This window comes from Cavia porcellus, unplaced genomic scaffold (genome assembly GCF_034190915.1).
Source record: "Cavia porcellus strain 051 isolate PalLab524CR breed Dunkin Hartley unplaced genomic scaffold, mCavPor4.1 scaffold_17, whole genome shotgun sequence".
NCBI classification, from domain to species: Eukaryota; Metazoa; Chordata; class Mammalia; order Rodentia; family Caviidae; genus Cavia; species Cavia porcellus.
The window spans coordinates 61,584,264-61,728,442 of NW_026947500.1; the positions used below are offsets into that span (position 1 = coordinate 61,584,264).

A 144,179-nucleotide genomic window follows, 5' to 3' on the forward strand; every position below is an offset into this window, starting at 1 on the left:
AAGAAATTGTGCAAAAAAAAAAAAAAAAAAAAAAGGGAACTGGAGAGGAGGAGGAAGGAAGGGAAAAGAAAAAACAGACTCCATACTCATGTGAAATAAATCAGACACACATATTTAAATATCACATTGTTTTTCTGGTGGGAGAAACTGAAAGGATAAATAAGGACCAAAATGTATAACACTAGGGGCTTGGCTTCACTCAATGTGTGAGGCAGGAAACTGATCAGCAAGCTGCAGTGGGTTTTTCCAGGTCCAGGGAGCCCAGCTATCCCAGGACACAGTAGGAGGCAGTGAGGGAGCCCTTGTTGCACACAATGATGATGTGGCCATGTTCAGAGTGCGCATCTGTGTCAATGTAGGGTGGATTTGTCCCCATCCAGATGCCACAGAGAGTGAGTTGGATCAGGGAGCAGATGGGGAGTCCAAGGCTCCTGTTACCAGCAACCACCTCACTGCTCTTCCTGGTTTCACGGACTTGAAGGCCAGAATCACAGTGATGGTTTTGGCTAAGACCGTGGAAATAGCCACAGTGAACCCAAGTCTAATGTGGTCCACTGGAGGATGCAGCTGGCTGTGCTGGGACGGCCAATGAAGAACAAGGAGCAGAGGAAGCAGAAGGTGAAGGAGATGAGCAGGGTGTAGCTGAGAGTCTGGTTGTTGGCCTTGACAACAGGAGAGTCTCAGTGCTTCACAAAGAGCCCAAGGACAGCAGCAGTGATGACAGAGAAACACAGAGCTGTGCAGGCCAGGGATGTCCCCAGAAGCTCCCCGAAGCCCAGACTGTTATGATCTTGGGGAGGTAGTGATTTCTCTCACTATTTGAGAGGGCCCAGGATACAGTGCTGTGTGTCTGGGGAAACAAAGTCAGCATTCTAGTTTTGTGGATTCTTCCTTGGTATTACATGGATGTCCTTGGTCGCCTCTGCACGGTCACTGAGAGAGCCCACTGCTGGTGGAGACAAAGGACAGTAAGAACCTACATCCCCACCCGGAGGATGCTCGGGAGCAGATGAAAGCAAACCCATTCGGGTGGGATCAGCAGGCCCCGGGCACACTGGGAAGCTGTCCCCTTGCGTGGTTCAGTGTGTCACAAAGGACATGAAGTCTTACACACCCTAGCCTTTCCCCTACGGTCTTCTACACAATAAACCTTCTATGGACACCTGCACTGTTTACCTAAAACATGCTACCTAAACATCTTAGGACATCTCAGTTTTTATTACTACTCTAATTGTTACAATTTTCCATTTTGTGAATTTTGTAACATCCTTAGAATGAATCTTCCTTTATTATATATCATTATGTCTTCATGAGTAGTCTTGTCAGTATTTTTGTATTAATTTTTTAAAATTTTATTTAACAGGAAAAGAGAAAAAAACCAAAACAAAGCGGTGTAAGGGTACAAGTAATACAGAACTACAAAAAAAAAAAAAAAAAAAAAACAGTAAGAAATCACCAGTTAATAGATTACATATTACCATCTTAGAGATAGTTGCTCAAGTCACAGTATCAAAGCATACAAAGTGAACGTTCAAACAGAGAGACTGCAAACAGTTGTGTTCAATGATCCAACCAAAAACATTAATATGGTCAGCTATTTAACACCCCTAAACACACTTGCTGTTGTATCCTTTAGAGCACTTTTTTTCCCCTCTCCTTTTTACAACAAAATTTACACATTTTGGGTTTTATTACTCCTTAGTTCTTATTACTTTTTTTGGGAGAGAATAAAGTCAAATATGGCAAAACAAAGCTGTCAGTCAAAACCAAGGATAGACATAGCACACGATGTAAAACAGAGTACAAGGTTATCATTTTGTATTAATTTTGAAGGTGCTGTTTTTGAAAGGAAACATTTAGATTTTGAGTGGCATTGAATTACTAGTGTATGATTAACCTTTTGATTATAGATATTTTAATCAATATTTTTATGAATAGAATTTATTTATATTAGACTATACATTTAGAATTTGCTGTTGATTTGCATTCAAAAGTACCTGTGCTCTCTTCTGTAGGTTGCAGGTAGAAATATCCTGCCCATTTCTCCCGCTGTGGTCCCTGCGCAGCTCACAACTGCTCCTGTGTGCTGAGTGCAGTCAGGCAGCCTGGGATTATCTATTAGAAATCTGTGCTGCAGTGAAACCTTACTTGTGGAAAGAGTCAAAGCTGGCCTGCTCCTGCATGCGAGGAACTGTTTCCCTCTACTCCAGCACTCAAGTCTCAGCACAGCAGTTGGAGGCCGAATGATCCTCTCCCGCTTCTTTCCTGGGAGGCTGACTCCTCTTTCTGGCTCCTTCTACCCAGAGGCACGCTCATCAAACAGCGGCGTCTCTATGTAGGATTATGGGCTTCAAACCCTGTGTTAGTCCATATCCTTTTACTCTTTTATACACTTGTTTGGTCTTTGAATCTTTCACAAGGGACACAATCTACAAAAGAAAAATCTGAACTTACATATCTTGTTACCCTCATTCGCCTTGCTATGAGTTTCCCACGGCGCCATACTCCCTCCATAAAAAGGAGGAAGCAATACATTGGATCATCAAACATTCAAGTGAAGTTAAATTCAAAAGTCTAATTCCTATAAAAGGGTATTGAGCCTGGAGTAAGAACTACCATCTGATCTTTTACAGAGGCCACCCAAGACTGAAATCTTACCGTAAAGCAAGAATGAATGTTGGAGATCACTATGAAGCAGCTCTGAGCAGGATTTAAAATTAACTAATTGGCTTTCTGTGTTTATCTGTGAGTCTGTCCTTGGCCTAGGCCCCTGGCCTGGCGACAGGAGCTGATTCATAGTAAGTGAACCTCTGTGAATCACTGGCCCTGGCTGAGGCCTGTAGTGGCCTGTGAGGCCAGAGATACCTCAAAGGACAAGATAAGGCCACAGCTGAGGACATCTGACTCCAAGCCCAATTAAGTAGACAGAGACTGCATCTGCAGGCATCTCACTCCTGCTGTCTCACCCCCACCATAAATGTCATCATGGAGATAAGACAGTTCTCCTGGCATAATGTACTACTTGGAGAAGTCTTTAAAGTGATTCCCGAGGTCCTGCTCAGTTCCCATCCTTTCCTCAGCATCCCCTCTGTTTGAAAACCTAATAAATATGGGCCGCCCAGAGAAGCTCTTTGTCTCAGACCCCAGAGTCTCGCACTCTGCTAGGAGGTTTGGATCCTCTTGGAGCCCTAAAATCATACCACTTGCTTCATTTATTTAAGCCTTTGCTGTACACTCATTTAGGAGATCGGGGAATCTTGGCCAGGTCCCCAATAGATGAGAAATGTTATGCAGCACGGAGACAGCCAGGGGAAGGTGAACAAAATGGGAAGTAAGGTTTATCAATGTTTGGTCCTCCATAAAGGTAATAAATTTGAGGTCTAGGCAAAACTCTCATTTCTGGAAGGGTCCTACCTAGTGAGTGAAAACTCTTGGGGGCTGATCGATACAGGTAACCAGCCTCAGAAAAGGACAGTGAAGCATGTGGGCCCAATATTCCATTGCCTGGGGAGAGGGAATCATACTGCAGCAGCCATGATGGCAAACTCGTCAACAATGTGGGTGTCTAGGGGTGGGGCCAAACTCTGCGGGGAAAGCCAAGCAGTGTGCTCCATCCCTTGTGTCCTCCAGGGCTTGCTAACTGACTGTCTGGGAGGGTTTGTCCCTCTGGTGCCTGATACTAAGCACCTGGCCTTTCTGTCAGTGTCGGATGAGGGGCATTGTCAGTCCTTGGCTCATGGCTGGGTGTCACCTCTGCCTGATTTTCAGATGAGGAGCTTTCAGGTGTCCCAGCCACATGCTTGGTGCTGAGTTACTCAGAAAGGCCATCACTGGGGGAACAACATCGCAGCGCTTGTGAGGAATCAGTGCTGGTGTGGGTCTCCTGCAATGGATTCCATGGTCATGTGCATCAGGAAGGTAACCATTGTGTCTCTCCATTTTCTATAGGAACTAAAGCAAACCTTCATCCCCATGTTACCAACACGGTGGGGTCATTCCACTGGCCAGTTTGAGGATCTTGAGACTTGAGGCTTTCTACTCTCAGCTGAAGAGGAAGAGAAAAGTTGCCAGTAAAGCATGGTGGTGGATGGTGCGGATTCAGGATCTGGATTCAAGAAATTTAAAACATAAATTGCTAAATCTAGTTGTATCTGTGGTCACACCTGAATCCCCCTTTTTTGTTTTATTGAGTATTGTTTTAAGGTTAAATGAGATATTTTAATAATTGCTTGTCCTTATGAATTATAGGGACTTCTGGTTATATGCTTAATTCCACAAAACTGAAAAAATTGTAAAGTGGATCTGCTAACATAAGCACGTCCATTATCTATTTTTATGACTGTAGACAGAGGCTAATAAACAATGTTATTGTATGTGGTGGCCCTTTTTGTTCTTTGTAACCTGAGAAACAGTGGTGTAACAGGAGCAATGAGTTTAGATATTAAAATTAAAAAAAATTTTTTTATTAAAAAAATTTAAAAAAGAAGATTAAGATAAAAGAGGACATAACAATGTAACAACACAGGTTAGAACAGAATACTTTAAGCAACATAGTGTTTCACCACAAGATAACCCAACATAACAGTGGTTACCATAGTGTCTCTTTCCTTGAAATATTTGAGTATCTCAATGTATTATTCTTTATAGCTAAGTAGTACTCCATTGTATAAAAATACCACAACTTTTTTTTATCCACTCCTCAGTTGATGGACACTTGGGTTGTTTCCAAGATCTAGCTATTACAAATTGTGCTGCTATAAACATAGGTGCACATATATCACTGTGGTATGATGCTTTCACTTCTTCTGGGAATATGCCTAGAAGTGGAATAGCTGGAATAAATGGGAGTTACAATCCCAGCTTTCTGAGAAATCGCCAGACTGACCTCCACAATATTTGCACAAGTCTATACTCCCACCAACAGTGCAGGAGAGTTCCTTTTTCCCCAAAGACTCTCCAGCATTTGTTGTTGTTGGTTTTCTTGATCTTGGCCATTCTTTCCGGAGTGAGATGGAATCTCAGTGTGGTTTTAATTGGCATTTCTCTAATGAGTAATGATAATGAACATTTTTTCATGTATTTATTTGCCATTTGTATTTCTTCATCTGAGAATTGTGTATTCATCTCAGATGCCCATTTTTGGATTGGATCTTTGAATTTTGGGGGTCTGATTTTTAAAAATTATATGTTTTAGACAGAAGTCCTTTGTCTGAGGGAGAGTTCACTAAGATTTTTTCGCAGTTTATGGGTTTTCTTTTCACTATGCTTGAGATTTCTTTTGACGTGCAGAAACTTTTTGGTAAGAGGTGACCCAGTTATTGATTCTGGGAAATATTTCCCAAGTGGCTTGATTCCTGTTCATGAATTCTCTACCTACTCCTATGTCTTCAAGGTTTTTACCCAATTTGTCATCCAATAGATTTGGCATTTCTGTTTTAATATTTAGATCTTTGAACCATTTAGATTTTACTTTAGTACATGGTGATAGGCATGGGTCTAGTTTTAGTTTTCAGCATATGGAGAGCCAGTTTTTCCAACACCATTTATTAAAGAGACTGTTCTTTTCCAGTGAACATGCTTGGCTCCTTTATCAAAGATAAGGTGGTTGAGTGTGTTTGTAGTTGTGGTTGTATCTTCTAATCTATTCCATTGATCTTTGGCTCTGTTTTGATTCCAGTACCATGTTGATTTTACTACAGTTGCTTTGTAGTATAACCTGAAGTTAGGGACTGTGATGCCTCCTGCCTTGCCTTTGCTGCTTACAACTGTCTTGGCTTTTCTAGGTCTCTTCTGGTTCCAGATGAATTTGAGGAGTGATTTATCTAGATCTATGAGGTATGTTGATGGTATTTTTATCAGGATTGCATTGAATCTGTGTAAGAGTTTTGGGAGAATGGTCATTGTCACAATATTTATTCTTTCTTTTTTTTTTATTTAAGAGGAAAAAGAGAAAAACACAAAACAAAACAAAGCAGTGTAAGGTTACATATAATACAGAACTACAAAAAAAAGCATAACAGTAAGAAATCACCTGTTAATAGATTACATATTATCATCTTGGAAATAGTTGCTCAAATCACAGTATCAAAGAATACAAAGTAGACATTCAAACAGAGAGACTACAAACAGCTGTGTTCAATGATCCAAAAACATTAATATAGTCAGCTATTCAACATCCCTATACACACTTGCTGTTATATCCGTTAGAGCTCTTTTTTCCCCTTCCTCTCTTTTTACAACAAAATTTACACATTTTAGATTTTATTACTCCTTAGTTCTTATTACTTTTTTGGGGGGGGGAGAATAAAGTCAAATATGGCAGAACAAAGCTGTCAGTGAAAACCAAGGATAGACTTAGCACATGATGTAGAACAGAGTATACGGTTATTAACAATAGTTATCAACGTTGTCTCTTGTTTCCTTAAAAAGATTTGTCTATCTCATTAGATATTATAAAGTTGGACAAAACAGTAGAGAACAAGACCAATAAAACTTAGACATTGTAAACATTACAGGACTTCCAAAGGAGACAATAGTCAAACCAGAATGGGCATCTTAGTGAATCTTACTGCCTTCAAAGTAGTTGCCTATACCCTCGGACCTGATACTATCCCACAGAATGGAACAGAGTCTAATCAGTCAAAACAAGATCGTGGGAGCATTACAGGACTTCAAAACAAGTTAATAGGAAATCGAAAAGAGTTACTATTATATATCCTAATTTTTAAAATTTTTCCCTTAATTAAAATAAACATAAGAAATAACTAAATAATTTTTTTAAAGAATAATAGTTACCATAGTGTCTGTCTTTTTGCTTGAGATATTTGGATAAAACTTCATATACTATAGCTTCAAATATTTCCATATCAAGAAGCCCGGAATAAAGCCTTTCTAATTAATAAGTGAAAATTTTATAAGGGTTCAAGGCCACATAATGGGGAATCATGATTGCCACATATTTTCATATATTTGAATCATTACTTACATTAGGGAAACTATTCGGTATTCATACATGCGAGATTGATTTATTTCACTTATGAGTATGGTCTCAAGCTGCGCCCATTTATTGATAAATATCTCAATGTGATCCTTCTTTATAGCTGAATAATATTCCATTGTATAGAAATACCACAACTTTTTTATCCATTCCTCAGTTGATGGACACTTGGGTTGTTTCCAAGATCTGGCGATTACAAATTGTGCTGCTATAAACATAGGTGCACATAAATCACTGTGGTATGATGCTTTCAGTTCTTCTGGGAATATGCCTAGAAGTGGAATAGCTGGAATAAATGGGATTTCCAATCCCAACTTTTTGAGAAACCTCCAGACAGACCTCCACAAAGGCTGTACCAGTCTACACTCCCACCAACAGTGCAGGAGAGTTCCTTTTTCCCCACATCCTCTCCAGCATTTGTTGTTGTTGGTTTTCTTGATCCTGGCCATTCTTTCAGGAGTGAGATGGAATCTCAGTGTGGTTTTAATTTGCATTTCTCTGATGACCAATGATGATGAGCATGTTTTCATATATTTATTTGCCATTTGCATTTCTTCATCTGAGAATTGCGTATTCATCTCAGATGCCCATTTTTGGATTGGATCTTTGAATTTTGGAGGTCTGAGTTTTTTTTAATTCTTTATATATTTTAGACAAGAGTCCCTTGTCTGAGAGAGAGTTCACTAAAATCTTTTCCCAGTTTGTGGGTTTTCTTTTCACTATGCTGGAGATTTCTTTTGACATGCAGAAACTTTTTAATAAGATGTGGTCCCAGTTATTGATTCTGGGAAGTGTTTCCCGTGCGGTTTGAGTCCTGTTCATGAATTCTCTACCTACTCCTATGTCTCCAAGGTTTCTACCCACTTTGTCTTCCAATAGATTTAGTGTTTCTGTTTTAATATTCAGATCTTTGACCCATTTAGATTTTAATTTAGTACACGGTGATAGACATGGGTCTAGCTTTAGTTTTCGGCAAATGGAGAGCCAGTTTTTCCAGCACCATTTATTAAAGAGACTATCGTTCTTCCAGTGAACCTGCTTGGCTCCTTTATCAAAGATAAGGTGGTTAGTGTGTTTGTAGTTGTGGTTGTATCTTCTAATCTATTCCATTGATCTTCGCCTCTATTTTGATTCCAATACCATGTTGATTTTACTACTGTTGCTTTGTAGTATAATTTCAAGTCAGGGATTGTGATGCCTCCTGCTTTGCCTTTGCTGCTTAGAATTGCCTTTGCGATTCTAGGTCTCTTCTGGTTCCAGATGAAATTTAGGAGTGTTTTCTCTAGATCTATAAGGTATGTTGATGGTATTTCTATTGGGATTGCATTGAATCTGTATAAGAGTTTTGGGAGAATGGCCATCTTCACAATGTTTGTTCTTCCTATCCATGAGCAAGGGATGTCTTTCCATTTTCTGAGATCATCTTCAATTTCCTTTTTCAGTGTATTATAGTTTTCACTGTATAAGTCTTTCACTTCTTTCGTAAGAGTAATTCCTAAATATTTCATTTTTTTGCTTGCTAATGTGAATAGTCCAGTTTCTCTTATTTCCCTCTCTGTAATTTTGTTGTTCGTGTATAGGAATGCTATTGATTTCTGAGTATTGATTTTGTATCCAGCCACATTACTGAATTTATTTATTATATCTAAGAGTATTTCAATGGAGTTTAGGGGGTCTTCTATGTAGAGTATCATGTCATCTGCAAACAATGATAACTTAACTTCTTCTTTTCCTATCTTTACCCCTTTTATTTCTCTTTCTTGCCTAATTGCTCTGGCTAGTACTTCCAGTACTATATTAAATAGGAGTGGTGATAAAGGACATCCTTGTCTTGTGCCTGATTTTAAAGTAAAGGCTTTCAATTTTTGGCCATTTAGAATGATGCTGGCTGTTGGTTTGTCATAAATGGCCTTTATTATATTGAGGTAAAGACCATCTATTCCAATTTTCTGTAGAGTTTTTATCATGAATAAATGTTGGACCTTATCGAAGGCTTTTTCTGCATCTATAGAAATGATCATGTGATTCTTATTTTTGGCTTTATTGATATGGTGGATTACATTTATTGATTTGCGTATGTTGAACCATCCTTGCATTCCTGGGATGAATCCCACTTGGTCATGGTGTATAATCTTCTTGATGATTTGCTGGATCCTATTTGCCAATATTTTATTGAGGATTTTTGCATCTGTGTTCATTAGGGAGATCGGTCTATAGTTCTCTTTTTTAGTTGGGTCTTTCTCAGGTTTTGGTACTAGAGTAATATTTGCTTCCAGGAACGACTTAGGAAGGATTGCTTCCCTTTCAATTTCATTGAACAGTTTGAAGAGTGTTGGCAGTAGGTCTTCTTTGTATTTCTTGTAGAATTCTGCAGTGAATCCATCTGGGCCTGGGCTCTTCTTGGTGGGTAAGGACTTAATTACATTTTCAATTTCAGTAACAGAGATTGGGTTATTCAACAGTTTTACATCCTCTTGATCTAGCTTTGGCACTTCATATGCTTCTAAGAATCTGTCTATTTCTTCTGTGTTATCAAACTTTTGAGAGTAGAGGTTTTCGAAGTAGGTGTTGATGATCTTCTGTATTTCTATTGGGTCTGTAGTGATTTCTCCTTTTTCATTTCTTATTGCATGAATTTGAGCTTTTTCTTCCCTTTTTTTAATAAGGTTGGCTAGGGGCTTATCGATTTTATTTATTCTTTCAAAGAACCAACTCTTTGATTTGTTGATTCTTTGGATTGTTTTCTTAGTCTCTATTGCATTGATTTCTGCTCTGATTTTTATAATTTCCTCTCTTCTTTTGGCTTTGGGCTTGACTTGCTCTTCTTTTTCTAGCTGTTTGAGGTGTAGCATCAAGTTATTTATTTGTATTCGTTCTGTTTTCCTGATGTGGGAACTCAGTGCAATAAATTTTCCTCTCAGGACGGCTTTCATTGCATCCCACAGGTTCCGGTAAGTTGTATCTGTATTTTCATTTTCTTTTAGGTATTGTTTGATTTCTTCTTTAATTTCCTCTGTGACCCACTGATTACTCAAGAGTGTGTTATTCAGTTTCCATGTGTTTGTGGGATTTTTGCAGTATCTTTTATCATTAATTTCTAATTTCAGAGCGCTATGATCCGATAACATGCAAGGGATGATTTCAGCTCTTTTGCACTTGTTTAAATATGTTCTGTGAGCTAATATATGGTCTATTTTAGAAAATGATCCATGTACTGCTGAGAAGAATGTGTATTCTGATGTTGTTGGGTGGAACATCCTGTATATGTCTATCAAACCCATTTGTTCACAGGTATGATTCAGTTCTGTTATTTCTTTGCTCATTTTCTGTCTGGTTGATCTGTCCCTTGGTGTCAATGGCGTATTAAGGTCTCCTGTTACAATTGTGTTACTGATAATTTGAGTTTTCATTTCTGTTAATAATTGTTTTATATAACTTGGTGCTCTGGAGTTTGGTGCGTATATATTTAAGATAGTTATCTCTTCCTCTTGGAGTTTTCCCCTTACAAGTATGTAGTGACCTTCTTTGTCCTTTATGGTCATTGTTGGTTTAAAGTTCACGTTGTCTGCAAACAGAATGGCTACTCCTGCCTTTTTCTGGATTCCTGCTGCATGAAGAATTGTTTTCCATCCTTTGACTTTCAGTCTGTGAGTATCCTTCTGGGTTAGATGGGTTTCCTGTAAACAGCATATGGTTGGATTTTGTTTCTTGATCCATTCTGCTAGTCTGTTTCTTTTGATTGGTGCATTGAGACCATTTACATTAATGGTTATTACTGTTAAATGCTGGTTAATTGTAGGAATGTTATCTCTCTGCTGTTGCATCTTTATCTTTCTGTTCTGTTTAATTATTTGCTTTGCTTAGTGGTTTTTTCCTTTGTGTATCTAAACTGTCTTTCAATATTTTTTGCAGGGTCGGTTTGGTGTTCATGAAGTTCTTCAGCTGTTCTTTGTCATGGAAGTATCGTATTGCACCATCTATTTTGAATGATAGTTTTGCAGGATATATCAGTCTTGGTTGGAAATCATTTTGCTTTAGGATCTGGAATATTTCACTCCATGCTCTTCTTGACTTTATCGTTTGTGCTGAGAAGTCTGCTGTGATTCTGATAGGTTTTCCTTTATAAGTGATCTGTCTTTTCTCTCTGACAGCTTTTAGTAATCTATTCTTGTGTTGGATTTCTGGGATGGTGATTATTATATGTCTGGGTGTAGTTTTATTTTGGTTATGAGTGTTTGGAGTTCTATATGCTTCACTGATCTTGATGTCAGTTTCTGATCTCATGCTTGGGAAATTTTTAGCTATTACTTCTCTAAATATCCGCTTGACATCCTTTATGTTGTCTCCCTCTCTTTCATTAATCCCTATCATTCTTATGTTATTCTTCTTTGCATCGTCTTGCAGTTGTTGAATTGTTGTTTCCTGATTCCTTGTTATTTTCAAAAGATCTTTCCTTTCCTGTTCACTAGCTGCAATCATGTCTTCAAGGTCTGAAATTCTATCTTCACTTTCTTTTTTTTTTTTTTTTTTTAATTTAAAGAAAAGGAAACGAAAAAAAATATAAAAAAAATACATGGAGATTAAAGAATAAAAGGGTAGAAAAATAATACTAAATTACAGACAAACAAAAGGTAATAAATTGCCAGTTGATAAGTTACAAATTGTCTTCTTCGAAATGGCTGTTTAGGTTATAGAATTAAAGTATTTAGAATGACATTCAAAAAAGTGACCCTACAAACCATTCTGCTCTATGGCCGAACAAAAGCTCCATAATATGATTATCAGTCCCACCTATTTGTTTTACATCTCTAAGAGGATAAGGTTAACCATATCAAAACAGAACAGAACATTTAAAAAAAATAAAAAACTATTTAAAGAAATACAGATTTCAAAGCAAGTCCACTGGAGATCTACCTTATCTAACTGTCTCTAGCTTCTTACAGATAGTTGTCCCTAACTTTACCCACTTTCTATACTTATTGCATATTATAGAACTAATCAAATCATTACAGGATGATGGAGTCTTTTTAGGTCCTCAAGTTCCAAATTAGGGAAGACATTTCCAACTACCATCGCATCTCTCATTCTCTTTGTGATAGCCGTCCCCATCTCTGCATATGCTGAAGTTGAGCTGAAGAAACCAGTCCAGAGTCATTTTAATCAGCAAGCAATAGGTTGCTAGAATTTATATTATAATGCTACAAAATAAGCCTCGGGTTTTTCAGGTCTCTTCCTCAGAGTATTTGTTCCTATCCTCTCTGTATTATAGGGAAAACCAATTCATAACAAGACAGCGAAACAATTTCCTAGATAAACATGCAATGGATAAGACTTACAAAACTATAATATAAATGATCTTCCGTAGCTACTATGTTTTCTCTTGTTATTTTCAATAGATTTGTCGACAACACTGGCTTATTATAGTTAAATATACTATCACCTATTTTTATAAAAACTTATCTTTGACTGCATTGTAGTATTTGAGAACTGTTACTGATTCATACCAGTATGGATATCCTTTACATCCTGTCATGCTCAGAGTAGTTTCCTCTACTTTTAGGGTTGATTCTAACACGCATACGGATTTCAAATAGGATCAGTCAAGGCCAACCAATAGTCTTATGATTCAGATACAATTAAGATCAGTCATAGTAAGACAATGTAAGTAATACAGGGTTTCAGCTTAAGTCAATAGGAAAGTAAGGATGGTTACCATGGTATAACCTGCTATTTTTGGTTCTAGAGGTCTGTGTCTTCAAATCTGATATGAGTAGGCAGACCAGAACAAATTTAATTCAATCTAAATATGGCACTAGGACTACTGTGTCTTTTAAATCGTTATACACCATTAGCAATGACCTCTGCTTTTTTTTTTTAAATATAGTTTCAGAGCTGTCTCTACCAAAGACTAGCTTACCGTCTCTGCCTCATGTCTGCTACTCCACTTTTCTGCTATAATTTGTCCACCTTATTCCCTCATTCCATGGTCTGCCCCGTACACTGAGGCCTCTCTGCCACTGTAGCTGTAATCCTGATATTTCTTCCTCTCTTTCTCTGTAATGTCCTTCAGCGCTCTCTGTAGGGTTGGATTGGTGGCCACGAACTCCCACAGTTCCTCCTTGTCTTGAAAGTATCTTATTTCTTCATTAATTTTTAGAGAGAGTTTTGATGGATATATGAGCTTAGGTTGCATATTTTTTTCCTTCAGGACTTGGAATATTTCTCCCCACTCCCTTCTTGACTTAAGAGTTTGTGTTGATAAGTCTGCCGTTATTTTGATAGATTTCCCGTTATAGGTAACCTGCATCTTTTCTCTGGCTACTTTTAATATTCTGTTTTTTTGGTGGATTTCTGGGATCTCGATTATTATATGCCTAGGCGTAGATCTGTTTTGGTTGTAGGTAGCTGGCGTTCTGTATGCTTCTTTTATCTGGATATCATTTCTTTTTGCTATACATGGGAAATTTTGCTTTAATATCTCTGTGAATATTTTTTGTATTTCATTTTTGGATGTTCCTGCTTCCTCACTCACATTCTTTATTCTTAGGTTATGCATCTTTTTATCATCTTCCAGTTTTAGAATTGCTTCTTTCTGGTTCCTTGTTATTTTTAAGAGGCTTTTTCTTTCACGTTCATAAGCCCTAAATCTCTCTTCAAGTTTCAGAAGGTTGTCTTTAGTTTCTGTCAAGGCATTTTGCCAATATTCAATGGAGTTTTTAATTTCCTGATTTTCTCTTTGGATCTGTTTCATGTATTCTAAGTTATGCTTAAATTCTTCAGATGCTTCTCTTTCTTTTCTGATTTCCTCAGTTCTTCCATCTGTGTTCTCTTGGGCAGGGCTTGTCATTTCTTTAATTAATCTCTTTATATCTTGCCTCACTTGGATCAGGAGTACATCTTTAAATTCCTCTATGAGATCATGTAAATACTTTTTAATTTCGGCTGATGCTGAGTCGAACAATGGATGGTTACTGTGCTTGTTCTCTTCAGTGTTTAGTTCTCTTGGGTTTAATTTGTCCTGTTGAACAGCTGGAGATTTTTTTTTATTTTTATCTCTTGTCATGTTTCTGGTTTCTTTCAGACTGTCCTGGAGTTCTCTGGCCCTCTCCGAATTGCTTAGGGCCTTTCAGAAGTGTGCCGGCTTGAGTTTTTGCTGTCCTCCCCAATTTGCTGTTATCTGGGGTAGGCTGGGATGCAGGGGCGGTACAGTCTAGTCTCTAGCCTCTGTGTCAGTTAGTTCATAAATTAGGCTGTACTTTCTGGTTGTCACTGAGTTGTGACCATTCTGCATCCGCCCATTGGGCCCCAAGCAGAGGCCTGATCTAGCCCCAACAGCTCCTGCCAGTTCTCCCTGAATCAGAAGCAGCTGGGTAATGGCACAGGATTCTGCCCAGGTCCCAGTCGTTCTCTTCCAAACCTCTCTGTGATAGGAGCTCTAGAAAAGCAGATCTGCCCAAAACCAAGATGGCTCCCACTAAGTTCTCCGTGCAGAGCTGAAGCCAGCAAGCAATCAGACTCTGCCAGGACTCAAGATGTCTCCCACCAGCCCTCCCTACAGGGGGTCCTGGTGATGTCACCAAGCTGCGATTTCTGCCGCCAGGCTAATATGTCTGCACCAGATTCTGTGTTATTGATTTCCCCGTGGTGGCGGGCCAGCTGTTCTCTGGCCAAACCCAGCCGCCGCGGGGTTTTCTATACTCACCAGAGTCCGGTGCAAGTCCCCGCTCCGGGACCGCCACACACCAAGCTGTCCACTTTTCCCCACCTCGCGGCTCAGCGCTGACTGGTCAGATTTCTGTGCACCGTTTAGATTCGAAACGCCAGAGCTCTGTACATCTGCTCTGGTGCAGCGGTGCAGAACTGGCTGCTGCCTGGAGTCTCGATCTGGGTCTCAGTTTCCGCAGTCCCCAAAAGCAACTCAGCTTTTCGTGTTGGGTCCACGAGTCTGTTTGTTGATTTAAGGGCGCGGGATTTGCAGCCTCCGGTCTCAGCACGACTTTAAATCCTCCAGCTGTACTGTCTTGGTTGATAAGAATTGCTATGGATTTGTCTGGTCCTCTCCATGCTGTCTTTTTTTTTTAGCTTTGAGTTTGAATTCTCTGGAGAGATTCTTCGCTCGATCCCCTAGCACGCCGCCATTTTCTCTCTCTATCTTCACTTTCATTAAGGCGGTTTTTACAACTTTCAGTGGAGTTTTTTATTTCCTGTATATCTCTGTGCATCTGCATTATGTATTCTGTTTGTTTCTTATATTGCTCGTCTAGGGATTCTATCTTTTTGTTTAGTTCCTCCAATTTTTTATCTGTGTTTTCTTTAGATATATTTAGAATCTCTTTCATTTCTTTTATCATTTCTTCTTTTATCTGGGAGATTATTTCGAGTTTGAATTTCTTTAAAGCTTCCTGGAGTTGTTTGTCAACTTCAGTAGCTATTATGTCCGATATATGAGGTGGATGGGATATATTTTCTTCTATATACACTGCTCCTAGGGTTTCCTGAGATGGGCTGGAGGTTTGAGGTTGTAATTTGGTCTTTCGTTTTGTCATTTTGTATATTTCTGTGTTTCAAGTGTTATTTGAAAGCTTCCTCAGGATCTGTTGAAAATCCCCTTCTATGCTTGGAGCTACTGAGCCTCTGACACCGCACTACCCCAAGCCATTGGGCCTGCAGAACCAGTGTCCCTCCTCTGCCTGCTCAGAACTCCGCAGTTCCAGACAAGCTGGGCCTCAGGGACACTGTGCGCCCACCTGCCCCTTGGAAGATCCACAGCTCTTCAATTGCAGCCGGGTTAGGGTGCTCTCCACAGGCCACAGTGCCTCAGGAGCCTGTGATCCCTCCCTGCTTGCAGAGATATCCACAGTCCTCTAGGCAAAGGAAGGGACTTCTGCAGGCACTCCAGATCCGCCCAGCTCCTCCTCTGCAGGCAGATGGCTAGGCGCGGCTGGGCTCGGGGGTTAGTGTAGGCCCGCCCATCCGTCAGGAGCTCAGCAGACTTCCAAGTGTAGCCGGGGGGGGGGGCAGCTGTAGTGGCCTCTAACCCACTGCTCCACTTCACTGCACCCAGAAGCCTGGGGGGTCCGGAACCGTCTGAGATTTGGGCAGACTGTGCTGGGCACTCACCACAGGCTGAGGTGCCTCAGGAAGCTGCGATGCCTCTCTGCTTGCAGAAGTATTCAGTCCTTCAGACAAAGGAACGGGCTTCTGCAGGGACTCCGGATCTGCCCAGCTCCTCCTCTGCAGGAGATGGCTAGGTGCGGCTGGGCTCGGGGGTTAGTGTAGGCCCGCCCATCCGTCAGGAGCTCAGCAGACTTCCAAGTGTAGCCGGGGGGGATGGGGAGGCAGCTGTAGTGGCCTCTAACCCACTGTTCCACTTCTCTGCACCCAGAAGCCTGGGGGGTCTGGAACAGTCTGAGATTTGGGCAGACTGTGCTGGGCACTCACCACAGGCTGAGGTGCCTCAGGAAGCTGCGATGCCTCTCTGCTTGCAGAAGTATTCAGTCCTTCAGACAAAAGAACGGGCTTCTGCAGGGACTCTGGATCCGCCCAGCTCCTCCTCTCAATATTTATTCTTTCTATCCATGAGCAAGGGATGTCTTCCTATTTTCTGAGATCCTCTTCAATCTCTTTTTTTCAGGGTATTATAATTTTCCCTATATAGATCTTTCACTGCTTTCGTGAGAATAATTCCTAAATATTTCATTTTTTTGTTGTTAGTGTGAAGGGTGTGGCTTTTCTGTTTTTTTAAAATTTTATTTAAAGAGAAAATAGAAAAAAACAGAAAAAGAGTACAAGTTATACAGAATTTCAGAAAAAATAAACAGTAGGAAATCACTAGTTAATTACATATTGTCATCTTAGAAATAGTTGTTGAAGTTACAAAATTAAAGCATATAGAGGGGACTATCAAACAGTGAGACTGCAAACAGTTTTGTTCAGTGATCCAACAAAACTCAGTAATATGTTTATCTATCTTATACACTTAAATATATATGCAGTTATATCTTTTAGAGAATTTTCTTTTCCTTTCTTTTGTACAATGACAGTTACACATTTTGGGTTTTATTACTCCCACAGTTCTTATTACTTTTTTTTTGAAGAAAGTAAAACCAAATGTGACATAACAGGACAGAGTCAGTCAAATCAAAAGGATGGACATAATACATAATGTAGAAACAAAATACAAGGTGATCAACAATGGTTACTATAATACCTCTTGTTATCTTAAAAAGAATTACCTATATCATCAGTTATAATAAAATTGAACAACACAGTAAAGAACAAGACCAATAAAACCAAAACATAGGAGACATTAGAGGACTTCAAAAGAAGATAATAGTCAACCAGAATGGGCGTCATAATGAATCTTATTGTCTTCATAGTTGTTGCCTATACTTTCGAACTTGGTACTATCAAGCATAATGGAATAGAGGAAAATCAGTCAAAACAAGATGGTGAGAGCAATACAGAGTTTCAAATCAAGTTAATAGGAAATCAAAGTGGGTTACTATAATATATCCTGCTATTTTTTATTTATTTTTCCCTTAATTAAAAGGATAAAAATGAAAAAGTAGATAATAAAAAGGAGATTGAGATAAAAAAGAGGGCATAACAGCAAAACAGCACAGGTCAAAACATAGCCATTTAAGCAAAATAGTGTTTCACCACAAGATAATCTCGACATAATGGTAGTTACCATAGTGTCTCTTCCCTTAAAATCTTTGGGTATAACTTCGTATACTATAGCATCAAACATATCAAGACAATGTAAAATCATTTAAGGGAATGACAGTATTACAGCGTATTTAGAATCAACTAACAGAAAATGAACAATGGTTTCTGTATAATCTCCTTGTCTATAAAAGTTTTTGTTTATATTATCACATATAATAAAATCCAATAAGATACAACATGTTAAAACCAATGGAGAGAGAAGAACAAAAGCTTGATGGGACTTCAAAACAAGAGGATATTAAATCAGCACTAGCAATTATGATGTGTTGTTTTCTCCAAAATGGCTGTTCCTACCATCCAACCTCTGCCTCATTTCTGTTGAGCTCTTTTTCTGTCATTAGTTGTCAGTTTGTCTTCTTCATTTCACTTTCTGCTCCATTCATTGTGGCCGCTCTGTCACTGTTTCTGAAATCTTGGTATTTTTCATTTTTAGAATATCCTGCAGTAATCTCTGTAGAGTTGAATTGGTGGTTGCAAATTCCCCTAGTTCCTCTTTATCCTGGAAGCACCTTATTTTTCCATCAATTTCCAGGGACAGTTGTGCAGGATATATCAATCTTGGCTGGAGGTTATTATCTTTCAAAGCTTGAATTATTTCCCTCCACGCTCTTCGTGATTTGATGGTTTGTGCTGAGAAGTCTGCTGTAATTCTGATGGGTGTTCCCTTGTAAGTGATCTGTTTCTTGTCTCTGATGGCTTTTAATATTCTGTTCTTATATTGGATTTCTGGAATTTTGATTATTAATGCCTGGGTGTAGCTCTGTTTGGGTTGTAGGTGGCTGGGGTCCTGTGTGCCTCATACATCTGAGTATCTTTACCTTTTGCTAATTTAGGGAAATTCTCCTGGATTATTTCTGTGAATAGCTTTTGTAGTTCATTTGTTTGAGTCCCTACTTCTTCTTTTATGTTCTTAATTCTTAAGTTATAGATTCTCTTATCATCTTCTAGTCTTTGTATTATTGCTGTTTGTTTTCTTGTTATTTTTAAGAAGTTTTTCATTTCATGCTCCCACCTTACAAATCTGTCCTCCAGTTCTGATAATCTCTCCTTAGTTTCTTTCAAGCTGTTATGCCAGCTTTCAATAGAGTTTTTAGTTTCCTGGTAATGTCTTTGAACCTGCTTCACGTATTCTATGTTTTCTCTTCATTCTCCCCTTTTTTTCTGTTCTTCCATTCCATCATCTGTTTTTTCTTGGGTGGTGCTTAGCATTTCTCTAACTATTCTACTTATTTCTTGCTTTATTTCATTAAATACTTCATTTTTGAACTCTTCTATGAGGCTCCGGAGATATCGCTTTATGTCTATAGGTGCCATGTCTGATATTGCATGTTTTCTGTCTTCATTCTCTTTTGCATTTACCTTTCCTGGATCAGTGTTCTCAGGATTAGGGACTGAGGACCCTTTCTTTTTGCTCCCTCTTCCCATACTTTTTGTTCCTTCCATACAAGCATATGTAGGAGGCCCCGTTTTTTTTTTTTTTTTTTTTTTTTTTTTTTTTTTTTTTCTCTTTGTCTGTTACGGTTTGTTTTAATCCGCCGGCTAGGTGTTCCCGCCCACTGCAGTGTACTAGGGAGACACAGGCCTGGGCAGCCTCTGCTGGGCCCGCCCCTCCAGGTCAACCTACTGAATGCTTCACTGCTAGGGTGCACCGCCAGGCGCAGGGACCTGATTTGGGCCAGCCCACTGGATCCCACTCCGTGGCGTCACCAGGCCAAGCACTCCCCACCATTCCCGCTTGAGAGGGGAATATGTGACTAAAATCACTGCAGGGCCCTGTTCCGGCTAGTCTGCTCGTTCCCAGAATGTCCTCTGTTGGAGCCTTTAGTCTATGAAACAGTCCCCCTTTCTCTCACTCACCGCAGGTCAACGCAGGGCTCCTTGCCAGTCCCACTCTCAATGCCGTTTGGTTTGCCGATTCCAGCTCTCAGAACTCTCGCACATCTCTCTCCCTGCCGTGCAGATTGGGCTGCAGTATCCGCAGCAGGAAATTCAAACTGCGGCTTCCAATGGTGTGGGATCCATCCTCTGCACTGAGACTCTATCTGTTCCTGTTATAGCATCAGGATTGAATTTCCAGTTGGCTTCTCTCAGTTTAGTTCATGCCTGGGTTGGCAGGGTAGATCTCCCCTCACGTAGGACTCCTCACACGGCACCGCTCCTGGATTCTAAACTGGTAATCTCAGAGAGCCTCTGTGGCTGCTGCTACCCATCCGCCATGTTCTCCTAGAAGTTGGTGTGGCTTTTCTTATTTCTCTCTAGGGGCTGGGAATTTAGCTCAGTGGCATAAGCACTTGCCTTGTAAGCAGATGGTTGTGAGTTCAATCCCTGGTACCAATAAAAAAAAATTAAAAACACTGTCATCATCATTTCTTATTTCTCTCTCTGTGATTTTGTTGTTAGTGTATAGGAATGCTATTGATTTTTTTTTTGGCTCTTTCATTTTTATCAGTACCAGGGATCGAACTCACAACTGCCTGCTTGCAAGGCAGGTGCTTATGCCGCTGAGCTAAATCCCCAGCCCAAATGCTATTGATTTTTGAGTATTGATTTTGTATCCAGCTACATTGCTGAATTTATTTATTATATCTAGGAGTTTTTCAATGGAGTTTTGGGGGTCTTCTATGTAGAGTATCATGTCATCCACAAATAATGATAATTTAACTTCTTCTCTTCCTAACTTTACCCCTTTTATTTCTCTCTTTTGTCTACTTGCTCTGACTAGTATTTCCAGTACTATATTAAATACGAGTGGTGATAAGGGACATCCTTGTCTTGTGCCTGATTTTAAATTAAAGGCCTTCAATTTTTGGCCATTTATTATGGTACCGGCTGTTTGTTTGTCGTAGATGGCCTTTATTATATTGAGGTAAAGACTGTCTATTCTAATTTTCTGTAAGGTTATTATCATGAATGAATGTTGGACCTTATCAAAAGCTTTTTTTGCATCTATAGAAATGATCATGTGATTCTGACTTTAGGTTTTATTGATATGGTGGATTACATTTTTTGATTTACATATGTTGAACTATCCCTGCATGCCTGGGATGAATCCTTCTTGGTCATGGTATATAATTTTCTTGATGATTTGCTGCATCCTATTCTGACCGGAGCCGCGGGAGACAGGAGGCCAAACTCGAGCAGGATCAGCTCTCAAACTTTATTGCGTACAGCGAACCGGACCTAACAAGGTCCGCCACCCTCAACGTTGGTTCCTCTTCCGCCGTTGGGGGCAGGAACAACCTCTTATAAGGGGAAGCAGTATCCAATCACAGAGAAGCGCGCCTAACAAGCTGATAGGCTAGCGTCACGGGTAACTGGGCAGATATGACAATTTGGCGGGCTTGTTCAGGCCGGGAAGAACCCGGAAGCAGGATATGGGCGCCATTCATAGGCGGCTTCCCACATCTCCCCCTTTTTTATTTATTAAAATAGGATGGTCTGTGGGTCCCTCCAAGGTGTCTATGACCTTGTTGCTGTTAGACACCTAGGAGTGGGCCTACCTTGTAGGCCAAGGCATGAGAGAATGTAGAGGTCTATACCCTGCTGTGCATCACCCTGTTTTGTGCATATCCTTGCGCCAGGACCATGCTCAAGGTGAGTGGTTCATTTTTTCGCAGGGCCAGGCTTTTGTGAACCGAACCTGGATGCATATAGACATTCATTCCTGCCTTCCCCCCAACCTTTGAGGCGGATGGCACTGCAGTACCCTTGGTCTCGCATCTCAATGCCAATAATTTGACTCCGGGAGGGACCCCTGGCCTTATAGGCCATGTATATCTGAGTGGAGCCTGTCTTAGGTTGACCGGGAGGGCTTTTCCCGTCTTACCCGTCTTTGGCTTGCCCACTCAGCTCTTATAGCTGATGTTCTGCAATGTGAAGGAGATATGCGGCGGCCTGCTGGCCTGATGGGCTACCTGCTGCCATTTGCATGGCTGCCATAGCTGTGATCTTAACCTGCTGCTGAGTTTGTATGAGGTGATCTAACAAGCATTTAACCACAAGCCCTACTAGGATAGCCATGGCAATTAGCATAATCAAGGACTGTTTGATTGATGGTGTAAACCCTGGGTGAGGCGGGCGAGGCCGCCGAAAAAGGTGCCAATGTGGGCGGGTGGTGCCAAGGACCCCAAAGATATTGTGGTGGTTCTGTGGAATCTGAGCATATCACAGGGGTGATTAATAGGAACCCACAGAATAGAAAAAGCTCCAAACCAGACATTTTAGTTTGTAGATGGTCTCGGGCGCTGAGCGTCGGTCCCAGAAGGGTCGAGTTGACTTGTGTCCGCTGGCTTATCCTCCTGTGCTTTATCAGGAACTGGTGGGGAGTTTACTGCTCGCGTCAATCTTTCCGGGACCCACAGCGGCTCGCGACCTGGTTCCTGTGGGAAGACACAAACCGCACCTCGGGTCCAGCTAATCACTGGATCCGGGCCCATCCATAAGGACATCTTTCCATCTAACCAGCCCTTTATCGGTTGGGGACGGATTGCTATGTTCCATGGCAGGGGAATGATTATTGTGGTTTAAATTGAGAAAATTTATGGTAAAGAGTGCCAATGATATTCTTCCCTTTGGGCGTTAGGCCATGGCCTATTCCCTCCTTTTGTTTTTGTAAGACATCCTTGAGTGTCCGATGGGATCGCTCAATGATGCCTTGTCCTTGGGGGTTGTAAGGAATGCCATGTTTAAGAGTGACTTCCATTTGTTGACAAAATGTCATAAAAATTTTGCTGGTATAGGCAGGACCATTGTCTGTTTTTAGTATATTGGGCTTTCCCCAAGCAGCCCAGGCTGCAAGACAATGATTAATAGCATGGGTGGCCCTTTCTCCCTTTCCAGCCAGCCGTCTCCAGGCCTGGAGGCCACAGCGGCTAATTTGTTCATAAACCTGGCGAGGGTATTGAGTTTGATCTTCCTCAAAGGTTCCTCGCCCTAATAGCATATCCCTGTTCCACTCTCTCTGGTTATTTTCCCTGTTGGCTGCCGCCTGCTCTACACAGAATTCCTCATTCCAGGACTTATTGTCCGGGGGAGAGGCAGGCGCGTGCCAGCTGGGTCCAATCTCCAGGAGTTAAAAGCAGACCTGCCAATGCCTCTAAAAGCGCCATGGTAAATGGCGCATTGGGCCCATAAGCTGAAACTGCGTCCTTGATAGTTTTAAGTTGTTTAATTTCTAAGGGCTTATAATATCCTCCTCCTCCCCTGCCTCCTACTTGTACCGGGAATGCATGGAGACCGGAACACTCAAAAGGAAGCCGCGACCATACCCTCTGGTGGAAGGAACGTCCTCCTCCTCCCCCAGAAGGGGGCGCAGGAGGTAACCCAGGAAATAGCTCTCCCTCTAACCAGGGCGGTGCCATGGATTGTGGGCGCCCTCCGGCGGCCACGGGTGGAGGTGGCAGCCCAGGGAGCAACTCCTCTTCCGGCCACGGCGGTGCAGTAGGGCCTGGTGTCCTAAAGGGGGCGACCATGGGTCGCGAGCTTGCCAAGGAGCGGAAGGGCCTAAGTTCCTCCCTCGAAGCGGAGTAGCTCGGGCAGGGTGGTGTTTGGTTCCCCTTTTTATCTTCCCGAGCCCTAAGTTCCTTTTTTAACGGTGTAGGAGGGTCATGCTTAGCAAAGACGACCTCCTCTTCTGAGCCCTCCAAATCCAAATCAGAATCGGAGCCCTTGTGTTTCTCTGGAGGCCCAAAGTCAGGTGTGACTTCGGGCTCCTCCGAGCACTCGGATCGAGCTTTGTCAAGAGCCTGTCGGGCTGAGCAAAGCCCGGGGGTTTGTTTGTCCGTCAGACAAGCCCTAATCAGTTCCCACAGGGGTAAAACCATGGGATCCAAGCGCCCCTCTTCTCGGGCGCATCTAAGATCCCCTCCTAACTTCTCCCATGACGGGAGGGTTAGAGAGCCCGTGGGCCAAAACCAGGGGGCAATCTCATTAACACTATCCAGAAACCTCGAAAGGGTGACCCGGTTTATGTAGATGCCTCGGGTCCGCAGCAGGACTCTTCATAGGCGGCTTCCCACACTATTCCCCAATATTTTATTGAGGATTTTTGCATCTGTGTTCCTTAGGGAGACTGGCCTGTAGTTCTCTTTTTTCGTTGGGTCTTTCTCAGGTTTTGATACTAGAGTAATGTTTGCTTCCAGGAATGACTTAGGAAGGATTGCTTCCCTTTCAATTTCATTGAAGAGTTTGAGGAGTGTCGGCATTAAGTCTTCCTTGTATTTCTTGTAGAACTCCACAGTGAATCTGTCTGGGCCTGGGCTCTTCTTTCTAGGTAAGGACTTGGTTACGTTTTCAATTTCATTAATAGAGATTGGGTTATTCAGTAGTTTTACATCTTCTTGACCTAGCTTTAGTACTTCATATATTTCTAGGAATCTATTTCTTCTGTGCTATCAAACTTATGAAAGTAGAGGTTTTCGAAATAGGTGTTGATGGTCTTCTGTATTTCTATAGAGTCTGTAGTGATTTTGCCTTTTTCATTCCTTATTGGATGAATTTGTACTTTTTCTCCCCTTTTTAAAATAAGGTTGGCTAGGGGTTTATCAATTTTATTTATTATTTCAAATAACCAACTTTTTGATTCATTGGATTGTTTTCTTAGTGTTTATTGCATTAATGTCTGCTCTGATTTTTATAATTTCCTCCTCTCTTTTGGCTTTGGGCTTGACTTGCTCTTCTTTTTCTAGATTTTTGAGGTGTAGCATCAGGTTATTTATTTGTATTCATTCTGCTTTCCTGATGTGGGAACTCAGTGCAATAAATTTTCCTCTGAGGACTGCTTGCATTACATCCCACAGATTCTTGTAAGTTGTATTTGTATTTTTGTTTGCTTATAAGTATTGTTCAATTTCTTCTTTAATGTCCCCTGTGACCCACTGATTACTCAACATGTGTTATTCAGTTTCCATGTTTTTGTGGGCTTTCCCGTGTATCTTTTATCATTAATTTCTAATTTCATGGTGCTATGATCCGATGACATGCAAGGGATAATTTCTACCCTTTTGCATTTTATTATTAAAATATGTTCTGTGGGCTGGTATATGGTCTATTTTAGAGAATATCCCATGTACTGCTCAGAAGAATGTGTATTCTGATGTTGGATGCAACATTCTGTATATCTCTGTCAAGTCTATTTGTTCACATATGTGATTTATTCTGTTCTTTACTGATTTTCTGTCTGGTTGATCTGTCCCTTGGTGTCAATGGTGTGTTAAGGTCTCCTGTTTTAATTGTGTTACTTCTAATTTGGTTTTTCATTGCTGTTAATACTTGCTTTATATAACTGGGTGCTCTGGAATTTGATGCATACGTATTTAAGATTGTTATCTCTTCCTCTTGCAGTTTTCCCCTAACCAGTATGTAGTGACCTTTTTTTTATCTCTCCTGATCATTATTGGTTTGAAGTTCACATTGTGTGCAAACAGAATAGCTACTCCCACTTTTTTTGGGTTCCTGTTGCATGAAGTATTGTTTTCCATCCTTTGACTTTCAGTTTGTGAGTATCCTTTTGTGTTACATGGGTTTCTTATAGACAGCATATGGTTGAATGTTGTTTCTTGATCCATCCTGCCAGTCTGTTTGTTTTAATTGGTGCATTGAGACCATTTACATTAATGGTTATAACTGTTATATGTTGGTTTATTATTGACATGTTATTTTTCTGCTGTTGCATGTTTATCTTTCTGTTCTGTCTGCTTTGCTTAGTGTTTTTTTCCTAAGTGTATCTAAACTGTCTTTCAGTATTCTTTGCAGGGTTGGCTTGGTGATCATGAAGTTCTTCAGCTGTTCTTTGTCATGGAAGTATCTTATTTCTCCATGCATTTTGTAGCACAGTTTTTCAGGGTACATCAGTCTGTGTTGGAAGTCATTTTTCTTTAGGATCTGAAATACTTCACTCCATGCTCTTATTGACTTTATTGTTTGTACTGAGAAGTCTGCTGTGATTCTGAAAGGTTTCCCTTTATAGGTGATCTGCCTTTTCTCTCTGATAGTTTTTAATATTCTATTTTTATGTTGGATTTCTGGGATGGTGATTATTATACATCTGGGTGTAGTTTTATTTTGATTATGGCTATTTGGAGTTCTATGTGCTTCACTGATCCTGATGTCAGTTTCCATTTTAATGTTTGGGAAATTTTCAGCTGTTACATCTCTAAATATCCTCTTGACATCCTTTATGTTGTCCCCTTCTTTTTCATTGATCCCTCCCAATGTATGTTATTTTTCTTTGCATCATCTTGCAGGTTTTGAATTGTTATTTCCTGATTCCTTGTTATTTTTGAAAGATCTTTCCTTTCCTATTCACTAGCTGCAATCTTGTCTTTGAGGCCTGGAATTGTATCTTTACTTTCATCGAGGCAGTTTCTACAACTTTCAGTGGAATTTTTGATTTCCTGTATATCTCTTTGCATCTGTTTTATGTATTCTGTTTGTTTCTTATATTGTTCATCTAGGCATTCTACCTTTTTGTTTAGTTTCTCCAATTTTTAAACTGTGTCTTCTTTAGATATGTTCTGCATCTCTTTCATTTCTTTTATCAATTTCTTCTTTTACCTTGGGGATTATTTCTATTTTGAATTTCTTTAAACCTTTCCAGAGTTGCTTCTTTATTTCAGCTGCTATTATTTCAGCTGTATGGCATATATTTTCTTCTATGTACATAGTTCCTGAGGTTTCTTGGGATGGGTGGAGGTTTAAGATTGCATTTTGTTTTTTTTCCTTTGTCATTTTCCTATATTTCTGTTTTTCAAGTGTTGTTCCCCTGGGTGTGTTGGAAATCATCTCCTATGCTCTGGGCTCCTGGAACTGAATGGAGGTTGCTGATCCTGGTTCAGTTAGGCCCTCCGGCCCTCTTGTGCCACATTCAGTGTTCCAGGTACCTGGACAGGCACCTACCCACTGTGGATGATGGGTTAAACTCTCCCCGGGTGAAGACCAATGTCCTGGAACTCACTTCACCTGCTGTCAACTCCCGTAATTGAAGAAGGTCACTGGGCATAATATAGTTGGTCCATAAAACCTCCCAAGGATAGTCTAGTGTGGCTGGGCTCTGGGCAGGTCTTTGAGCTCTGTAAGAGATGATCTTAAAATCTCCTGGGGCTCAGGGTGGTGCACAGACTTACCCCAACCACCAGCTGATTTTCCAGGTTTTGGAGAAGGAAGGTCACTGGGCATGTCCTGCACAGGCCTGAAACCTGCCAAGATCAGCCTAGTGTGTTGGGCTCTGGGCAGGGTCCTTGAGCTCCAGAAGAGATGCTCTGATAGTCTCCCAGGGTTTGTGGTGGTGCGCAGACTTACCCCAGCCGCCAGCTGAGTTTCTCGGTTTGGGAGAAGCGCTTTTAAGTTTTATCTGGATCTCAAGGACATTGAAATATAAATTATAGCCAGAGAGCTTATTTATTTATTTATTTATTTATTTATTTATTTATTTATTTTTACCAATTATGAGTGTTTCGGTAGCTGAATCTGTATAGAATGTTAACATACAACAGTTATATAGTTTATAGAAGACACGAGATCAAGAGCTGCACATGCTATTTTTTTTCTTTCTTTTTGAGACAGGGTCTCTCTGTGCAGTTCAGGCTGGCCTTGAGCTCACTTTGTAACCCAGACTGGTCTTAAACTTGCAAGGATCCACCTGCCTTAGCCTCCGGAGTGCTGGGATTACAGGCATGTGCCACCACACCCAGCTTTTTCTTTTTTATTTATTTATTTATTTATTTATTTATTTATTTATTTATTTTTTTGAGGCGGGGTCTCGCTATGCAGTTCAGGCTGGCCTTGAGCTCACTTTGTAGCCCGGGCTGGTCTCAAACTTGCAGTAATCCTCCTGCCTCAGTCTCTCGAGTTCTGGGATTACAGGCGTGAGCCACCATGCTTAGCTTTGCACATAATGTTTTAACACAACTATCATGACTTTTTTGGTTACACACTTAATATACAACAAAGTGACACATATAGCCTATGTATCATGTAAGTATTTTTTAGGCTATTGTTTGACTAGTAATCTCATGTTGATTTAACATGTCTCTTATCCTTAGTAGCTGGAACACAAGAAAATTTTTTTTTGTATTTTTACAGGTACCAGGGATCGAACTCACGACCACAGGCTTGCAAGGCAGGCGCTTATGCCGCTGAGCTAAATCCCCAGCCCTGAAAATGAAGGTTTTTGATTCTAAAAGAAAAAGGTTATCCTTATAAATAATCCTGGTTTTATATCTTAGAAGACCTGTACACCTGACTATATTCAGTACACCATGAAATTTGCAATAATGAATGTCAAAATTATGTGGAAATCTTTGTCTCTTATTTTTGTACTTAGAGCAACTTTTAATGAGAAAACCTTATTATTTTATTTATAGAAAATAATGATGACCAATGTAAACATACCGTAACATCATGTTTAGCGACACTTATTTCAGATAAGGCTATGGAAACTACTGGGGTCTCACCAATTTTCCAAACTAGTTTTCTAGACTGGGATAATATTTATTCTTGAGCCTGGAGTCCCCTTTGATGACCTATGGTAACCAGATTATAATAACTAACACATCGTGGCACATGGGGTTTAAGGCTGTCACAGCGCAGGCAGAAACCACCCCGGATTAGCAAGGGGCTCTGCCCAGGTTTTCTCCCCTTTTAGGGCTCTGCAGGTCCTATGTGGTTTTCAGTCCCTGGGAGCCTGCTGCTATAGAGAGGTGGCTCCCTCAGGCCTCCCACAGGCGGCCACGGGGTGCAGCCCTGTACACGTGTCTTTCCCTTCCCGAGAGCTCTCTGACCTTTGTAAACTTCTGAGCTCCCTCAGGCACTAGGAACTTTAATGTTAGCATCTTCACCCTGAGCCTGCGAGGACACAGGGAGACCGCCTGTGACCCAGAAGTGTGGGTGTCCTGGCCCTGAGTGGCCCTTCCACCGGCTGCTTGTGACAGTGGGCCTTGGGACCCACCCTGCACACCTGGGCTTCTGTGGTTGGAGCCTGTGGAGGGTGACACATGTGCAGAGATGGGAAATTTTTAAAAGTACCAAGTTCCTGAAATTCAATAAAATATTTTTATTAATTTTAACGGAAAAAAATAATTAACACATTGTTTTTGACCAGGGAAAGGTTTTTAAAGTGTTTTACACAGACAACAATATGTATTATCTTTGTCAAACCAATTGATATTGCTTTGATCAGCTGGCACCCTGGGTAGAAATACATCCTTGATTTTAATGACATTTATCCATAAACCAACTTATATTATAGACAAGAGTTTCAAAAATCTAAAAGACAAAAAGAAGAACAACTATTTAATTCAAACAGAACAGATATAAGTGTGGTATAAACACATATATAACAATTTACCTGTGAAACCAGAATGGCACATGCCTATAGTCCCAGCACTTGGGAGAGTGAGGCAAGAGGATTGTTGTAAGTTTGAGGCCAACCTGGGCTACACAGTGAGTACAAGGCCAGCCTGAACAGCATAGTGAAAGTCCATCTCAAAAAGACAACCAAACCAAACCAAACCAAACCAAACCAACACCCCAAAGTGTACTTGGACCACGTTGAATTACATTAACTGTTAAAAATAGTTTAGAGAATTTTAACTATGAATAGACTAGTCAGAACTTATTGTAAGTCAATTAACAGAGATCTCTTGTAATAAGATTTAGAAGAATAAACCTTTACACCTGTGAAAGTGAAGACAGTTTACAAGATGGGCTTTAGGACAAAGAGATCTTTGAGACATTTTGGTTCCTCTATCTATCACCTAGGTAAATTTCCTTTACATCAGTGCTGGCTAGGCTCTATTTAAGTCTATTCTGAAAATATATGACCCTGGATGTCTGTGGTACACTTAAGAAAGTCACTGTTGTTTTCTAGTTCTTTGAAAGAACTAGAAATATCCTTTTAAATATCCTTTTAAAAATTTGTTTTGACATCAATGATTTTCATAATTGCAACTTCTCATTTATGGGCTGTAGATTAACCCATATCAGTAACTTTTTATTTATTGTTACTTTTAAAGGGAATAAATCCTAAGAAAATAAAACAGAATAAAGTCAATCAAAGTGAAAGTGATATAGGATAATAGGAAATTAATACTGGCTGCCATAATGCTTTCTGTTATCTTTGAAATTACTGCCTATAGCATCAGACATAGTAATTTAAAATAAAACAGAACAGAGTAAAGCCAAGCAAAACAGAACACTGAATAAAACAAAACAGTAAGACAGAACAAAGCAGAACAGTGAAAATATTATTCTATTTCAAAAACAAGACAGAAGGAAATCCTCTATATTTTCTATAGTGCACACTGTTATCCTCCTAATTGATGCCCAGCCTTAGCTCTGCAAAGTCAGCAACAATACAAGCATTAAGTTGTTTTGGTAACTTAGTTGCTATCAACTCAACCTGTCTTCTTAATCACTAGTTGCTTATGGGACAGGGGAGTTTAGGGGAAGAGGTGTGGTGTTATTGACTCTCAGGCTGCATGTGAATTGGCTTGGCTTTCTTCTGTGGCCCCACAAGGTTTGCATGACTCACAGGAAGGATGTGTTGGCTTCTTGTTATACTCCTCCCAGACCTCACATGGTTTCTGCTGACTCATGGGAGAGACAAACCAGCTTGTCTCTCTTCCTGTGCCCCATATGGTCTGCACAGCTCATGGGAAGAGTAACTGGCTTCTTGTTATACGGCTTCCAGAATCATGATGGCTTCTGCTGACTCACCCCGCTCAGGAACTTTATATTGCATTTTATTTTTGCATATTATCTTTGGATCTCTCTAACAAGCATTGCAAAACTAAAACCAGAATTTTAGCATTGGGTTTTAAAAACTTTTTGTAATGCATTGTATTTATAAACATTTACTTGTCTTAAGACTTTTGACATCTCTGTGGCATCTTCATTCCAGAGCCTCTGACATCTCTATGCTTTCTATGACCCACTCAGACTTTCTTACTCTTTTAACTGTGCTTGTGGGGTCCCTCCCTTGAGAATTTAATATAGTTTGAGTTAACACTGACTTCGGGAGTCCCAGTGTAGAGAGTGCCATGTGCTTAAGTGTTTCTTCCATTTTGGCCTCCCCATCACTGGGACCACAGCCGTGTGCCACCCCGCCCAGTGAGGCTGAAAGAAGCCACCTTCCTGTTACACAGATTTGTTTTGTCCCACATGGTGACCTCATTCCACTCAGAATAGGTCCTGTGCCACCATCGCTGCCTCTGTCACCGCCACCCCTGAAGATGACACACCACTGTCTTGGGTACACTGCATCAGTTTCTAGAGGTTTAAAAGAAAATACCTGATGCTCAGGGATGAGTTGATTTTGATTATTATGATCATGTCTAACTACCATCAGAGAACAGCAAGGTCTAAGAACATCTCTTGTCATAGCTGCCTTTCTAGCAGCCTGTTGTATTTAGACATACAAGGTTTCGAATGTTTTATCTTTAAGTAGTCTGAGGTAACAGGCTGAGGAATTTCTTTAAAAGCCTCACCCTGATCTGGGTCTCCCTCAGAAGCTGGTGGCACAATAAGTGACTATTTTGTATTCTAAAACAGATACTTTAGGGGTACTTGTACTTAATGGACTGTGATGGTTTGTGTTTGGATGTCCCCCAAAGCCTCATGCAGTCATGGTGGCAGGCTCCTGAGTTTGTGACTGGTTCATGGTCCAGTGCTGGGATTATGGGTGTGAGTGCTACATCCAAGTGGGCGTGGCCTACATGCAACATAAGGGACAGAAGAGTCTTCTCTGTGTGCTCCTCTGCTTTTGCGCTTGTTGCTTTTGCTATTTTCCACCACCATGAATGGTTGCCTCACTACCATCTCAACCTGCCCCGGAGCCAGCTGATTGTGGACTGAAACATCCACAAGCTCTGAGCTAAATAAAGCTTTCCTTCCTTAATTTTCAGGGTCAGGTTATTTTGTCTCAGCAATGAGAGAAAAGTAAGTAAGACATGGAACTAAAACTAATTTTATTACACTCCAAACTGAGAAGGTTTCAGGAGAAGCAATTCTTCCTCTGCCATGAGCTCTCATTAAAAAAATTAAAAAAAACTTTTCCCCAATATTCAATATCCAAAGTTCTTACCTACGAAATCCAAGGATTGTACTTAATTATTTTCTAGAGTATTTTGATGACACTGCTAGCTGGAAGTGTGTATTTGCCTTGTTTAAAAAAGATTTTAGAGAAATATTTTATTCAAATTTTTTATTTTATTAAAAAATATAAAATTTTGTAACATAGTAATAGGCTAACAGTTAATAGATTGCATGTTGTTATTTTTAAAGTAGTTGTGCAGAGTACAAGATATGTGCATAAAGGTTTCCCTAATTGATATTAGCACAAAGCTTCTTTTGTAATTAACGAAGAGATACTATTGGTGTAACTGACTTGCATTTTTTACTTTTCCCTATTATGCTTTCCCCTTTCACCCATCTTAGTTCTTTTCATGCTTTGAAAAATTTCTTCCTTCTTACAATACCCTTTGCACATTTTTCAATTTCTTACACAGGGCAGACAATGTGATGTTTATACATGTGGGTCTGATTTATTTCACTTACTAGTATTGCCTCAACTTGCATTTATTTACCTATAAAATCTCAAATTTGTCCTTTTTATGACCAAATAGTATTCCATTGTATAAGAAGACCACACTATTAAAATTGTATTCTGTGGTTTATGGGCATTTGGGTTGTTTCCAAGATTTAGCTATTACAAATTGTGTTGCTATAAACATGGGTACAATGTGGTATGATGTTTTAGATTATTTTGGGAAGATATTCAGAAGTGGGATAGCAGGGTCAAATGAGACCTCTAATCCTAGTATTTTAAAGAACCTCTACAATGATTTCCACAATGGTTGCACAGTCTACACTCCCATCAACAGTGAAGAAGAGTTCTTTTCCCACAGCCCCTCCAGCATTTGTTACTGGTTAATTTCTTTATGATAGCCATTCCTTCTGGGGTGAGATGGAATATTAGTTTTGTTTTAATTTGCATTCCTCCAATGACCAATGATGGTAAACATTATTTCATGTATTTATTTGCCATTTGTATTTAGTCATCTGAGAAGTTTGTGCTCATCTCAGATACCCATTTTTGGATTGGGTCTTTGAATTTATTATCAGTTCTTTATATGTTCTAGATATAAGTCCTTTGTCTGATGGACAATTGGATAAAATTGTTCCATAATCTGTGAATTTTATTTTCACTCTGTTGGTGATTTCTTTTGGTGTGCAAAAGCTTTTTAGTAAGATGATATTTCAGTTGTTGATTCATCGAAATATTTCCTGTGCACTTTGCATTTTGTTCTTTTTTTTTTTTTTTTTTTTGCCTTTTTCGTTTTTATCGGTACCAGGGATCGAACTCACGACTGCCTGCTTGCAAGGCAGGCGCTTATGCCGCTGAGCTAAACCCCCAGCCCCCTGCATTTTGTTCTTGAATTCTATCCGGGCCTTGTGTCTTTAAGATTTCTTTCTACCTTGTCTTCCAATATATTTATTGTTTCTAATATAACATTTATATCTTTGATTCATTTTGACTTTAGTGCAGTGATAGAGAGGGGTCTAGTGTTAGTCTTTGGTATGTGTGGAAGATTTTGGTTTGTGTTTGTCCTAAAATCTTTTTTTTTTAATTTAAGAGGAAAAAGAGAAAAACACAAAACAAACCAAAGCGGTGTAAGGGTACACGTAATACAGAACTACAAAAAAACAAAACAAAACAAAAAAACCCAAAACAAACAAACAAACAAAAAACATAACAGTAAGAAATCACCTGCTAGTAGATTACACACTATTTTCTTGAAAATAGTTCCTCAAATCACAGTATCAAAGAACACAAGGTGGACATTCAAACAGGGAGACTGCAAACAGCTGTGTTCAATGTTCCAAAAACATTGATAAAGTCAGCTATTTAACACCCCCAAACACACTTGCTGTTATGTCCGTTAGAGCTCCTTTTCTTTTTTTTTTTTCCCTCTCTTTTTTACAACAAAATTTACACATCTTGGATTTTATTACTCCTTAGTGCTTATTACTTTCTTTGGGGGGGGGGAAGAATACAGTCAAATATGGCAAAACAAAGCTGTCAGTCAATACCAAGGATAGACGTAGCACATGGTGTAGAACAGAGTACAAGTTTATCAACAATGGTTATCAACGTTGTCCCTTGTTTCCTTAAAAAGAATTGTCTATCTTATTAGATATTATAAAGTTGGACAAAACAGTAGAGAACAAGACCAATAAAACTTAGGCATTGTAAACATTACAGGACTTCCAAAGAAGACAATAGTCAAACCAGAATGGGTATCTTAGTGAATCTTATTGTCTTCAAAGTAGTTGCCTATGTCTTCAAACTTGATACTATCATATAGAATGGAACAGAGTCTAATCAGTCAAAACAAGATCGTGGGAGTACTACAGGACTTCAAAACAAGTTAATAGGAAATCGAAAAGAGTTACTATTTATATATCCTAATTTTTTTGAATTTTTTCTTTAATTAAGACAAACATAAGAAATGACTAAATAATTTTTTTTGAAACAATAAGGGGGAGATTGAGATAAAACAGGACATAACAATATAACAATAGAGGTCACAGCATGACTGTTTCAATAACCTAGTACTTCACCACCTTATAACCTGACTTAATAGTAGTTACCATAGTGTCTTTTTCCTTGAAATATTTGGGTAAAACTTCATATACTCTAGCTTCAAATATTTTCCTATCAAGAAGCCCAGAATAAAGCCTTTCTAATTAATGAGTGAAAACTTTATAAGGCTTCAAGGCCACCTAATGGGGAATCATGATTACCACATATTTTTATATATTTGAATCATTACTTACGTTAGGGAAACTATTCGGTATTCACACATGCGAGATTGATTTATTTCACTTATGAGTATGGTCTCAAGCTGTGCCCATTTATTGATAAATATCTCAATGTGATCCTTCTTTATAGCTGAATAATACTCCATTGTATAGAAATACCACAACTTTTTTATCCATTCCTCAGTTGATGGACACTTGGGTTGTTTCCAAGATCTGGCGATTACAAATTGTGCTGCTATAAACATAGGTGCACATATATCACTGTGGTATGATGCTTTCAGTTCTTCTGGGAATATGCCTAGAAGTGGAATAGCTGGAATAAATGGGATTTCCAGTCCCAACTTTTTGAGAAATCTCCAGACAGATCTCCACAAAGGCTGTACCAGTCTACACTCCCACCAGCAGTGCAGGAGAGTTCCTTTTTCCCCACAGCCTCTCCAGCATTTGTTGTCGGTTTTCTTGATCCTGGCCATTCTTTCAGGAGTGAGATGGTATCTCAGTGTGGTTTTAATTTGCATTTCTCTAATGACCAATGATGATGAGCATTTTTTCATGTATTTATTTGCCATTTGCATTTCTTCATCTGAGAATTGCATATTCATCTCAGATGCCCATTTTTGGATTGGATCTTTGAATTTCGGAGGTCTGAGTTTCTTTAATTCTTTATATGTTTTAGACAAGAGGCCCTTGTCTGAGAGAGAGTTCACTAAAATCTTTTCCCAGTTTGTGGGTTTTCTTTTCACTATGCTGGAGATTTCTTTTGACATGCAGAAACTTTTTAATAAGAAGTGGTCCCAGTTATTGATTCTGGGAAGTATTTCCCGTGTGGTTTGAGTCCTGTTCATGAATTCTTTACCTACTCCTATGTCTCCAAGGTTTCTACCTATTTTGTCTTCCAATAGATTTAGTGTTTCTGTTTTAATATTCAGATCTTTGACCCATTTAGATTTTAATTTAGTACATGGTGATAGACATGGGTCTAGCTTTAGTTTTCGGCAAATGGAGAGCCAGTTTTTCCAGCACCATTTATTAAAGAGACTGTCGTTCTTCCAGTGAACCTGCTTGGCTCCTTTATCAAAAATAAGGTGGTTGAGTGTGTTCGTAGTTGTGGTTGTATCTTCTAATCTATTCCACTGATCTTCAGCTCTGTTTTGATTCCAATACCATGTTGATTTTACTACTGTTGCTTTGTAGTATAACTTCAAGTCAGGGATTGTGATGCCTCCTGCTTTGTCTTTGCTGCTTAGAATTGCCTTTGCGATTCTAGGTCTCTTCTGGTTCCAGATGAAATTTAGGAGTGATTTCTCTAGATCTATAAGGTATGTTGATGGTATTTCTATTGGGATTGCATTGAATCTGTATAACAGTTTTGGGAGAATGGCCATTTTCACAATGTTTGTTCTTCCTATCCATGAGCAAGGGATGTCTTTCCATTTTCTGAGATCATCTTCAATTTCCTTTTTCAGTGTATTATAATTTTCACTGTATAAGTCTTTCACTTCTTTCGTAAGAGTAATTCCTAAATATTTCATTTTTTTGCTTGCTAATGTGAATAGTCCAGTTTCTCTTATTTCCCTCTCTGTAATTTTGTTGTTCGTGTATAGGAATGCTATTGATTTCTGAGTATTGATTTTGTATCCAGCCACATTACTGAATTTATTTATTGTATCTAAGAATATTTCAATGGAGTTTAGGGGGTCTTCTATGTAGAGTATCATGTCATCTGCAAACAATGATAATTTAACTTCTTCTTTTCCTATCTTTACCCCTTTTATTTCTCTTTCTTGCCTAATTGCTCTGGCTAGTACTTCCAGTACTATATTAAATAGGAGTGGTGATAAAGGACATCCTTGTCTTGTACCCGATTTTAAAGTAAAGGCTTTCAATTTTTGGCCATTTAGTATGATGCTGGCTGTTGGTTTGTCATAAATGGCCTTTATTATATTGAGGTAAAGACCATTTATTCCAATTTTCTGTAAAGTTCTTATCATGAATAGGTGTTGGACCTTATCGAAGGCTTTTTCTGCATCTATAGAGATGATCATGTGATTCTTATTTTTGGCTTTATTGATATGGTGGATTACATTTATTGATTTGCGTATGTTGAACCATCCTTGCATTCCTGGGATGAATCTCACCTGGTCATGGTGTATAATCTTCTTGATGATTTGCTGGATCCTATTTGCCAATATTTTATTGAGGATTTTTGCATCTGTGTTCATTAGGGAGATCGGTCTATAGTTCTCTTTTATAGTTGGGTCTTTCTCAGGTTTTGGTACTAGAGTAATATTTGCTTCCAGGAATGACTTAGGAAGGATTGCTTCCCTTTCAATTTCATTGAATAGTTTGAGGAGTGTCGGCATTAGGTCTTCTTTATATTTCTTGTAGAATTCTGCAGTGAATCCATCTGGGCCTGGGGTCTTCTTGGTGGGCAAGGACCCAATTACATTCTCAATTTCATTAGCAGAGATTGGGTTATTCAACAGTTTTATATCCTCTTGATCTAGCTTTGGTACTTCATATGCTTCTAAGAATCTGTCTATTTCTTCTGTGTTATCAAACTTTTGAGAGTAGAGGTTTTCGAAATAGGTGTTGATGATCCTCTGTATTTCTATTGGGTCTGTAGTGACTTCTCCTTTTTCATTTCTTATTGCATGAATTTGAGCTTTTTCTTTCCTTTTTTAAATAAGGTTGGCTAGGGGCTTATCGATTTTATTTATTCTTTCAAAGAACCAACTCTTTGATTCGTTGATTCTTTGGATTGTTTTCTTAGTCTCTATTGCATTGATTTCTGCTCTGATTCTTATAATTTCCTCTCTTCTTTTGGCTTTGGGCTTGACTTGCTCTTCTTGTTCTAGCTGTTTGAGGTGTAGCATCAAGTTATTTACTTGTATTCGTTCTGTTTTCCTGATGTGAGAACTGAGTGCAATAAATTTTCCTCTCAGAACGGCTTTCATTGCATCCCACAGATTCCGGTAAGTTGTATCTGCATTTTCATTTTCTTTTAGGTATTGTTTAATTTCTTCTTTAATTTCTTCTGTGACCCACTGATTACTCAAGAGTGTGTTATTTAGTTTCCATGTGTTTGCGGAATTTTTGCAGTATCCTTTGTCATTAATTTCTAATTTCAGAGCGCTATGATCCGATAATATGCAAGGGATGATTTCAACTCTTTTGCATTTGCTTAAATATGTTCTGTGAGCTAATATATGGTCTATTTTAGAAAATGATCCATGTACTGCTGAGAAGAATGTGTATTCTGATGTTGTTGGGTGGAACATTCTGTATATGTCTATCAAACCCATTTGTTCACAGGTGTGATTCAGTTCTGTTATTTCTTTGCTCATTTTCTGTCTGGTTGATCTGTCCCTTGGTGTCAGTGGTGTATTAAGGTCTCCTGTTACAATTGTGTTACTGATAATTTGAGTTTTCATTTCTGTTAATAATTGTTTTATATAACTGGGTGCTCTGGAGTTTGGTGCGTATATATTTAAGATAGTTATCTCTTCCTCTTGGAGTTTTCCCCTTACGAGTATGTAGTGACCTTCTTTGTCCTTTATGGTCATACACATACATATATCTATAATTATTATTTTTGAACCAGAGATTGAACTCATGACCTCCCACTTGTTAGGTAGGCACTTATGCTGCTGAGCTAAATCCTCAGCTATTATTATTGTTATTATTAATATTTTCAATCAACCTGATTCTCATGGTCAAGTGCTGTGTGTTTCGGGGTGAGTTATACTGTTCACTCTCTCTTAGTGTGTTAATTCTCGATGTTACGGAGCTGTGTGTCGTGTTTCCCTGATAACTGAGTTGTTTTAATGATGCTTAGTGAGGGTTGACTCCCCTACAGGCAGTACCTCCCGTGTGCTTTGTTGGTGGCAATTGTAGGGTAAATTTCTAGAACTTTCAGTACTTCAACACACCCATGACCTCAGATAATGGGTAGGCTACATTCAATTTGTCTCCATGATATCTGCACTGTAGAGGCCATTTTTCATTACTTAACCCTTGACATCTGAGCAGCTGACCTTGCACTGAACGGAGATGCTGGTGGAGTTTGTGATCTGTGGAGTGCAATTTCAGCCAGATGTCCCTCATCTGTAAGGGAAACATTGCCTACTTCTGTGTGTTGTTTCTTACTCTTTTGAGTTTCTTTCCTCCTCCTCTACCATTAACCAGCTATGCAAAGTGTTAGCTTATGTCCATTATTTCATCAATGTATTTGCATTTCTTCCTGAAGGTAGCTACTGCTTGTTTCTGTTTTAAGAAGGGATTCCTGGAGGTGAATGTGTGTATAACCTTGGAACTCCAAGTGAGTCTCTTTTGTTCATGCACTCAGCAGCAGTTGAAGAATACAAGTCTTCAGCCCATGCTGCAAAGCTGGAGGCCAAATTTTCCCCTCTTCTTTCCATGGCCCAGGGAGAGAAGTTTCTGAGCAATGATTCCTCAGTGGAACAGGGATGATAATCATGTAGCTGTGAAGAGGAGAGCTTTATATTTCCAGGCATGTGCAAGCCACAGATGAAATCAGATTGCCATCTGTAATCAGGTCCTCATCCCTAAGAGCATGAATTATTTCCTTATAAGTACTGGGCTACTACATTGCTAATGTCCATTTTACCAAGTATCAATTTACATGGATACATAGATTATTTAGCTAATTGGATATTTGTGATATGATCCAATTTGTGAGCAGTAATATCTTGCTGGTAAATTTTTAAAAGCAAATGGTTCATATTTCTTTGAATAAGACATTTGTGGCAAAATTATTGGATGAAGAGTTTTGCTTATTCATGAATTTTGGTACCTGTTGAAAAATACTTGCTAGGAAAGCATCACACATTTATCAGCTCATCTAGAAATCCTGTAAGCCATTCACAAATTCTCCCCCTTTCTAGTCATTTACCTATTTTGCCTCTGCGGATTTACCCATTGTGGATATTTTTCATTATGTTTCCTTACTGTTTGTGGTCCATTGAGCATGGCTTTATTCTCATTTTACAACGTTTTCAAGCCTTATCCATGCTCTTCACATTTTGTCCAAAGTATCTGTTTACTTTAGCATCTTTCATTAAACTTAATTTTGCTGATACATTTTTGACATACATGACAATCATAATTATCTTAGGCAATTCGTGCACATATGTAGTATCTTTTTTAAACACCTCCCCACCATCCCTTCATTCCTTTTCCTCATCTTCCTTTATAAAACTTCTATTCCTTTTAAAAATTATTATTTTAAGCCCTATTCCCTCCTTTCCTTTTCCCTTCCCTTGCCCTTATTTCCCCCCCCCCCCATTTGAACATTATCTTCCTACTCCCCAGTGTCTTATATTCATTCTGGTCCTTATTTGCATGTTTGGTTTCTCACACAAGAGCACTTATGCAATATGCAGACATGAGCACTTGGGATGTCAGGTACCTCACTTACTTTGTCTTCCTCCAAAAAGATGATGTCGCCTAGCAGCAAGTTTCACTGGTATACACAGGGGCCAGGGATTAGGACTCTGCTCCCTCAGCTATAGGACACTGTTACAGTTGATATATTGTGTCAACTTGAGAAGTCTAGAAACTTAACCAAGTAATTCTGGAGCTCTACATCTTTGGGTACACGACTTGCTATTACTGCTGTAGGATATTTTCACTGTCTGAATTTGAGAAGGTCAGAACTTTAACTGTTTCAGAAGGGGGCTATGCTAATTTGCACACATCCTAAGCTTGTGCCAGAGGAGGGCAGGAGGTAGTGTGAGTGCTACACCATTCTGAGGGACAAAGCCTATTTAGATTGTATGTGAGGAGAAGAGGCTTGTTGGCCCCTTTTGACTCTTGCTGCTTTTGCTGTTTTGGTGTCTTCTACCACACTGAACTGTGGCCCCCGAGCCATGCCACTCTGCCTTGCAGCCAGCAGGTTTTGAACTGAAACCTCTAAAAAATGTGAGCAAAATTAACCTTTCTATCCTTGATTTTGAAGGCTGGATGTTTTGTCTCAGCAACAAGAGAAAAGTAACCAAGGCAGACACCTTTCCCCACGCTTTTTTCTTTTAGATTTTGTGGTCGTTTTCAATAGCAATGATCTGGAATATCTACGGACAACAAGATTAGGGACCATAGAGGCAGAGTAAAGTTAGAGAGTAGAAAAGGACCACCCCTTTTGCCCTGCTTCTGGCATTTTGAGAGAGGGATGCAGCAGTAAGTGGGAAGTCAGCATGTCCTCTGCCCTCCTGCAGATCCCAGAGAGGATAGAGAGGCACTAGCAGGAGTGGAACAGAGGAGGCTGTGCAAAGGCTGGGAGGCACTGACAGTGCACAGGCCTGGAAACAGCCTTGAGCTCTCATCTGAGGGCACCACAGCAGCTGGAAGAGCGACAGAGAGACAAGCAGGGTGAGGAGACCTGGGTGGGCGTGGAGGAACCTAGAAGATTGTTGGCTGAAGACTCTGGTCCAAGGCCTCACATCCAGAGGCCAAGATGAACCCCACAAGCAGCGCTAATGCACTGCAGACTCGGCAGGGTTACTGGGCACCAATCTGGACTCCAACATGAGCACTGCCACAGACTGAAGGCACCAGAGGAACTTTATTGTTTTTGTTATTCATATGTCTGTTTTGTTTTCCTTTCATGGTCTTTTATTTGGTTGTTTAGTATTTTTCTTTTATTGTTTGCTGATCTTTTCTGTGTTTTCTCAGTAATGTCTCTAGTTTTAAAAATCTATTCAGGCAAGTGAATGTTGTCTCTAATCTTGCTTGTTTGCTTTTTGTTTTCTCATGTGTCTTTCTTTCCTTTTCTCTTCGCCAGCTTCCCAAAGATTGGGTGATCATCCTTTGTTCTTCAGCCTTTCACTGTATTTCTCTTTATTTATCCCTCTTTTTCCCCACCTCTCTTAGATATCCAACACAGGGTAAAATCACTCTACTTATAGGAAATTACAGCATATAAATTTTTGGCTTATGTTGGATTTTGCCATGTAATGTAGATCTTGCTGCCATCATTAAAGAGACCAAATTAACAGGTCACACAGTTTTCCAGTTGCTACGTTTTGGTCAATGTTACAGTTATTGCTAACAGTACTACTTTAGACAGGGTTGTAATCTGTTGTAACCTATTGTTTTCCCTTGTATGACAACACTGTTATGATTTGGGGTCATAAGCATCACCAGAGCCTAATATCAAGGGATTGGGTGCTCGACCAAATAGATGGCAACATTGCACCCTCAATAAATTGAGAAGGATAGAATCTTGAAGCAGAGATAAAGGCCAACAGCCAGCCACACCTAAAAGCCAGCCCTCAGGAATAGCCATTTCTTTCTTTTTCTTCCCTTTTTTTATTTAAAGGGGAAAAAGAGTAGAGATAATACAGACAAAGAGTAGAGATAATACAAATATCAACAAAAAGCAGTAAGAAACCACTAGTTGATAATTACATATTGTCTTTTTAGAAAAAGTTGTTCAATTTAGCAAAGTAAAGCATACAAAATGGACATTCAAATTGCAACACTGCAAAGAGTTCTATTCAAATGTCCAACAAAAACTTAGTAATATGGTTATCAATCCTATACATTTAAACATATGTGAAGCTTATGCATTTAAACATATGTGAAACATATGTAAACATATGTGAATACTTTAGAGCATTTTCTTCTCCTTGCTTTTTTTGCAATAGAAATTATACATTTAGGTTTTTATTAATCCTACATTTCCTATTACTTTTTTACTAGAGACACCATGTGATATTCATAAATATAATTCTTTTTTTTCACTCATGAGGATAGCCTCAAATTGTCTCCATTTGCCTGTGAAGACCTCAAGCTCATCATCTTTTATACCTGAATAATATTCTATTGAATAATAATACCACATCATTTTCATCCATTCTGCAGTTGATGAGCATGTTAGTTGTTTCCAAGATTTATCTCTTACAAATTGTTCTGCTATGAACATAGAGGCATATATATTACTGTGATATGACCTATTCAAATTTTCTCAGAAAATACCCAGGAAGTGAATAGTTGGGTTAAATTGAACTTCCAATCTTCGTCTTCTGAGAATTCTCCATACTGATTTCCATAGTGGTTGCAACAGTCTACACTCCCACCAAGGGTGGAGCAATGATACTTTTTCCCCTACAGCCTCGTCAACATTTGTTATCAGTTGATTTCTTGGTGGCAGTTTTTCTTTCCAGAGTGAGATGAAATCTCAATGCTGTTTTAATTGGCATTTCTCGAATGATCAGTGATGGTGAACATTTCTTCATGTATTTATTTGCCATTTATACATCTTCATCTGAGAACTGTGTATTCATCTCAGATGCCCATTTTTGGAAAAGGTCTTTGAATTTGAGGGGCTTGATGTTTTTCAATTCTTTATCTGTTCTGGATTTCAGTCCGATGTTTGAGGTGTTGCTGGCTAAAACTCTTTCCCATTCTGTGGTTTTTCTTTTCACTCTGTTGGTTATTTCTTTTGAAGTGCAGAAACTTTTCAATAATATGAGATCCCAGTTGTTGATTTTTTGAAGGGTTTCTCAGGCAGTTTGCTGCAATTTTGGTATGAATTCTCTGCCTATGCCCATATCTCCAAGACATCTACCTCCCTTGTCTTCCAGTACATTTAGTATTTCCCTTTTAATATTTGCAGCTTTGATCTATTTAGACTTTAGTTTAGTGCATGGTCATAGGCATGGATCTAGTTTCAGTATTCAGCATGTGAAGAGCCAATTTTTCCAACACTATTTATTAAAGAGGCTATCCTTCTTTCAGTGAATATGGTTTGACCCTTTGTCAAATATCAAGGAGCTGATTGTCTTTGTAGCTATGTTTTCCTCTTCTAATCTTGTCCATTGATCCTCAGATCTATTTCTTTCCACTTCCATCCTGATTTTATCACTGTGGCTTTCTAGTATAGTTTCAAGTCAGGAATTGAGATGCCTCCTGCCTTGTCCTTGTTGCCCAGAATTGCCTTTTCTATTCTGGGTTTGTTCTGTCAGAATAGCTGTTTCCTATGGAGCCTGAATACTAGTGACAAAACTCCTACTCTAAGCACATTTTTAAAAAGCATACACAAAGAAACAAATTATGATTACTTAATAGAAGTGACAATACACACAAACCAAATGAAACACTAGACCAACCTCCAGGCCACCAAAGCAAGACAAGTCCAAAATACAAGCAGATGGAGGAAATCAGAAGCTACCTACTTGAATTTTCTGACATGTGAGGAATAGAAGTAAGCAAAGAAACAAACAAAATGGTAGAATTAAACTACATGGATAATTAGATCAGAAATCATCTCCCAGGTAAAAGAAGAGATGACAAAATAAAGGATCTCACCAAATGTAGAGTGGACACATATAACAAATACAATAGCTTACCAAAAATGGTTGAAATCATACATGCCAAATATTGGAAAGCAATTGAATCCATGAAACAGATTCAAAGAAATGTCCAGCAGATAACAAAAATTCCATTGAAAGTATATTCAGCCAAATGAACCAAATGAGACATAATGTCAGATCCTGGAGCCATGATTGTGACTAGCAATCACAAAAAGAAAGATTTCTTAAAAATAACAAGGGACAATAAGCAGCAGAATACAGAGACTCCCTGAGACAGACAACTCAGATGCCTGAATAGAACATTGTGAGGAGGTTCTGACAGAGGGAGATGGATCCTCAAGACCCAAAAAGAATCTAAAGGGAAAACAACTGGTCCAACATGTAGTCCGGGGGCTACCACTGGAGCAGCAAAGGATAGTGGCCAGGCAAAGAGTGCCCTTGCTAAGAACCCCAACACTCATTGCCGTGACGTGCTGAGCTGCTCAAACTCCTGAAGTATGGACAGAGCAGATTGAACTGCCGGTGCTGCGACTTGCTGGAACCAAGGAGAGTGGTGAGCCCAATGGAGAGTGAAGCCAGCGAGGGACCTGCATTACCTGCAGTGAGTGCTGGGAATAAGATCCTCCCATGGGAAAAGGTGACCAACTGGACAACATGTTGGAATCAGGGCAGGACAGACGGGAACAAGGAACAGCAGTGACTTCAGTCAGTTGTTCCCTCCCCAGAACAGATTGGTGGGAGCTGCTTGGCCTGTGTCATGTCTCTGGCTGGGAGCCAATAAGTCGTCCCACACCAATTCCATACATGCAACACACACTAATGCAGTGAAGGCCCTCGCAGGTTGACTGACCCAGAGGGGATTAGTCAGCATATGCTGCCCCTGCTTGCACCTGAGTGACCAGTAGCAAATTGGAGAGGGCAGAAAACTATAGCTTGCCTGCTCCCGAAGAACCATAACCAACAAGGAAAGGGAATGGGACCTCCACTATACACCTGTTTGGAAGAAACCAAAGGCATGACAAGAGAAAGAAACAAGAAAATGTCTCCAGCCCCTAACCCTGAGAACATTGATCTAGGAGAGGTAAATACAAAGGAGATTGAGGGCAGCAAACATGTAATATCAGACACAACATCAGCAGACATAAACAGATACCTTTGGGATTTGTGGATGAGCTCAAAAGTGAAGTATTTAATGAAGTAAAGCAAGATATAAATAGATTAATAAAAGAAATGCTAAACACTTCTCAAGAAGACACAGATGGAAGAATGGAGGAACACAAAAAAGCAGCGAAACATTTGACGAAAAATATAAAGATGTCCTAAAATACATGAAGCAGGTTTAAAGAAATTACCAAGAAATAAAAAACTCCACTGAAAGCTGGCAACACTGCTTGACAGAAACTAACGATAGACTATCAAAACTTGAAGACAGGCTGGAAATGTGTGGTCATGAAAGAAAAAAATCTCTTTAAAATAACTAGGAAATAGGCAGTGACAACACAAAGGCTAGAAGATGACAAGAGGATCTATAACTTAAGAAAAAAGAATGTTAATGGAGAAGCAGGGGTAAAAGCAAAGGACATACCAAGGCTATTCGCAGAAATAATTAAGGAAACTTCTGAAGCATAGAAAAAGGAAATGATATTCAGATGTATGAGGCATAGAGAAGTCCACGCACATGCAATCAAAACAGAGCTACACCCAGACGTATAATAATCAAGATACCAGAAATTCAATATAAGAACAAGTTACTAAAATCTGTCAAAGGGTAGAAATAAATCACCTATCAAGGAAAACCCAAAAATAACATGGCAGACTTCTTGACACAGACCATCAAATCAAAAGAGCTTGGAGTGAAGTATTCCAAGCCCCGAAAGAAAATACCCTCCAGCCCAGATGATGTGCCCTACAAAACTGTCTTTAGAAATTAATGGAGAAACAAGATGCTTCCAAGACAAAGAAGAACTGGGGGGAATCTGCAACCACCCATCTAACCCTACAGAGAATACTGAAGAACATTGTAGAGAGAGAAAAAAGCACCAGGATTTCAGGAACAGTGGCAGAGAGGCCTATTGAATGGAGCAGAAAGTAGAATGACGGAGAAATGCAGACAACTAATTGGCAGAGAAATAGTACAACAGAAATCAGGCAGAGAAGGTGGGCTAAAATCTCTAATATAGATGCTTAGATACACTAAAAAGAATAAAAGAACAAAAGAACCACAGGCAGAGTAGATCAGGAGGCAGCATCCACTGAGATGCTCTATATAGGAAATATAAACCTGAAAAAGGGCTACAGAGCAAAAATCAAATAATGAGAAAAAAATGCTCTATGTGACAGGGAACCAGGGAGTAAGTAATATGGGCAACTTGACTAGCACCTAAATAGGTTGGAAAGACAGGTGTTGTAGGTAAAGGAATACAACTTGAGCTCAAGTCCAGAAGGGAGAAGGTCCAGAACCACTGAGGTAAGTAGCAGGTTTAAAAACAGAGGGAGTTGGTGGGACCCAAATATGCACTGTGCACCCTGTGAGAGTGAAAGGGGAGGAATAATCTAAAAAAGAAAGGATAATTGCTAATAGTGTATCAGGATTTAAAACCCACATTACTCACACCACACTGTTTAGATAGATTGTATTCTGTCCCAGTTTTTCTACTAACACTAGATCTGAGGGCACAGACAGCTATCCCAAGAACAGCAGGATATGTTACGGTAATCATCCTTAATTCCCTGTTAACTTAAGTTGAAGCCGTGTATAACTTATACTTTTTTACCATGACTGATCTTAGTTGAATCTGATTTGTTAGACTGCTCTTTGGTAACAATGGATTGTATTCAAAATTCTTATTATTGATAGTATCAATTCTGAGAGTATAGGGAACAGCAATGAAGAAGGTAAGATCCACTACAATACCTATTTTTGTTTGATTATTATCTGCTTTTGAAATTTTCCACTGTGTACAATGTTTTGCTTTATTAATGTTGTTATGTACTGCTATAGTCAATTATACTGTGCCTGATGATACAAACAATTCTACTGAATATAACAAGAGACAAAACAGTTACCATTGTACAACACCTTGTACTGTGGTATTAGATGACTTTTTTGTTTCATGTGTTTATAGGAATATGTTTTGATTTTTGCTTTTTTTTTGTTTCCCCCTGTAATATAGAAAGGATAGAAATACATGTAGAGACTCATTCATGCATAGGACCTATAAACAATTTGTGAGACGTGATCTCATAATGCATGATGAAATGAAAACTACTTCAAAGAAAAAAGACGCTAAGGTACCCAGTGCTGATCCGGTAGCGTCATGTTGTGAAATCCAGAATAGTATTATTCTTTGTTCAGAGTGATTTCAGTCTGCTTTGGTTTGTTTAATCTTAACATACATGAAAATATGGATAACTGCATGTATGTTTAAGTGTATAGGTTGTTAACCATATTACTAAGGTTTGTTGAATAGTTGAACAGAACTGTTCGCACACTTGTTGTTTGAATGTCTACTTTGTATGCCTCATTTTTGTAACTTGAACAACTATTTGTAAGAGGACAATAAGTAATTATGAATTAGTGATTTGTTACTGTTTTTTCTTTGAATTATGTATTATTTCTACCCTTTTCTGTTTTTCTTATTGTTTCTTTAAATAAAATAAAATAATCAATTTTCCATGCAACAGGAATCCAGAAAAAAGTTAGCGACAGCTATTTGACGTGCAGAAAAACTTAACTTCATACCAAGACTGATGAAAAGAGAAAAAGAAGGTCACTACATATTTTTTAAGTCCACAATGCAAGAGGCAGAAATTATAGTCACAAATGTAAATGCAATAAATACCAGTTCACACAACTACATAAAACAAATAATAGCATAAATGTCAAAACAAGCTTCAGCATAATTGTAATGGGGAGACTCAGTATCCTAGTGTTGGAAACGGAAAGATAAACTAGGCAAAATGTCAAAAAAATATGAAAACTGGACCACACTTGTGAACAAATGAACATAGTAGATGTCTGCACAATGTCCCACCCCACAACATCAGAATACATATTCTTCCTACTAGTACACGGAACATCTTTTGAGAAATGAAAAGTAATTGAGAAGATGTATTCCAGAGATGGCATCAGTGGAGTCCTGAGAACCTTGCACACACCAGATTCACATTTCAATAAAGAAGCCTTGCAGAGACACACAATACTAGCCAATCTTCTTAACAGGACTTGTCAAATGATTTGGCTCTGAATGATGTGATTTGACTGTATTCTCTCTGTAGGTGGTTGTGGAAGAACTACCAGTATGTATTGGCCTTTTACTATGCCATTGAGGAGATCAATAAAGATCCTCACCTGCTTCCCAACCAGTCCTTGGGTTTCCAGCTCTACAATGCCATTAATAGTGACCACAGGACCTTGGAGAATGCACTAATGTGGTTTTCTGGAGGAGATGAGATTCTTCCTAACTACAGTTGCAAGATTCCAAAGAGGTCTGTGGCTGTAACTGCAGGCACTGCATCACCATTTTCTGCTCAGATTGGAACACTTTTGGAGCTCTACAGAACCCCACAGGTGAGGGCATCATTCACTGTGGTTGTGACTTTTTGAATCTCTTGCAATTCCATTTACTCACATCTGACCAACAGGAGATATAGCTGAGAAACCATCTCATGAATGTTTAAAACAGATCCCATGATGTCAGGATTGGCTGGAAGATAGTGAGTTCGTGACCCAGACCACCTACATTGCATCCCAGAGTGAGGGTCTGGAAGGTAGTGAATTTACACGCTGCACCCCTCTATTATATCTCCAATGGCAGGAACAGCTGGAAAACAGAGTTTGTGATTTGGGTCTCCTTCATTGTATCCCGCAGTGCATGCCAGCTGACAGTGAGTTCACATTCTGCCATCCATTGAATCACATACTGTGGGGCTGGCTGCAAGACTGAGTTTATGCTCTGAGCCTCATTCATTGTATCCATAGATGGCAGGGCCAACCAAAAGAGTGTGAATCCAACAGGAAGCCCAAGACTCAGGACAACACCCTGGCACACAGATGCATACACAACTCTGAGGGCGAAGTAATCAGCAAGTCCAGTAACATGGGAGTACCTGAAGCAGAAGTGCAGAGACAGCAGTGAAACTCTGGAGAACTCCATCAACAGAATACCAGTCCCAGCCCCTACATACAGTAACCATGATGGGCTCCACACCCAGCACATCTCAGGAACAACATGGATATTATCACAGCACTGTAATCACCAGAAGAAGGTAGGTTCTTGGGATAGCTGGAAAGAACAAGTTACATCTGGAGGACATCTCTGAGGAATAGATACCTTCTTTATTTTTGAAATGGACCCAAATGCTAGAGTTATATATCATGGGATGTTGGTGGGCATCAAAATAGGAGGCCAAATTAAAAAGAGAATGCAGAGAATGTCCAGCTGCAGAGATGAGGTGTGGCCCCACGTCCCCAGCCTACCCAGGACAGGCCTCAGGGAGATGGATGAAGCCGGCAGTCAAACACTGAAACTTTCTGAAATGATGACCACAGAAGTGAAAAAACAAATGGAAAATTCTCTAGTGAAATGATGTCTCAGGTACAAAAAGAAGTAATGCTTAAAATCATATACAATAGAGAAGGCACAAAAGAATAGATAAGCTTACAAAAAGATGGAAACAAAAATGTGTCAAACATAGGAGAGAAATGGAATCCATGAAACAGATCCAAACAGAGATTCAGGAAATTAAAACCTCCATTGAAAATATGTGCAACAGATGGAATGAAGGAAAGGATAGAATTTCAGATTTTGAAAAGCAGCTTATGTTCATGAAAAGAAAGCTATCTTAAAAATAGCCAGAGACCATGAGAAATCCACACAAGCGTTACAAGATGAAGCAAAGAAGAATAACACAAAATGAATTGGGGTCAATGAAAATGTGGGAGACAGCGCAAATTCCATGATAATCATAAATATAGGTGCATCTAATACAGCAGCATCCAACTATATAACACAGTTATTGGTAGACATGGTAAAGGAAATGAGCAATAACAGTTGTTACAGGACACGCCAATATCCATTGTCTGTTTGACAGATCAACTTGACATAAAATCAGCACTGAAATATCAGAACTGATCCAAGCCTGTGAACAAATAGATTCAAGTGGAAGAAGCTACATTTCTAGGTTATGTATGTGGAGAATTCTGGTGAGCCCAGTGAGGGCCAGAGAAGAAAACACACTCACAAGGCCAACCATCAGTGATCCTGAGGGATCCATGAGCCCTGTGTGAGCCTGTAAGAGAGACCACATGCCAAATCTCCACTGACATCAGGAGAACATTGGTAATCCACCACTCCATGCCTCTCCACCACTCCAGGAAACTCAGATCATATAGACCTGGTGCCTAGTCCAATCCAGGCTACTACTGAGGGACTGGCAGTCACTGGAGGAAACACCTGGGATGTGACAATGGACCACTTTGCAAGAACCTCGGAAAATGTCAAGATAAAGGTGCAAAATAGAGTATCAGACCTCCAGCCCACAAAGGACAAGTTCAGGAGACATGGACATTGTAGATATTAAAGTCATACACCTGAAATTTCTGTAGAGATGACTGAAGTGCAAAAGCAATTTAGTTCTTGTGTTGTTTGGTAATTTGTATATGCCTGTGTCTAATGTTCTGGACAGCTGTTTTGAAGGTAACAACAGACAGTATGGTAGCCATTGTTAATTTCCTATTATCTTGTTTTGAGGTCATATATGGTTTTCCTTGTTTGATTTTATTATGTCTAATACTATACACTGCTATTATGAAGATACCAAGATGTTTTATGGTAGCCATTCTTGATTTCCTGTTGTCTTGTTTTGAGGTCCTCTATTGCTTTAATTGTTTTTTTGTTTGTATTTTGTATTTTTTGTTGTATTTTGTTTGGTTTTGTCCTCTTTAACATATTCAGGTTTATTAAAACTAGTCATACAGAAAAATAATATCAGAGTCTCAATGATATCAAGGAGCGAAAGATTGTCAGATGTGGGGGAAGTATTGTCATGGCATGTCAGCTCTATTTTGTACACCACAGAGGGCCACTACACTTCCACAGATTCCAAGACTGGCACAGTTCTATAGATCCCAACTGCATTGTGGTTAACCCACGGCCTGTGCTCAGAACTGCCTTGCTCACCTGAATCCAAGCAGACCACCTCCTAGAACCCCTTGAGGTTTTTCTGTGGAGAACTCTACACCACGACTTCTTCCTTTGTGACCTATTTAATTTAGTTACCAATGAGGAATCATTATTGTCCCCCAGATCAAAGCAGCTTAGGAGAATTCTGTTTTATAAGAATAATTGCCTGAAAACAAGACAGGGTAATTGATTGCTTGCTTTGAAAAACCTCAGATTGCTGTAATAAATTGAGTGCAAATCCAAGAAAGCCACACTGTAAGTCTTACTTGGTTACTGTGCTTATTGAAAACGGTTCTTACTGAGGGTTGACACTGCTTGATAGGAGTGTGAAATACACACCATTATTTGGGTGATGGGTTTTCCATTCTCACCTTTATCCATTCCCACTTCAGGTGATAAACTCAAGAGTAGGGCTCATAACATCTTTTCATGCTTTCTTACTTTGTTCAGGGAGTAACCTCTCTTGTCCTAGAGACAATGGTGTCAGGATGTGTGCTCTTGAGGTTCTGTGTGCCCAGAATGAGAGAACTCGACAATCTCCATAGTAGCCTTCCAGTCTTCTGACATTGTATTCAGTAGCCTTTGGATACACAGAAGTGTCTTGCTACCTTCCCAGCAGAATCAACATCAAAACTCCTAAACTCAACCTCAGTTTTCTTTCTTTCCTTAGATCACATATGGTCCTTTTGACCCCAGCCTCAGGGACAAACACCAGTATCCATCTCTCTACCAGATGGCCCCCGGGGACAGCACTCTGTTCCATGCAATGATCGCATTATTGCTGCATTTTGGCTGGACGTGGGTGGCCGTCTTTATATCTGATGATGTGAAAGGGGAGCAGTTCATGAGGGACCTGGAAGCAGAGATGCTAAAGAAAGGTATCTGTGTGGCCTTGACAGAAAAGCTTCCTGCCATTACCACAATGTTTGGATCAAGTCACACCACTTTTATGACTAGGATCAGAGTTTCATCTGCCAATGTGCACATCCTGTATGGGGAAGTCAGGAGCCTCATCACTGTGGACATCGCAGCTGAATTCTTTTTGACCACAGGAAAGGTGTGGATCATGACTGCAAAGTGGGACATGGTTGTGTATGAGACGGACCACATGCTGCACTCTTTCCATGGAAGCTTCTCATTGTCACCTCATAAGAGGGAAATTCCTGGCTTCAAGCACTTTCTCAAGACAGCCAACCCTTCTCAATACCCACAAGATTTTTACTTCAGTATATTGTGGATTGCCTTTTTAAATTGTTCGCCTCCTGGGTCCTTGTGTGGGAAGATAGGAGTCTGCCTACCAAATATTTCCTTAGAGACTCTGCCTGGAAACTTTGACTTAATGACCGTATCGGACTCAAGCTATTTCATCTATAATGCTGTGCATGTGTTGGCCCGTGTGCTGCATACAGTGATCTTGGAGAAAATGGAAATGAGATCTCCAGAAGATGAGAACCAGCCTGAGATACTTCCTTGGCAGGTAAATCTCCAGACTGGAGGCGTGTATTGAGCACTTGTGGTTCTCCACAAGTATTTTATTGAGGTGCAACATCATGATTATGTTTTTATCTTAAGATCAGACGAATCAGGCACAAATGAACAAGAGATCTTCACATTGGTGTTTTGTAATTGTTAACCCTTTGGGAAGATTACTGGGGATAGAAGTGACTGTTCTGATCTATTTAATGAGAAACTGAGTCAGAAACCTATTTTTGGTTAATTATGTAGCAGTACTAAGAAAACAATGCAAAACAATCTCCCTTCAATAAACCAAAAGAAAAAAATCATCACACTGGATTCAGGGTATCAAACTCATGAGCTAGCATTTGCTAAGCAGGCACTTAGGCTTTTGAGCAAAACCCCTGTCCCTCATATATGCTTTTATTTGTGACAAGTACTCCACTTCTTTCTGCAGAAGAGACTAGTTATATTCAGTACAGATCCTTAAATGGTGACTAACTTCAAATCCTACCCTCCAAAGAACTGGTCTTTATTGTAATGAAACCTCAACATAAGGAGATAGAAAAGGTAATGCTTGGAAGCCCCTTTGGACCCTCCACTTTTATCATAAATGGATTCATCTCTGAATCATTCCTCTCTCTAGCTTCATCCATTGCTGAAGAAAATCCAGTTCATAAACAGTGGTGGACATCAGATGTCCTTCAACGAGAAAAGACACCGTATGGCATGGTATGACATCCAGAACAATGTGAACTTCCCTGCTGGTCTTAGGTTGCTGATTAAAGTAGGAGAGTTTGTCTCCAAGAGTCCTCACGACCAAGCCTTAGTCATCAATGCAGAGATGGTAGAGTGGCCTATTGGATTCACGGAGGTATGATTCATTTCAACACTGGACACATGCAGGGGAAGCCAAAGGTAGTCCTGAGATGCAACTCAGTGTGGGGCCTTTCACTCAGCACTAAATTCACCTTCTGCTCAATGAGTTTGTACTGTATAAAGTTGCTATTATACATTTTGATCTAACACTTGCAAAGAGCAAGTGTATAATGAGCATTCAAAAAATCCTGGGTGAATATATTCATGCTGCAAGAATAAATTTGAGAATTTATAAAATGCAAGTGAGAAATGCAATGTACAGTTTTCATATGTGTCTGTCCATATGTTCATTATTTATATATAGTCAGTAGTCACAATGCATTTTTCACGAGAATGACAGTAGATTCTGGTGTAATGACCATCTTAGAAGTATCTTTCTCATTCCTCAGTCCTTTTGGATACCATGTAGTTTTCAGCCTTTGTTCTACTTACCATGGGAAAACACCAACCACGACTGCATGTCATTTTTCCACAGATTTCTCACACAGTTTTGCAGCTAAGTTATATTACAATTATGCTTTGCATTCATAGTACGTTCTTAATTTCTGGAGTTCTGTGTCACAACTGGCCTCAGAATGGCATAGGTGAATGTACAGCCCTGCGTGGTCTCATAGTTTCTCTGTTTGTATCCATGCATGTATATGAGAGGAGAGAGAGAGAGACAGAGAGACACACACACAGAGGAAGAGAGACAGACAGAGAGAGAGAGAGAGAGAGAGAGAGAGAGAGAGAGAGAGAGAGAGAATAGTTGAAGAGAGGGTGGTGGATGGAGAACAAGACATACTGGAGTCCAATAATGCATTTCAAAGAGAACCAAATTGCCTTAGTAACCACCCTTGAGGCCTTACCTTATAAAGTTCCCAGCACGCTCAATAGAGCCACTTTGGGAACAAAGCCCTTAAAATACCAACACTTGGGAGTCACTGCTCATATTTAAATCAAATCCCCAAAAGAGTGCCATTGCATGATGAAAACTTTCCAGGCATGCGAGGTCACAAAGCAACATGGAACATGACCATGAAAAGCTTTTGGATGACTACAATGTATAAAAACACGGATAACTCAGGAGATGTTACTATGAGTAAAATGAAAGTGATCAGGCCTGTGGTAACCCTTGGCAGCTAGGTGAGAAAGAAAGGTGACTCCCACCCATGGTAATCGGGAATGAGATAGCAGGAAGTATCAGTGAGGTGAGGGTTATGTGCATGCATGGTGATGCAGAGCTGACCCAGGTTGCAATTCTTGTGAGGAGAGGATGATATCTGGTTAAAGCTGCTGAAAATGTGCAAAATTCTGACCAATGATTTCATTTTCCTCTAGACTCCTAAGTCTGTATGTAGCCAGAGCTGTGCTCCAGGGTTCAGGCAAATTCCCCGGGAAGGAAGACCTCTCTGCTGTTTTCACTGTGTTTTGTGCCCAGAGAGACACATTTCCAACAGGACAGGTAGGAAATGCAGAAGTGCTGTTTGCTAAGTGCTTCTCATTTGGGCTTCTGAAGAGAAAGAAACTCAGTGTGGGCAGCATGCTCACAGTACACTGTCACCCTCCATTTATGTGTTCCAGGCTTCTCCAGAGAACCCTGCAAACACCATCAGTATCATTTAGTGTTTCAGGTCTTCACTCACAGTGCTCATTTTATCAGGAGCAACTGTGACACTGAGTTTATTACTTATTTTTTCAAATCTATTATATTTCAAAGAGAAATAATAAAAAAGAGAACAAAATTTCAAAAACATTAAGCAGGTGGCAGCAATGGTACATACACTGTGTGTTGGCATCCACAAAACATTCACCCAGAGCACAATACACCTGCATTCAATTGTGTGACACTGATTTGAAAGTTACCTTTCATTCTTAATATCCAGTGGTGATCAAATCTCAGGTCTCCTACACAGCCATGTTCACAGCCATGGGTGAAATATCAGATGTGTGATCATCCAAACAGTGCAGGGTGTGTCATCATCAGAGCTAAGATGAGCACCTTGAAAATTTAGAAGCAAAGATTTTCCATATCCAGATGATGAACCCAGTGCAAATGCCCAAGAAATGTCATGGACATATCTCTAACAGTTTGTACCCAATTTCTGAATCATTAAGTACACAATAGCAATACAATACCCTGAAATTTTTAGCACAATGTTATATGGTAAAGGAACTTGTTATTATATTAGACATAATATTTTTGTAAAACATGAACCCCAGTGGCTGGGGATTTAACTCAGTCACATAAGCATCTGCCTTGCAAGCACGTGATCGTGAGTTCGATCCCTGGTACCGATTAAAAACAAAAACAAACAAACCATGAACCTTTCCACTAAGAAGGGCTTTAATACATGTACATTTAAGCAATTATATATCAAACCACACTGAATTATTTTCAAACCAAAATGTTGAGGTATAATGAAGAGCCTCTCTATTCTTCATAATATAAAAATTTGTATTGTAATAACTTAATTATCATTAGTACCATATATTTCATATTTTATTGTCATCACTTGGCAGACAGTTATCTTCAGGCATGTCAGGATAAAAAATAATAACTTTCTTTTTAAAAAAAATTTTATTTAAGGAGAAAAAAAGCAGAGAAAGGGTACAAGTTATACAGATTTACAGAAAAAAATAAACAGTAGGAAATCACTAGTTAATGGACTACATATTGTCATCTTAGAAATAATTGTTTAAGTCACAAAATTAAAGCTTGTAAAGTGGACATTCCAATAGTGAGACTGCAAACAGTTCTGTTCAATGATCCAACAAAACTCAGTGATATTATCTATCTTATACACTTAAATGTACATGCAGTTATATCATTTATAGCACTTTCTTTTCCTCTCTTTTGTACAATGACAATTACACATTTTGGGTTTTGTTGCTCCCACAGTTCTTATTACTTTTTTGGAAGGGAGTAGAACCAAATGTGACATAACAGAACAGAGTCAATCAAATCAAAAGGGTGGACCTAATAGATAATGCAAAAGCATAATACAAGGTGATCAACAATGGTTACCATAATGCCTCCCGCTATCTCTAATAGAATTGCCTATATCATCAGTTATAATAAAATTGAACAAAACAGTGAAGAACAAAACTGACAAAACCAAAACATTGGAGACATTATAGGTCTTCAAAAGTAGATAATAGTCAGTGAGAATGGGCGTCATAATGAATCTCACTATCTTCACAGCTGTTGCCTAAACTTTCGAACCTGGTATCAAGCAAACAGAATAGGGGGACATCAGTCAAAAACAAGATGGTGAGAGTAATACAGGGCTTTAAATCAAGATACTGGAAAGTCAAAGTGGGTTACTATAATATATCCTGCTATTTTTTATTTATTTTTCCCTTAATTAAAAGGATAAAAATAAAAAAGTAAATAATGAAGTGGAGATTGAGATAAAAGAGGGCATAACAGCAAAACAGTGCAGATCAAAACATAACCATTTAAGCAGAATAGTGTTTCACCACAAGATAATCCTGACACAAAAGTAGTTACCATATTGTCTCTTTCCTTGAAATCTTTGAGTATAACTTCGTATACTGTGGCATCAAATATATCAAAACAATGTGAAACCATTTAAGAGAATGACAGCATTACAGGGTATTTAGAATCAACTAACAGAAAATGAACAATGGTTTCTGTATAATCTCCTTGTCTATAAAAGTTTTTGCTTATACTATCATACATAATAAAATCCAATAAGATACAACCTGTTTAGACCAATGGAGACAGAAGAACAAAAGCTTGATGAGACTTCAAAACAAGATGATACTAAATCAGTATTACCTATTAAGACGTCATTTTCTCCAAAATAGCTGTTCCTATCATCCAATCTTCTCTGCCTCATTTTTGTTGAGCTCTTTTTCTGTCATTAGTTGTCAGTTTGTCTTCTTCATTTTGTTTTCTGCTCCATTCATTGTGGCTTCTCTGCCACTATTTCTGGATTCTTTGTATTTTTCTTTTTTAAAATATCCTGCAGTATTCTCTGTAGAGTTGAACTGGTGGTTGCATATTCCCCTAGTTTCTCTTTGTCCTGGAAGCACCTTGTTTTTCCATCAATTTCCAGGGATAGTTGTGCAGGATATATCAATCTTGGCTGGAGATTATTATCTTTCAAAGCTTGAATTATTTGCCCCCATGCTCTTTGTGATTTGATGGTTTGTACAGAGAAATCTGCTGTAATTCTGATGGGTGTTCCCTTGCAAGTAGTCTGTTTCTTGTCTCTGACAGCTTTTAATATTCTGTTCTTGTATTGAATTTCTGGAATTTTTATTATTATATGTCTGGGTGTTGCTCTGTTTGGGTTGTAGGTGGCTGGGGTCCTGTATGCTTCATACAAGTGAGTATCTTTGCCTTTTGCTAAATTAGGAAAATTCTCCTGGATTATTTCTGTGAGTAGCTTTTGTAGTTCATTTGTTTGTGTCTCTACTTCTTCTTTTATGTTCTTAATTCTTAAGTTATGGATCCTCTTATCATCTTCTAGTCTTTGTATTATTGCTGTTAGTTTCTTTGTTATTTTAAAGAAGTTTTTCATTTCATTCTCCCATATTACAAATCTGCCCTCTGTCCTTAGTTTCTTTCAAGCTGTTATGCCAGTTTTTGATAGAGTTTTTAGTTTCCTGGTAGTCTCTTTGAACCTGCTTCACGTATTCTATGCTTTCTCTATTTTCTCCATCAAACAATTCTCCCCTCTTTTTCTGTTCTTCCATTCCACCATCTGTTTTTTCTTGGGTGGTGCTTAACATTTCTCTAACTATTCTGCTTATTTCTAGCTTCAGGTCATTAATAACTTCATTCCTGAACTCATCTATGAGGCTCTTTAGATGGTGCTTTATGTCTATTGATGCAGTGACCGCTATTGTCTGTTTCTCAGGATTGGGGGCCAAAGGGCCTTTCTTGTTGCTCCCTATTCCCATATTCTTTGTTCCTTATATATGCAAGCTTATATAGGAGGCCCAGCTTCCCTCCCTGTCAGCCACAGCCTGATTGAATTGAGCTGGCTAGGTGTTCCCGCCCACCACAGCACACCAGGAAATTGCAAACCAGGCAGCCTAGGTGGGGCCCGCCCCTCCAGGCCACCCTCAGGCTCTGTGATGTGGGTTGTGCTAGCCCAGTGGGTCTCAGCCAGCAGCGTCACGTAGGCTAGGCACTTCTCACCAATCCCACTTGAGGGGGGAATATGTGGCTGAAGTCGCTGCAGCACCCCACTCCCACAAGTCTGCCCAGTCCCAGAATGTCCTCCACTGGAGTCTCCTAAACTGTGGAAGAGTGTCAGTTTCTCTCACTCACTTCACTGCAAGTCAATGCACAGCTCCCTGCCTGTCCTGTTTTCAACTCCGTTCACCGATTCCCATTCTCAGAGCTTCCGCATGTCTCTCTCCCTGTCGAGCGGATGTAGACGCAGCCACCGTGCAGCGGGAAACCCAAATCACGGCTTCCAATGGTACGGGCTCCAGCTTCCACACTGAGGCTTTTCTGTTCCTGTTATAGTACCAGGATTGCATTCCAAGTTGGTTTCTCTCAGCCCAGTTCGTTCTTGGGTCACCAGGGCATATCTCCTCCTGATTATGATTCCTTACTCAGCACCATTCCTGAATTCTAAGCTGAGTTTTTCAGAGAGCCTCAGTAGCTGCTGCTATCTGTCCGCCATGTTCTCCCAGAAGTCCCCTAACTTTCTTATTAGGAAAGCATCAAAGACCAAATGAGTGTGTAAAAGAGAAAAAGGATATGGATGAACACAGGATTTTGAGGTCCATAACGCTACAGAGAGAGCCTTTGTTTGATGAGCGTGCATCTATCTGGGTACAACGAGCCAGGAAGAGGAGTCAGTCTCCAAGGAAAGAGGGTGACAGTGGATCACTCGGCCTCCAACTGTCCTCCTGAGACCTGAGTGCCAGAGTAGAGGGAAACAGTTCCTTGCACGCAGGAGCAGGCCAGCTTTGACTCTTTCCACAAATACAGTTTCACTGCAGCACAGATTTGTCGTTGATAATTCCAGGCTGCCTGACTGCTCTAAGCACATAGGAGCAGATATGAGCTGCAACAGGGAACACAGCGGGAGAAAAGAGCATGATATTTCTACCTGCAACCTGCAGAAGAGAGCACAGGTACCTTTGAGTGCAAATCAACAGTAAATTCTAAAAGTGCAATCCAATATAAATAAATGAATAAACATATCAAAGTATCTATTCATCAAAAACTTAACTGTAAACCAGCAATTTCGTGTCATTCCAAGCCCCAAAAGTTTCCCTGCAGTGAAACTACTTTCAAAACTCATACAAAAACACTGACAAGACTGGTCAGAAACAAATAAAAATGCACCATACAGGAAGATTTATCCTACTGATTCCCAAGCGAATTACAAAGCCAAAAATACTAAGAGTTAGGGGAATAACAAAATCTGAGATGTCCCCGGATGGTTAGGTATCTTATTTCTCTTAGGCATAAATGTAAGTAATATTTGCCTTGATTGCCTTAGGTATATAGTGCAAGTCTCCATAGAAGGTTTATTGTGTAGCAGACTGTAGGGCAAATGCTAGGGTGTGTAAGAATTAATGTCCTTTGTGACACATTGAGCCACAGAATTGGAAACCTTCCCAGTGTGCCCATTCCCTGCTGATCCCACCAGAATGGGTTGGCTTTCATCTGCTGCCAAGCATCCTCCTTGGTGGGGATGTAGGTTCTGACTGTCCTGTGTCACAGTGTGCCTCCAGAGGTGATCTGTACTCCCAAGAAGTGCAGAGGTGACCAAGGACCTCCATGTGGTACCAAGAAAGAATCCACAAAACTGAAATGCTGACTTTCTTTCCCCAGATGCACAGCACTGTATCCAGTGCCCACCCAAGGAATATGCAAACAGTGAGAGGAATCACTGCCTCCCGAAGGTCATAACGTTCCTGTCTCTTCAGGATCCTCTGGGGATGTCCCTGGCTGCACAGCTCTGTGTTTCTCTGTCATCACCACTCTTGTTCTTGGGCTCTTTGTGAAGCACAGAGATACTCCCATGGTCAAAGCCAACAACAGGGGTCTCAGCTACACCCTGCTCATCTCCCTCACCTTCTGTTTCCTCTGCTCCTTGCTCGTCATTGGCCGTCCCAGCACAGCCACCTGCATCCTCCAGCAGACCACATTTGCAGTTGTGTTCACTGTGGCTGTTTCCACTGTCTTGGCCAAAACCATTACTGTGGTGCTGGCCTTTAAGGTCACTGCTCCAGGCAGAAATATGAGGCAACTACTGGTATCAGGGGCACCAAACTACATCATCCCCATCTGTACCCTCATCCAACTCACTCTCTGTGCAGTCTGGATGGGGACAAATCCACCTTTTGTGGACACAGATGCACACTCTGAACATGGCCACATCATCATCATGTGCAACAAGAGCTCCCTCACTGCCTTCTACTGTGTTCTGGGATACCTGGGCTCCCTGGCCCTGCTCAGCTTCACTGTGGCTTTCTTGGCCAGGAAGCTGCCTGGCACCTTCAATGAAGCCAAGTTCCTGACGTTCAGCATGCTGGTGTTCTGCAGTGTGTGGGTCACCTTCCTCCCTGTGTACCACAGCAGCAAGGGGAAGGTGATGGTGGCCATGGAGGTCTTCTCCATCTTGGCCTCCAGTGCAGGGCTGCTGGGCTGCATCTTTCTCCCTAAGTGCTATATCATTTTGATAAAGCCTGATAAGAATTCCATGAAATATTTAAGATCCAGGAAGTAAGAATCCTGAGCCTTTATCTCACAATTGTCTCTCAGGATTTTAGGGTTTTGAACCTAAATCCGTTTGAATTGAGATATCATAAAATAATGAACTGTTTTGTACATTGTGTCATCAACATTCACATGCTTAGAAAAGTAATATTTCTACGAGAATACAGGCCATCATTAAATTTCCTTGGGAACAAACCCCCAGACTCAGACTGTCGGTGCTAGAAACAATGCATTGAGACATGGGCCAAAAGCTCTCCACAGGGCTTTGTCACAGGTGTGAGGTGGCAGGCTTGTGGGCATGTAACAAAGCAGGTGGACAGTCTTCTCCCTAAGGCGGGAGGAACAGCCTGCCTCATTCCCATTGGCAGCTGGAGGTTCACAGTCTATCCTGATTGGCTGACTCAGGTGGTGTGAGGAGAACCTGGAACGTTGTAGGAGAGAGCAGAGCCAGCAGGAATGTGGAGAGACAGCCTTGGCTCCTGGAAAAGCTGTCCTTGTTTGTAGCTATGCTCTGGGATTCGACCTCAGCAGGTATTTATTGTAACTTAGGGTGTTCAGAAAGGGCTCTCTAGGGTGAGGTAGAAGCCAAGATGGGGACACGTTTCTGTTGGACAGAAAATACAACTTATTGTTTGCCACGATCTCATAAGCAGAAACGCTGTTTCACAGTTAATGAAAATGAAGGTTGAGTTTTAATCATTTTCTGTATGTTACTTATCATCTAGTAGACAGTGTGAATATTCATAATGTATTAAACCATTTGAATTATACATGAGGAAAATATTTTTTCATTCCTGTGGATTTTTGTTAGTTTTTAAAATATTCGCTATGGCTTCCTGTCAGTCGAATGAGTCCAGTGGAGGCCCCGAACTGGCTTCTTTGCCTGGGAAACAGGCTCTGGCTCCCTGTCAGATGAGTCCATGGGAGTGGGGAACCCTGCCCCAGTCTGGCGAACACTTTTCTTCACTGGGGGTCAGGATCCGCCTTCCTGTGGGGTCGAGTGGATCCAGAGGAGGCGAGGACCCCCATCCCAGCCTGGCTGAGCTCTCTTCTTCCCCTGGGACCAGGCCATGACTTCCTGTTGAGATCAGTGAGTAGGAAGGGGGCAGGGAATTCCAGGCCAGCCTGGCTGACCTCTCTCCCTCACTTGGAACAACACTTGAAGCTCGAAAATATAGGAAAATGACAAAATGAAAGACCAAAATGTAGTCTCAAACATCCAGCCCATCCCAAGAAAGCCTAGGAGCCATGTGCATAGAAGAAAATACATGCCACATAACTGAAATACCTGAAATAATAGTAACTGAAGTAAAGAAGCAACTCTGGAAAGGGTTAAAGGAATTCAAACTAGAAATAATCTCTCAGGTAAAAGAAGAAATGATAAAAGAAATGAAGGAGATACTGAACATACCTAAAGGAGACATAGTTAAAAAATTGGAGGACCTAAACAAAAAAATAGAATCCCTGGATGAACAACATAAGAAACAAACAGAATATGTAAAGCAGATACAAAGAGATATATAAGAAATCAAAAATTCCATCGAAAGCTGTAAATACCACTTCAAAGAATGTAAAGATAGAATTTCAGACCTCTAAGACAAGATTGCAGTGAGTGAACAGGAAAGGAAATATCTTTTAAAAATAACAAGAAATCAGGTAATAACAATTCAACACCTGCAAGATGACACAAAGAGGGACAACATAAGGTTAATAGGCATACATGAAAAAGAAGGGAACAACATAAAGGATGTCAAGAGGATATTTAGAGAAGTAATAGCTGAAAATTTCCCATACATGAGATTGGAAACTGATATCAAGATCAATGAACATAAAGAACTCCAAATAGCCATAACCAAAATAAAACTACACCCAGACACATAATAATGGCTATCCCAGAAATTGAACAAAAGAATAGAATATTAAAAGCTGTCAGAGAGAAAAGACAGATCACCTATAAAGGAAAACCTATCAGAATTACAGCAGACTTCTCATCACAAACAATAAAGTCAAGAAGAGCATGGAGCGAAGTATTTCAAACCCTAAAGGAAAATGATTTCCAACCTAGACTGATATACCCTGCAAAACTGTCCTTCAAAATGGATGGAGAAATAAGATACTTCCATGACAAAGAACAGCTGAAAAACTACATGATCACCAAGCCAACCCTGCAAAGAATACTGAAAGACAGCCTACATACATTTAGGAAAAATCCACTAAACAAAGCAGACAATTATGCAGAACTGAAAGATAAAGATGCAACAGCAGAAAGATAACCTGTCAACAAGAAACCAACATATAACTGTTATAATCATTAATGTAAATGGTCTCAATGCACCAATTAAAGAAACAGACTGGCAGAATAGATCAAGAAACAAAATCCAACCATATGTTGTCTACAAGAAACCCATCTAACCCAAAATGATACCCACAGATTGAAAGTCAAAAGATGGAAAATAATACTTCATGCAACAGGAACCAAAAAAAAAAAAAAAGTGGGGTGGCTATTCTGTTTGCAGACAATGTGAACTTCAAGCCAATAATGACCAGAAGAGATAAAGAAGGTCACTACCTACTGGTTAGGGGAAAACTCCAAGAGGAAGAGATAACTATCTTAAGTATATATGCACCAAATTCCAGAGCACTCAGTTATATAAAACAAGTACCAACAGAAATGAAATACCAAGTTTTCAGTGACACAATTCTAATAGGAGATCTTAACACACCATTGACCCCAATGGACAGATCAACCAGACAGGAAATCAGCAAAGAAAGAAAAGAACTCAATCACACCTGTGAACAAATGAACTTAATAGACATATACAGAGTATTCCAGCCAACAACAACATAGTATACATTCTTCTCAGCAGTGCATGGGTCATTTTTTAAAGTTGAGCATAAATTAATTCACAAAACATATCTGAATAAGTGCAAAAGGGTTGAAATTATCCCTTGCATGTTATTGGACCATAGCACTATGAAATTAGAAATTAATGATAAAAGATACTACAAAATTTCCACAAACACATGGAAACTGAAAAACACACTCTTGAGTAATCAGTGGGTCATAGAGGAAATTAAAGAAGAAATTAAACACTATCTACAAGAAAATGAAAACACAAATACAACTTACCGGAATCTGTGGGATGCAATGAAAGCCGTCCTCAGAGGAAAATGTACTGCCCTGAGTTCCCACATCAGGAAAACAGAACGAATACAAATAAATAACTTGATGCTACACCTCAAACAGCTAGAAAAAGAAGAGCAAGTCAAGCCCAAAGCCGAAAGAAGAGAGGAAATTATAAAAATCAGAGCAGAAATCAACGCAATAGAGACTAAGAAAACAATCCGAAAAATCAACAAATCAAAAAGTTGGTTCTTTGAAAGAATAAATAAAATTGATAAGCCCCTAGCCAACCTTATTAAAAAAAAGGGAAGAAAAAGCTCAAATTCATGCAATAAGGAATGAAAGAGGAGAAATCACTACAGGCCCTATAGAAATACAGAAAATCATCAACACCTATTTCGAAAACCTCTACTCTCAAATGTTTGATAACACAGAGGAAATGGACAGATTCCTAGAAGCATACGAAGTACAAAGCTAGGTCATGAAGATGTAAAACTACTGAATAAACCATTTCTATTAATGAAATTGAAAACATAATTAAATCATTACCTACAAAGAAGAGCCCAGGCCCAGACAGATTCACTGCAGAACTCTACAAGAAATACAAAGAAGACATAATGCCGACATTCCTCAAACTCTTCAATGAAATTGAAAGGTTAGCAATCCTTCCTAAATCATTCCTAGAAGCAAATATTACTCTAATACCAAAACCTGAAAAGGATCCAACTGAAAAAGAGAACTACAGGCCAATCTCCCTAATGAACACAGATGCAAAAATCCTCAATAAAATATTGGCAAATAGGATTCAGCAAGTCATCAAGAAGATCATACACCATGACCAAGTGGGATTCATCCCAGGCATGCAGGGATGTTTCAATATATGTAAATCAATAAATGTAATACACCATATCAATAGAGCCAAAAGCAAGAACCACATGATCATTCCTTTAGATGCAGAAAAAGCTTTTGACAAGTTCCAACATTCATTCATGATAAGAACCTTGCAGAAAATTGGAATAGATGGTCTTTATCTCAATATAATAAAGGCCATCTATGACAAACCAACAGCCAGTATCATACTAAATGGCCAAACATTGAAGGCCTTTACTTTAAAATCAGGCACAGACAAGTATGTCCTTTATCACCACTCCTATTTAATATAGTACTGGATATACTAGCCAGAGCAATTAGACAAGGGAGAGAAATAAAAGGCATAAAGATAGGAAAAGAAGAAGTTAAGCTATCATTATTTGCAGATGACATGCTACTCTATATAGAAGATCCCCAAAGCTCCACTGAAAGACTGCTGGATATAATAAATTCACTAATGTAGCTGGATAGAAAATCAATACTCAAAATTCAATAGCATTCCTATAGACTAACAACGAATTCACAGAAAGAGAAATAAGAGAAGCCACACCCTTCACACTAGCAACCCAAAAAAATGAAATATCTACGAATTACTCTCACAAAAGAAGTGGAAAACTTGTACAAGGAAAATTATAATACACTAAAAAATGAAATTGAAGATGATCTCAGAAAATGGAAAGTCATCCCTTACTCATGGATAGAAAGTTGAAAATGGCCATTCTCTCAAAACATTTATACAGATTCAATGCAATCCTGATAAAAATACCATCAACATACCTCACAGCACTCGAAAAATCACTCCTAAAATTCATCTGGAGTGAGAAGAGACCTAGAATAGCATGGACAGTTCTAAGCAGCAAAGGCATGGCAGGAGGTATCACAATCCCTGACTTGAAGTTATACTACAAAGCAACCATAGTAAAATCAGTATGGTACTGGAACCAAAACAGAGCCGAAAATCAGTGGAATAGATTAGAAGATACAACCACAACTGCAAACACACCACTTCATCTTCGATAAAGGGGCCAAACACTTTCACTGGGAGAATGACAGTCTCTTTAATAAATGGTGCTGGAAAAACTGGCTCTCCATATATGAAAAACTAAAACTAGACCCATGCCTATCACCATGTACTAAAATAAAATCTAAATGGATCAAAGATCTAAATATTAAAACAGAAACATTAAATCTATTGGAAGACAAATTAGGCAAAAACTTTGCAGATATAGGAGTAGGTAGAGAATTCATGAATAGGACTCAAAATGCACAGGAAATACTTCCCAGAGTCAATAACTGGGATCACCTCTTATTAAAAAGTTTCTGCATGTCAAAAGAAATCTCCAGCATAGTGAAAAGAAAACCCACAAACTGCAAAAAAATCTTAGTGAACTGCCCCTCAGACAGAGGACTTCTGTCTAAAACATATAAAGAATTTAAAAAAAATCAGACCCCCAAAATTCAAAGACCCAATCCAAAAGTGGGTATCTTGAGATGAATAAACAATTCTCTGATAAAGAAATACAAATGGCAAATAAATATATGGAAAAATGTTCATCATCATTAGTCATTAGAGAAATGTAAATTAAAACCACACTGAGATTTCACCTCACTCCTGAAAAAATGGCCAAGATTGAGAAAACGAACAATAACCAATGCTGGAGAGGCTGTGGGGAAAAAGGAACTCTCCTGCACTGTTGGTGGGAGTGTAGACTAGTGCAACCATTGTGGAGGTCAGTCTGGAGATATCTCAGAAAACTGGGACTGGAAGCCCCATTTGACCCAGCTATACCACTGCTAGGCATATTCCCAGAAGAACTGAAAGCGTCATACCACAGTGATATATCTGCACCCATGTTTATAGCAGCACGATTTGTAATAGCCAGGTCTTGGAAATAACCTCAGTGTCCATCAACTGAAGAATGGATAAAAAAGTTTTGGTATTTTTATACAATGTAGTACAACTCAGATATAAAGAGTGATCACATTGAGACATTTATAAATAAATGGATGTAGCTTGAGACCATACTTATATGTGAAATAAATTAAACTCACATGTATAAATACCGCATAGTTTCCCTAGTGTAAGAAATGATAAGAATACATAAAAGTATGTGGTAATCATGATTCCCAATCATATTGGTTTGAAGCCATATAATGTTTTCACTCTAACCCGCAATGGTTTTATCCTGGGTTGTTCGATTTTAGTATTTATGATAGTACAAATAGCTATTTTGAAGAAAACAACACAACATAAAAGCTTGTGCTGATTTAATATCATCTTGTTTTGAAGTCCCATCAAGCTGTGGTACATCTGTTTCCACTGGTTTTAACATGTTGTATCTTACTATATTTCATTATATGCTATAATATATACACAATTCTTTATAGGCAAAGAGATAATAAAGAAACTGTTGTTCGTTTTCTATTAGCTGGTTCTAAATACCCTTTAAGTCTTGCATTCTCTTGAATGGCTTCACACTGTCTTGATATGCTTGATGTTATAGCATACAAAGTTACACTCAAATAATTCAAGGAAAGAGGCACTATGGCAACTACTATTATGTTAGATTATCTGATGGTGAAACACAATGATGCTTGAATGGTTTGGTTCTGCCCTGAGTTGTTCTATTACAATGTCCTCTCTTATCTCAATCTCCCCCCCTTTTAAAAATTAATCTATTTTGTTCCATTTTTTAATGAAGGGAAAACTAAATTAAAAATAGTGGGACATATTATAGTAACTTTCTTGGTTTTCCTATTAACCTGATTTGAACCCCAGTATTGCTCTCCCCATCTTGTTCTGTCTGATTATTCTATATTCTATTTTGTTTGATAGTATCAAGTTTGAGGGTATAGGCAACCAATTTGAAGGCAATAAGATATACTATGATGCCCATTATGGTTTGACTATTATCCTTTTTTTTGAAGTCCTGTAAGGTCTCCAGTGTAGGTTTTATTGGTCTTGTTCTGCACTGTTTTGATCAATTCTATTATACTTGATGGTATAGACAACTCAATTTAAAATTAGCAAGATGCACAATAGTTAACCACTTTTGATCACCTGGTATTCTATTTTGGCATTATGTGCTATGCCCACCCTTCTGTTCTGACTCTGTTTTGCTTAGTCACATTTTGTTTCATTTTCTTCAAAAAAGTAATAAGAACTGTGGGATTAATAAAACTCAAAAAGTCTAATTGTTATTGTAAAAAAGAGAGGGAAGGAAGGTGGACTAAGTGATATAACCGCAGGTACATTAGAGAGTGTAGGATGGAAAACCATATTACTGAGCTTTTGTTGGATCACGGAATGGAACTGTCTCCAATTTCACTGTATGAATGTCCACTTTATATGCTTTAATTTTGTAATTTGGACAACTGTTCCTGGGAAGATAATATGTAACCTATTAACTGGTGATTTCTTACTGTATATTCTTTTTCTTCCAATACTATATTATTAGTACCCTTTTACTGCTTTGTTTTTTTATGTCCTTTCCTTTTTCTCTTTAAATAAAAAAAATAAAATATTCTCTCTTTTAATTTTTTTTAGTTTAAAGAGATTAAGACAAAACAGGACATAACAAAGCAGCTTAGAATAGAACAATATTAACAATTCAATTTTTAATATTCTGATTTCAGTTTAATATTTGTGATATATTTTTATTTGGAACTTTTCCAAGTGAAAGCATGAATTAGCCATATTTATTTCAATGTAGTATGTTTTTGAAACATCTTATTCACCCGTAATTGTCCAACTGATTTGAACTGATAGTTTTTTATTTTAATATACTCCTAAATTATCCACAGTAAATGGACATACTGAAGTAATTTTCAAATCTGCCTCTGATATTTATTATTTCTTTCTGTTGCATAAATACAAAATCCTCCCTACTGCTTATTGTGAAATCTTTGAACAATGTTTTCAACCATCATCACTGAACACTGTTGTGAAATATTAGAAGATCTTTCTTGTATTCATTTGTTTTATTTGTGTCCTCTTATCTATTCACCATCCTCTCTGATTTCTTCACACTCGCTCACCCATCCTGGGGATTGGGTGCAATTTTTTCCCTTTATTTCTTTAAGATCAATTTAAACCATGGTGGTGGCATGAGGTCTTATGTCTCACTGCGTGGTGGCTCCACTTGGAACTATTTGGGTCCTCCCAATGTAATACAGCAGCACATGCATGACTGTCTCATCAGGCAACTTTTGATTAATTTTATTGTCACAGGAAAACCAATATCAAACGCAGTGGAAGATTCTTTGCACTGAGGAGTTAGACAACAACTTGTCTATCATGCTAGTGGGTTGACGGAAATCTCAATTCCAAAATCATCAGCATTGAGGCACTTTCAAGGTCTGTTTAAATATAATTTGCAAGCAGGAAGTACAAGGCATTACCTGACTGATTACATGGATTGAACAGTCATATATTGTCAGGTCAACTAACTCTAAATACATTTTCTTTTTTTAAAATTTTATTTAAGGATAAAAAGGAAAAAAAGCAGAAAAAGAGTACAAGTTATACAGAATTTCAGAAAAAAATAAATAGGAAATTACTAGTTAATGGATTACATATTGTCATCTTAGAAATTAAATACATTTTCTTACAGGAATTATTTACTGTAACATAGCAACATCCTGGGGATGTGGGGTGAGGGTTCAAGTGAAGTGAGCAGACCTAAAAAATAAATTTGATTGGGTTAGTTTGCCCCAACCACAGTCCTTGAAGCCAGTTAGAAGCAATATATTTCCTTAGTTAAGGGAAACCTAGGATGAGAATAGTCAAATTGTCCCAGGGCATTATCAGAAGAAAAGCAGCTGGCCCCAGACTGTCAGGCTGCCTGAAGTTATCAGGGTAGATGTGTGACAGGGGGCAGGAGCGTGGTCACAGGCTTTTAACTGATCTCAAGGTTTTACCATGAAATACCCAGAAATTTGTTGTTCTACAACTGTGCCGTTACTAACCACATACTTGTGCTCCTACATTATTAGTCAAAAGACCAATACACATGATTAAACCCACTTGTAAAAACTGCCTGATGGGACAGGCATATCAGTGGTTCAAGGTAATGGGAACAGGTTAAATCTGCTTTCTTCTCAGACCTATATGGTTTTGAATATCCAAAAATCTACTTATGACTTGAAACACGTTTTATAAACTAATTGGATAATTTGCCAAATTGAAATTTTAGTTACCCAACTTCTATCTATCTATCTATCTATCTATCTATCTATCTATCATTACATATTGTTTGAAATATCTTATTCAATCATCATTGTCCGTTTGTTTTTTGGAGGACTGCCACATCACCCTCTCCTAGACCCAAGAGTGACTGCTTACCCGTGAGAAGCACAGGCTGTGTGGAGTGACTTCCCTAACCTGGCTTTCAGGGTCATTAGTGAGGCTGGCTGAGGCTGTGTGCTTGTCTTCATGAAAGCGGGAGGCTGATGATGGCCCAGCACTGGTTCTCATCCAGGGCCATGGCTGACTGCAGACAGACGAGCTGTGACACCGTGGGCTAAATATGGAATAATGTGTCTGCTGAGGCCTGCGTGACTCCAGAGGAAAATTCCTCCTCAGAATTGGCTACAAGGCAGATCAGTCATTAAGTGTCACCTGATTCTGGCTGTTTCTGTCTGTTCAGCAAGTGTCCTCTGTCCCCTGTTACAAGCCTTGCCGCCTTGTCCAGCACACGCAGCTTTAATCCCTTCATCATTTGCCCCAAGGAATAAATAACCAAGTTCTAGGAGCCCCATAATCTTTTTTAACCAAAGAGCAACTGATCATCCCAGGTTGCTGCCTGTAGCCCTATTTTGTTTCTTGCTCTTTCTTCTTGCTTTATGCCATAACTCTGGGCCACTTCAGCAATCTCCAACATGTTTTGTCTGCTTCATATTTTTTATTTGAATTCAGTTTTCTTATACTTGATAAATACTTACAAATATACATATTTATGCAGAGTGATATTTCTTTTTTAAATGTTTTTTTAAAGAGATTAAGACAAGACACAAAAAACAGATCAGCTTTTTCAACAATTTAAGCAACACAGTTAAGCACAATTAAGCAATTTCAACAATTTAAGCAACACAGTATCTCACCACAAGACAACCTGATATAACGGTAACTACTACAATGTTTCTTTCTTTGAAATCGTTGAGCATACCTTCATATACAATAGTATATGTAACATATACTATTACATATACTAATAGTATACTACATACACTAATAGTATATGTAACATAACACAATAGTATAAAACCATTAAAGAGAATGAAAGTATTACAGGGCATTCAGAAACAAATAACAGAGAATGAAAAATTGCTACTATATTATTTCATTTTCCATAAAAATTTGTTTGTACTATCACACATAATAAAATCCAATTAGTTACAATATGATAGAATCAATGGAAACAGAAGAACCAAGGCATGGTAGTACTTCAGAATAAGATGATATTAAATCAGCACTGGCTATTATAATGCCTTGTTTTCTTCAAAATAGCTCTTCATACTATCACAGATAATAAAATCAAACAATCCAGGATAAAACCATTCCAACTAATGCGTGCAAACATTATAAAGCTTCAAAGCAATGTAATTGGGAATCATGATTACCATAAAATCTTATGTACTCTTAACATTTCTTACACTAAGCAGATGACATGGTATTTATACATGTGAGTTTGATTTATTTCGCTTATGAGTATGGTCTCATGTTGCATCCATTTACTTATAAATATCTCAATGTGATCATTCTTTATAGCTGACTAGTACTCAACTGTATACAACTACATTAACTTTTTTCATCCATTCCTCAATTTTTATCCATTCCTTAGGTTGTTTACCAGACCTGGCTATTACAAATTGTGCTGGTATAAACATGGGTGCACATAGATCACTGAAGTATGATGTTTTCAGTGCTTCTGTGAATATGCCTATGAGTAGAACAGCTGGATCAAAGGGGACTTCCAATCCCAGCTTTTTGAGAAATCTTCAGACTGACTTTCACAATGGTTGCAATAGTCTACACTCCCACCAACAGTGCAGGACAGTTCCTTTTCCCCCACAGCCTCTCCAGCATTTGATGTTGGTAGTTTTTTGATCCTGGCCATTCTTTCTGGAGTGCAAAGGAATCTCAATGTGGTTTTAATTTGCATTTCTCCAATGACCAATGATGATGAACATTTTTTCATGTATTTATTTGTCATTTGTATTTCTTCATCTGAGAAGTGTGTATGCATCTCAGATGCCCATTGTTGGACTGGGTCTTTGAATTTCAGGAGTCTGATTTTTTATTAATCTTTCTGTATTTAGGGAGAATTTCTTTGTCTGAGGAAGAGTTCACTAAGATTTTTTTTCCCAGTTTGTGGGTTTTCTTTTCACTGTGCTGGAGATTTGTTTTGAGATGCAGAAAGTTTTTACTAATACGTGATCCTAGTTATTGATACTTGGAAGTATTTCCTGTGCAGTTTGATTCCTGTTCATCAATTCTCTACCTCCCCCAATGTGCTCAAGATTTTTACCTAATTTGTGTTCCAACACATTTAGTGTTTCTGTTTTAATATTCGTATCTTTCATGCATTTAGATTTTAGTTTAGTAACGTGGTGATAAGCATGGGTCTAGTTGTTTCGGCATATGGAGAGCCAGTTATTCCAGCACCATTTATTAGAGACTATTATTCTTCCAGTGAACATGTTTGGTCTGTTTCTCAAAGATAAGATGGTTGGGTGTGTTTGTAATTGTGGTTGTATCTTCTAATTTATTGCATTGATCTTCAGATCTGTTCTTATTCCTGTGCCATGTTGATTTCATTACAGGTGCTTTGCAATATGACTTCAGGGCAAGGATTGTGATGCCTCCTGCCTTGCTTTTGCTGCTTAGAACTCTCTTTGCTATTCTAGGTCTCTTCTTGCTCCAGATGAATTTTAGGAGTGATTTCTCTAGATCTGTGATGTATGTTGATCATGTTTTCATTGGGATTGCATGGAATATGTGTAACAGTTTTGGGAGACTGGCCATTTTCAAAATATTTATTGTTCCTATCCATGAACAAGGGATATCTTTCCACTTTCTGAGATCCTGTTCAAATTCTTTTTTCAGGGTATTATAATTTTCCTGTAGAGAACTTTTACTTCTTTTGTGAGATTAAATCAAAGTATTTCATTTTTGGGGTTGCTAGTGTGAAGGGTATGTTTTATCTCATTTCACTCTCAGTAATTTTGTTGTTAGTGTAAGGGAATGCTATTGATATTTGAGGATTGATTTTGTACCCAGCTACGTTGCTGAATTTATTTATTATATCTAGAAGTCTTTCAATGGAATTTTGGGGATCTTCTAGGTAGAGTATTATGTCATCTGCAAACAATGACAATTTAACTTCCTCTTTTCCTATATTTAACTCTTTTATTTCTTTTTCTTGTCTAATTTCTTTGGCTAGTATTTCCAGTGCTATGTTGAATAGGACCAATGATAAGAGACATCCTTGTCTTGTGCCTGATTTTAAGGTAAAGGCCTTCAGTTTTTGGCCATGTAATATCATGCTAGCTGTTGGTTCTTCATACATAGCCTTTATCATATTGATGCAAAAAAATCTATTCCGATTTTCTGCAAGGTTCTTATCATCAATGAGTGTTGCACCTCATCAAAAGCTTTTCTGCATCTATAAAAATGATCATGGGATTGTTACTTTTGGCTTTATTGACATGGTGGATTACATTTATTGATTTACATATGTTGAACCATCCCTGTATGCCTGGGATGAATCCCACTTGATCTGGTGTATAATCTTCTTGATGATTTATTGCTTCCTGTATGGCAATATTTTATTGAGGATTTTTGCAGCTGTGTTCATGAGGGAGATTGGCCTATAGTTCTCTTTTTTATTGGGGTATTTCTCAGGTTTTGGTACTGGAGTAATATTTGCTTCCAGGAAAGACTTAGGAAGAATTGCTAACCTTTTAATTTCATTGAAGAGTTTGAGCAGTGATGGCATTAATTCTTTGTCTTAGTTATTTTTAGTTACTTAGTTACTTTTTATTCATCACTGAGACAAAATAACTGATGACCAAAGTTGGGAAAATAAGGTTTTCTTCTTACAGTTTTTTAAGGTTTCGGTCAGACTCACTTGGTTCCATGCAGGGTGCATTGCAGGGCCACAGCTCATGGCAGCTGCAAACAAAAAGGCAGAAACTGGTAAAAGAGTGAGACACATCTTCTTCCTGTCATTACATTATATCCTGCGTCCACATCTAGGCCAGTGTAGCACTCACAACCCCAACCAAGTGCTAGACAATGAATCATCCTATACACATAATAGAAATGCATGCAGCCTGGGGGCCACTGACAGGAACCATTACATTCTAACCCTGTACCCGGGACTCATGTAGCTGCTTTATATTTAAAGACATTTAGTCCATCTCCAAGTGTTGCCAAAGTCCTGACAGTTTCAGCATTGCTGAGAAGTCCAAGTCCCAAGTCTCTTCCAAGCTCTATGGCAAACTGTTCACTGCAACCCCATGTACATCTGAAAAAGTTTAAACATTTCTGAAATGCAAAGGCAAATGATAAATATTACCATTCCAAAAATTACAAACAGGGGAATATAAAGCATTCAAAACAGAGCAAGTCCAACATCCAGCAGGGCAAACATGCATTACTACAGTTTCATGCTCAGCATCTGAAGCAATCTGGGTGAAAGCTCCAAAAGGCTTGGGAGATTCCACCCCCATGGCATTTACAGGGATTTTAGCTCCTGTATCTTCTCTCTTAAACCCTGTCTGCTTGCTTTTTGCAGCTTTCCTTGGATGATCCACGTTCCTGGCTTTTCCAAATTTCTGAGGTCTCCACTGCACCTTTGGGTTCACTCTTACATCTTTAAAAATTGCGCTCCCTGGGACCCACTGTTTGGCCTCCCAGGCCATTTGCAATCAAGGTGAAAGTCATCTAAAGCTCAGAATTTGTGCATTTTCCTTGCACCCAAAATCAGCACCAGGAAGTCATCTTATGCTCAGAATTTATGCATTTTCCTTGCACTTAAAACCAGCACCATGTGGATGCCACTATGGTTTGCTGCCAGTTGGAGCAGTACCCAGGCTTCTCTCTTGGCTGTAGGGGTCAATTGCCTGGATTGTTGGGCTCTGTGAACCGGATTGTGAAGAAAAGCTTTTCTATGTTGCTGCCATTCTGAAACCTCATGTGGTTGCCATTCTGGAAACTCATGTGGTCTCTTTCACCATGCTGGAGCATGGTGCTCTGCATCTTGCTCCTCTGAGCAAATTCTTTTACTTTTGCGGTTTTGAGGCTGCAAAAGGTGGAGACCCACTGCTTCCTGGGATGCCCTGGGGACAACTTTCTTATCTCTATGTTTCTCCTCAACAATCAAAGTCTCAACTCTATCTTTACAATCCACAGCTTTCCTGCAATTTTCCTTCTGGCCAATATCACAGTATTGTAAATTATCCTGCTGGGAACTTTACTCTTGATTTGCAACACAAAGGTGGCAAAAGGCCCCAAACCATAGCCATGCCAGAGTTTCAACATTTGACTGCCTTGAAATTTCCTTTTCTGAATTAATCAGTCCATTACCCCTAGTCTTAGTCTCAGGCAAATTCTCTGGGAATGAGCAAAATGCAGACAAACTTTCTGCTAAGCCGTTAAACACATCATGGGGAGTCCAACATCCAATGCGGTCTTTCTTCCCAGCAGAAACCACCCATGCCTGGTCTTTACCATCAGGCTTTCTATCAGCCTTCTGGTCTCCTGAGCTCTGACTAGAACCTCCTCTACAGAACAGACTACACTGCTCCAGCTCTATGTATCCAGGCAACATGTCTGAACCTTTCCAAACTCTGCCCACAAGCCATTTCCAAAGCCTCTGGAAAGACATGGTCAGGTATAGTCACAGCAAATGACCCCACTCCTCGGTACCAAATTCTGTCTTAGTTACTTTTTATTCATTGCTGAGACAAAATACCTGATGCCCAAATTTGGGAAAGGATACATTTAGTTCTTATAGTTTTTGGAGTTTTCAGTCCATACTCAATTGGCTCCAAGGCAGGATGGCATGGCAGGTTCACAGTTTTTGGCGGCTTCAAACAGTATCGCAGAAACTGAGAAAAGAACAAAACACACCGTCTTCTTGTCATTACATTACATCCTGGCTCCACCCGTAGGCCAGTGTAGCACTCACACCCCCAATCCAAGTGTTAGACAATGAACAAATCACAGATGCATAATATAAGTGCATGAGGCCTTGGGGCCACCAACATAACCATGACAGTCTTTGTATTTCTTTTTGAATTCTGCAGTGAATCTATTTGGGCCTGGGTTCTTCTTTGTAGTTAAGAACTCAATTACATTTTCAGTTTCATTAATAGAAATTGGGTTATTCAGCACTTTTACATCTTCTTGACCCAACTTTGGTGCTTCATATATTTCTAAGAGTCTGTCGATTTCTTCTATGTTATCGAATGTATGAGAGTAGAAGTTTTTCAAATAGGTGTTGATGATCTTCTGTAGTTCCACAGAATCTGTAGTGATTTCACCTGTTTCATTCTTCATCACATGAATTTGAGCTTTTTCTTCTCTTTTTCAAATATGGTTTGCTAGGGGCTTATCAATTTTATTTATTCTTTCAAAGAACCAACTCTTTGATTCATTGATTCTTTGGATTGTTTTCTTAGTCTCTATTGCATTGATTTCTGCTCTTATTTTTGTAATTTCCTCCCTTCTTTTGGCTTTGGTTTGACTTACTCTTCTTTTTCTATACGTTTGATGTGCAGCATCATGGTGTTTATTTGTAATCATTCTGTTTTGCTGATGTGGGAACTCAGTGCAATAAATTTTTCTCTGAGGACTGCTTTCATTGTATCGCACAGGTTCTGATAGGTTGTATTTGTATTTTTGTTTGTTTGTAACTATTGTTTAATTTCTTCTTTAATTTACCCTATGATGGTCTAATTGCTCAGGAGTGTGTTATTCAATTTCCATGTTTTTGTGGGGTTTTGCAGTTTCTTTTATCATTAATTTCTAGTTTCATCGAGCTATGAACCCATAACATGCACAAGATAATTTCAACTCATTTGCATTGACTTAAATATGTTCTGTGGGGTAGTATATGGTCTATTTTAGAGAATGTCTCATGTTCTGCTGAGAAGAATGTATATTCTGATGTTGTTGGATGGAACATTCTGTATCTGTCTATCAAGTCAATTTGTTCAAATGTTTGATTCAGCTCTGTTATTTCTTTGCTGATTTTCCATGCTTTTGATCTGTCCCTTGGTGTCAATGGTGTGTTTTGGTCTCCTGTTAAAATTGTGTTATTGCTCAAGTGCTTTTTCATTTCCTTTAATACTTGCTTTGTATAGCGGGGTTCTCTGGAATTTGGTGCATATATATTTAAGAATGTTATGTCTTCATCTTCCCCTAATCTGTATGTAGTGACCTTCTTTATGTCTTCAGATCATTCTTAGTTTGAAGTTCACATTGTTTGCAAACAGAATACCTGACCCCACTTTCTTGGGTTCCTGTTGCATGAAGTACTGTTTTCCATCACTTAACTTTCAGTCTGTGAGTTTCCTTTTGGATTAGATGTGTTTCTTGTCATCAGCGTACGGTTGGATGTTGTTTCTTGATCTATTCTACAAGTCTATTTCTTTAAATTGTTGAATTGAGACCATTTACATTAATGGTTATAACTGTTATATATTGGTTTATTGTTGACATGTTATCTTTCTGCTGTTGTATCTTTGTCTTTCCATTCTCTTTGTCTGCCTTGATTTGTGTTGTTTTCCTACGTGTATCTAGACTGTCTTTCAGTATTCTTTTTAGGGTTGGCTTGGTGATCATGAAGTTCTACAGCTGTTCTTTGTCATGGAAGTTTTTTATTCCTCCATCCACTTTGAAGGACCATTTTTCAGGGCACATCATTCGAAGTTGGAAATCATTTTCCCTTAGGATCTGAAATCCTCCAATCCATGCTCTTCTTGATTTGATTGTTTGTGTTGAGAAGTCTGCTTTGCTTATGATAGGTTTTCCTTTATAGGTGATCTGTGTTTTGTCTCTAACAGAGTCTAATATTCTGTTTTTATTTTGGATTTCTGTGATGGTGATTATTATATGTGTTGGTGTAGTTTAATTTTGGTTATGGCTATTTAGAGTTCTACATGCTTCACTTATCCATATGTCAGTTTCCATTCTCATGTTTGGGAACTTTTCAGCTATTACTTCTGTACATAGCCTCTTGATATCATTTATGTGGTCCCCTTCTTTTTCATTTATCCCTATCAGTCTTATGTTGTTTTTCTTTGCATCATCTTGCAGCTGTTGAATTTTTATTTCCTTACTCCTTTTTTATTTTTAAAAGATCTTTCCTTTCCTGTTCAATAGCTGCAGTCTTGTCTTTGAGGTCTGAAATTCTATCTACACTTTCACTAAGGCAGTTTTGACAACTTTCAGTGGAATATTTGATTTCCTGTATATCTCTTTAAATCTGCTTCATGTATTGTGTTTGTTTATTGTATTGTTCATTCAGAGATTCTATCTTTTTGTTTTGTTCCTCTAATTTTTAAACTGTGTCTTCTTTAAATATGTTCAGCCTCTCTTTCATTACTTTCATCATTTCTTCTTTTACCTGGGAGAGTATTTCTATTCCAAATTCCTTTAAAGTTTCCCAGAGTTGCTTCGTTATTTCAGTTGCTATTATTTCATGTATTTCTGGTGTCTGGCATATATTTTCTTCTATGTATATGGCTGCTAGGCTTTCTTGAGGTGGGCTAGAGGTTTGCGATTGCATTTTGGTTGTTCATTTTGTCATTTTCCTATATTTCTGTGTTTCATGTGATATTCCCAAGCTTCCCCTGAGCATATTTTAAATTGTTTCCTATACCTTCAGTTCCTAAGACTGAATGGAGTTTGCTGGCCATGGTCCAGTCAGGCCCACAGCCCCTCCTGTGCCACCTCCCATGTTCCATAAAGCTGGGCAGGCACCTAACCCCTGTGGATGATGGTCCAAAGCTCTCCCTGGCTACGCACTAATGTGCTTGAACTCACTTCACATGTCCTAAGATCCTCTGAATGAAGAAGGTCACTGAGTGTTTTCTAGTCAGCCTACAAAACCTCCAAAGCCTAATCTATTGTTGCTGGAAGGTGGGTGGGTCCTTTACCAGTGGGAGTGATGATCTTGAACTCTACCTGGGCCAGAGATGGTGCCCAAAAATTCACCCCCTGCATCCCAGTTCCCCAGACTGAAAGAAGGTCCCTGGGCATGACCCAGATAGATTGGAAACCTACAGATCCTAATCTAGTGTGGCTGGAAGCTGGGTGGATCCTTGACTAATAGGAGTGATGATTTTAAACTCTCCCCTTGCCCCATCCAGTGTGCAGGAACTCACTTCTTGCAGACCAGTTCCTCGGATTGAAAGAAGGTTACTGGGAATGGCCCAGGCAGGCCCAAAACCTGAAGAGTCCAGTCTAGTGTGGCTGGAAGTTGGGCAGGTCCTTGACAACTCGGAATGATAATCTCAATCTCTCTGGGGTCCCGAGCTGGTGTGCAGGAACTCCCCTCTGACATCCCAGTTCTCTGGGTTGAGTGAAGGTCCTACAGTGATATTTCTATACATGTGCGTAATATATAACAATGAGATTAGGGTAACTGATATATCTGTCCTCACATACATTTACCACTTCTTTGTGCTGAGATTATACAAAATATTCCCTAATAACTATTAGAAGACATTTAGTGAATGGTGTCAGACATCATTATTCTTCTATGGAACATCAGAAGATGTCTCTTTCTTTGTACTGCACCCTGTACATGTTAACCGGCCTCGCTCCATCCCTCCCCCCACATGCCCATCCCAGGCTCTCCTCCCAATTATTCTCTTCTCCACTTCTCTATGATGAGATTTGAACTTTCCACAGATAAATGACTGTGTGATTTCTTATCTGTAAGAAAACCATAGTAGAAATAGATTCCAGAGTGATACAAGTCAGATAAAAGAAATCAAATGGACAGATTTTCTGCAGATGTGGAGGGGGCTAACAGATGGATGCAGGGGGGCAAGAGGAGGGGAAGGAGACATAGAAAGAACTAAGATGTGTCATGCCTATGCACCAAACACTCACAAAGAAATCAGTTACTATGTATCTAAAACATGTACTAATAAATTTTGTAAAATCTAAAAGGTTGGATGTGATGGGTTGGCCAGACAGTGGGGTGTTGATTTTTAATGAGGACACACTCACGAAATGGAGAAAAACTTAATCACATAATTATGATCGCTTTTGGGAGGCATGGAAGTGAGAATGCTCCCAATCAAAATTTTTATTCTTATTCTTAATACGATATGCTCAAAAACAGGAATAATTGATCAATCAGATAGTATTCAACAAAGGTGTGAAGAGCAGAGGAGAAACCCCTTTCTCCTATAGATAAGATTGGAGTGGTGATTTTATTAGCAACTTCGCCTTCTCAACTTCTGCCTTGCAACCTATCTATGATTATGAAGTGTAACAGGAAACTGTGTTGGAAAACAATAGGTAAATTATAATTACTTGGTAAACCCAGATTATTGTGTGTAGCCAGAAAACACTGCATGGGCTCTCAGCACTAGATGAGTGAGTAATAATTTCCTAAGGACTTGTAATAGTCTACACAAACCAAAAATTGAGTGACTTAATTCATGAAAATGTTCAGTAAATCCATCCCTGGCCAAAAAACCCTTCAAGACACAACTAGGTGATCAAACATCACTTATTCAGACATCTAACATACCATATCTAAGACTACCATTCCAGGAAATTTCTAACACTACATGTACACATGAATAGAAAAATCTTTCTCAATACACCAAGCAGCAGACACCTTGAACCACCAAAATCAATGATGAATTTGAAGAGACCATTTTTGTGCATTATGCATCCTCTGACCACTATTGTGTCAACTGCTTACTTCCAATGCACACTGTCTTTTTATCTATAATGAGAACCCCTGTCATATCCCATAGGGGGCTCCCCTCCTACCTGAGGGCAGCAAGGAAGAATGCTGGAGGGAAGGCAGAGTCTTCTATCCATAAAGTGAGGCTAGAGTGGAAATCACAGATGACTTTCAGGAAAGGGAGTTGGGGCAAACAGATTTGCAGGGCTCCATTGTTTGGCAAGAATAGATCCAGCAGAGAAATTCACACAAGAGGAAAAGAGGAAGCAAAGAACTCAGATTTGATGACCCTGCTTCTCCCTGCACTTCTGCACATACCATCAATTGTTCTTGGCACTTGTCTCTCCAGGGTGGTAAATAACCACACACTTGTGACTTTCTGCTTGTGTTGTACAGGAGAAGGATCGGATCTCAAAATCTGGGACTGAGTCTGAGTCCCCTGTGTTTCCCGGTGTCACCTTGGAGGAGACCTCAGAAGAGATGAGCCCTGGGACAGGGAGGTGGAGGCCTCACCCCTGCATTGTCATGTCTTGAGGAAGGAGCTCTGGGATCCCTGATATCACAGAGCAGGGCTCTAACTTGCTCCCAGCCTCTGTCCTCACCTCTGCTTCTTTCTTCTTCCACTTATTTTCTCTGTGCTGGGAAGCATTGGCTTTACCAGCCTCCTCTCCAGCCCAGCTGCAGCCGTGGATGTGGATGGTGCCAAGACCCCAGAACACCAGCCCTGCCCAGAGACACCCGGCTCCTTCTGAATCCCAGATGAATACACACTTCTCAGATGAAAATATACAAAGAGCAAATGGTACATGAAAAAATGTTCAACATCACTGGTCATTCAAGAATTGCAAATTAAAACAACATTGAGATACTACTTCATTCCAGAAATAAGGGCTGTCATCAAAAAAATCATCCAATAGTGAACACTGTGTGGTTATGTAGAAAAAAGAATGTAGACTGTATAGAGTGTTGGTGTAACCACTGTGGAAATCAGCGTGGAGACACCTCATAGAGACGCAGTATTGGAGGGAGCAGCAGACTAGAGAAGTGCGGTGGCTGGTGGTGAGTGTGGAGGGCTCAGTCCTCTTGCGAGCAATGGCAATTGGTAGGGAGCCATTTTGGAGTCAGGCAGGATAATCCTGGAATCAGAACTGCAGCTGGCTTCCTACTGCACTTGCTAGCCACTTTTCCTTGCCTCTTTTTCTTTTCTCCAGAGGATGCTACAGCTCAGCAGTAAATTAAGAAGACACACACAGGACTGAGTAAACTGCTCCTTCTTGATGATTGGCCAGCTTTCTCTTTGCCTTTCTTTCTTTTCTCTTTTCTTTTCTTCCCTTTCTTTGGTACACTGCATTCTCTGTGAACAGGATTAAAGACTACAGCAATGTGTAGTAAATGGAACACCAACCCTTATGCCATGACCTGTGGCAGCCACAGCCTGTCACACCACAGCCACTTACCAGGGGGCGAGCTGTTTGCTTGGTTTCCCAGTGCCCTAAGTTCCAACATGGCCAATCATAGTTGTATGAATGAATATTCTAACTTTTTGCTTTAATTATAACAATCCATTGCCTACTCTTTCATTGTTTCTCTTCTACCTTCTCTAGATCACCAAATCTTGTGGGATGATTCTTTGTTCTGCAGGCTCATTTCTGATTCACTTCTCTTTAGTTATCGCTGTATCTATTGCATTATCTATTTGTTTTTCCTTTTGAGACAGGGTTTCACTATGCAGTTCAGGCTGGTCTTGAACTTGCTTTGTGGTACAGACTGAGCTGGGATTCACTGTGATGTTCCTTCCTTAACATTCTGCATACTGGGATTGCAGGCATGTGCCACCATGACTGGCTCACTATCCATTTAAACTTTCCTTGCCTCAGGGTAAAATACTTCTACCAAAGGGAAGGACTTTAGATACAAGCTCCCAACTTATGATGGCTTTTGATAAATAAGTGTATATTTTGTTCCTATAATTTAAAGCACAAAATTATTAGTTACCACAGTTTGCCTGTTTCTAAGCTGTGGCTGATGCTATTGTTATTTCTCATTATACTAACTTAGCTAAGATGTCATAAATGTTGTAATCAGTTGTTCTTCTTTGTGTAACAATCCTGGGAAGATCTGGGATAATAACCTCACCATAGCCAAGCAAAAAAGGGTGGGTGACAGAACAAAACAGATACAGCATGTTGCTCTTAATTAATTGTGGAGCTACTGTAATGGATTAAAAACTGGCGGTCAACTTAACACCAGCTGAACTAAATCAGTGTGGTGCTGAGTATAGAGGGCCCACCTGAGGAAAGTTGCCAGCATAAATAGAGATGTTGAGAAGAGCTAGGCATTGTGGTTTCTCCTAAGTGTTGCAGGTTCAAGCCATTGGTTCTCCTGGAGGAGCTTATCATGGCTAGCTACCTTAATACAAGTTTGAGCATTATCAACAGAGGAGCTTCAGACCTTGTTGGTAAGTGTGTCTGTGGTACTCTTTGGAAAATCTCTGGTCCTTACATTGAACATCACTTCCTGGCTCTGAAGAGGGAGATGTATGCTGTTTAATCCATAGGAGAAGCTCATGGTGCTGGCTTCCTGGCATGTACTCAACTGTTCTTACTCTCAGAGGCATTTAGGACCTCCATGTCACTCAGGATGGCTGCAGTACTTTTCAGGACAGCCCAGGTCCTTATTTGAATGTGTCTTCTCAGCTCCAGTGTAGAATGCTCAACCTACCAGCATAGTTTCTTTACCCTGCTGGCATAGACTTTCTAACTTCCACCAATGAATTTTGGGCTTACCAAGTGAAGATGTGTAAAAGAGACTGGTGTGAACCCTTCTTGTGGACACTAGATGTTCAGTTAGACTTGTGGGAGGCATTGGCATGGGCTCTAGGTGTTCATGTGGTCTCATGCAGGACATTGCTGTAGGATCCAGGCTTTTGGCCTAATATTCTGTGTCTTTAGTGTTGTGGACATTTTTCCTGTACTTTCTTGCATTTAACTCTGGGTGAAAATCATAAAATAATATTATAAATTCTGTTTCCTGATTCTAATTGTTCTCACAATCCCAGACTAGAACACATACAATCTTTGGACAGACACAAACCAAGAATTTCCTCCCCACAGAAGACATCCCTGAGTAACAAGCATTTCCTACAGAGTCCTTGATACTAGTTATAAAGCTATCTACACTCAAAACTTACAAGAATAAGCACAGCAAACAAAGTAAAAGTTTTAAAAAAAATAAAACGAGAAGCAGAAACACAATGCACCCTCAGATTTCCAGTTTATCCTAAACCAGCCCAGAAGACAATATAATAGAGGAAAATGGAGGCCACACAGCAGATAATTCTGAAATGATAGCAACTAAAGCAAGGAAACTAATCCATGAGACTATAGATGAAATCAGATCAGAAATAATCTCTCAGGTAAAATGAGAAATGATGATCAAAAGAAGGAATAGCTCAGCAAATCTAGAGAAGGTATAGATAAAAATAGAGGAGCACAGAAAAACGATGGAAACCTTGAGTGCTCAATATAGGAAAGAAATAGAAGTGTGCAATGGTTTCAAATAGGTATTGTGGGAAGTAAAAATTCCATTGAAAACTTTCATAAATCTCTTAAAATTGAAGTCAGGCCTTGAAGAAGGGACCACAGCTAGTAATCATGAAAGGAAATATCTCTTAAATATCACAAGGTATCAGAAAAACACAGTCCACCTTCTGCAAGAGAATGTAAAGAAAAACAATACAAGACTCATAGTTGTCAATGAAAATGCAGAAGTCAATACAAATGACATAAAATGTACTTGCAGATTTAATACCAGAAATTTGGGAAGCATGGGAAAAGAATTTGACACAAAGATATGTCAGGAATGTAGAACTCCAGTTAGCCATGACCTAAATCAATCTAGGCATAAAATATTCAAGATTCTAGAAGGTTAGCACAAGAACAGAATATTAAAAGCCATTCACAGGATGTGCTGTGCACACCTGTAATCCAAGTATCTGGAGGTTTAGGAAAGAGAATAATCATGAGTTTTAGGCCAGCCTGGTATATATAATGAGTTCAAAGTCCACCCGAATAACATAGTGAATATTGTACTAAAAATGCTGTTAGGGGAAGTTATCCTGTGCATAATATCTGATGATAATGCAATGAAACTGGGAATTAATGGCAAGAGAAATGGAAAAAAATCTATTAACACATAGAAACTAAGTAACACATTTATAAAAATGCAGTGGGTCACACATGAAATTAAAGAAGAAATTGAACAGTATCTACAATTAAATGAACATGCAGACACAGTACAACAGAAGGTATAGGACACGATGAAAGTGGTCATAAGAGGGACATTTAGAGTGGTGAATTCTCACATCAGGAAAATAAAATGAGCAAAAACAAGCAATGTATTATTACATCTCAAACCTCTAGGAAAAGAAGAGGTAGTCAAGCCCAAAACCTATATGAGGGAGGGAAATATAAAGATCAGTGAAAAATCAGTGCAACTGAAACTAAGAAAACATCATAAAAAATGAATGAATTGAAGATTTGGTTCCTTGAAAGATTAAACAGTGTTCAGAAATCCTTAGCCAATCTGATATTAAAAAAAAGAAATGAAAGGCTCAAATTCATGCAGTGAAGAGGGAAGGTTGAAATTACTATGGATCCTCTAGAAATTGATAAGATCAATAACTAGTTTGAGAATCTTTACTCATTAGAGGAGTAATGAAGTTGGGAAATGGAAAAAATGAAGAGATGCTAAGATATATATGGATGAACTTAGTGGAATCAGGAAGATATAAAAATTACAAATAACATTATAACAGCTAATGAAATTGAAAATGTACTTAAAGTCTTGTCAGCCTCAGAGTTCCAGGTCCTCATGGATTCGATGATGAATTCTATAAGAAATTTAGAGAAGATATAATGCAGGTACTCCTCAAGCTCTTTAATGAATTTGAAAGGGAAGTATTCCTCCATAACTCATTCCTGTAGGCAAATATTAAACTTATACTAAAAGTGAGAAAATCCCAACCAAAAAAGAGAAAAACCAATCAAAAAAGAGAGCTTCAATCTCCAATGCAAAAGTCATCAGTAACAGACTAGCACACAGAATATGGCAAATAATTAAGATGACTATACATCATGACCAAGTGAAATTCACCCAGAAATGTAGGGATGGGTCAACATATGCATATGAATTTATTCACAAAGCCATACAAGAGTCACATGATCATCTCAATAGATGCAAAAAAGATTTTGACAGGGTCCAACTCCCATTCATGATAAGAGCGCTACAGGAAATCAGAATAGATGGTCTTTATATCAATCTGAGAAAAATCATCTATGACAAACTAATAGTATTACAATAACTGGACAAAAATAGGAAGCTTTTACTCTAAAATCAGCAACAAGGCAAGAGTGTCTCCTATCACCACTCCTGTTCAATAAAGTTCTTAAAATAGTAGCCAGTAGAAGAGAGATGAAAAGTAAGAAGGATAGAAAAAAAGTCAAATTATTATTTGGAGGTTATACTGTACTCTGTATTGAAGACTCCAAAAGCCCCACCAAAAGGTTTGTAGATTTAATAATTAATTTTAGTAGCATACCTGGATACACAGTCAACACTCAAAAATCAGTAGGATATCTGTACACAACAAATTCACTGAGAGAAAAATTAGGAAAACTACATTCTCCAAAATGACATAATTAAGGATCAATCTAAGGGAGTAGAAGATTTATATATTAAAAATTCCTGTACTCTGAAAAAGGAAATTGAAGAGAATGTCATAAAATGGATATTCCTTGCTCATGGATATGAAGAATCGATATAGTGAAAATGACCATACTCCCAGAATTGTTATACAGAGGTAATGTAATTCTAGTCAAGGGCCAACTTGTCTGCAAAGAAAGTTCCAGGTCCTCTTCCTACCTTAAAGAACTAGAGAAAGCATTTCTAAATTTTTTTTTGAAACAGAAGAGACCTAGAATAGGAAAAGCAAATGTGGACAGCAAAGGTAAAATAGGAGGCATTACAATTCCTGACTTGAAATTATACTGCAAATCTACTGTGATAAAATCAGCATAATACTGGCAAAACAAAACAAAACAAGGCAAAACAAAACAATCAGACTTGAGAATAAGTGCAACAGATTAGAAGATACAGAAACAACCTCAAACAGACTCAGCCATCTTTTCTTGGACAAAGGAGCCACACATTTTCACTGGAAGAAACATAGTCTCTTTCATATATGGTGCACAAAAAACTGGCGTTCCACTTGCTAAGGACTGAAACTAGACCTATGTTTATCACCATGCACTAAACTAAAGTCCAAATGAATCAAAAATCTAAATGTTCAAATAGAAACACTACATCTACTGGAAGAGGAAGTGGGTGGAAATCTTGAACATATTAGTGCAGGCAGTGAATTCATGAACAGAATCTAGATGGCATACAAAATACTTTGAACAGTCAACCACTGGGGTCTCATAATATTAAAAATATTTTGCACTTCTTAAGAAATGACTCACAGAATAAAAAGGCAACTCAGAGAGTGAGAAAAAATTGCAGCTAGTTGCACCTCAAAGGACTAACATTTAGAAGATAAAAATAGTTTAAAAAATCACATCTCCAACATTCAAAGAACCAATTCAAAAACAGGCATCTGTGATGAACATGCACTTCCCAGAAAAAGAAGGACAAATAGAAAATAAATATATGAAAAAATATTCTACATCACTGAGCATTCCAAATATGCAAATGAAAAAAAACAGTGGGATTCCATGTCACTCCAGAAGAAATGACTGTAATCATTAAATCAACATATAAAATTGCTGCTGTGGCTCTGGGAATACTGGTGAGGGTAGAGTATACTGGGGCAACCAGTGTGGAATTCAACTGGTGTGCAAATTCCTTAAAAACATAAGACTTGTGGTCCCAATTTGCTAAGCTATTCTCCATCTTGGTGACTTCCTAAATTTATTTAAAGCATCATAACACAATGATATATGTTCACCTATATTCACCACAGTACAGTTTATAATGGTTAAATCTTGTAAAAATTCCAAATGTCCTTCAATTGATGAAAGGATATAAATGTACTGGGAGTACTACTATTATGGAGTGCTACTCAGCCAGAAAAGGATACGGTACAGACATTTATTGCTAAATGGTTGGACTTCGAAATCACAGTCTCAAGTGAAATGAATTAGACACAGATGTATGTATATTGCATTGTCTGTCTTCAGTGAGACACTCAAAGTGTGGATAACAGCCAAATGTACAATAGATTTATTGAAATAAGAAGCAGTTGTTCGAAAGAGAAGGAGAATGAGGCATGGTGGAGGGGGAAAAGGAAGGAAGGGAAATTAAAAATGAGAAAAGATAAAATAGAGGCAAAACTTTGAAAATAAGAAAGAGAAGGGATTGAAAAAAGGGGAGGTTAATGGGGAAAAAAAGAGGAGTCAAGGCATCATGTAAAGATGCAAATGGCCTATGTTGAATTTGATCATTGTGTATACCCGAATTGTACCAATACATCTAATTAAATATTTTAAAAAAGCATAAAACAAATATTAAAATAAAAATATCTAAAAACAGCACTTGGTGGTTGCCAGAGACTGAGAGGTGGTGGATTCAGGAGCTGCTTTTCACAGGAAACACATTTTAATTTGAAATGTTGACCAGTTGTTAGCTAGATGAGATGAATGAGTTCACAGGACCAGTTGTAGTGGCAGGGTGAACAGAAATAACAGGATTGCATTGTCCAGTGGCAGGGTGACAGGATAACACATCAGTGTTTCAGTAAACTGTGGAAAGTCCCAAAACGTCAAATAACTTGATTTTTTTTTAATGCTGGGGATTGAATTCATGACCTTGAACTTGCCCACCAGGGGCTTAAGCCACTGAACTAAATCCACAGCCTAAAATATCTTGATTTAACACTAGCAAATTTTATGCATGTGTCAAAATCTTCTTCCTGTGCACCACGGATAGAAACTTTTTATATTTATTAATGCTTACAAATCTCAACTTCTAGACCTTCACAGAGTGAAGTGTAAGTTTCCAGTTTGTGAGTGAGAGAGGTCAGTCCCCAGGCTGAGGGGGGAGAAGTCTGTGTGGATGGGAGGGAGTCGGGGTGACCTGCAGGGCTCCTCTGGTCTGCAGTACAGTGTGCTGCTTTGTACACTGTGAATCTCATTTCTCCCCAGGGGACCTTGTAAAGCAGCAGTGATGTTACCCATGGAGGTAAAGTGACTTCAGGGAGTTGGACAGGCACCATCACCAGCTGAGTGCAGCCCTGCACATTCTAGGCCATCACGGGGAATATTGCTAATGCCTGTGTAAAGATCCCAACCAAAGTCCTTGCTCACTCTGACAACTCCCCAGAGCAAGCTTGAGACTCTTGTGTTCACAGGATCACAGAGAATGCTCCTTCAGGATGGTGTGGGTTGTCAGGGGAGAAGGAGGATTCAAAATATTTTTTCCAAAGTGTTTTTGCCCCAGATGTCAGGTGACAGGTGCAGAGCCCTAGGGAAGGGGGATCCCCAGAGCTCATGGATGGGACTGGAGGGGACCAAAGCAAAAGCAGGGAAGCCAGAGCTGCTCTGATCACAGGGACATCTGGGCTGAGTCAACTTCAGGACACCCTTATCAGTGCCTGCCAAATGCTCCTCGCTGTGCCGTCATCTTGCCCAGCAGCAGGCCCACTCCAGATTTAGCAAAGGGGTGTCCAGGCAGAGTGGGTGCCTGCTGTCCCCAGCACCACTTCTCCCTTCAGAGGGATGGGTGTGCAGACCTGATCAACCCTGCACTTTCTGCTCATCTGAGACCCAGCACTGTCTCTGTGCTTGGCAGACCCTGACATGTTTGTGTATCTGCTTTTTTCCTTAATATTGGTGCAGTCTTTGCACATCTCACAGTATGTAGATGTTCTGAGATGTTATAGATACCTGAAGCCAGGTCTCCATGGAGATGGAGACCTGATTCTGGGCGGGTTTTTTCCCCTTTACTACCTCGAGCAGCAAATACCCATAGTCCGGCTTTCTTTTTTAACCCGGCCATATCATAATGAAGTACCTCACAGGTAAGTCGTGTGTAAAGTGGTGTGATTTTTGTGTGTGAGTGTGTGTTTGTCTGCTGGGACATGAGGATGAGGGCTGTGTATTGAATCCCTTCGAAAACTACAGGAAATGCGTGCAAAAATGAGAGAAATGGGTAGGTGTGAATTCCACAGTTCTTTCTCAATGTACAAATTAACAAATTCCTTTTCCTTTTCCTCACCTCACTGATAGATACAGAGGAGAAAAATCAAGATATATATATATATATATGTATGTATATGCACACATACATATATCTATAATTATTATTTTTTGTACCAGAGTTTGAACTTATGATCTCCCACTTGCCAGGTAGGAACTTACTCTGCTGAGCTAATTCCTCGGCTATTATCATTATAGTTATTATTAATATTTGCAATCAACCTGATCCTCATGGTCAGGCACTGTGGGTCTCAGGGTGAGTTATAACGTTCACTCTCTCTTAGTGTGTTGATTCTTGATGGTACAGAGCTGTGTTTCCCTGATAAATGAGTTGCTTTAATGATGCTTAGTGAGTGTTGACTCCTGTACAGGCAGTACCTCCCGTGTGCTTTGTTGGTGGCAATTGTCAGATAAATTTCTAGAACTTTCAGCACTTCTACATACCCACGACCTCAGATAATTGTTAGGCTACATTCAATTTGTCTCCGTGGTATCTGCACTGTAGAGGCCATTTTTCATTACTTAACCCTTGACATCTGAGCAGCTGACCTTGCACTGAATGGAGATGCTGGTGGAGTTTGCGATCTGTGGAGTGCAATTTCAGCCTGAAGTCCCTCATCTGTAAGGGAAACACTACCTACTTCTGTCTGTTGTTTCTTGCTCTTTTGAGTTTCTTTCCTCCTCTTCTGCCATTAACCAGCTATGCAAAGTGTTACCTTATATCCATTATTTCATGAATGTATATGCGTTTCTTCCTGAAGATAGCTACTGCTTGTTTCTGTTTTAAGAAGGGATTCCGGGAGGTGAAGGTGTGTATAACCTTGGAACTCCAAGTGAGTTTCTTTTGTTCATGTGCTCAGCAGCAGTTGAAGAATACAAGTCTTCAGCCCATGCTGCAAAGCTGGAGGCCAAATTTTCCCCTCTTCTTTCCGTGGCCCAGGGAGAGAAGTTTCTGAGCAATGATTCCTCAGTGGAACAGGGATGATAATCATGTAGCTGTGAAGATGAGAACTTTATATTCCTAGACATGTGCAAGCCACAGATGAAATCAAACTGCCATCTGTAATCAGGTCCTCATCCCTAAGAGCATGAATTATTTCCTTATAAGTACTGGGCTACTACATTGCTAGTGTCCATTTTACCAAGTGTCAGTTTACATGGATATACAGGGATTATTTAGCTAATATTGGATATTTATGATATGATTCAATTTGTGAGCAATAATATCTTGCTGGTAAATTTTTAAAAACAAAGGGTTCATATGTCTTATTCTCTGAATAAGACATTAGTGACATAATTATTGGATGAAGAGTTTTGCTTATTCATGAACTTAGGAACCTGTTGAAAAATACTTGCTAGGAAAGCATCACACATTTATCAGCTCATCTAGAAATCCTGTAAGCCATTCACAGATTCTCCCCCTTTCTAGTCACTTACCTATTTTGTCTATGTGGATTTACCCATTGTGGATATTTGTCATTATGTATTCCTACAGTTTGTGGTCCATTGAGGGTGGCTTTATTCACGTTGTACAATGTTTTCAAGCCTCATCCATGCTGTTCACATATCTGTCCATAATATACTGTTTATTTTAGCATCTTTCATTAAAATTAATTTTGCTGATACATTTTTGACATATATGATTATAATTATCATAGGCAATTCGTGCCTGCATGTCGTATCACTTAATCCATGTTTAAAACACCTCCCCACCGTCGCTTCACTACTTCTCCTCATCTTCCTCTATAAAAATTCCATTCCTTTTAAAAATTGTTATTTAAAGCCCTATTCCTTCCTTTCCTTTCCCCTTCCCGGGCCGCTATTCCCCTCCTCATTTGAACATTGTCTTCCTAGTCTCCAGTGTCTTTTATTCATTTTGGTCCTTATTTCAATGTTTGGTTTCTCACACAAGAGCACTTATGCAATATGAAGACATGAGCATGTGATTGATTTATTTCACTTAAAATTAGGTTGTCAAGATGCAATCATTGACCATAAAATGTCTCAAGTTTATCCTTCTTTATGCCAAGTTCATACTCCATTGAATAGAAAAACCATATTGTATTCATCTGTTCATTTGCTGATGGGTTCCTGGACTGTTTCAAAGATTTAGCTGTTACAAACTGCACTGCTGTGCATAGGGTGGTGCATACATCACTATGACATGATGCTTTTAGCCCTTTCAAGAAGCTCCCAACAGAAGGAATAACTGGATCAAGTAGAACCTCTAATATTAGTTTTTTCAACCGTCTCCATAAAATTTCCCATATTGATTGTGACTACTTCCATTTCAACCCGCAATACAGAAGGGCTCTGTTTTCCCATGGCTCCAAGGCAGAGTGGCACATGACAGAGGGCCAACAGTTCATGGCTGCAGAAGAGCAAAAGCAACAAGACAGCCTTGATTTCCTGATAGCCATTCTTCCTGGAGTGAAATATGGAGAAATGTTTTAATTTGCGTTTCACAGATGACCAGCGATGTGGAACATTTCTTCATGTATTTATTACCATTTGCACTTCTTCATGTGAGAAGGATGTATTCATTTCAGAAGCCCATTTATTATTGCATCTATAAATTTGGGGAGGGGACTGATTATTTTGAATTCTTTATATATTGTAGACATTACACTTTTGAGGAGAAATTGTTTAAAAAATGTACCCATTCTGTGCGTTGTCTCTTCATTCTGTGATTGGATATTTTTTCCTTTACAGAAGCTTTTCAATATGAGATCTCAGTATCACTGATCTCAGTCACTGATTCTTTGCAATATGTCCTGTGTTATTGGGGTTTTGTTCATAAAGCCTTCACTTACATGTATATTTTGAAGAGTATTACTTATCCTATTTTGCAGCACATTATGTTTCTGTTTTTATATTTAGGTCTTTGATAGTTTTTATTTTAGCTGAGTGCACGGTGAGACATACACGTCTAGTTTTAGTCTTCAGCATGTGCAGAGAAAGTTTTTCCCGCACCATATCTTAAGAAGACTATCTTTCTTCCAGTGAAATATGTTTGGTCCCCCTGGCAAAGATATGGTGGGTGAAACCTTACTTTGATAAACAGTCAAACACATTCATTGAAGAAAGATAGTCTCTTTAATAAATGGTGCTGCAAAAATTGGCTCTCCATATGCTGAAAACTAAAACTAGACCCATGCCTATCTCCATGTAGTTAGCTAAAGTCTAAATGGGTCAAATATCTAAATATTAAAACAGAAACACTAAATTTGCTGGAAGACAAAGTAGGTATAAATCTTGAAGACATAGGGGTAGGTAGAGAATTCATGCACAAGAATCAAATTGCATGTGAAAGATGATCCAGAATCAATAACTTGGATCAAGTCTTATTAAATAGTTTCTGCATGTCAAAAGAAATCTCCAGCATAGCCAAAAGAAAACCCACAAATTGGGAAAAAATCTTAGTGAACTGTCACTCAGACAAAGGACTTCTGTCTAGACATATAAAGAATTTTAAAAAATCAGTCCCCCGAAATTGAAAGACCCAAGAAAAAAAATGGGCATCTGAGATCAATACACAGTTAGCAGATGAAGAAATATAAATGGCAAATAAACACATGAGAAAGTATTCAGCATCATTAGTCATTAGAGAAATACAAATTTAAACCACACCGAGAGTCCATCTCACTCCAGAAAGAATGGCCAGGATCAACAAAACCACGAACAAGTGCTGGTGAGGCTGCAAGGGGAAAAGGAACTCTTCAGCACTTTTGGTGGGAGTGTAGACTGGTGCAACCTATGTGGAGGTCAGTGTGGAGCTTTCTCAGTAAGCTGGGATTGGAACTTCCATTTGTCCCAGGTATTCCACTTCTAGGCATATTCCTCGAAGAACTTAAAACATCATACCACAGTGATATATATGCACCCATGTTTATAGCACCACAATTTGCAATAGCCAGATCTTGGAAACAACCTAAGTGCCCATCAACTGAGGAATGGATAAAAAGATGTATTCTTATACAATGGAGTACTACTCAACTATAAAGAATGATTACATTAAGATATTTATAAGTAAATGAATGTGACTTGAAAGCATACTCATAAGTGAAATAAATCAAACTCACATGTATAAATACCGTATAGTCCCCCTAGTGTAAGAAATTGTAAGAGTATATAAGATCTTATGGTAATTGTGTTTTCCCATTATATTGCTTTAAAGTCTTGCAATGTGTTTACTCATTCGTTGGAATGGTTTGATTCTGCTTTGTTTGATTTTATTACATGTGATGGTATAAATAACTACTTTGAAGAAAACAGAATATTATATAGCCATTGCTGATTTATTACTATCTTGCTTTGAAGTCCTACCATACTTTTGTTCTTCTGTTTTGATTGATTCTTCCCTGTTGTGTCTCCTTAGATTTTTTGAATCTTTTTTAATTTAAAGAGAAAAAAAAACAAACAAACGGTAAAGGGGTACACATAATACAGAATTTCAAGAAAAAATATACAGATAGTAATCACTAGTTAATAGGTTACATATTGTCATCTAAGAAATAGTTGTTCAAATTACAAAATTAAAGCATATAAAGTGGACATTTTTTGCAGTAAGATTGCAAACAGTTCTGTTCAATGATCCAACACAAACTTAGTTATATGGTTTTCTGTATTACACACTTAAATATGCATGCAATTATATCCTTTAGATCACTTTCCTTTCCTCTCTTTTTACAATAACAATTACACATTTGGGGTTTTACTCCCACAGCTCTTATTACTTTTATTTGAAGAGAGTAAAACCAAATGTGACAAAGCAAAACAGAGTCAGTTAGAACAGAAGGATGGACATAGTTACATGATGTAAAAACAGAATACCAGGTGATCAACAATGGTTACCATTATGTCTCTTGCTATCTTCAAAAGAGTTGCCTATATCATCAGGTATAATAGAATTGATTTACATATATTGAATCATCCCTGCATACCTGGAATGAATCCCACTTGGCCATGGTGTAAAATCTTCCTGTGATTTGCTGCATTATATTTGCCAATATTTTATTGAGGATTTTTGCATCTGTGTTCATTAGGGAGAATGGTCTGTAGTTCTCTTTTTTGGTTGGGTCTTTCTCTGATTTTCACACTAGAGTGATATTTGCTTCCAGGAATGACTTAGGAAGGATTGCTTTCCTTTCCTTAGGAAGGATTGATGAGTTTGAGGATTATTGGCTTTAAGTCTTTGTGTTTCTTGTAGAATTCTGCAATAAAGCCATCTGGGCTTGGGCTCTTCTATGCAGATAAAGACTTAATTACACTTTCAATTTTGTTAATATAAATTGGGTTATTCAGCAGTTTTACATCTTCTTGACCTAGCATTGGTACTTCATATGTTTCTAGGAATCTTTCTATATCTTCTGTGTTATAAAACCTATGAAAATAGAGGTTTTTGAAATAGGTGTTGATGATCTTCTGTATTTCTACAGAGTCTGTATTAATTTCATATTTTTCATTCCTTATTTCATGAATTTGAGCCTTTTCTTCCCTTTTTTAAAATAAGGTTGGCTAGGTGCATATCAATTTTATTTATTCTTTCAAAGAACCAACTCTTTGATTCATTGATTCTGTGGATTGTTTTTTTAGTCTGTATTGTACTGATTTCTGCTCTGATTTTTATAGTTTCCTCTCTTCTCTTGGCTTTGGGCTTGACTTGCTCTTCTTTTTCTAGATGTTTGAGGTGTAACATCAGGTTGTTTATTTGTATTCATTCTGTTTTCCTGATATGGAAACTCAATGCAATAAATTTTCCTCTGAGGACAGCTTTCATTGCATCCCACAGATTCCGATAAGTTGTGTTTGTATTTTCTTGTGCTTGTAGGTATTTTCAATTTCTCTTTAATTTTCCCTGTGACTCACTGATTACTCGAGTGTGTTATTAAGTTTCTATGTGTTTGTGGGTTTTTTGCATTATCTTGTATCATTAATTTCTAGTTTCATAGCACTATGATCTGATAGCATACAAGGGATAATATCAACCCTTTTGCATTTATTTAAATATGCTCTGTGAGCTAATATATGGACTATTTTAGAGAATGACCCATGTACTACTGAGAAGAATGTGTATTCTGATGTTGCTGGGTGGAATGCTCTGTATGTATGTATCAAGTCCATTTGTTCACAGGTGTGAGTCAGTTCTGTTATTTCTTTTCTGATGTTCTTCTTGGTTGATCTGTACCTTGGTGTCAATTTTGTGTTAAGGTTTCCTGTTATAATTGTGTTACAACTATTGTGGTTTTTCATTGATGTTAATACTTGTTTTATATAACTGGGTGCTCTGAATTTTGGTGCATATATATTTAAGATAGTTATCTCTTCCTCTTGAAGTTTTCTCCTAACTAGTATGTAATGACCTTCTTTATCTCTTCTGATCGTTATTGGTTTGAAGTTCACGTCTGCAAACAAATTAGCTAGTCCTGCTTATTTTGGGTTCCTGTTGCATGATGCATTGTTTTGCACCCTTTGACTTTCAGTCTGTGAGTATTCTTTTGTGTTAGATGAGTTTCTTGTAGACAACATATGGTTGGATTTTGTTTCTTGATCCATTCTGCCATTCTGTTTCTTTTAAGTAGTACATTGAATCCATTTACATTAATGTTTATAACTCTTGTATGTTGGGTTATTGTTGACATGTTATCATTCTGCTATTGCATCTTTATCTTTCTGCTCTTTTTAATGTCTTCTTTGCTTATTGGTTTTCTCCTAAGTGTACCTAAACTGTCTTTCAGTATTCTTTGCAGGGTTGGCTTGGTGATCATGAATTTCTTCAGCTGTTCTTTGTCATGGAAGTATCTTGTTTCTCCATCTATTTTTAAGGACAGTTTTGCAGGATACATCAGTCTACGTTTGAAATCATTTTCCTTTAGGATCTGAAATACTTCACTCCTTACTCTTCTTGACTTCCTTGTTTATGTTGAGAAGTCTGCTGTGATTCTGATAGGCATTCCTTTATAGATAATCTGTCTTTTCTCTTTGGCAGCTTTTAGTATTCTACTCTTATGTCGGATTTCTGGGATGGTGATTATTATATGCCTGGGTGTAGCTTTATTTTGGTTATGGCTATTTGGAGTTCTATATGCTTCACTAATGCTAATGTCAGTTTCCATTCTCATATTTGGGAAATTTTCAGCTATGACTTCTGTGAATAGCCTTTTGATATCATTTGTGCTGTTCCCTTCTTTTTCATTTATCCACATTAATCTTATGCTTTTTTCTTTGCATCTTCTTAAGCTGTTGAATTGTTATTTCCTGATTCCTTGTTTTTTTAAAAAAGATCGTTCCTTTCCTATTCCCTCACTGCAGTCTTCAAGGTCTGAAATTCTATCTTCACTTTTATTAAGTCAGTTTTGATAACTTTCAATGGAATTTTTGATTTCCTGTATATCTTTGAATCTGCCTCATGCATTCTTTTTGTTTCTTAAATTTTTCATCCATGAATTCTTTTTGTTCCTCTAATTTTTAACGGTGTCTTCTTTAGATGTGTTCAGCATTTGTTTCATTACTTTTATCATTTCTTCTTCTACCTGGGACATTATTTCTAGTGTGAATTCCTTTAAAGCTTCCTGGAGTTGCTTCTTTATTTCACTTGCTATTATTACAGGTATTTCAGGTGTATGGCATATATTTTCTTCTATGTACATGGCTACTAGGGTTTCTTGGGATGGGCTTGAGGTCTGAGATTGCATTTTGGTCTTTGTTTTGTCATTTTCCTATATTTGTGTTTCAAGTGTTTTTCTAAAGCTTCCCCTGGATGTGGTGGAAATCATTTCCTATGCTCTAGGCTCCTGGGACTGAATGGAGGTTGTTGAGCATGGTCCAGTCTTGCACTCAGGCCCTCCTGTCTACCTTCAGTGTTCCAGGTAGCTGGGCAGGCACCTACCCACTGTGGATGATGGGTTAAAGCTCTCCCCAGGCAAAGACCAATGCCCTGAAACTCACTTCACCTGCTCTCCACTCTCATAATTGAAGAAGGTTGTGGGGGTAATCTACTCAGGCTGTAAAACCTCCCAAGGTGAGTCTAGAATGGCTTGGCTCTGGTTGGCTCCTTGAGCTCTGGCAGCAATGATCCTAACCCAATGTCCCCAACTCGAAATGGCACACAGACTCAACCCAGCTGCCAGCTGAGTTTCCCGGTTCTGGGTTCAGGAGGTCTCTGAGTGTGTCCTGGGTAGGCCTGAAACCTGCCAGGTGAGCGCAGCCTAGTGTGGCTGTGCTGTGGGTGGGCCCTTTACCTCTGGGAGCAATGATCTTAACACAGTCTCCCGGGTTCTGGATAGGGAGCTGACTCACCCCAGCTGCCAGCTGAATTTCCTGCTTCCTGGTCCCAGGGAAGGTCACTGGGCATGACCTGGGCAGGCCTGAAACCTGCCAGGCAAGCACAGCCTAATGTGGCTGTGCTCTCAGTGGGTCCTTGAGCTCCTGGATCGATGATCTTAACACAGTCTCCTGGGCTCTGGATAGGGAGCTGACTCACCCCAGCTACCAGCTGAATTTCCTGCTTCCCAGTTCCAGAGGGTGGGAACTGGGTGTTGAGGACCATATATAATTATCAACTAGTGATTTCTTACTGTTTGCTGGGTGTTGAGGACCATATGTAATTATCAACTAGTGATTTCTTACTGTTTATTTTTCTTTGCCTTATGTATTATTTCTACTCTTTTTCTGTTTTATTTATTGTTTGTTTAAATAAAATAAAATAAAATAAACAATATTCCATGCAACAGGAACCCAGAAAAAAATCAGTGATAGTTATTTGATTTGTAGAGAAACTGGACTTCATACCAAGCCTGATCAAAACAGACAAAGAAAGTCACTACATACTATTTAAGTACACAATACAAGAGGAAGAAATTATAGTCACAAATATAAATGCATTAAATACCAGTTCACACAACTACATAAAACAAATAATAGCATAAAAATCAATCAAATAATAGCATCAAACAAATAATAGCATAAAAAGCATAATCACCAGCATAATTGTAATAGGGAGACTCAATATTCTACTGTAAGAAACAGAAAGATAAACTAAACAAAAAGTAAAAAAATATGAAAACTGGACCACATTTGTGAACAAATGGACGTGATAGATGTCTACACAATGTCCCACCCCACAACATCAGAATACATATTCTTCCTACTAGTACACGGAACATCTTTTGAGAAATGAAAAGTAATTGAGAAGATGTATTCCAGAGTTGGCATCAGTAGAGTCCTGAGAACCTTGCACACACCAGATTCACATTTCAATAAAGAAGCCTTGCAGAGACACACAATACTAGCCAATCTTCTTAACAGGATTTGTCAAATGATTTGGCTCTGAATGATGTCACTTGATTGTATTTCTCTGTAGGTGGTTGTGGAAGAACTACCAGTATGTGTTGGCCTTTTACTATGCTATTGAGGAGATCAATAAAGATCCTCACCTGCTTCCCAACCAGTCCTTGGGTTTCCAGCTCTACAATTCTGTTAATAGTGACCACAGGACCTTGGAGAATGCACTAATGTGGTTTTCTGGAGGAGATGAGATTCTCCCTAACTATAGTTGCAAGATTCCAAAGAAGTCTGTGGCTGTAATTGCAGGCACTGCATCACCATTTTCTGCTCAGATTGGAACACTTCTGGAGCTCTACAGAATCCCACAGGTGAGGGCATCATGCATTGTGGTTGTGACTGTTTGGATCTCTTGCAATTCCATTTACTCACGTCTGACCGACAGGAAATAAGAGTTGAAAAGCCATGTCATGAGTGTTTAAAACAGATCCCATGATGGCAGGATCAGCTGGAAGATAGTTATTTCATGACCCAGAACACCTTCATTGCATCCCAGAGGGAGGGGGTCTGGAAGGTAGTGAATTTACACTCTACATCATTCTATTATATCTCCAATGGCAGGGACAGCTAGAAAACAGTGAGTTTGTGATTTGGGCCTCCTTCACTGCATCCTGGAGGGCAGACAGGTTGACAGATAGTGAGTTCACATTCTGTCCATCCACTGAATCACAGAGTGTGAGGCTGGCTGTAAATGAGTTTATGCCCTGAGCCTCCTTCATTATATCCCCAGGTGGCAGGGCCAACCAAAGGAGTGTAAATTCAACAGGAAGCCCAAGACTCAGGACAACAGCCTGGCACACAAATGCATACACACCTCTGGAGGACGAAGTAATCACAAGTCCAGGAACATGGAAGTATCTGAAGCAGCAGTGCGGAGACAGCACTCAAACTCTGGAGAACTCCACCAACAGAAGACCAGTCCCAGTTCCTATATCCAGTGGCCAAGGTGGGCTTCACACCCAGCACATCTCCAAAATACAACATGGACATTATCACAGAACTGTAATCACCAGAAGAAGGTAGGTTCTTGGGATAGCTGGAAAGACCCAGTTACCTCTGGAGGACACTTCTGAGGAACAGACATCTCCTTTCTTTCTTGAGATGGACCAAAATGCTAGAGTTATATATCATGGGATGTTGGTGGGCATCAAAATAGGAGGCAAAATTAAAAAGAGAATGCAGAGAATGTCCAGCTTCAGAGATGAGGTGTGGCCAGGTCCCCAGGCCACCCAGGACAGGTCTGGCACTCAGTGAGATGGATGAAGCCAGAAGTCAAACACTGGAACTTTCTGAAATGATGACAATGGAAGTGAAAAAACAAATGGAGAAGGCTATAGAGAAAATGATGTCTCAGGTACAAAAAGGAAGTGGCACTTTAATCAAATACAATACTGAAGACACAAAAGAATAGATGAGCTTACAAAAAGATGGAAACAAAGGTGCCAAACATAGGATAGAAATGGAACCCATGAAACAGATCTAAACAGATTGAGGAAATTAAAACCTCCCTTGAAAATATATGCAACAGATTGAATGAAGGAAAGGATAGAATTTCAGATTTGTTCATGAGAAGCAGCTCATATTCATGAGAAGAAAGATATCTTAAAAATAGCAAGAGACCATGAGAAATCAACACAACAGATAAAAGATGAAGCAAAGAAGTGTAACACAAAATAAATTGGGGTCAATGAAAATGTGGGATACAGTGCAAATTCCATGATAATCATAAATATAGGTGCATCTAATACAACAGCACCCAACTATATATGACAGGTATTTGCAGACATGGAAAATGAAATGAGGAATAACACAATTGTAATAGGAGACTCCAATCAATACTGATTGTTTAGTAGACCGAGCAACTGGACATAAAATCAGCACAGAAATATCAGAAATGATCCAAGCCTGTGAACAAATATTAATAGATACAAGCTACATTCCCAGGTTATGTACCAGTGGCCCTGGAGAGATCTGGTGAGCCCAGTGAAGGCCCAGAGAAGAAAGCACACTCCAAGGCCAACCATCAGTGGTCCTGAGAGAGCCATAACACCAGTATGGGCCTAGAGAAGAGGCCACACCCCAAATCTCCATTGCCATCAGGGGAGCATTGGTCAACCACCACTGCATGTTTCTCCGCCACTCCAGGAAACTCAGATCATATTAACCTGGGTGCCTAGTCCAGTCCAGACTCCTACTGAGGGACTGGCAGTCGCTGCAGGAAACACCTGGGCTGCGACAATGGGCCACTTTGCAAGGACATAGGAAAATGTCAAGATGAAGGAGCAAAATACAGTATCAGACCTCCAGCCCACACAGGACAAGTTCAGGAGACATGGACATTGTAGATATTAAAGTCACACACCTGAAATTTAGTAGAGATAACAACTGAAATGAAGAAGCAAGTTAGTTCTTATATTGTTTGGTAAATTTTATATGCCTGTGTCTAATGTGCTGGACAGCTGTTTTCAAGGTAACAAGAGGCACTATGGTAGTCATTGTTAATTCACTATTATATTGTTTTGAGGTCTTGTATTGTTTTCATTGTTTTGTTTTGTTTGACTTTATTATGTATGATATATAGGCTGCTATTATGAAGATTCCAAGGTGTATTATGATAGCCATTGTTGATTTCCTGCTGTCTTTTTAATGAGGTCCTGTATTGCTTTCACTGTTTTGTATTGACTGTCTCTGTTTTGTTGTATTTTGTTTGGTTTTATCCTCTTTAAAATAAAAACAGGTTTAAGATACCTAGTCACACAGAAAAATAAGTAGGTAAAATGAAATCCCTATGAATTATCTGGGCTCTAAAATTATCATCAGGGGAAGGAGAAGGGTGACAGACAAGGAGCAGTTGTTATCGAGAGGCTCAAACAAGATTTTGTCTCAGAATAGATATGTTGGACACAGGCAATCTTGCCTGGCAACAGGCCCTGGCTGTTTTTTCCACAGCATAGGAAACTGCCCATACCAGCATATGAGTCACACTGGTATCCAGAGGCCAAAGATTGTCAGATGTGGAGGCGGTACCACCATGGCATGTCTGTTCTTTTTTTTTTTTTTTTTTTTTTTTTTTTGTCTTTTTCGTTTTTATCGGTACCAGGGATCAAACTCAGGACTGCCTGCTTGCAAGGCAGGCACTTATGCCACTGAGCTAAATCCCCAGCCCCTGGCATGTCTGTTCTATTTTGGGCATCACAGAGGGCTACAACACTTCCACAGATTGTGGGACTGGCACAGTTCCATAGATCCCCAACTGCATTGTGGTTAATCCACTGCCTGTGCTCAGAATTGCTTTGCTCACCTGCACCCAAGAGGACCACCTCCTAGCTGCCCTTAAGGACTTTCTGTTGAGAACTCTACATCCAAGTTTCTTCCTTTGTAACTCATTTAAGTCAGGTACCAATGAGGAGTCATTATTGTCCCCCAGACAAAAGCAGTTTAGGAGTATTCTGTTCTATAAGAATAATTGTTGGAAAACAAGACAGGGTAATTGATTGCTTGTTTAAAAATCTTCAGATTGCTGAAATTGAGTGCAAAACCAAGAAAGCCATACTATAAAGATTTACTTGGTTACTGTGCTTATTGAAAACTGTGCTTAGTGAGGGTTAGCACTGATCTGCTTGACATTAGTGTGAAACAAACATCCTCACCTTGGTAATGTTTTTTCATTTCCCACCTTTATCCATTCCCACTTCAGGTGATAAACTCAAGAGTAAGGCTCAGTAAGTCTTTTCCACACTTTCTGGCTTTGTTCAGGGAGTAACTTGTCTTGTCCTAGAGACAATGGTGTCAGGATGTGTGCTCTTGAGGTTCTGTGTGCCCAGATGAGAGAACTCGACAATCTCCATAGTAGCCTTCCAGTCTTCTGACATTGTATTCAGTAGCCTTTGGATACACAGAAGTGTCTTGCTACCTTCCCAGCAAAATCAACATCAAAACTCCTAAACTCAACCTCAGTTTTCTTTCTTTCCTTAGATCACATATGGTCCTTTTGACCCCAGCCTCAGGGACAAACACCAGTATCCATCTCTCTACCAGATGGCCCCCGGGGACAGCACTCTGTTCCATGCAATGATCGCATTATTGCTGCATTTTGGCTGGACGTGGGTGGCCGTCTTTATATCTGATGATGTGAAAGGGGAGCAGTTCATGAGGGACCTGGAAGCAGAGATGCTAAAGAAAGGTATCTGTGTGGCCTTGACAGAAAAGCTCCCTGCCATTACCACAATGTTTGGATCAAGTCACACCACTTTTATGACTAGGATCAGAGTTTCATCTGCCAATGTGCACATCCTGTATGGGGAGGTCAGGAGCCTCATCACTGTGGACATCGCAGCTGAATTCTTTTTGACCACAGGAAAGGTGTGGATCATGACTGCAAAGTGGGACATGGTTGTGTATGAGACGGACCACATGCTGCACTCTTTCCATGGAAGCTTCTCATTGTCACCTCATAAGAGGGAAATTCCTGGCTTCAAGCACTTTCTGAAGACATCCAACCCTTCTCAATACCCACAAGATTTTTACTACAGTATATTGTGGACTTTCTTTTATGACTGCTCACTTCCTGGGTCCTTGTGTGGGAAGATAGGAGTCTGCCTACCAAATATTTCCTTAGAGACTCTGCCTGGAAACTTGGACATAATGACCATATCGGACTCAAGCTATTTCATCTATAATGCTGTGCATGTGTTGGCCCGTGTGCTGCATACAGTGATCTTGGAGAAAATGGAAATGAGATCTCCAGAAGATGAGAACCAGCCTGAGATTCTTCCTTGGCAGGTAAATCTCCAGACTAGAGGCATGTTTTGAGCCCATGTTGGTCTCCACAATTATTTTATTGAGGTGCAACATCATGATTACGTTTTCATCTTAAAATCGGAAGAATCAGGCAGAAATGAACAAGAGATCTTGACATTGGTAATTCGTAATTGTTATCTGTTTGTTAAGATTACTGGGGATAGAAGTGGCTATTCTGAACTATTTAATGAGAAACTGAGTCAAAAACCTATTTTTGGCTAATTATGTAGCACTACTAAGAAAACAATGAAAAAAAATCTTCCTTCAGTAAACCAAAAGAGAAAAACCCTCACTCAGATTCTCACTAGATTCAGGACATGAGAATTAATTTATATATCTGGGTATAAATTATTCTCTGAATGTCACAAACTATTGATATTCTCATCAAAAAAATCCCTACATGTTATGTCTTTCTAAAATTGCAAGGTATAAATCATAAAGTAAGATACTGCATGTAATGTATGTTGGAATGAGTTCAAACCTAGGTTAACTCTGGGCTATCACAGCCAAGGTGAACATATTTGATATTCCACTCACATTACACTGTTTGAAAAGTATGATTAACTTCCAATAATCCATAAACTTACTTTATTGGTCAGCACAGAAACAGTCTATTCCATCACAGCCCTGTGATAACATTTCTTATATTGGAGTGGTTTTTTTTTTTTTTTTTTGGTGCCAGGTATCAAACTCCTGACCTTGTGTTTGCTAAGCAGATACTTCTGCTGCAGAGCGTTTAGCCCCAGCCGTCATGTATGTTTTTATTTTGTGTCAAGCACACCACTTTTTTCTGGAGAAGAGACTAGTTCTATTCACTACAAATCCTTAAATGGTGACTAACTTCAACTCCTACCCTCCAAAGAACTGGTCTCTATTGCAATGAAACCTCAGCATAAGGAGATAGAAAGGGTCATGTTTGGAAGGTCCTTTGGACCCTCCACTTTTAACATAAATGGATTCATCTCTGACTTATTCCTCTCTCTAGCTTCATCCATTGCTGAAGAAAATCCAGTTCATAAACAGTGGTGGACATCAGATATCCTTCGATGAGAAAAGACACCCTATGGCATGGTATGACATCCAGAACAGTGTGAACTTCCCTGCTGGTCTTAGGATGCTGATTAAAGTAGGAGAGTTTGTCTCCAAGAGTCCTCACAACCAAGCCTTAGTCATCAATGCAGAGATGGTAGAGTGGCCTATTGGATTCATGGAGGTATGATTCTTTTCAATACTGGACTCATGCAGGGAAAGCCAAATATAGTCCTGAGATGCGACTCAGTGTGGGGCCTTTCACTCAGCACTAAATTCACCTTCCACTCATTGAGTTTGTACTGTGTAAAGTTGTTGTTATATATTTTGATCTAACACCTTCATAGAGCAAGAGTATAGTGAGCATTCAAAAAAATCTTTGGTGAATGTGTTCATGCTGCAAGAATAAATTTGAACAAGTTTGTAAAAAGCAAGAGAGAATTGCGATGTACAGTTTTCATATGTGTCTGTCCATATTTGCTCAATTGCTTAATAATATATAGTCAGGATTCACAGTGCATTTTGAAGGAGAATGACACAGCAGATTCTGGAGTAATGAGACATCTTAAGAAATATTTTTCTCATTTCTCAGTCCTTTTGGATACCATTTAGTTTTCAACCTTTGTTCTTCTTGCCATGGTAAAACACCAACAATGAGTGCATGTCATCTTTCGTCAGATTTCTCACAGTTTTGCAGCTGAACTATATTACAATTATGCTCTGTATTCATAGTGTCACAGCTGGCCTCAGAATGGCATAGATGAATGAACAGCCATGTGTGGTCTCATAGTTTCTCTGTTTGTATCCATGTATGTGTATGAGACACAGAGAGAGGAATAGGTGAAGAGAGGGTGGTGGATGGAGAACAAGACACACTAGAGTCCAAAAATGCACTTCAAAATGCCTTGGTGACCACTCTTGAGGCCCCATCTTATAAAGATCTCAGCACTCTCAATAGAGCCACTTTGGGAACAAAGCCCTTAAAATAACTAACACTTGGGAGTCACTGCGTATTTTTAAATCAAATCCCCAAGAGAGTGCCATTGCATGACAAAAACTTTCTCAGGCATGCGAGTGCACAAAGCAACATGGAACATGACCATGAAAAGCTCTCGGTTGACTACAATGAATCAAAACACGGAGACCTCAGGGGATGTTGCTATGAATAAAATGAAAGTGATCAGGCCTGTGGTAACCGTTGGTAATTAGGTGAGAAAGAAAAGTGACATGACACATGGTAATTGAAAATGAGATAGCAGGAAGTATCAGTGAGGTGAGGGTTATGTGCATGCATGGTGATATAGAACTGTCCAAGGTGAAATTCTTGTAGGGAGAGGATGACCTCTGTTTAGAGCTGTTAAGAAAGTGTAAAATTCTGACCAATGATTTCATTTTCCTCTAGACTCCTCGGTCCGTATGTAGCCAGAGCTGTGCTCCAGGGTTCAGGCAAATTCCCCAGGAAGGAAGACCTCTCTGCTGTTTTCACTGTGTTTTGTGCCCGGAGAGACACATTTCCAACAGGACAGGTAGGAAATGCAGAAGTGCTGTTTGCTAAGTCTTTCTCATTTGGGCTTCTGAAGACAAAGAAACCCAGTGTGGGCTGCGGGCTCACAGTGCACCGTCACCCTGCATTTATGCATTCCAGGCTTTCCAGAGAAACCTACAAACACCAGCACTATCATTTTATGTTTCAGGTCTTTGTTCGCAGTGCTCATTTTATCAGGATCAACTGTGACACTGAGTTTATTATTCATTTTTTCAAATCCATTTTATTTCAAAGAGAATTTACAAAAAAGAATACAGAATTTCAAAGCACATCTATCAGGTGACAGCAACGGTACATACACTGTGTACTGTCATCCCCAAACCATTCACCCAGAGCACAAAACACCTGCAATCAATTGTGTGACACTGATTTGAAAGTCACCTTTCATTCTTAATATCCAGTGGTGATCAAATCTCAGGTCTCCTACACAGCCATGTTCACATCCATGGATGAAATATCAGATGTGTGATCATCCAAACAGTGCAGGGTGTGTCATCATCAGACCTAAGATGAACACCTTGAAAATTCGGAAGCAAAGATTTTCCATATGCAGATGATGATCCCAGTGCAAATGCACAAGAAATGTCATGGACATATCTCTAACAGTTGGTACCCAATTTCTGAATCATTAAGTACACAATAGCAATATAATACCCTGAAGTTTTTAGCACAATGTTATATGGAATGGAACACGTTATTATATTAGACATAATATTTTTATAAAACATGAATCTTTCCCCTAAGAATGTCTTTAACCGCACATGCACAGTTAAGCAATTATATATAAAACCAGAATAAATTGTTTTCAAACCAAAATGTGGAAGTATAATGAATAAACCTTCTATTCTTCATAATATAAAAATGAGTATTATAATAATTTAATTCCCATTAGTACCATGTAATTCATATTATATTGTGATCGTGGGGCAGACATTTATCTTCAGGCATGTCTAGGTTAAAAAATAATAAACTTCTTATTAGGAAAGCTTCAAAGACCAAATGAGTGTGTAAAAGAGGAAAAGGAAGTGGACTAACACAGGATTTGAGGCCCATAACCCTACACAGAGACGCCGCTGTTTGATGAGCATGCCTCTGGGTAGAAGGAGCCAGGAAGAGGAGTCAGCCTCCCAGGAAAGAAGGGGGCAGAGGATCACTCTGCCTCCAACTGCTGTGCTTCAACCTGAGTGCTTGAGTAGAGGGAAACAGTTCCTTACTTGCAGGAGCAGGCCAGCTTTGACTCTTTCCACAAATACGGTTTTACTGTGGCACAGATTTCTAATAGATAATCCCAGGCTGCCTGACTGCACTCATCACACACGAGCAGATATGAGCTTCAGCAGGGACCACAGCGGAAGAAAAGGGCATGATATTTCTACATGCAACCTGCCGAAGGGAGCACAGGTACTTTTGAGTGCAAATGAATAGTAAATTTTAAAAGTACAATCTAATATAAATAATTGAATAAACATATTGAAGTATCTATTTATCAAAAAGTTAATTGTAAACCAACAATTCAATGCCATTCAAAACCCCAAAAGTTGCCTGCAGTCAAACTATTTTCAAAACTCATACAAAAACATACAAAAAACAAGACTGGTCAGAAACAAATAAAAGCGCACCATACAGGAAGATTTATGCTGCTGAATCCCAAGTGAATTACAAAACAAAAAGTAGTAGGAGTTAGGGCAACAATAAAACCTGAGTTGTCCCAGGATGTTTAAGTATCTTATTTCTTTTCAGGCATAAATCAAAGAAATATTTCCTTGATTGCCTTAGGTACATAGTGCAAGTGTCCATAGAAGTTTTATTGTATAGAAGACTTTGGGAAAGGCTAGGGTGTGGAAGAATTCATGTCCTTTGTGACACAGTGAAACTCGGAAGGGGACAGCTTCCCAGTGTGCCTTTGCACTGCTGATCCCACCTAAATGGGTTGGCTTTCATCTGCTGCCAAGCATCCTCCTTGGTGGGGATGTAGGTTCTGACTGTCCTGTGTCACAGTGTGTCTCCAGAGGTGGTCTGTGCTCCCAAAAAGTGCAGAGGTGACCAAGGACATCCACGTGGTTTGAAGCAGGAATCTACAAAACTGAAATGCTGACTTTCTTTCCCCAGATGCACAGCACTGTATCCAGTGCCCACCCAAGGAATATGCAAACAGTGAGAGGAATCACTGCCTCCCGAAGGTCATAACGTTCCTGTCTCTTCAGGATCCTCTGGGGATGTCCCTGGCTTGCACAGCTCTATGTTTCTCTGTCATCACCATTCTTGTTCTTGGGCTCTTTGTAAAGCATGGAGATACTCCCATGGTCAAAGCCAACAATAGGGGTCTCAGCTACACCCTGCTCATCTCCCTCACCTTCTGTTTTCTGTGCTCCTTGCTCTTCATTGGACATCCCTGCACTGCCAGCTGCATCCTCCAGCAGACCACATTTGCAGTTTTCTTCACTGTGGCTGTCTCCACTGTCTTGGCCAAAACCATTACTGTGGTGCTGGCCTTTAAGGTCACTGCTCCAGGCAGAAGGATGAGGCAACTCCTGGTATCAGGGGCACCAAACTACATCATCCCCATCTGCACCCTGATCCAACTCACTCTCTGTGCAGGCTGGATGGGGACAAATCCACCATTTGTGGACACAGATGCACACTCTGAGCATGGCCACATCATCATCATGTGCAACAAGGGCTCCCTCACTGCCTTCTACTGTGTCCTGGGATACTTGGGCTCCTTGGCCCTGCTCAGCTTCACTGTGGCTTTCCTGGCCAGGAATCTGCCTGACACCTTCAATGAAGCCAAGTTCCTGACATTCAGCATGCTGGTGTTCTGCAGTGTGTGGGTCACCTTCCTCCCTGTGTACCACAGCAGCAAGGGGAAGGTGATGGTGGCCATGGAGGTTTTCTCTATCTTGGCCTCGGGTGCAGGTTTGCTGGGCTGCATCTTTGCCCCTAAGTGCTATATCATTTTGATAAAGCCTGATAAGAATTCCATGAAATATTTAATAGCCAGGAAGTAAGAATCCTGAGGCTTTATCTCACAAACATCTCTCAGGGTTTGTCGATGTCGCTCCCGGCCGGCAGGAAGGACACACGACAAAGTCTGGCAGTGGACAACCTTTTCTTTTATTTTCCTTCTCCGTACAGCCTGCCCTGGGATCGCTCCCAGCCGAAGCCTCCTTTGGTCCGCTCCCCGCGGCTCCTTTTGGGCTTCTACTTCCGGGCTTCTCCTTCCCCCCCAGGGGTGGCACCAGTATATATACGGATACAGTGTCCAATCATGTTAAAGTAAGCAAGGCAAGCTGATTGGCTAACATCATCAGTTGCCAGGCAGACTATATTGTTGAGCGGGTTGCTTACGCGGTAAGCAGGAAACTAACGTGCTCGATGGGAGGGGTAATCTACCTCAGGCTTTACTCTTTACTACAGGCCTCACGTCCGCCAAGTGAGGCGACCGGGCTCGGGGCTGCGGCTCCCAACATCTCCCCCTTTTTTATTTTTTATGAATGTGCGCATCGTAGCCCTTCCTGGACTGGGTGCAGAGGCTTATGCCCTATGTGTAGGCCCACCGTAGGTCCTTGGCTTAGACCCTGGTCGGCCGTCCCATGGTCTGCCAAGGCCCTGAGGCCCTCGTCCTTTTTCTAGGGCCAGGCACAAACTGGACGGAACCTGGATGCACACAAGCTTGCACTCATTTCCTCTCCGTAAAGAAATCCCCTCGGAGAGAAATTTAGACCTGGGCAGCATCTAACAGTCCAGCGGCTTACGTGCAGGATGGGGTAGGGCCTGGCTTAGGTTGAGTCGCACCGGGGGAGTACGCTCTTACCCGTCATTGACTCTCCTACCCAGCTATGTCATAATTTTTTAGAGGAGGAGTGTGGGAAGCTCACCGTCCCTAGACTCGGTCGTAGGCTAGGCGAGCGAGCCATGCATATGCCTGAGGATCTTCTTGTCCATTTCGGGCTACCGCTATTTCTATTCATCTTGTTGGTTGGTCTGTGATGGATCTCCGGTAGGGCAGGTCTGATCTTCAGTCAAGGGCTTTGTCGCCCGTGTCAGTCTCTCCGGTACCCACAGTGGTTCTCGTCCCGATTCCTGTGGGAAAACACAAACCGCGCCTCGGTTCCAGCTGACCACTGGATCCGGGCCCATCCATTGTCCTGTCAGGACATCTTTCCACTTCACCCACCCTTTATGGTTGGGGGAAGGGTTGCAGTGCTCCACGGCTGGGGAGCAATTATCATTATTTAAATTTAAAAAATTGTGTGTGAATAGTGCCATGGATAATCGTGCCTTTGGGGCCAGGCCTTGGCCTACTCCCCCTTTTTGTTTTTGTAAAATTTCTTTGAGGCTTCTATGAGCCCTCTCAATGATTCCTTGACCTTGGGGATTGTATGGGATACCATGTTTTAATTGAACCTCCATCATTTTGCAGAACTCATTGAAGGCTTTGCCTATATAGGCTGGTCCATTATCAGTTTTTAATATTTTTGGTTTGCCCCATGCGGCCCAAGCCGCCAGGCAATGATTGATCACATTAGACACTTTTTCACCTGTTTCTGCTGTTGCGAATATGACGTGAGAACAGGTGTCTGTGGAAACATGAACATATTTAAGAGTCCCAAACTCCTGTATATGTGTGATGTCCATCTGCCAAACATCACCAGGGATCAAACCTCGAGGGTTTACTCCCATCGGTATGGCAGGTTTGTATGTGGCACAGGAGTCACATAGTCGCACGATATCTCGTGCATCTGCTCTGGAAACATGGAAATGGTTTGCTAGTGTCCTGGCATTGACATGAAACTTATCATGGAAGGCACGGGCTCGCTCGATTGGTGTTAGTAAGGTAAAAATCCATAACAGGCGAGTGGCAGTATCAGCAGCCGCATTCCCCTGTGCCATGGGCCCCGGCAGGGATGTATGTGCTCTTATGTGGGTGGTGAAGACCTTATGGTGTCTGTTCTGAAGCAATGTCTGGATAGACAGGAACAGCCCAGCCACTGTGGAAATGGATCTAATTAAACCGGCAGTCTCAAGCACTTGCATAGCATTGACCACATACCTAGAATCGGAGACAATATTAATGGCTTCTGAGAACCGTTCAAGAATCATTTTAACGATCTGCAGTTCTACCACCTGAGGCTGATCAGGTTCAAATTGTATGGTAACCGGGGGCTTGCCTAGGATCACATAGGCGCCTATCCCCGTCTTGGAGCCATCTGTATATATTGTAGTTGCTGGGACTAATGGCTCAGAGGCAGTAACCTTTGGAAAAATTATAGGGTGCTGAGTGACAAATGACAAGATAGGGTCTTTAGGGTATTGATTGTTTATATCCCCATGGAAAACACATCTCAGAATGGCCCATGTATCTATGCAGGCAGCCAGGGTCTTGATCTGGCTGGCGGTATAGGGTACTCGGATGGCTTGTGGTCCTGAGCCAAAATGTTGGACAGCTCTATCATGCGCTTCAAGGGCCAATGAAGCAACTGCCTCTGGGTAATGCTCTATGACTTTTGCAGGTGAGACCTTAGGGTGTATCCACAGTAGTGGTCCTTTCTGCCAAATCACCGCTGTGGGCTGTAGACTAGTCTGTAGCAAACAGACATCAAAGGGTCGCCCTGGTTCAATTCTGTGTAAGGTAGCCCCACCTAAGGCTTTTTCCACTCTCTGTAAGGCAGCTCTTGCCTCAGGAGTGAGCCTCCTGTGGGAGGCTATATCTGGGTCTCCCTTCAGAAGGTCGAACAGGGGTTTGAGATCTGAATTTGGTATATGTAAATATGGCCTAATCCAATTAATGTCTCCCAATAGCTTTTGCATGTCATTTAGGGTCCTAACGCCATCCGTCCTAATGGTGACCTTCTGTGGAGAGACTAGCATAGGGGAGATTCTCGCGCCTAAGTAGGTCACCATTTCTCCTCCCTGAATCTTGTCGGGGGCAACATGCAGATTAGCTTGTCTCAGGGCCTCGACCAACTGGCCGAGCATATTATTTAGCATGTCTGGGTCCCTGCCGCTGAGTAAAAGGTCGTCCATGTAATGCACACATCTTATCTTGGGAAAGGATTTCCGTAGGGGGGCCAGTAGGGAATCAAGGTAAATCTGACACATGGTGGGACTGTTGGCCATACCTTGGGGCAGCGTTATCCACTCGTATCTGAGATCAGGGCTTTCTTGGTTAATGGTGGGTAAAGTAAAGGCGAACCTATGAGTGTCCTCTGGATGCAGGGGGATTGAGAAGAAACAGTCTCTAAGATCTATAACATAAACTGGCCAGGACTGAGGGATGGCTGAGAGAGCTGGCAGCCCCCTCTGGACCGCCCCCAGGGACTGCATCTGCGCGTTGACCGCCCTTAGATCATGGAGCAGCCTCCACTTGCCAGACATTTTCTTAATTATAAAAATGGGGGTGTTCCATGGGGAGGTTGACGGCTTAATGTGTCCTAATCTAAGTTGTGTACTGACTATTTCTGACAAGGCTAATAGCTTCTCCTTAGGCAGGGGCCACTGAGGTACCCAAACCGGATCATTTGACCTCCAGGTGATTTTGATCGAAGTGGGTAGGAGAGCTTCTTCAGCGGCCCCTAAGAAAAACCCAGCCCTTGCCTACCTTTTTTGTTCTCTACTGGTATTGGGGATGTCCGACCCTGTAGGGCATTGCCCAAGCCTTTGCCAGGGGTATATCCCTGGTTCCTGAGTATATCCTTAGCCTGGGGGGAGCAGTTTGACGTAAGCGTGACATCCATCTGAGTGAGGATGTCCCTTCCCCATAGAGACACTGGCAACTGCAACACAAATGGTTGGAAATGGCCCTGATGACCCTCCTCATCGCACCAGAGCAGGGCTGAAGCACTAACCTGAGGAGCTGACACCATCCCCAGGCCCTGCAGCGTGTTATCTGCAGTGTTGGTGGGCCAGTTGGAGGGCCAATCCTTTCTAGAGATAATGGAACGGTCAGCTCCTGTGTCTAGGAGCCCTGTTATATTCTTGCCATTGACCTTAAGTGAGAGCATGGGCCTTTTATCAAGTATTATATGGAGTCCCTCGAAGACTTCCCCTGAGGAACCGAAACCTTGACTTTCTCTAATTTTCTGCTTTGAGGGGAATCTCTTGTGGAGACTGGGGAGCAGCAAGAGCTGCGCTATCTTGTCTCCTTTATTGATTACCATAGTACCCACAAGAGATTGAACCATAATTTTAATGTGTCCTGTGTAGTCTGAGTCTATGACCCCCGGGACTACTATGAGACCCCGAAGGGCCGTGGAGGATCTCCCGATCACCAGACCCACGGAATTTTCGGGTAACGGTCCCTTAAAGGTGGTTTCAACCACTTGAACACCCATATCAGGCACTAATATAAGTCTGGAGGCGACACTGAGGTCCACACCTGCTGACCCAGGGGTGGCCCTTGTTGAAGGCTGCCATCCTGAGCTGTCCTGTCTCTGGGGCGGGGGCCCGCCTGTGAAGGGGGCCCCCTCTGGCCGTTTTTTGGCCCTCTAGCATCTCGTCCACAAATACGGTTGCCCTGAGCATCAAAGACCGACCTACACTCCTCAGCTTTGTGTGATCCCCTCTTGCATCGCCCACAAACATATGGTTCTTCATTCCTAGGGCGAGGCCTAGCATCTGCATTGTTTGGGCAATGACGTTTAATGTGTCCTGGCTCCCCGCAGGCAAAACACCCTTTAGCCTTACATTCCCCTTCTAACCCGCGAGGTCCCCTCTGCTGTACAGCCGCGGCCAGGAGAGCAGCCACTCCCGAGTTGGAGAGCGGCCCCCCTATCTCTCTGCATATCCTAATCCAGGCGTTGAGGTCCTTGTTCTTATGAGGAGCTATCGCTGCCTTGCACTCCTTTGTACATTGCTCAAAAATCAGCTGCCTTACCAGCGGTCGAGCCACTCCCGGATCAGAAAATATCTTATCGGCAGCATCTTGCATTCGGGCCACAAAGTCAACAAATGGCTCTGTGGTACCCTGAATTATTTTTGAAAGACACAAGGAGGCTGTTCCGGCACCACTTACCTGCTTCCAGGCGCGGAGCCCTATGGCATTGATTTGTTCATAGACAGCGCCGGGGAACTGAGTCTGATCATCAGCGTGCCGACCTTCTCCCATAAGCATTTCCTTGTTCCACCCCCGGTTTCCCCGACTGGCGTTTCTCTCAGCCTGCTCTGCAGAGAACTCTGCATACCAGGCTCGCCAATCCAGGTAACTACCCGAGGGCAGACACGCCTTTGCCAGCTGAATCCAGTCCGCGGGGGTGAGGGGCCCAGAAGACAGGTTCTCCAGCATGGCAATGGTGTAAGGCGCAGTCGGCCCAAAGGTTGTAACTGCATTTTTAAGTTCTCTAATCTGCTTTATCTCAAAAGGCTCCCATGCATTACGTCCCTGGCCCATAGCTACTTGTACAGGAAATATCCCGTAGGGGCCACTATCTATCCCAGGTGGTGGATGTACCTCATGAGACAAACGTCCCCCCTGCCATAGCCGCCTGTAAAAATACCGACCCGCCGGCGGCGGAGCATAAGACGGCGGCCATGATTGGGCGGAAAATGGGGGCCCGTGCATCACTTCCTGTTCTGGCGAAGGGGAAGGGAGCTCCCGGGCGGCCGCCTCGCGGCGAGGGATCGCCTCCGGGAACAGCCCCCAAGGTGGGGCGGAAGGCTTCGCCTCCCTCTCGCGCCGGGGAGCGCTCAGGAGCTCTCTACTCCTCCGCAGACCAAGTTGAGCGGAGCGCAATTCACGGCGCAACGCTGGGAAAGAACCCTGCGACTCCTTATCGAGCGACTTAGGCTCCTGACAGCTGGTCTCTTTGGCCTCCTTGCCATTCAACTTTCCCTCGTCCTCGGAGTCAGACGACTCCGAGGCTAGAGCCCCGTCCTTCTCCTTAGCATCTTTGTTCCCCTTAACGGGCCCCTCTCGGGAGCTCCCTGACTGGGCCTGCTCAAATACCCTGCGTACTTTTGTAAGCTCTTGAGAGCTTTCTCCACAACCACCCTCGCTCTTAGTGTTGCTACCTAGCATGTTTCCCATCTTTTAATATGTTACTCACCGCGTGAGGCCCAAGGAATCCGCCACTTACACGTGAGCCTGAGGGGAGTCTAAAAGCCCTGTAGGTGCGCGCCACCCAGAGCCCAGGCTTATCCCCAACTCACCTGTCTCGCAGCTCTGTACTGGAGCGTTGTCCGCTGTCACGTCTCGGGGGTGATCAGTCCCCGTGCGGGCCTCCAAATGTCGATGTCGCTCCCGGCCGGCAGGAAGGACACACGACAAAGTCTGGCAGTGGACAACCTTTTCTTTTATTTTCCTTCTCCGTACAGCCTGCCCTGGGATCGCTCCCAGCCGAAGCCTCCTTTGGTCCGCTCCCCGCGGCTCCTTTTGGGCTTCTACTTCCGGGCTTCTCCTTCCCCCCCAGGGGTGGCACCAGTATATATACGGATACAGTGTCCAATCATGTTAAAGTAAGCAAGGCAAGCTGATTGGCTAACATCATCAGTTGCCAGGCAGACTATATTGTTGAGCGGGTTGCTTACGCGGTAAGCAGGAAACTAACGTGCTCGATGGGAGGGGTAATCTACCTCAGGCTTTACTCTTTACTACAGGCCTCACGTCCGCCAAGTGAGGCGACCGGGCTCGGGGCTGCGGCTCCCAACAAGGGTTTTAGTGTTTTGGACCTAAATCAGTTTGAACTGAGATATCATAAAGTAATGAACTGTTTTGTACATTGTGTGATCAACATCCATGTCTTTAGAAAAGGAATTGATCTATGAAAACACAGGTAATCATTAAACCTCCGTGGAAATAAGCTGCCAGACTCAAACTGTCGGTGCTAGAAACAACGCATTCAGATGTGGGCACTGAGCTCTCCACAGGTTTGTCACAGGCAGGAGGTGGCAGGCTTGTGGGTGTGTAAGAAAGCAGGGTGGACAGTCTGCTCCCTAAGGCAGGAGGAACAGCTAGCTTTTTGCCCGTTGGCAGCTGGAGGCTCACAATCTATCCTGATTGGCTGACTCATGCGGTGTGAGGTGAACCTGGAGAGTTGTTGTAGGAGAGAGCAGAGACAGCAGGAATGTGGAGAGACAGCCTTGGCTCCTGGAAAAGCTGTCCTTGTTTGTAACTGTGCTCTGGGATTTGACCTGAGCAGGCATTTACTGTAACTTAGGGTGTTAAGAAAGGACTATCTAGGGTGGCCTAGAAGCCATGATGAGGACACATTTCTTTTTGACAGAAAAGATATAACTTATTGTTTGCCACAACCTCATAAGCAGAAATGCTATTTTATAGCTATTGGATGTAAATGAAGGTTGAGTTTTAATTGTTTTCTGTATTTTCTTATCAAATAGTAGACACTGTGAATATTCATAATATATTAAAATATTTGAATTATACACGAGATTAATATGTCAATCCTGTGGATTTGCGGCTTCAATTGGAGACCTGCTGAGCTCCCGATAGGTGGGCTGGCCCACACTACCAGCCTAGCCCAGCCTGCTTAGCTGCCGCGCCTGGCCATAGGTCTGCAGAGGAGGAGCTGGGCAGATCCGGGGTGCCCTCACCGGCCTCTCTGCCTGTCTGGAGGACTCTGGATATCTCCGCCCAGACTGCTGGAGTTCCCCCAGGCTTCCAGGTGCAGTGAAGGGGAGAGGTGGGTTTGAGGCTTCCACACCAGCCTCCCCATTCCGGATTCAATTGGAGACCTGCTGAGCTCCCGATAGGTGGGCTGGCCCACACTACCAGCCTAGCCCAGCCTGCTTAGCTGCCGCGCCTGGCCATAGGTCTGCAGAGGAGGAGCTGGGCAGATCTGGGGTGCCCTCATCGGCCTCCCTGCGTGTCTGGAGGACTCTGGATATCTCCGCCCAGACTGATGGAGTTCCCCCAGGCTTCCAGGTGCAGTGAAGGGGAGAGGTGGGTTTGAGGCTGCCACACCAGCCTCCCCATTCCGGCTTCAATTGGAGACCTGCTGAGCTCCCGATAGGTGGGCTGGCCCACACTACCAGCCTAGCCCAGCCTGCTTAGCTGCCGCGCCTGGCCATAGGTCTGCAGAGGAGGAACTGGGCAGATCCGGGGTGCCCTCACAGGCCTCTCTGCATGTCTGGAGGACTCTGGATATCTCCGCCCAGACTGCTGGAGTTCCCCCAGGCTTCCAGGTGCAGTGAAGGGGAGAGGTGGGTTTGAGGCTGCCACACCAGCCTCCCCATTCCGGCTTCAACTGGAGACCTGCTGAGCTCCCCATAGGTGGGCTGGCCCACACTACCAGCCTAGCCCAGCCTGCTTAGCTGCCGCGCCTGGCCATAGGTCTGCAGAGGAGGAGCTGGGCAGATCCGGGGTGCCCTCAAAGGCCTCTCTGCATGTCTGGAGGACTCTGGATATCTCCACCCAGACTGCTGGAGTTCCCCCAGGCTTCCAGGTGCAGTGAAGGGGAGAGGTGGGTTTGAGGCTTCCACATCAGCCTCCCCATTCCGGTTACACTTGGAGAATTGCTGAGCTACCGACGGGTGGGCGAGCCCACACTATAAGCCTAGCCCAGCCTGTTTAGCTGCCGCGCCTGGCCATTGGTCTGCAGAGGAGGAGGAGCTGGGCAGATTTGGAGTGCCTGCATCGGCCTCTCTGCCTGTCTGGAGGACTGTGGATATCTCTGCAACCAGGGAGGGTCCACAGGTTCCTGAAGCACTGTGGCCTGTGGTGAGTACCCTAACCCGGCTGCGATTGAAGAACTGTGGAGCTTCCAAGGGGCAGGTGGGCGCACAGTGTCCCTGAGGCCCAGCTTGTCTGGAACTGCGGAGCTCTGAGCAGGCAGAGGAGGGCCACTGGTTCTGTAGGCCCAATGGCTTGGGGTAGTGCAGTGCCAGAGTCTCAGTAGCTCCAAACATAGAAGGGGATTTTCAACAGATCCTGAGGAAGCTTTCAAATAATACTTGAAACACAGAAATATAGGAAAATGACAAAACAAAAGACCAAATTACAACCTCAAACCTCCAGCCCATCTCAAGAAACCCTAGGAGCGATGTATATAGAAGAAAATATATCCCATCAACCTCATATATCGGACACAATAGCCACTGAAATTGACAAGCAACTCCAGGAAGCTTTAAAGAAATTCAAACTCGAAATAATCTCCCAGATAAAAGAAGAAATGATAAAAGAAATGAAAGAGATACTAAATATATCTAAAGAAAACACAGATAAAAAAATTGGAGGAACTAAACAAAAAGATAGAATCCCTAGACGAGCAATATAAGAAATAAACAGAATATATAATGCAGATGCACAGAGATATACAGGAAATAAAAAACTCCACTGAAAGTTGTAAAAACCGCCTTAATGAAAGTGAAGATAGAATTTCAGACCTTGAAGACAGGATTGCAGCTAGTGAACAGGAAAGGAAAGATCTTTTGAAAATAACAAGGAATCAGGAAACAACAATTCAACAACTGCAAGACGATGCAAAGAAGAATAACATAAGAATGATAGGGATTAATGAAAGAGAGGGAGACAACATGAAGGATGTCAGGAGGATATTTAGAGAAGTAATAGCTGAAAATTTCCCAAGCATGAGATCAGAAACTGACATCAGGATCAGTGAAGCATATAGAACTCCAAACAGTCATAACCAAAATAAAACTACACCCAGACATATAATAGTCACCATCCCAGAAATCCAACACAAGAATAGATTATTAAAAGCTGTCAGAGAGAAAAGACAGATCACTTATAAAGGAAACCCTATCAGAATCACAGCAGACTTCTCAGCACAAACGATAAAGTCAAGAAGAGCATGGAGTGAAGTATTCCAGATCCTAAAGCAAAATGATTTCCAACCAAGACTGATATATCCTGCAAAACTATCATTCAAAATAGATGGTGCAATAAGATACTTCCATGACAAAGAACAGCTGAAGAACTTCATGAACACCAAACCAACCCTGCAAAAAATATTGAAAGACAGTTTAGATACACAAAGGAAAAAACCACTAAGCAAAGCAAATAATTAAATAGAACAGAAAGATAAAGATGCAACAGCAGAGAGATAACATTCCTACAATTAACCAGCATTTAACAGTAATAACCATTAATGTAAATGGTCTCAATGCACCAATCAAAAGAAACAGACTAGCAGAATGGATCAAGAAACAAAATCCAACCATATGCTGTTTACAGGAAACCCATCTAACCCAGAAGGATACTCACAGACTGAAAGTCAAAGGATGGAAAACAATTTTTCATGCAGCAGGAATCCAAAAAAAGGCAGGAGTAGCCATTCTGTTTGCAGACAACGTGAACTTTAAACCAACAATTACCATAAAGGACAAAGAAGGTCACTACATACTCGTAAGGGGAAAACTCCAAGAGGAAGAGATAACTATCTTAAATATATACGCACCAAACTCCAGAGCACCCAGTTATATAAAACAATTATTAACAGAAATGAAAACTCAAATTATCAGTAACACAATTGTAACAGGAGACCTTAATACACCACTGACATCAAGGGACAGATCAACCAGACAGAAAATGAGCAAAGAAATAACAGAACTGAATCACACCTGTGAACAAATGGGTTTGATAGACATATACAGAATGTTCCACCCAACAACATCAGAATACACATTCTTCTCAGCAGTACATGGATCATTTTCTAAAATAGACCATATATTAGCTCACAGAACATATTTAAGCAAATGCAAAAGAGTTGAAATCATCCCTTGCATATTATCGGATCATAGCGCTCTGAAATTAGAAATTAATGACAAAGGATACTGCAAAAATTCCGTAAACACATGGAAACTAAATAACACACTCTTGAGTAATCAGTGGGTCACAGAAGAAATTAAAGAAGAAATTAAACAATACCTAAAAGAAAATGAAAATGCAGATACAACTTACCGGAATCTGTGGGATGCAATGAAAGCCGTTCTGAGAGGAAAATTTATTGCACTGAGTTCCCACATCAGGAAAACAGAACGAATACAAGTAAATAACTTGATGCTACACCTCAAGCAGCTAGAAAAAGAAGAGCAAGTCAAGCCCAAAGCCAAAAGAAGAGAGGAAATTATAAAAATCAGAGCAGAAATCAATGCAATAGAGACTAAGAAAACAATCCAAAGAATCAACGAATCAAAGAGTTGGTTCTTTGAAAGAATAAATAAAATCGATAAGCCCCTAGCCAACCTTATTAAAAAAAGGGAAGAAAAAGCTCAAATTCATGCAATAAGAAATGAAAAAAGAGAAATCACTACAGACCCAATAGAAATACAGAGGATCATCAACACCTATTTCGAAAACCTCTACTCTCAAAAGTTTGATAACACAGAAGAAATAGACAGATTCTTAGAAGCATATGAAGTACCAAAGCTAGATCAAGAGGATATAAAGCTGTTGAATAACCCAATCTCTGCTAATGAAATTGAAAATGTAATTAAGTCCTTACCCACCAAGAAGAGCCCAGGCCCAGATGGATTCACTGCAGAATTCTACAAGAAATACAAAGAAGACCTAATGCCGACACTCCTCAAACTATTCAATGAAATTGAAAGGGAAGCAATCCTTCCTAAGTCATTCCTGGAAGCAAATATTACTCTAGTACCAAAACCTGAGAAAGACCCAACTATAAAAGAGAACTATAGACCAATCTCCCTAATGAACACAGATGCAAAAATCCTCAATAAAATATTGGCAAATAGGATCCAGCAAATCATCAAGAAGATTATACACCATGACCAGGTGGGATTCATCCCAGGAATGCAAGGATGGTTCAACATACGCAAATCAATAAATGTAATCCACCATATCAATAAAGCCAAAAATAAGAATCACATGATCATCTCTATAGATGCAGAAAAAGCCTTCGATAAGGTCCAACACTTATTCATGATAAGAACTTTACAGAAAATTGGAATAAATGGTCTTTACCTCAATATAATAAAGGCCATTTATGACAAACCAACAGCCAGCATCATACTAAATGGCCAAAAATTGAAAGCCTTTACTTTAAAATCGGGCACAAGACAAGGATGTCCTCTATCACCACTCCTATTTAATATAGTACTGGAAGTACTAGCCAGAGCAATTAGACAAGAGAGAAAAATAAAAGGGGTAAAGATCGGAAAAGAAGAAGTTAAATTATCATTGTTTGCAGATGACATGATACTCTACATAGAAGACCCCCTAAACTCCATTGAAATACTCTTAGATACAATAAATAAATTCAGTAATGTGGCTGGATACAAAATCAATACTCAGAAATCAATAGCATTCCTATACACGAACAACAAAATTACAGAGAGGGAAATAAGAGAAACTGGACTATTCACATTAGCAAGCAAATAAATGAAATATTTAGGAATTACTCTTACGAAAGAAGTGAAAGACTTATACAGTGAAAATTATAATACACTGAAAAAGGAAATTGAAGATGATCTCAGAAAATGGAAAGACATCCCTTGCTCATGGATAGGAAGAACAAACATTGTGAAGATGGCCATTCTCCCAAAACTGTTATACAGATTCAATGCAATCCCAATAGAAATACCATCAACATACCTTATAGATCTAGAGAAATCACTCCTAAATTTCATCTGGAACCAGAAGAGACCTAGAATCGCAAAGGCAATTCTAAGCAGCAAAGACAAAGCAGGAGGAAACACAATCCCTGACTTGAAGTTATACTACAAAGCAACAGTAATAAAATCAACATGGTATTGGAATCAAAACAGAGCCGAAGATCAGTGGAATAGATTAGAAGATACAACCACAACTACGAACACACTCAACCACCTTATTTTTGATAAAGGAGCCAAGCAGGTTCACTGGAAGAATGACAGTCTCTTTAATAAATGGTGCTGGAAAAACTGGCTCTCCATTTGCCGAAAACTAAAGCTAGACCCATGTCTATCACCATGTACTAAATTAAAATCTAAATGGGTCAAAGATCTGAATATCAAAACAGAAACACTAAATGTATTGGAAGACAAATTGGGTAGAAACCTTGGAGACATAGGAGTAGGTAGAGAATTCATGAACAGGACTCAAACCGCACGGGAAATACTTCCCAGAATCAATAACTGGGACCACTTCTTATTAAAAAGTTTCTGCATGTCAAAAGAAATCTCCAGCATAGTGAAAAGAAAACCCACAAACTGGGAAAAGATTTTAGTGAACTCTCTCTCAGACAAGGGACTCTTGTCTAAAACATATAAAGAATTAAAAAAACTCAGACCTCCGAAATTCAAAGATCCAATCCAAAAATGGGCATCTGAGATGAATACGCAATTCTCAGATGAAGAAATGCAAATGGCAAATAAATACATGAAAAAATGCTCATCATCATTGGTCATTAGAGAAATGCAAATTAAAATCACACTGAGATACCATCTCACTCCTGAAAGAATGGCCAAGATCAAGAAAACCGACAACAAATGCTGGAGAGGCTGTGGGGAAAAAGGAACTCTCCTGCACTGCTGGTGGGAGTGTAGACTGGTACAGCCTTTGTGGAGATCTGTCTGGAGATTTCTCAAAAATTTGGGACTGGAAATCCCATTTATTCCAGCTATTCCACTTCTAGGCATATTCCCAGAAGAACTGAAAGCATCATACCACAGTGATTTATGTGCACCTATGTTTATAGCAGCACAATTTGTAATCGCCAGATCTTGGAAACAACCCAAGTGTCCATCAACTGAGGAATGGGTAAAAAAGTTGTGGTATTTCTATACAATGGAGTATTATTCAGCTATAAAGAAGGATCACATTGAGATATTTATCAAAAAATGGGCGCAGCTTGAGACCATACTCATAAGTGAAATAAATCAATCTCGCATGTGTGAATACCGAATAGTTTCCCTAATGTAAGTAATGATTCAAATATATAAAAATATGTGGTAATCATGATTCCCCATTAGGTGGCCTTGAAGCCTTATAAAGTTTTCACTTATTAATTAGAAAGGCTTTATTCTGGCCTTCCTGATATGAAAATATTTGAAGCTAGAGTATATGAAATTTTATCCAAATATTTCAAGGAAAAAGTCACTATGGTAACTACTATTAAGTCAGGTTATATGGTGGTGAAGTACTAGGTTGTTGAAACAGTCATGCTTTGACCTCTATTGTTATATTGTTATGTCCTGTTTTATCTCAATCTCCCCCTTATTGTTTTAAAAAAATTATTTAGTCATTTCTTATGTTTGTCTTAATTAAAGAAAAAATTTAAAAAATTAGGATATATAAATAGTAACTCTTTTTGATTTCCTATTAACTTGTTTTGAAGTCCTGTAGTACTCCCATGATCTTGTTTTGACTGATTAGACTCTGTTCCATTCAATATGATAGTATCAAGTTTGTAGACATAAGCAACTACTTTGAAGACAATAAGATTCACTAAGATACCCATTCTGGTTTGACTATTGTCTTCTCTGGAAGTCCTGTAATGTTTACAATGCCTAAGTTTTATTGGTCTTGTTCTCTACTGTTTTGTCCAACTTTATAATATCTAATGAGATAGACAATTCTTTTTAAGGAAACAAGGGACAACGTTGATAACCATTGTTGATAAACTTGTACTCTGTTCTACACCATGTGCTATGTCTATCCTTGGTATTGACTGATAGCTTTGTTTTGCCATATTTGACTGTATTCTCTCCCCCCCCAAAAAGTAATAAGCACTAAGGAGTAATAAAATCCAAAATGTGTAAATTTTGTTGTAAAAAAGAGAGGGGAAAAAAAAAAAGAAAAAGAGCTCTAATGGATATAACAGCAAGTGTGTTTAGGGGTATTAAATAGCTGACTATATCAATGTTTTTGGATCATTGAACACAGCTGTTTGCAGTCTCCCTATTTGAATGTCCACCTTATATTCTTTGATACTGTGATTTGAGGAACTATTTTCAAGATGATAATATGTAATCTACTAACAGGTGATTTCATACTGTTATGTTTTTTGTTGTTGTTGTTGTTTTGTTTTTTTTTGTAGTTCTGTATTATGTGTACCCTTACACCGCTTTGGTTTGTTTTGTGTTTTTCTCTTTTTCCTCTTAAATAAAAAACAAAAACAAACAAAAAAAATCCTGTGGATTTTTATTGGTTTTTAAAATATTCTCATATCAGTTTATTATTTGTGATATATTTTATATTGAGACTTTTTCCAAAGTGAGAGCATGAATTAGCTGCATTATATTTAAATGTAATATGTTTCTGAAACATCTTATTCACCCATCACTGTCCAACTGAGTTGAACTGCTAGTTTTTTATTTTAATATATTATTAAATTATCCACAGTAAATGCACATATTGACATAAATGCCTCCAACGTTTGTCATTTCTTTCTGCTGTGTAAATACAAAGTCCCCCCCCTACTGTTTATTGTAAAATGTTTGAGCAATTGTTTTCAACCATCTTCACTGAACTCTGTTGTGAAACATTAGAAGATAGTTCTGTTCATTTGTGCCCTTGCACCTATTTACCATTCTCTCTAATTTCTTTCCACTCTCACCCCCATTCCAGGCATTGGGTATGATTTTTTCCCTTTATTTTTTTAAAGATCAATTTAAGGCAGGCATATGTTTCAGTGGCTGGTGGCTCTAGTTTGAACTTGTTTGGGTCCTCCTGATTTGAACCATCAGTGTACATGTATGACTGTGTCATTAGGCATCTTTTGATTAATTTTATTGTTACATTAAAATCAATATCAAACTTACAAGAAGGCTCTTCGCACCGAGGAGTTAGACAACAACTTGTCTATCATGCTAGTGGGCTGATGGGAATTTCAGTTCCAAGTCATTAGCACTGAGGCACTTTCAGTGTCTGTTTAAATACAGTTTGCAAGCAGGAAGTACAAGGCATTACCTGACTGGTTACATGGATTGAACTGTCATATATTGTCAAGTATACTAACTCTGAATATATTTGCTTACAAGGAATTGTTTATCATTGTCTTAGTTACTTTTTACTCGTTGCTGACACAAAATACCTGAAGCCCAAAGTTGGGAAAGGAAATGTTTATTTCTTACAGTTTTTGGAAGTTTCAGTCCACACTCAGTTGGCTCCAAGACAGGCGGGTATGGCTGGGCTGCCTTTCATGGTGGCTGCAAACAGCAAACTCGAACCAGCAAAAAACAAGACACACCTTCTTCTGCCATTACATCACATTCTGGCTCCACCCCTAAGTGAGTGTAGCACTAACACCATCAATCCAAGCACTATACAATGAACAAATAACAAATGCACAATTCAGACTCATGAGGCCTGGGGGACACAGACATAAACCATGACAATCATAACATAGGAACATCCTGGGGATGAGGCGAGAGGGTTCAAGTGGAGCAAGCACAGTTAAAAAGTAACTTTGACTGGGTTACTTTGCCCCAACCAAAGTCCTTGAAACCAATTAGAAGTAATATATTTCCTTAGTTAAGGGAAACATAGGCTGAAAATAGTCAAATTGGCCCAGGGCATTATCAGAAGAAAAGCAGCTGGCCCCAGACAGTCAAGGCTGCCTGAAGTTAGCAGGCTAGCTGTGTGACAGGGGGCAAAATCATGGTCACAGGCCTCTAACTGATCTGTGTTTTACCATGAAATACCTAGAAATTTGTTATTCTACAATTGTGTCATTACTAACCACATACTTGTGCCCCAACACTATTAGTCAAAAGACAAATACATGTGATTAAATCCATTTGTACAAGCCACCTGATGGGACAGGCATAGGGGTACCACAACTGGTTAAACCTGATGGGAACGTGTTAAATCTGCTTTCTTCTCAATCTATAAGATATTTTTGGATTTAATATTCAAAAATCAGCTTATCATTTGAAACACATTTTGTAAACTACTTGGACAATTTCCCAAGTGAAACCTTTAATAATCCAATATATATATATATAAATAGAGAGAGAGAGAGAGAGAGAGAGAGAGAGAGAGAGAGAGAGAGAGAATACATTACATAGTGTCTGAAATATCTTATTCAGTCATCATTGACCATTTGATTTTGTGGGGGAATCACCAATGTCACCCTCTCCCAGACCCATGAGTGGCTGCTTATCTTTGAGCAGCGCTGGCTACATGGGTAGGACTTCCCTAAATTGGCTTTCAGTTTCATTAGTGAGTCTGGTCAAGGCTGTGATACACACTTATAAATGTACATATCTATGAACTATAGAGTGATAGTTCTATACATGTACTTAATAGATAACAATGAGATTAGGGTAACTGGTATATCTGTCTTCATGCACATTTATCATTTCTTTGTCCTGAGATTATACAAAACCTTCCCTAGTAATTATTATAAGACATTTAGTTAATTGTTTCAAACATCAGTATTCTACTATGCTATGGAACATCAGAAGAAGTCTCTTCTTTCTCAGTGCACCCTGTAACTGTTAAATAGCTTCCCTCCATCCATCCCACCTCCATGCCTATCCCAAGCTCTCCTCACAATTATCATCTTCTCCACTTCCCTACAATCGGCTTTTAACTTTCCTCAGATAAATTACTGCATGGTTTCTTGTATATGAGAAACTCATGATACAAACAGATTCCAGAGTGATAAAAGACAGAGAAAAAGAATCAAAGAAAAAAGAAAAAAATCAAAGAGATAGGTTCTCTGCAGATGGGAAGGGGGTCCAAGAGATGGATTCAAGGTAACAAGAGGAGGGGAGAAGGACATAGAATTACAATGTATCATGTATGTGCACCAAACACCCACAAAAAAAGTTACTATGAAGAGTTATATACTTAATATGCACTACTACATTTAAAAAAAAATGTTGGATGTCAAGTGTTGGGGAGGGGATGGGGTGTTAATCATTAATGAGGACACCTTCACAAAAGGGAGAAAAACTTAATCACATAGTTGTGATGGCTGGAGTCGCAGGCTCTGATCACGTACATGGGTTGGATCCCAGAAAACAGAGAAACCTTGGAACTTCTCTCCCAGGCAGTAAGACCACATCCTGCACCTGAAATCACTGAAGAACACACAGGAGTCCCCGAGGGCCCAACTGCCCCACCCCAAGTGAGCTCCAAGTAGCTAGCAGTAGCCAGCAGTCTGCCCGAGGAGCCCAAAGTGGGCCAGGTGGTATCCAGTGCACAGGGGACTCTTTGAAACATCACTCAAAACCCAGAAATGCAGGAAAATGATAAAATGAAAGAGCAAAATGCAATCTCAAACTTCCAGCTCAACCCAAGCAAGCGTACGAGACATGGACATGGAAGAAAATACAAGCCATACACCTGAAATTCCAAATATGATATCAACTGAAGTAAAGAAACAACTCTGGGAAGCTATAAAAGAATTTAAATCAAAATAGTCTTCCAGGTAAAAGAAAAAATGATAAATGTAATGAAAGAAATGTTAAACCCATGTAAAGAAGGACAGAGTTAAAAAATTAGAAAAACAATGCAAAAAGATGGAAACTCTGAAGAATATAAGAAACAAACAGAATGCATGAAGCAGATTCAAAGAGATATACATGAAATAAAAAATTCCATTGTAAGTTGGCAAAATTGTCTCAAAAAAGTGAAGATAGAATTTCAGACCTTGAAGACATGATTGCAGCTACTCAACAGGAAAGGAAAGATCTTCTAAAAATAACAAGGAACCAGAAAATAACAATTCAACAATTGCAAGTTGATGCAAAGAAAAACAACATAATATTGATAGAAATAAATGGAAAAGAAGGGGACAACACAAAGGATTTCAAGAGGCTATTTACAGAAGTAATAGCCAAGAATTTTCCAAACATGAGAATTGAAACTTATATACAGATCAGTTAAGCATATAGAACTCCAAATAACCATAATTAAAATAAAACTACACTCAGACATATAATAATCAACATTCCAGAAATCCAACATAAGAATAGAATATTAAAAACTGCTAGAGAGAAGAGACAGATCACCTATAAAGCAAAGCTTATCAGAATTACAGCAGACTTCTCCACAAAAGCAATGAAATCAAGAAGAGCATGGAGTGATGTATTTCAGATCCTTAAAAAAAAACTCTACTTGTTCCCGCACCTAGCCATTGGTGTGCAGAGGAGGGGCTGGGCGGATCTGGGGCACTGCATCAGTCTCCCCGTGTATCTGGAGGAATGTGGATATCTCAGCAAGCAGGGGAGGATCGCAGGTTCCAGAGGGACCGTGGCCTGTGGTGAGTGCTCAGTGCACTCTGCCCAAATCCCAGACTGTTTGGGACCCTCCAGGCTTCCAGGTGCAGTGAAGTGGAGAAGGAGGTTTGAGGCCTCTACATCTGTCTCCCCATCCCAGCTGCACTTGGAGAACTTTTGAGCTTCCAATGGGTGGGTGGGCCCACGCTATCCCCAGAGCCCAGCTTGTTTGGGACACCCACACCTAGCCATCAGTGTGCAGAGGAGGGGCTGGGTGGATCTGGGGTGCCTGCATCAGCCTCCCCGTGTGTCTGGAGGACTGTGGATGTCTCAGTGGGCAGTGGAGCATCGTGGGTTCCAGAGACCCTGCAGCCTATGGTGAGTACTCAGTGCACTCTGCCCAAAGCCCAGACTGTTAGGGTCCCTCCAGGCTTCCAGGTGCAGTGAAATGGTGGGTTTGAGGTGTCTACATCCGCCTCCACATCCCGGCTGCGATTGGAGAGCTGTGGAACTTCCAACGGGCAGGTGGGCGCACAGTGTCCCTGAGGCCCAGCTTATGTGGAACTGTAGAGTTCTGAACAGGCAGAGGAGGGCCATTGGTTCTGCAGGCCCAGTGGCTTGGGGTAACGTGGTGCCCAGAGTCTCAGTAGCTGCAAACATAGAAGAGGATTTCCAACAGATCCTGAGGAAGCTTTCAAATAACACTTGAAACACAGAAATATAGAAAATAACAAAATGAAAGACCAAATAAGAAATGAATAATTTCAATTTCATTGAATAGTTTGAGATGTGTTGGCAATAAGAAATGAAAAAGATGAAATCACTACAGACCCAATAGAAATACAGAAGATCATCAACACCTATTTTGAAAACTTCTACTCTCAAAGGTTTGATAACACAGAAGAAATAGACAGATTCTTAGAAGCATATGAAGTACCAAAGCTAGATCAAGAGGATGTAAAACTATTGAATAACCCAATCTCTGCTAATGAAACTGAAAATGTAATTAAGTCCTTACCTACAAAGAAGAGCCCAGGCCCAGATGGATTCACTGTAGAATTCTGCAAGAAATACAAAGAAGACCTGATGCCGACACTCCTCAAACTATTCAATGAAATTGAAAGGGAAACAATCCTTCCTAAGTCATTACTGGAAGCAAATATTACCCTAGTACCAAAACCTGAGAAAGACCCAACTAAAAAAGAGAACTATAGACCGATCTCCCTAATGAACACAGATGCAAAAATCCTCTTTTTTAGTTGGGTCTTTCTCAGGTTTTGGTACTTGAATACACTGAGCGGCAGATACATGGAACCACCAAAATCAATGGTGAATTTGAGGAGACCTTTTTTAATGCATTATGCAGCCTCTTCCCACTGTTGTGACAACTGCTTACTTGAAATGCACCCCATCTATTTATCTATAATGAGAACTCCTGCCATATCCCATAGGGGGCTCCCCTCTGGCACCAGGGAAGAATGCTGGAGTGAAGGCAGAGTCTCCCACCCACAAAATGAGGCTAGAGTGGAAATCACAGATGACTTTCAGGAAAGGGAGTTGGGGCAAGGAGATTTGAAGGGCTCCATTGTTGTTTGGCAAGAAGGGAACCAGCAGAGAGATTCACACAGGAGGAATAGAGGAAGCAAAGAACTTGGGACTTGACCCTGCTACTCCCTGCCCTTCTGCACTTACCATCAATGTTTCTTGGCACTTGTGTCTCCAGGCTGGTAAATAACCACAGACATATGACTTTCTGCTTGTGTTGTGCAGGGGAAGGATCAGATCACAGAATCAGGGACCGAGTCTGAGTCCCGTGTCTCCCAGTGTCACCTTGAGGAGGCCTCGGAAGAGATGAGCCCTGGGACAGAGAGGTAGAGGCCCCGCCCCTGCATTGTGATGTCTTGGGAGAGGAGCCGTGGGATTGCTGATGTCACAGAGCAGGGTTCCCCCTTGCTCCCTGCCTCTGTTCTCACCTCTGCCTCTTTCTTCTCTCACTTATTCTCTCTGTGCTGGGGAGCACTGGCTTTGCCAGCCTCCTCTCCAGCCCAGGTGCAGTCATGGACATGGATGGTGCCAAGACCCCAGAATACCAGTCTTTTCCAGAGGCACCCAGGCTCCACCTGAATCCCAGATGAATACACCTTCTCAGATGAAGAAATATAAACAGCAAATAGTACATGAAAAAATGTTCAACACCACTGGTCATTCAAGAATTGTAAATTAAAACAACACTGAGATTCCACCTCATTCCAAAAACAATGGCTGTCATCAAAAAATCATTCAATAGCGAACACTGGCTGGCTATGGAGAAAAAGGAATCCTTTTCCACTGTTGGTGGTAATGTAGATTGCATAGACTGTTGGTGTAAGCACTGTGGAAATCAGATGGAGACACCTGAACAAACTAGAATTAGAGATACCATCCCACCCAGCTATTCTCCTTCTGGGTATTTTTCCAATAGAATACAATCATCATACCACAGTAATATATGTGCACCCATGTTTATAGCAGCACAATTTATAGTAAATAAATCTTGGAAACAACCCAAATGTCCATCAACCACAAAATGGGGGATGAAAAAGTTGTATTTTAATACACTGGAGTACTACTCAGCTATAAAGAAACATAAATTTGTGGATTTTCTAGGTTAATGGGTGCAACTAGAGACCATATTATAAGTGAAATAAATTAGGCTCACATGTGTAACCACTGTATAAGCTGAAACACATACTATGTATATATATATATATATATATATATATATATATATATATATGTTTATATATACTATTATATAATATATATTAATTTAAAAGAGTTGTACTACCAGTTTCTCTTAATCCATTAAAAGAAAGGTTTTTGTTAATAGTTTTGAACAATTAAATGATTATATCTTGTACTCTGAGTAACTAGAGACAACAATATGCAGTGTATTAATCATTGTTAATCTCTACTTATCTTGTACTGAATTTTTGTTTGATTTTGTCTCTTAAAAATAAATAAATAGGCAGTTTCCTGTTGCACTGGACCAGCTTGTTGGGTCTCGAACTGGCCTGCACAGTTCTCACCACTCCCTGCTGGGCTTGGCAGACTCTCTAGTTCTGGGCCTGTGAGCACCATCGGTTCCACGGGCTTGGTGACCTGGGGTGAGTATCCCTGCACCATCCCCCAGGTCAAGCTAGTTTGGGACCCTCACTTGGCCCCTGACAGGGCATTTTGAAACTTCCTGTTGCACTGGATCAGCTCGGCTGGTCTTGAACCAGCCTGCACAGGTGTCGCCAATCACTGCTGGGCTTAGTGGACTCTGGAGTTCTGGTACTGCCAGTGCCATCAGTTCCAGAGGCTGGGCAGGTTGGGGTGAGTGTCCTCACACTATTCCCAAGCCCAGCTAGTTTGGGATCCTTGCTCAGCCCAGGAGAGGGAACTTCACTGATTTCTGTTGCACTGGACCAGCTTGGTGGGTCTTGAGCTGGCCTGCTCCACCATCAATGACCCTCTCTCAATCTGGGAAACTGGGTGGCCAGAGTCCCTGGAGCTGAGGTCATAGAAGAGGATTTCCAACAGGCCCTGGGGAAACCTTGGAATAACACTTGAAACACAGAAATATAGGAAAATGACAAAATTAAAGACCAAATTACGATCTCAAAACCCCAGCTCATCCCAAGAAACCTTAGGAGATATGTACATGGAAGAAAATATGTCATACATCTGAAATATCAGACATAATAGCAACTGAAATAAATAAGCAACTCTGGGAAGCTTTAAAAGAATTCAAACTAGAAATAATCTCCCAGGTAAAAGAAGAAATGATAAAAGAAATGTAAGAGATACTGAACACATCTAAAGAAGACACAGTTAAAATTTGGGGGAACTAAACAAAAGGTAGAATCCCTGGATGAACAATATAAGAAACAAGCAGAATACATAAAGCAGATGCAAAGAGATACACAGAAAATCAAAAATTCCATTGAAAGTTGTCAAAACTACCTCAATTAAAGTGAAGAGAATTTCAGACCTCAAAGACAAGATTGCAGCTAGTGAACAGGAAAGGAAAAATCTTTTAAAAATAACAAGAAAACAGGAAATAACAATTCAACAATTGCAAGATGATGCAAAGAAAACAACATAAGATTGACAGGGATAAATGAAAAAGAAGGGGACAGGACTTCCGGGAGAACATGGTGGATAGATAACAGCAGCTACGGAGGCTTTCTGAGATAGCCAGCTTAGAATCCAGGAATGGTGCGGTGTGAGGAGTCCTAAGCAAGGGGAGATATATCCTGCCGACCTCAGGAACAAACTAAGCTGAGAGAAATCAACTGGAAATGCATTCCCGATGCTATGACTGGAAGAGATAAAATCTTAATGCTGAAGCTGGAATTGATGCCTCTGGAAACTGCAACTTGAACTTCCTGCCGCTGCTGCTGCATCTGAATCTGCACAGCAGGGATAGAGATGCAAAAGCTCTGAGAGAGGGAATTGGCAAACCAAATTGAGAGCAGGACTGGCGGGGAGCCCTGAATTGACCTGTGGTGAGCAAGAGGAACAGGGACCCTTCCATAGAGTAGGAGGCTCCAACAGAGGACATTCTGGGACCAGGCAGACTAGCCGGAACAGGACATTGCAGTGACTTTAGTTGCATATTCCCCTCTCAAGCGGATTTGTGGGGAGCCCCAATCTGGGTGATGCCATAGACTAAGACCCAGTAGGCTATCCCAAACCAGGTCGCAGCACCTAGTCATGCACTATAGCAGTGAAGCCTTCAATAGGTTGACATGGAGGGGCAGGCCCAACATATGCTGCCCTGGTCTGTGTCTCCCTAATACACTGCAGTGGGTGGGAAAACCCAGCTGGCAAATTCAAACAAACTGTGACCCACAAAGAAAGAAACTGGGCGTCCTATATACACCTGTATGGAGGAACAAAAAATATGAGAAGAGAAGGTGACAAGAAAGGGTCCTTGGTCTCCAATCCTGAGAACACTGATCCAGGAAAGGTAAATGCAAAGGAGAATGAGGACAGAAAACATGCCATATCAGACACAGCACCAATAGACATAAAGCAATATCTCCGGAGTCTCATAGACGAGTTCAAAAATGAAGTATTCAATGAAGTAAAGCAAGATATAAGTAGAACAGTTACAGAAATGCTAAGCACTGCCCAAGAAAAAACAGATAGTGGAATGGAAAAACAGAAAAAAAGGGAGAATTGTTTGATGGAGAAAATAGAGAAAACATAGAATACGTGAAGCAGGTTCAAAGAGATTACCAGGAAACTAAAAACTCTATTGAAAGCTGGCATAACAGCCTGAAAGAAACTAAGGATAGATTATCTGAATTGGAGGACAGATTTGTAATGTGGGAGCATGAAATGAAAAACTTCTTAAAAGTAGTAAGGAAACAAACAGCAATATACAAAGGCCAGAAGATGATAAGAGGATCTATAACTTAAGAATTAAGAATGTAAAGGAAGAAGTAGGGACACAAACAAATGAACTACAAAAACTATTCACAGAAATAATCTAAGGGAATTTCCCTAATTTAGCAAAAGGTAAAGTTACTCAGATCTATGAGGCATACAGGTCCTCAACCACCTACAACCCAAACAGAACTACACCCAGGCAAATAATAATCAAAATTCCAGAAATCCAATATAAGAACAGAATATTAAAAGCTGTCAGAGACAAGAAACAGATCACTTACAAGGGAGCACCCATCAAAATTATATCAGACTTCTCAGCACAAACCATCAAATGACAAAGTGTGTGTGTGTGTGTGGGGGGGGGGAAATAATTCAAGCTTTGAAATAACCTCTAGCCAAGACTAATATATCCTGCACAACTGTCCCTAGAAATTAATGGAGAAACAAGGTGCTTCCAGGATAAAGACGAACTAGGGGAATTTGCAACCACCAATTCAACTCTATAGAGAATACTGCAGGGCATTCTACAAAAAGAAAAGCACCAAGATTCCAGAAACAGTGGCAGAGAGGTCACAATGAATGGAGCAGAAAGTGAAATGAAGAAGACAAACTGACAACCAATGACAGAAAAAGAGCTCAACAGAAATGAGGCAGAGAAGGTTAGATGGTAGGAACAGCTATTTTGGAGAAAACAAGACATCATAATAGCTAGTGCTGATTTAATATCATCTTGTTTTGAAGTCCCATGAAGCTTTTGTTCTTCTGTCTCCATCAGTCTTAACTTCTTGTATCTTATTGGATTGTATTATAAGTGATAATATAAACAAAAACTTTTATAGACAAGGAGATTATACAGAAACCATTGTTCATTTTTCTGTTAGTTGGTTCCAAATATCCTGTAATACTGTCATTCTCTTGAATGGTTTTACACTGTCTTGATGTGTTTGATGCTACAGTATACGAAGTTATACTCAAAGATTTCAAGGAAAGAGACACTATGGTAACAACTTTTATGTTGGGATATCTTGTGGTGAAACACTATGTTGCTTAACTTATGTTCTGACCTGTGCTGTTCTGTTGTTATGTCCTCTTTTATCTCAATCCCCTTTTTGTATTATTTACTTTTTTATTTTTATCTTTTTAATTAAGGGAAAAAGTAAATAAAAAATAGCAGAATATATTATTGTAACCCACTTCGATCTCCTATTAACTTGATTTGAAACCCTGTATTGCTCTCACCGTCTCCTTTTGACTGATTTTCCTCTATTCTGTTTTGCTTGATAGTACCAAGTTTGAGAGTATAGGCAACAACTGTGAAGACAATAAGATTCCCTATGACACCCATGCTGCTTTGACTATTATCTTCTTTTGAAGTCCTATAATGTCTCCAATGTTTTGGTTTTATTTGTTTTGTTTTTTACGGTTTTGTTCAATTGTATTATAACTGATGATATAGGCAATTCTTTTAAAGATAGCAAGAGGCACTATGGTACCCATTGTTGATCATCTTGTATTCTGTTTTTATATTATGTATTATGTCCACCCTTTTGATTTGACTGACTCTGTTTTGTTATGTCACGTTTGGTTTCATTCTCTTAAAAAAAAATAAGAACTGTGGGAGTAATAAAACCCAAAATGTGTAACTGTCATTGTAAAAAAATAGAGGAAAAGAAAAGAAAGTGCTCTAAAGGATACAGCTGCATGTATATTTAAGTGTATAAGATAGGTAACCATATTACTGAGTTGTGTTGGATCATTACACAGAACTGTTTGAAGTCTCACTGTTTGAATGTCCACTTTATATGCTTTAATTTTGTAACATGAACAACTATTTATAAGATGACAATATGTAATCTATTAACTAGTGATTTACTACTGTTTATTTTTTCTGAAATTCTGTATTACTTGTACCCTTTTTCTGTTCTTTTTTTCTCCTTAAATAAAAAAAGAAAGGGACAACAAAGGATGTCAAGAGGATATTTAGAGAATAGCTGAAAATTTCCCAAACATGAGATTAGAAACTGATATCAGGACCAGTGAAACATATAGAACTCCAAATAGCCATAACCAAAATAAAACTACACCCAGATATATAATAATCACCATCCTAGAAATCCAACATAAGAGCAGATTATTAAAAGCTGGCAGAGAGAAAAGACAGAGCACCTGTAAAGGAAAACCGATCAGACTCACAGTAGACTTCTCAGCACAAACAATGAAGTCAAGAAGACAACGGAGTGAAGTATTTCAGATCCTAAAGGAAAATAATTTCCAACCTACACTGACATGCCCTGCAAAACTGTCCTTCAAAATCGATGGAGAAACAAGATACTTCCATGATAAAGAACAGCTGAAGAACTTCATGATCATCAAGTCAACCATGCAAAGAATATTGAAAGGCAGTTTAGATACACTTGGGAAAAAAATCACTAAGCATAGCAGACAAACAGAACAGAAAGATAAAGATGCAACAGCAGAAAGATATATGTCAACAATAAACCAATATATAACAGTTATAAGAATTAATGTAAATTGTTTCAACGCACCAGTTCAAAGGAACAGACTGGCAGAATGGATCAAGAAAGAAAATCTAACAATATGCTGTCTACAAGAAACCCATCTAACCCAAAAGTATACTCACAGACTGAAAGTGAAAAGATGGAAAACAATATTTCATGCCACAGGAACCCCAAAACAAGTGAGGGTAGCTAATCTTCATTGCAGACAATGTGAACTTCAAACCAATAATGATCAGAAGAAATAAAGAAGGTCATCACATACTGGTTAGGAGGAAACTTCAAGAGGAAGAGATAACAACCTTAATATATATGCACCAAAATCCACAGAACCCAGTTATATAAAACAATTATTAACAGAAATGAAAAACCAAACTAGCAGTTATAATCAGTTATTACAAATTATAACAGGAGATATTAACACATCATTGACTCCGAGGAACAGATCAACCAGGCAGAATATCAGCAGAGAAATAACAGAACAGATTCACACCTGTGAACAAATGGACTTGATAGACATATACAGAGTGTTCCATCCAACAACATCAGAGTACACATTCCTCTCAGCAGTACGTGGGTCATTCTCTGAAATCGACCATATATTAGCTCACAGAACATGTTTAAATAAATGCAAAAGAGTTGAAAGTATCCCTTGCATGTTATCGGATCATAGTGCCATGAAATAAGAAATTAGTGAAGAAAGATATTGCAAAAATTCCACAAACACGTGGAAACTGAATAACAGACTCTTGAGTAATCAGTGGGTCACAGGGGAAATTAAAGAAGAAATTAAACAACACTTACAAGCAAATGACAATACAAATACAACTCACAGAATAAAAGCTGTCCTCAGAGGAAAATTTATTGCACTGAGTTCCCATATCAGGAAAACAGAACGAATATAAATAAACAACCTGATGGTACAACTCAAACATCTAGAAAAATAAGAGCAAGTCAAGCCCAAAGCCAAAAGAAGAGAGGAAATTATAAAAATCAGAACAGAAATTAATGCAATAGAGACTAAGAAAACATTCCAAAGAATCAATGAAACAAATAGTTGGTTCTTTGAAAGAATAAATAAAATTGATAAGTCCTTAGCCAACCTTATTAAAAAGGGAAGAAAAAGCTCAAATTCATGCACTAAGGAACGAAAAAGGTGAAATCACTACAGACTCTAGAAATGCAGAAGATCATCAACACCAATTATGAAAACCTCTACTCTCAAAGGTTTGATAACACAGAAGAAATAGACAGATTTCTAGAAAGATATGAAGTACCAAAGCTAGGTCATGAAGATGTAAAACTGCTGAATAACCCAATTTATATTAATGAAATTGAAAATGTAATTAAGTCCTTACCTATAAAGAAGAGCCCGGACCCAGATGGATTCACTGCGGAATTCTACAAGAAGTACAAAGAAGACAGTGCGGACACTCCTTAAACTCTTCAGTGAAATTGAAAGGGAAGCCATCCTTGCTAAGTCATTCCCAGAAGCAAATATCACTGTAGCACCAACACCTGAGAAAGACCCAACTAAAAAAGAGAACCACAGGCCAGTCTCCCTAATGAACACAGATGCAAAAATCCTCAATAAAATATTGGCAAACAGGACGCAGCAAATCATCAAGCAGATTATACACCATCACCAACTGGGATTCATCGCAGGCATGCAGGGATGGTTCAAAATAGGTAAATCAATAAATGCATTCCACCATATCAATAAAGCCAAAAGTAAAAATCACATGATCATTTCTATAGATGCAGAAAAAGCATTTAATATGGTCCAACATTCTTTTGTGGTAGGATCTTTACAGAAAATTGGAATAGATGGTCTTTACCCCCATATAATAAAGGCCATCTATGACAAACCAACAGCCAGTATCATACTAAATGGCCAAAAATTGAAGGCCTTTACTTTAAAATCAGGCACAAGACAAGGATGTCCCTTATCATCACTGCTCCTATTTAATATAATACCGGAAATACTAGCCAGAGCAATTAGACAAGAGAGAGAAATAAAAGGGGTAAAGATAGGAAAAGAAGAAGTTAAATTATCATTATTTGCATATGAAATGACACGCTACATAGAAGACTCCCAAAACTTCATTCAAAGACTCTTAGATTTAATAAATAAATTCAGCAATGTTGCTGGATAAAAAATCAATACTCAAAAATCAATAGCACTCCTATACACTAACAACAAAATCACTGACAGAGAAATAAAGAAGCCACACCCTTCATACTAGCAACCAAAAAAATAAAATATTTAGGAATTACTCTCACAAAAGAAGGGAAAGACCTATACAGGTAACCTTATAATACACTGAAAAAAGAAATTGAAGAGAATCTCAGAAAGAAAGGAAAGACTTCCCTTGCTCATGGATAGGAAGAATAAATATTGTGAAAATGGTCATTCTCCCAAAACTGTTATACAGATTCAATGCAATCCCAATAAAAATACCATCAACATATCTCACAGATCTAGAGAAATCACTCGTAAAATTCATCTAGAGCAAGAAGAGACCTAGAATAGCAAACACAGTTCTAAGCAGCAAAGGCAAGGCAAGAGGCATCACAATTCCCGACTTGAAGTTATACTTCAAAGCAACAGTAGTAAAATCAACATGGTTCTGGAATCACAACAGAGCTGAAGATCAATGCAATATATTAGAAGATATACCTACAAGTAAAAACACACTCAAACACCTTATCTTTGATAATGGGGCCAAACAGGTTCACTGGAAGAACGACAGTCTCTTTAATAAATGGTGTTGGAAAAACTTGTTCTCCATATGCCGAAAACTAAAACTATACTCATGCCTATCACCATGCACTAAATTAAAGTCTAAATGGATCAAAGATATAAATATTAAAACAGAAACATTAAATCTATTGAAAGACAAATTGGGTAAAAATCTTGAAGGGTAGGTAGACAATTCATGAACATGACTCAAAGACTTAAGGGTAGGTAGACAATTCATGAACATGACTCAAATCGTATGGGAAATACTTCCCAGAATGCAAAACTGGGATCACCTCTTATTTAAAAGTATCTGCATGTTAAAAGAAGTCTACAACATAGTGAAAAGGAAAGCCACAAACTGGGAAAAAATCTTCATGAACTCTCCCTCAGACAAAGGACTTCTGTCTAAAACATATAATTTTCAAAAATCAGACCCCAAAATTCAAAGATCCAATCAAAAATGGGCATCTGTGATTAATACACAATTCTCAGATGAGGAAATACAAATGGCTAATAAATACATGAAAAAATGTTCATCATCATTAGTCATTAGAGAAATGCAAATTTCAACCACACTGGGATTCCATCTCACCCTTGAAAGAATGGCCAGGATCAAGAAAACCACCACCAACAAATGCTGGAAAGGGTATAGGGAAAAAGGAACTCTTCTGAACTGTTGTTGGGAGTGTAGACTGGGGCAACCATTGTGGAGGTCAGTCTGGAGATTTCTCAAATAGCTGGGATTGGCAGATCTATTTGTCTCAGGTATTCCACTTCTAGGCATATTCCCAGAATAACTGAAAGCATCATACCACAGTGATATACGTGCACCCATGTTTATAGCAGCACAATTTGTAATAGCCAGATCTTGGAAACAACCTAAGTGTCCATCAACTGAGGAATGGATAAAAAAGTTGTGGTAGTTTTATACAATGAGTACTACTCAGCTATAAAGAATGATCACATTGAGATATTTATAAATAACTAGGTACAGCTTGAGACCATACTCATAAGTGAAATAAATCAATGTATAAAAACCACATAAGGTTTTCATTCATTAATTGGAATGGTTTTCTTCTGGGTTTTTTGATTTTATTGTCTGTGATGGTATGAACAGCTATTTTGAAGAAAACACATAATCATAATAGCTAGTGCTTATTTAATATCATCTTGTTTTGAAGTCCCACCAAGCTTATGTTCCTCTGTCTCCATCAGTCTTATCATGTTGTGTCTTATTGGATTTTATTATATGTTATAGTACAAACAAAAACTTATAGACAAGGACATAATATAGAAACCATTGTTTGTTTTCCGTTATTTGGTTCTAAATACCCTGTAATACTTTCATTTTCTTGAATGGCTTTACACTGTCTTGATATATTTGATGCTATATTATACAAAGTTATACTCAAATATTTCAAGGAAAGAGACACTATGGTTACTACTATTAAGTCAGGTTATTTTGTGGTGAAACACTATGTTGCTTAAATTGTTCTGCTCTGACCTGTGCTGTTGTGTTGTTATGTCCTCTTTTATCTCAATCTCCTATTTATTTATTTACTTTTAATTAAGGGTAAAATAACACATAGCAGGATGTATTATAGTAACCCACTTTGATTTTCTATTAACTTGATTTGAAGCCCTGTATTGCTCCCACCATCTTTTTTTGACTGATTTTACTCTTTTCTGTTCTGTTTGATAGTATCAAGTTTGAGGGTATAGGCAACTACTTTGAAGACAATAAGATTCACTATTGTACCCATTCTGGTTTGACTATTATCTTCTTTTGAAGTCCTGAAAGGTCTCCGATGTTTTAGCTTTATTGATTTTGTTCTGTACAGTTTTGTTTAATTTTATTATAACTGATGATATAGGCAATTCTTTTTCAGGTATCAAGGGGGCATTATTGTAACCATTGTTGATCACCTTGTATTCTGTTTTTACTTCATGTACTAGGCCTATCCTTTGTTTTGACTGACCCTGTTTTGTTTTGTCACATTTGGTTTTATTTCCTTCCAAAAAAAGTAATAAGCACTATTGGAGTAATAAAACACAAAATGTGTAATTGTTATGGTAAAAAAGAGAGGAAAATAAAGTGCTCTAAATGATATAACTGCATGTATATTTAAGTGTATAAGATAGATAAACATATTACTAAGGTTTTGTTGGATCATTGAACAGAACTGTTTGAAGTCTCACTGTTTGAATGTCCACTTTGTATGCTTTACTTTTGTAACCTGAACAACTATTTATAAGATGACAATATGTAACCTATTAACTAGTGATTTCTTACTATTTATTGTTTTGAAATTCTGTATTACTGAGCTGCCACGCCTGGCCACAGGTCTGCAGAGGAGGAGCTGGGCAGATCTGGGGTGCCCTCACTGGCCTCTCTGCGTGTCTGGAGGACTCTGGATTTCTGCACCCAGACTGCTGGAGTTCCCTCAGGCTTCCAGGTGCAGTGAAGGAGAGAGGTGGGTTTGAGGATTCCACATCAGCCTCCCCATTCGCGGCTTCATTTGGAGACCTGCTGAGCTCCCGATAGGTGGGCTGGCCCACACTACCAGCCTAGCCCAGCCTGTTTAGCTGCCGCGCCTGGCCATAGGTCTGCAGAGGAGGAGCTGGGCAGATCTGGGGTGCCCTCACTGGCCTCTCTGCGTGTCTGGAGGACTCTGGATTTCTGCACCCAGACTGCTGGAGTTCCCTCAGGCTTCCAGGTGCAGTGAAGGAGAGAGGTGGGTTTGAGGCTTCCACATCAGCCTCCCCATTCGCGGCTTCATTTGGAGACCTGCTGAGCTCCCGATAGGTGGGCTGGCCCACACTACCAGCCTAGCCCAGCCTGTTTAGCTGCCGCGCCTGGCCATAGGTCTGCAGAGGAGGAGCTGGGCAGATCTGGGGTGCCCTCACTGGCCTCTCTGCGTGTCTGGAGGACTCTGGATTTCTGCGCCCAGACTGCTGGAGTTCCCTCAGGCTTCCAGGTGCAGTGAAGGAGAGAGGTGGGTTTGAGGCTTCCACATCAGCCTCCCCATTCGCGGCTTCATTTGGAGACCTGCTGAGCTCCCCATAGGTGGGCTGGCCCACACTACCAGCCTAGCCCAGCCTGTTTAGCTGCCGCGCCTGGCCATAGGTCTGCAGAGGAGGAGCTGGGCAGATCTGGGGTGCCCTCACTGGCCTCTCTGCATGTCTGGAGGACTCTGGATATCTGCGCCCAGTCTGCTGGAGTTCCTTCAGGCTTCCAGGTGCAGTGAAGGGGAGAGGTGGGTTTGAGGCTTCCACATCAGCCTCCCCATTCCCTGCTTCATTTGGAGACCTGCTGAGCTCCCGATAGGTGGGCTGGCCCACACTACCAGCCTAGCCCAGCCTGTTTAGCTGCCGCGCCTGGCCATAGGTCTGCAGAGGAGGAGCTGGGCAGAACTGGGGTGCCCTCACCGGCCTCTCTGCGTGTCTGGAGGACTGTGGATATCTCTGCAACCAGGGAGGGTCCACAGGTTCCTGAACCACTGCGGCCTGTGGTGAGTACCCTAACCCGGCTGCGATTGAAGAACTGTGGAGCTTCCAAGGGGCAGGTGGGCGCACAGTGTCCCTGAGGCCCAGCTTGTCTGGAACTGCGGAGTTCTGAGCAGGCAGAGGAGGGCCACTGGTTCTGTAGGCCTAATGGCTTGGAGTAGCATGGCGCCAGAGTCCCAGTAGCTCCAAACATAGAAGGGGATTTTCAACAGATCCTGAGGAAGCTTTCAAATAACACTTGAAACACAGAAATATAGGAAAATGACAAAACGAAAGACCAAATTACAACCTCAAACCTCCAGCCCATCTCAAGAAACCCTAGGAGCGATGTATATAGAAGAAAATATATCCCATTCACCTCATATATCGGACACAATAGCCACTGAAATTGACAAGCAACTCCAGGAAGTTTAAAGAAATTCAAACTCGAAATAATCTCCCAGATAAAAGAAGAAATGATAAAAGAAATGAAAGAGATTCTAAATATATCTAAAGAAAACACAGATAAAAAATTGGAGGAACTAAACCAAAAGATAGAATCCCTAGACGAGCAATATAAGAAACAAACAGAATACATAATGCAGATGCACAGAGATATACAGGAAATAAAAAACTCCACTGAAAGTTGTAAAAATCGCCTTAATGAAAGTGAAGATAGAATTTCAGACCTTGAAGACAGGATTGCAGCTAGTGAACAGGAAAGGAAAGATCTTTTGAAAATAACAAGGAACCAGGAAACAACAATTCAACAACTGCAAGACGATGCAAAGAAGAATAACATAAGAATGATAGGGATTAATGAAAGAGAGGGAGACAACATGAAGGATGTCAGGAGGATATTTAGAGAAGTAATAGCTGAAAATTTGCCAAGCATGAGATCAGAAACTGACATCAGG

The 144,179-nt window shown here is 39.9% G+C and overlaps 1 protein-coding gene and 1 pseudogene across 1 annotated transcript; both read left to right on the forward strand.

The window, feature by feature from the left end:
* The first annotated feature begins 561 nt into the window (after positions 1–561).
* On the forward strand, positions 562–61,111 carry LOC100715640 (vomeronasal type-2 receptor 116-like; annotated as a pseudogene).
* A 24,208-nt stretch (positions 61,112–85,319) lies between these two features.
* On the forward strand, positions 85,320–110,015 carry LOC134471138 (vomeronasal type-2 receptor 116-like). The gene is made up of 6 exons (XM_063229109.1): positions 85,320–85,342; positions 99,652–99,943; positions 103,608–104,414; positions 105,418–105,645; positions 106,864–106,987; positions 109,117–110,015. Exons 1-6 carry the CDS (start codon positions 85,320–85,322, stop codon positions 110,013–110,015), a joined length of 2,373 nt encoding a protein of 790 aa, XP_063085179.1.
* The last annotated feature ends 34,164 nt before the right edge of the window (positions 110,016–144,179 follow it).

Bases quoted from the DNA above. Each gene is read 5' to 3' on its own strand.
- LOC134471138 (XM_063229109.1), top strand. From the start codon at position 85,320: ATGCAGACACAGTACAACAGAAG. The intron at 99,944-103,607 runs GTGAGGGCATCA...TTCTTTCCTTAG, and splicing joins AGCTCTACAGAATCCCACAG to ATCACATATGGTCCTTTTGA. The intron at 105,646-106,863 runs GTATGATTCTTT...ATTTTCCTCTAG, and splicing joins GGCCTATTGGATTCATGGAG to ACTCCTCGGTCCGTATGTAG.